At 42.2% G+C, this 129193-nt stretch overlaps 5 protein-coding genes across 13 annotated transcripts in view; 1 reads left to right on the top strand and 4 right to left on the bottom strand.

Moving 5' to 3' along the window:
- Positions 1 to 59432, bottom strand: part of LOC139418201 (adaptor related protein complex 2 subunit beta 1) — an 84995-nt gene extending 25563 nt beyond the window's left edge. Inside the window, exons 1-18 of one of the 4 annotated variants that reach the window (XM_071167471.1) lie at positions 59020 to 59432; positions 57184 to 57238; positions 56770 to 56875; positions 56322 to 56457; positions 55952 to 56197; positions 55502 to 55692; positions 54933 to 55154; positions 46315 to 46435; positions 43041 to 43136; positions 42719 to 42834; positions 42360 to 42525; positions 41471 to 41569; positions 41094 to 41353; positions 40698 to 40893; positions 18545 to 18586; positions 17852 to 17998; positions 12769 to 12914; positions 285 to 414 (exon numbers count right to left, since the gene is read on the bottom strand). In XM_071167471.1, the coding sequence (XP_071023572.1) occupies positions 285 to 414; positions 12769 to 12914; positions 17852 to 17998; positions 18545 to 18586; positions 40698 to 40893; positions 41094 to 41353; positions 41471 to 41569; positions 42360 to 42525; positions 42719 to 42834; positions 43041 to 43136; positions 46315 to 46435; positions 54933 to 55154; positions 55502 to 55692; positions 55952 to 56197; positions 56322 to 56457; positions 56770 to 56875; positions 57184 to 57220 (2457 nt within the window). In that variant the 5' untranslated portion in view covers positions 57221 to 57238; positions 59020 to 59432. Of the gene's footprint in view, positions 1 to 284; positions 415 to 12768; positions 12915 to 17851; positions 17999 to 18544; positions 18587 to 40697; positions 40894 to 41093; positions 41354 to 41470; positions 41570 to 42359; positions 42526 to 42718; positions 42835 to 43040; positions 43137 to 46314; positions 46436 to 54932; positions 55155 to 55501; positions 55693 to 55951; positions 56198 to 56321; positions 56458 to 56769; positions 56876 to 57183; positions 57239 to 57365; positions 57534 to 57887; positions 58036 to 59019 lie in introns of those variants that run through there. The other 3 variants (XM_071167470.1, XM_071167472.1, XM_071167473.1) reach the window with 3 other exon arrangements.
- On the top strand, positions 58079 to 63907 carry LOC139418204 (peroxisomal biogenesis factor 12). 2 transcript variants are annotated; one of them, XM_071167476.1, is made up of 4 exons: positions 58088 to 58180; positions 58320 to 58504; positions 59025 to 59563; positions 61113 to 63884. In XM_071167476.1, the coding sequence occupies exons 2-4, from the start codon at positions 58382 to 58384 to the stop codon at positions 61501 to 61503; spliced, it is 1053 nt and encodes a 350-aa protein (XP_071023577.1). In that variant the 5' UTR covers positions 58088 to 58180; positions 58320 to 58381; the 3' UTR covers positions 61504 to 63884. The 2 variants fall into 2 exon arrangements, with proteins under 2 accessions (XP_071023576.1, XP_071023577.1); XM_071167475.1 differs by having other exon boundaries at positions 58079 to 58504; positions 61113 to 63907.
- Positions 63908 to 74228: 10321 nt separating this feature from the next.
- LOC139418198 (protein orai-2-like) lies at positions 74229 to 78080 on the bottom strand. 2 transcript variants are annotated; one of them, XM_071167465.1, is made up of 4 exons: positions 77975 to 78080; positions 75835 to 75878; positions 75434 to 75669; positions 74229 to 75189 (listed from the first exon to the last, which is right to left on the bottom strand). In XM_071167465.1, exons 2-4 carry the CDS (start codon positions 75869 to 75871, stop codon positions 74584 to 74586), a joined length of 879 nt encoding a protein of 292 aa, XP_071023566.1. In that variant the 5' UTR covers positions 75872 to 75878; positions 77975 to 78080; the 3' UTR covers positions 74229 to 74583. The 2 variants fall into 2 exon arrangements, with proteins under 2 accessions (XP_071023566.1, XP_071023565.1); XM_071167464.1 differs by lacking the exon at positions 77975 to 78080 and adding an exon at positions 76775 to 76982.
- A 1328-nt stretch (positions 78081 to 79408) lies between these two features.
- On the bottom strand, positions 79409 to 113423 carry LOC139418197 (branched chain ketoacid dehydrogenase kinase). 2 transcript variants are annotated; one of them, XM_071167463.1, is made up of 12 exons: positions 112990 to 113346; positions 109689 to 109758; positions 108965 to 109033; positions 104137 to 104247; positions 100389 to 100436; positions 97228 to 97347; positions 97010 to 97108; positions 96041 to 96114; positions 86057 to 86185; positions 84195 to 84284; positions 81005 to 81160; positions 79409 to 80460 (listed from the first exon to the last, which is right to left on the bottom strand). In XM_071167463.1, exons 1-12 carry the CDS (start codon positions 113004 to 113006, stop codon positions 80316 to 80318), a joined length of 1128 nt encoding a protein of 375 aa, XP_071023564.1. In that variant the 5' UTR covers positions 113007 to 113346; the 3' UTR covers positions 79409 to 80315. The 2 variants fall into 2 exon arrangements, with proteins under 2 accessions (XP_071023564.1, XP_071023563.1); XM_071167462.1 differs by lacking the exon at positions 109689 to 109758 and having other exon boundaries at positions 112990 to 113423.
- A 964-nt stretch (positions 113424 to 114387) lies between these two features.
- LOC139418195 (leucine-rich repeats and WD repeat domain containing 1) lies at positions 114388 to 126152 on the bottom strand. 3 transcript variants are annotated; one of them, XM_071167460.1, is made up of 16 exons: positions 124998 to 126152; positions 124446 to 124532; positions 123945 to 124179; positions 123583 to 123702; positions 123261 to 123407; positions 123018 to 123113; positions 122399 to 122779; positions 122067 to 122199; positions 121069 to 121175; positions 120682 to 120892; positions 119169 to 119241; positions 118837 to 118977; positions 118630 to 118730; positions 118182 to 118340; positions 117804 to 117910; positions 114388 to 115259 (listed from the first exon to the last, which is right to left on the bottom strand). In XM_071167460.1, exons 2-16 carry the CDS (start codon positions 124523 to 124525, stop codon positions 115107 to 115109), a joined length of 2244 nt encoding a protein of 747 aa, XP_071023561.1. In that variant the 5' UTR covers positions 124526 to 124532; positions 124998 to 126152; the 3' UTR covers positions 114388 to 115106. The 3 variants fall into 3 exon arrangements, with proteins under 3 accessions (XP_071023561.1, XP_071023562.1, XP_071023560.1); XM_071167461.1 differs by having other exon boundaries at positions 125868 to 126011; XM_071167459.1 differs by having other exon boundaries at positions 114388 to 115274; positions 124998 to 125167.
- Between the last annotated feature and the right edge of the window lie 3041 nt (positions 126153 to 129193).

Below are 129193 nucleotides of genomic sequence, written 5' to 3'. Positions count from 1 at the left end.
GCGTCGCTGCACAGCTAATTTCAGGTCTCTCCAGAGATGTTCGATCGGGTTCAAGTCCAGGCTCTGGCTGGGCCACTCAAGGACATTCAGAGACTTGTTGCGAAGCAACTCCTGCGTGTCTTGGCTGTGTGCTTAGGGTCATTATTTTCACTTTGTTGTTATGGGGTATTGTGTGTAGATTTATGAAATATTTTATCAATTTTAGAATAAGGCTGTAACGTAACAAAATATGGAAAAAGTGAAGGGATCTGAATACTTTCCGAATGCACTGTATATGAGTTTACCTGTAGGTTGTTCAGTGGGTCCATCTTCATGACTGGCCCAATGGTGTTGAGAGGCAGGGAAACTTCAATACTCTGGCTGGGCATCAGTGGAGTGTGGATGGGCAGAGGGGTGGTGGGGATCACTCCGAAACTAGACAGAAAGACAATACCATTAAAACATTTTTTTTTTTTATGTTAACATTTATTTAAACCTGCAATATGTAACTTTTTGGGCTACCTGACCTAATTCACATAGAAATGTGTGTTATAGATCTATCATTCTAATTGAAAGCAAGTCTAAGAAGTGGTAGGTTTGTTCTGTGTGCGCTATATTTCTATGCTTCTCATTCTTAAGTTTTGTTTTGGAGTCTTTTACTTTTGGTTTTGTACACCAGCTAAAAATACAATATTTTTAGGTTATGGAAAATATATTATACAGTGGTTTAGATGGTATAATGATTCTCTACACTCTCCTTGCTTGTTATGCCACAAACTGAAATTAGGCAAACTATTTCAATTTCAGCAACCAGGAAACGGCAGAGCGATTTCTGCATAGTGATTCTTTAACTAGGCAAGTCAATTAAGAACAAATTATTATTCACAATGACGGCCTACCAAGAGGGAAAAGGCCTCCTGTGGGGACGGGGGCTAGAACAACAAATTTAAAAGTAGGTGACAACATACCGGGTTCATACATATTTTGATAGATGGAATTTCATGACTTTTAACCAAATTTCCATGACCAGCAATTGGTGGCGTCTCTATGTACATATAAAATATACAGTGGGGCAAAAAAGTATTTAGTCAGCCACCAATTGTGCAAGTTCTCCCACTTAAAAAGATGAGAGAGGCCTGTAATTTTCATCATAGGTACACTTCAACTATGACAGACAAAATGAGAAGAAAAAAAATCCTGAAAATCACATTGTAGGATTTTTAATAAATTTATTTGCAAATTATGGTGGAAAATAAGTATTTGGTCACCTACAAACAAGCAAGATTTCTGGCTCTCACAGACCTGTAACTTCTTCTTTAAGAGGCTCCTCTGTCCTCCACTCGTTACCTGTATTAATGGCACCTGTTTGAACTTGTTATCAGTATAAAAGACACCTGTCCACAACCTCACAGTCACACTCCAAACTCCACTATGGCCAAGACCAAAGAGCTGTCAAAGGACACCAGAAACAAAATTGTAGACCTGCACCAGGATGGGAAGACAATCTGCAATAGATAAGCAGCTTGGTTTGAAGAAATCAACTGTGGGAGCAATTATTAGGAAATGGAAGACATACAAGACCACTGATAATCTCCCTCGATCTGGGGCTCCACGCAAGATCTCACCCCGTGGGGTCAAAATGATCACAAGGACGGTGAGCAAAAATCCCAGAACCACACGGGGGGACCTAGTGAATGACCTGCAGAGAGCTGGGACCAAAGTAACAAAGCCTACCATCAGTAACACACTTCGCCGCCAAGGACTCAAATCCTGCAGTGCCAGACGTGTCCCCATGCTTAAGCCAGTACATGTCCAGGCCCGTCTGAAGTTTGCTAGAGAGCATTTGGATGATCCAGAAGAAGATTGGGAGAATGTCATATGGTCATATGAAACCAAAATATAACTTTTTGGTAAAAACTCAATTCGTCGTGTTTGGAGGACAAAGAATGCTGAGTTGCATCCAAAGAACACCATACCTACTGTGAAGCATGGGGGTGGAAACATCATGCTTTGGGGCTGTTTTTCTGCAAAGGGACCAGGACGACTGATCCGTGTAAAGGAAAGAATGAATGGGGCCATGTATCGTGAGATTTTGAGTGAAAACCTCCTTCCATCAGCAAGGGCATTTGAAGATGAAACGTGGCTGGGTCTTTCAGCATGACAATGATCCCAAACACACCGCCCGGGCAACAAAGGAGTGGCTTCGTAAGAAGCATTTCAAGGTCCTGGAGTGGCCTAGCCAGTCTCCAGATCTCAACCCCATAGAAAATCTTTGGAGGGAGTTGAAAGTCCGTGTTTCCCAGCAACAGCCCCAAAACATCACTGCTCTAGAGAAGATCTGCATGGAGGAATGGGCCAAAATACCAGCAACAGTGTGTTTTATTCAGCTGACGCAAGCCCACAAATATTCAGGAAATGTAACTTTCTAGTTTAGTCATATTTATTGTAACTACCTTAGAAGTGTTACCTTTGCAGATTGACTATTATCTATTGTGTTACAATGTCCCATACATTGGATTCTCAAATCAACTGGAAGTATCTATAAAACAAGTTTTGAAGCCACATAATCCAAAAGAAAGGCTACATTTAAATTAATGTTCACGATTCACATGATTCACATGATTCAATTCACTGTGATTGAACCGAATTCCAACTAATACAATGGTGAAGTGAATTGTTCGTTTTGCCAAAAATAATAATTTCAACGAATCACATGAATTGATAAAAAAAAAAATATAGATATAATTGTATGACCTTATTCGTGAGTGTCGGTTGAAAGTTTTTTGGGACATGACGAAAACATTAATACATGTCAATAATAGCTAAACAGTTAACTAGAGGGTACAATATACATTGCCTTCGGAAAGTATTCAGACCCCTTCACCTTTTCCACATTTTGTTACGTTACAGCCTTATTCAGCCTTATTTTTTGTATCCTCAGCAATCTACACACAATACCCCATAAGGAAAGCAAAAACAGTTTTTAATTATTTTTTTACAAATGTATTAAAAATAAAGATCTGAAATACCTTATTTACATAAGTATTCAGACCCTTTGCTATGAGACTCGAAATTGAGCTCAGGTGCATCCTGTTTCCATTGATCATACTTGAGATGTTTCTTCAACTTAATTGTTCACCTGTGGAAAATTAAATTGATTGGACATGATTTGGAAAGGCTATATAAGGTCCCACAGTTGACAGTGCATATCAGAGCAAAAACCAAGCCATGAGGTTGATGCAATTGTCCGTAGAGCTCCGAGACAGGATTGTGTCGAGGCACAGATCTGGGGAAGACTACCAACATTTTTTGCAGCATTGAAGGTCCCCATGAACACAGTGGCCTCCATCATTCTTAAATGGAAGAAGTTTGGAACCGTTACCGGAGTTATCATAGGGGAGCTGTGCTCCTAGTGGTTTATCCCGCTGCCTAGGCAGCGAATACCCTGAGAAAAAATTATGCACACACCTGCAGCCAATGGGAGCACAGGTGTCCCTATATAATGGGACACTTCCCCTCACTCAGCCTCCCGAAAATTATCTTCAGCGAGACTGGGGGATCGGCGTGGCCTTAAGTCCTATGGGGCTCCGCTCCACTCATAGAACTGGAGTTACAACTCCGGTAACTATTGTTCTATATCGTGGAGCTCTGCTCCTAGTGGTTTAAGGCGGAGCGCAACGCTCCAAAATGTACACCATGCCGAGCCCAACTCTTCCCACATAGTGATAAGGTCGGGCCCAGCTATGGCCTTGACCAAGACCTTCAGTACTGTAACACAGTGTGTCACAATATACTGTGGCCTCGATAATATCTGTCACACCTAGTCCGAAGGCAAAGCCAGAGACTAGTAGGCAGATAACCAGAATATGATCCATACTAATCTGAACCAGCAGACAGATGGTCCTCACTATTCTGATATAATCACCAATCAACAATGGAATGACAAAGTGTAACTCTACATTGTGTATTCGGTAATCCATCACACTCAATCAATGGATTCCAAAGATTGATGGGTAGAACTCAAGATTGCTATTTTTTACCTATGTAATACTAGTTACACAAGCTATTTCCCCCATCCCTCCGCTTCAACACAGACATAGACTAGTGGGCAGGTCAAATACACGACTTCTACAATACTGAACCCTCAGCAAGGAGTCATGTCACAATCACTCTTACCTGATGGAAGCCAGTCCATTAGTCCTGCATTCCCCCTTGAGTATGTGCATCAACATGTTCTCTACTGTACTGATATTAGTCAGATAGGAATCATGTCCTATATGTCTCTCTCATAAGAAAAGTGACACGGACCTGAAAGGAACCATGCCCCTCAGTCCTGCATCAATTTTTCTTAACTCAAGTCCTTCTCTCAGTACAGACTGAGCCAGAACATTCAAAGACATATCAAGCAAATAGAAGCGGATTAAAGGAGACGTGTCGACCAAGACACAGCTGCACAAATATCCTCGACTCCTGTTCCTCTGAAGAGAGCAGTAGAGGCCGCTACTCCCTGAGTGGAGTCGGCTTTCACCTCGAGGCAATGGGTGCCCTACAGCCTCACATGCCATCTCAATGCCTACACACAGCCAATGAGACAGGCGCTGTTTGGATAGCGTTCCACCGAGTGTATTCGCACCGTGACACAAACAGCTGAGGTCCTGACCTAATCGATGCTGTACACTCCACGTAACACGCCAAAGCGCGTACTGGGCACAGGCAATGCAGCCTTTCCTCTCTCCTCTCCCCATGGGGAGGGGGAGAAAAAGCCCAGAGCTCTACAATCTGTATGAACTCTTAATAACCTTAGGCATAAAAGCCGGGTTAGGACGTAACACGCTCTGCTCAAGTCGCCATTAATGGCAAGGCAGTCGGGTCTTGTCGAAAGAGCACACAAGTCACTGACACGCTTAGCAGTAGTCTGAGCGAGCAAAAGCAGCATCTTTAAAGACAGCATTTTGAGGAGGATTTGAGCTACTGTACATTTGTGGTCCATCCCAGCTCCTACACCCGAGCCCTGCCTTACCAGTGGCTTCCAACTCAACATTTATGACCTTTTGGGTCTTGTGACCCAAATGGGTTCTCATGGGTTTCTCATCTCTTCAGTTTCTTGTTTTTCTTTGTGCCTTTTGTAAATGAGCAATGAGGTGTCACCATTAGACTGAGGTTCTTTTTCTCGTCATGTTTTTCACAACGCGTCGACTACCAACGCTAAATCCCACTCGGGCAGATTTGTTCTAGGCCTAGGCCTCCGCATTCCCAATAGAAAGCGTCTCACTAGGGGATGGTTAAAGACAGAGTCTCTGCAAAAACCCTCATGACAGGAAGAAATAGCCGCAGCAAACACTTTAATAGTGGCCGCCGCTGAGCGCTGCTTTTCAAACAAGTACTGCAGAAATGAGAGAACACTCAACCTGACAGCACACGGGGTCCACATTTTCTGCGACACACCATTGTGAAAACATGTTCCATTTACTGGCATACACCCTGGAAGTGGAACTGGCACGCGAGCCCTGTATGGTTGTGATCACTGCATCAGACAACCCACGGCGCTCTAACCTGTTCCTCTCAGGAGCCAAGCCATCATAGGTTTGCCGATTATGGGCACTGCCCTGTGACAACGCTACCCACTGATATGGAATGGGCCAAGGTGGTGACACCAACATTTGGGTCATCTCCGCAAACCATGGAGCCCCTGGGCAATCGAGAGCTATCAATATGATTGACAGCCGCCTGATCTCACCCGAGCTACTAGTGGGAGAATCTGTGAAGACTGGAATGTAAGCGGACACTATGCCCATTGGGTTTTTCCAATTGTCCAAATTCGTTTTGAGCGAAAGGGGAATCACCAACAATCGGGTCTAGTCATAGTTGGGGAAACCATTGCTGTATCCTGCGCATGTGCAGTAGTCCCAGCGGAACCACGGAGTGGGCAGACAAAATGAAACCCAAAAGTGTCTTGACCGAATGCGCCGTCACCGTGTAATTCGGACGAAACCTTCGAAGGGCTAGCAAAAGGGCGGCCCACCGAGGTTCTGAAATTCGAGCCTTTATAGTCACAGTGTCTAGCTGTATTCCCAGGACGCGTTCTTTTCCCAAATCACAGCAAACCCCAGACGTGTGAGATGTATCACTGTCTGTGTCATGTTTGCGATCGCCAGCTCTGCTGACTTGGCGAGAACCAATAGGTCGTCAAGGTAGGCAAAAATCGTTATTCCCTGACGACGCAGCAGTTCCATTGTCGCCTCCACGCCTTTGGAACACGTTCGAGGTGCCAGGGCGTACCCAAATGACATCCTCGTGAATTCGTACGCCACCCCGTGAAAAGCGAAACGCTGAAAATTCCTGTGAAGCGGATGCACCAGCACATGAAAGTAGGCATCCTTCAGGTATATGCTCACACAAAAGTCTACAAAAGTAGACGTTTTGTTGTTAGCATTCGGAAGGGCTGTTTGGCTACGCTCTCGTTGGCCATGGTTCTACCTGCACATATAGCCGAAGAGATGGAAATCCTCGGTGAGACGGGATAGAGAGGCTGCTAGAAGGGCAATGTTGTTAGCTGCTGCTACAGCTTGGGATCCCAAAACAAAGGACTTCTCAGCCAGCTTAGCTGTGAGTCAGTCCTTGCTGATGGCAGGGTAGCCTTTTTAGAGGAGGGCCAGGAACTTAAACCCGAAACGAGTTTTGGGATTCCCTTTGTTATTCCCTGCTGTCTACCGTCAATGGGAGATAAGCTTTGGCCGGCGTGCGCGCCGCCAAAGGTGACTCCCATGAGCCCTCCACATATTTATGGAGAGAGGGCAGGGCAGGAGCCAGGGGCTCCACCGCCCTCCTCCTTCGAGAATAAGGACCCCCCACCATCATATCCAACTCTGGAACAGGGGGGATGGGAGGTAGCTCTCCAATCTAGTGGCAGCTCTCTAAATTTTGTATTTATTTTTATTTCACCTTTATTTAACCAGGTAGGCAATTTGAGAACAAGTTCTCATTTACAATTGCGACCTGGCCAAGATAAAGCAAAGCAGTTCGACACATACAACAACACAGAGTTACACATGGAGTAAAACAAACATACAGTCAATAATACAGTAGAAAAATAAGTCTATATACGATGTGAGCAAATGAGGTGAGATAAGGGAGGTAAAGGGGAAAACAAGGCCATGGTGGCGAAGTAAATACAATATAGCAAGTAAAACACTGGAATGGTAGATTTGCAGTGGAAGAATGTGCAAGGTAGAGATATAATTAATGGGGTGCAAAGGAGCAAAATAAATAAATACAGTAGGGGAAGAGGTAGTTATTTGGGCTAAATTATAGATGGGCTATGTACAGGTGCATAATCTGTGAGCTGCACTGACAGCTGGTGCTTAAAGATAGTGAGGGAGATAAGTGTTTTCAGTTTCAGAGACTTTTGAAGTTTGTCCCAGTCATTGGCAGCAGATAACTGGATGGAGAGGCGGCCAAAGGAAGAATTGGTTTTGGGGGTGACCAGAGAGATATACCTGCTGGAGCGCGTGCTACAGGTGGGTGCTGCTATGGTGACCAGCGAGCTGAGATAAGGGGGGACTTTACCTAGCAGGGTCTTGTAGATAACCTGAAGCCAGTGGGTTTGGCGAAGAGTATGAAGCGAGGGCCAGCCAAAGAGAGCGTACAGGTCGCAGTGGTGGGTAGTATATGGGGCTTTGGTGACAAAACGGATGGCACTGTGATAGACTGCATCCAATGTATTGAGTAGGGTATTGGAGGCTATTTTGTAAATGACATCGCCGAAGTCGAGGATCGGTAGGATGGTCAGTTTTACGAGGGTATGTTTGGCAGCATGAGTGAAGGATGCTTTGTTGCGAAATAGGAAGCCAACTCTAGATTTAACTTTGGATTGGCAGTGAGTTTGATGTGAGTCTGGAAGGAGAGTTTACAGTCTAACCAGATACCTAGGTATTTGTAGTTGTTCACATATTCTAAGTCAGAACCGTCCAGAGTAGTGGTGCTGGGTGGGTGGGCAGGTGCAGGCAGTGATCGGTTGAAGTGCATGCATCTGGTTTTACTTGTATTTAAGAGCAGTTGGAGGCCACAGAAGGAGAGTTGTATGGCATTGAAGCTCATCTGGAGGGTTGTTAACACAGTGTCCAAAGAAGGGCCAGAAGTGTACAGATTGGTGTTGTCTGCATAGAGGTGGATCAGAGACTAACCAGCAGCAAGAGCGACATCATTGATGTATACAGAGAAGAGAGTCGGCCCAAGAATTTAACGCTGTGGCACCCCCATAGAGACTGCCAGAGGCCCGGACAACAGGCACTCTGATTTGACACATTGAACTCTATCAGAGAAGTAGTTGGTGAACCAGGCGAGGCAATCATTTGAGAAACCAAGGCTATCGAGTCTGCCGATGAGGATGTGGTGATTGACAGAGTCGAAAGCCTTGGCCAGGTCAATGAATACGGCTGCACAGTATTGTTTCTTATCGATGGCGGTTAAGATATCGTTTAGGACCTTGAGCATGGCTGAGGTACACCTATGACCAGCTCTGAAACCAGATTGCATAGCGGAGAAGGTGCTGTGGGATTCGAAATGGTCGGTAATCTGTTTGTTGACTTGGCTTTCGAAGACCTGAGATAGGCAGGGTTGGACATATATAGGTCTGTAGCAGTTTGGGTCAAGAGTGTCCCCCCCCTTTGAAGAGGGGGATGACCACAGCTGCTTTCCAATCTTAGGGAATCTCAGACGACACGAAAGAGAGGTTAAACAGGCTAGTAATAGGAGTTGCAACAATTTCGGCAGATCATTTTAGAAAGAAAGGGTCCAGATTGTCTAGCCCGGCTGATATGTAGGGGTCCAGATTTTGCAGCTCTTTCAGAACATGAGCTGACTGGATTTGGGAGAAGGATAAATGGGTAAGGCTTGGGCGAGTTGCTGTGGGGGGTACAATGCTGTTGACCGGGGTAGGGGTAGCCAGGTGGAAAGCATGGCCGTAGAAAAATAAGGGGGAAAAAATGAAATTCTCAATTATAGTGGATTTATCGGTGGAGTTTCCTATCCTCAGTACAGTGGGCAGCTGGGAGCAGGTGTTCTTATTTTCCATGGACTTTACAGTGTCCCAGAACTTTTTTGAGTTTATGTTGCAGGAAGCAAATTTCTGCTTGAAAAAGCTAGCCTTGGCTTTTCTAACTGCCTGTGTATATTGGTTTCTAACTTCCCTGAAAAGTTGCATATCACAGGGATGGTTTTGTGTTGGTTAAGGGCAGTCAGGTCTGGAGAGAACCAAGGGCTATATCTGTTCCTGGTTCTAAATGAGCCCTGGGAAGTCAGCTAGGGCATTGAGGGGGGATCTGAGAGGCCACTCCTAGCATGCTGTGGTCCTAGACACACAAAACATAGGTGGTGTGAGTCCTCAGCAGCCATAACGGAGTAGCGACACTGAGCTCTTAAAAGAGCATTTGGATTCGGTTGGAAAACCGGTGTGCTCATTTTATGAAAAATAAATGGACAACATCAAGGTTTGGAAAATGGGAGGCTGAGTGAGGGGAAGAGTCCTGTTATAGGGACAACTGTGCTCCCATTGGCTGCAGGTGTGTGCATACTTTTTTTCTCAGGTTACTCGCTGCCTAGGCAGCAGGGTAAACCACTAGGAGCAGAGCTCCCCTATGGGGCGGAGCTCCACGATATAGAACACCAAGACTCTTCTTAGAGCTTGCCGCCAGGCCAAACTGAGAAATCGGGGGGGAACCGCCTTGGTCAGGGAGGTGACCAAGACCCCGATGGTAAATCTGACAGAGCTCTAGAGTTCCTCTGTGGAGATGGGAGAACCTTCCAGAAGGACAACCATCTCTGCAGTGCTCCACCAATCAGGCCTTTATGATAGAGTGGCTAGATGGAAGCCACTCCTCAGTAAAAGGCACATGTAAGCAATGTACAGAGAGATCCTTGATGAAAACCTGCACCAGAGTGCTCAGGACCTCAGACTGGGGACAACAATACTCTCCTTCCAGACTCCTTCATCTCCAATCCAAAATCAAATCTAGAGTCGGCTTTCTATTTCGCAACAAAGCCTCCTTCACTCACGCCGCCAAACTTAACCCTTGCAAAACTGACTATCCTACCGATCCTCGACTTCGGCGATGTCATCTACAAAATAGCTTCCAATACTCTACTCAGCAAACTGGATGCAGTTTATCACAGTGCCATCCGTTTTGTTACTAAAGCACCTTATACCACCCACCACTGCGACCTGTATGCTCTAGTCGGCTGGCCCTCGCTACATATTCGTCGCCAGACCGACTGGCTCCAGGTAATCTACAAGTCTATGCTAGGTAAAGCTCCACCTTATCTCAGTTCACTGGTCACAATGGCAACACCCATCCGTAGCACACGCTCCAGCAGGTGTATCTCACTGATCATCCCTAAAGCCAAAACCTCATTTGGCTGCCTTTCCTTCCAGTTCTCTGCTGCCTGTGACTGGAACAAATTGCAAAAATCGCTGAAGTTGGAGACTTTTATTTCCCTCACCAACTTTAAACATCTGCTATCTATCTGAGCAGCTAACCGATCGCTGCAGCTGTACATAGTCCATCGGTATATAGCCCACCCAATTTACCTACTTCATCCCCATACTGTTTTTATTTTATTTACTTTTATGCTCTTTTGCACACCAGTATCTCTACCTGCACATGTTCATCTGATCATTTATCACTCCAGTGTTAATCTGCTAAATTGTAATTATTCACTCCTATGGCCTATTTATTGTCTACCCCCTCATGCCTTTTGCACACAATGTATATAGATTATTTTTTTTCTACTATGTTTATTGTTTATTGTTTACTCTATGTGTAATTCTGTGTTGTTGTCTGTTCACACTGCTATGCTTTATCTTGGCCAGGACGCAGTTGCAAATGAGAACTTGTTCTCAACTAGCCTACCTGGTTAAATAAAGGTGAGATAAAAAAAATTAAAAGGGTCGGTCTCTAGACTTTATGATGTGCTACAGGCCCACATAGAGGTATCTATAGACTGTTAAAAGGGCTTGGGAGCAGGAACTTGGTTCATAAATCTCAGATGAGGACTGGGTAGAAGCTCTCAGGAATATAAACCACAGTTCAGTGAATGCCAGATACAACCTTGATCAGTTTAATGTGATACACAGGTTACATTACTCAAAAGTGAACATGCATCAATATTCCCGGACACCTCACCACTGTGTGAGAGGTGCAAGCAGGATGAGGGGACGTTGACCCACTTATTTTGGACATGTCCTAAGTTACATGCTTACTGGGCTCTCATTTGTGATTACTTATCTAAAGCCTTTGATATTGTTCTAGCCCCAGACCCATTGACCGCTCTGTTTGGTACAGTTGATGGGAATAACCAGGAGGGGAAGGCTGTCTCTCTTTGCACTCTATTAGCCAAAAGGCTCATATTGCAATTGTGGAAATTGGAGACTGTACCTACCTTTGAAATGTGGTTACGGGATTTAGGGAATGTAATACATATGGAAAAGATTCGATACAATACCTCCAATAGAAGTCCAGTGTTTTACAAAATATGGCAGCGGATACTGGATAAATGGTCTAGTCCTGCTTCATAACTGGGTTGATGATCTGCTGCTACTCTGTGCTGTACTCCACTCAATATTTATTTTTGGCTTAACTACACTGCTTGTAATGACTATATGCTCTCTTCTTATATATGTACCACCTAATAGGATTTTGTTTTATTTTTTGTATGTGTGAGTTAAGTTTTGTCCTCTAAATTTGCCATCCCATTCAACAGTACAATGAATGTCAATGTTCGTATCAGTCTTTTTAAAATGTATTTTTATTGGAAAATAATAAACATTTTTAAAAAAAGAACAGTGCCCAGTTTGGAGAGGTGTTTGGCCACTTGAGACACCAGTTAGACCTCTCACACAAACCCTTGTAATAGTTTTTTCTTGCACCTATTCCAACATTTCTGTTAATATTCTTATGTTACTGAATGTATCCAGAGTATTTTCAGGTTTTGTTATTGAAAAATGCTGGAAAAGTCTTGTCAAGTGAATTGTTGTGTCCTCACCTTTGGTCTAATAATTTCACTATAATTGCCAGTGTTCTCTTTCAATTGCTACCATGGTCACGCGTATGATTTTTAGAATTCTTCTGTTGGAAACTTTTCAATTTGGCCAAATCCATATAGGCCAATTTCCACAAGTGTAAAGGGTTAATAAGTGCTTCAGGTGAATGGAGCTACATTTACAATCTGCTCTTGACAAGTCAATGCCTTTCAGAGTAGTGGTCGTGTTTAGTTATCATACAACATACTCCCATACTGTACCAACTTCAGGAGACGAGTGCACATAACATACCATTCCATGTATGCCCAGGGACTATGACTAACATTTAAACCCATTTAACTATTTTTGCGAAGTATATGACTATAAACGGCTATACCCCTTAACTAAGTGGATCGTTACTGAGAACTAGCCTATGATCTTTTAACAATGTGTTTAGTGAATGGCCATGGTTATAGTGAATGGCCATAGTTATAGTGAATGGAGAGTCACGGTAAGCTTAGAGCAACTAAATACAAAGTTGGTGTGAACAAAAAGCAGAGAACCATTTTTACAGTGAGGCCACAGAAGACCTTAACTGCTAGTACAGCTGAGATATTGTTTTGCTTCTTTATCCCAAGTCCCTGAGACACGTGTACCGTGTACACACACCCACGGAGAAGTTGGAACACAGAGTCCGCCACAGACAGTGCAGTTTAAGGGCACAATGGCAGGAGAAAGCATCTATGATTTGATATCAGTCGCCCCTCTCTCACCTGTTCTTGTTGAACTGGATAGCGAAGTCGGTCATGTGCTGCAAGGCCTTGTTGGTAAAGGTCATGTCCATGTACATTTGGCCCTGTCGGCGGGAGAATGTGCCTGAGATCTCCAGTCCTTTAGCTTTCACTGCAGGCAGCCATACCTGGGAGAAGAGATAGACCTTACATAAAGAAATATGAACGTGCAAAACAATTCACCCATACCTGGGAGCAGGGTAATTTGAAAATGGCAACATGACTCACTACTGTGTACGTGTCTGTGCTATGTTGCCCCTTCATTATATTGAGTCGGCCACAAAGGGAGATCGAGAATGGAGGGCATAAATTAAAATCAAATCACATGTTATTTGCCACATTTGCCGAATACAACAGGTAGACCTTACCGTGAAATGCTTACTTACAAGCCCTTAACCAACAATGCAGTTCTAGAAATAGAGTTAAGAAAATATTTACTAAAACTAAAGTACAAAACAAACTAAATTACAAAACAATAAATTAGGCTATACACAGGGGCTACCGGTACCAAGTCAATGTGCGGAGGTACAAGTTAGTCGAGGTCATTTGTACATATAGTTAGGGGTAAAGTGACTATACATAGATAATGAACAGCAAGTAGCAGCAGTGGCCTCCTGGGTGGGGCAGTGGTCTAGGACACTGCATTGCAGTGATAGCTGTGCCACCAGACACTCTGGGTTCGTGACCAGGCTCTGTCGCAGCCGGCCGCGACCGGGAGGTCCATGGGGCGACGCACAATTGTCCTAGCGTCGTCCAGGTTAGGGAGGGTTTGGCCGGTAGGGATGTCCTTGTCACATCGTGCACCAGCGACTCCTGTGGCGGGGCGGGCGCAGTGCGCGCTAACCAGGTCGCCAGGTGCACGGTGTTTCCTCCGACACATTGGTGCGGCTGGCTTCCGGGTTGGATGCGCGCTGTGTTAAAGAAGCAGTGCGGCTTGGTTGGGTTGTGTTTCGGAGGACGCATGGCTTTCGACCTTCGTCTCTCCCGAGCCCGTACGGGAGTTGTAGCGAAGAAACAAGAAAGTAACTACTAACAATTGGATACCACGAAATTGGGGAGAAGATAATTTATTAAAATACATTTAAAAACTTGTTTTTCAACCAGTCCACAAATGTCTTGTTAACAAACTGTAATTTTTGCAAGTCAGTTAGGACATCTACTTTGTGCATGACACAAGTCATTTTTCCAACAATTGTTTACAGACAGATTATTTCACTTATAATTCAATGTATCACAACTCCAGTGGGTCAGAAGTATATATACACTAAGTTGACTGTGCCTTTAAACAGCTTGGGAAAATCCAGAAAATGATGTCATGGCAGAAGCTTCTGATAGGCTAATTGACATCATTTGAGTCAATTGGAGGTGTACCTGTGGCTGTATTTCAAGGCCTACCTTCAAATTTGTTGCCTCTTTGCTTGACATCATGGGAAAATCAAAAGAAATCAGCCAATACCTCAAAAAAATTGTAGAGTCCTCCACAAGTCTGATTCATCCTTGGGAGCAATTTCCAAACGTCTGAAGGTACCACGTTCAAATGTACAAACAATAGTACGCAAGTATAAACACCATAGGACCATGCAGCCTTCATACCACTCAGGAAGGAGACGCGTTCGGTCTCCTAGAGATGCCAAAAGTGCAAATCAATCCCAGAACAACAGCAAAGGACCTTGTGAAGATTCTGGAGGAAACAGGTACAAAAGGTACAGTGGGGCAAAAAAGTATTTAGTCAGCCATCAATTGTGCAAGTTCTCACACTTAAAAAGATGAGAGAGGCCTGTAATTTTCATCATATGTACACTTCAACTATGACAGACAAAATGAGAAAAAAAATCCAGAAAATCACATTGTAGGATTTTTAATTTATTTATTTGCAAATTATGGTGGAAAATAAGTATTTGGTCAATAACAAAAGTTTATATCAATACTTTGTTATATACCCTTTGTTGGCAATGACAGAGGTCAAACGTTTTCTGTAAGTCTGTATTGGCTGGTATTTTGGCCCATTCCTCCATGCAGATCTCCTCTAGAGCAGTGATGTTTTGGGGCTGTTGCTGGGCAACACGGACTTTCAACTCCCTCCAAAGATTTTCTATGGGGTTGAGATCTGGAGACTGGCTAGGCCACTCCAGGATCTTAAAATGCTTCTAAAAGAAGCCACTCCTTCGTTGCCCGGGTGGTGTGTTTGGGATCATTGTCATGCTGAAAGACCCAGCCACGTTTCATCTTCAAATGCCCTTGCTGATGGAAGGAGGTTTTCACTCAAAATCTCACGAAACATGGCACCATTCATTCTTTCCTTTACACGGATCAGTCGTCCTGGTCCCTTTTCAGAAAAACAGCCCCACGCATGATGTTTCCACCCCCATGCTTCACAGTAGGTATGGTGTTCTTTGGATACAACTCAGCATTCTTTGTCCTCCAAACACGACGAGTTGAGTTTTTACCAAAAAGTTATATTTTGGTTTCATCTGACCATATGACATTCTCCCAATCTTCTTCTGGATCATCCAAATGCTCTCTAGCAAACTTCAGACGGGCCTGGACATGTTCTGGCTTAAGCAGGGGGACAGGTCTGGCACTGCAGGATTTGAGTCCCTGGCGGCGTAGTGTGTTACTGATGGTAGGCTTTGTTACTTTGGTCCCAGCACTCTGCAGGTCATTCACTAGGTCCCCCCGTGTGGTTCTGGGATTTTTGCTCACCGTCCTTGTGATTATTTTGACCCCACGGGGTGAGATCTTGCGTGGAGCCCCAGATCGAGGGAGATTATCAGCGGTCTTGTATGTCTTCCATTTCCTAATAATTGCTCCCACAGTTGATTTCTTCAAACCAAGCTGCTTACCTATTGCAGATTCAGTCTTCCCAGCCTGGTGCAGGTCTACAATTTTGTTTCTGGTGTCCATTTGACAGCTCTTTGGTCTTGGCCATAGTGGAGTTTGGAGTGTGACTGCTTGAGGTTGTGGATAGGTGTCTTTTATACTGATAACAAGTTCAAACAGGTGCCATTAATACAGGTAACGAGTGGAGGACAGAGGAGCCTCTTAAAGAAGAAGTTACAGGTCTGTGAGAGCCAGAAATCTTGCTTGTTTGTAGGTCACCAAATACTTATTTTCCACCATAATTTGCAAATAAATTCATAAAAAATCCTACAATGTGATTTTCAGGATTTTTTTGTCTGTCATAGTTGAAGTGTACCTTTGATGAAAATGACAGGCCTCTCTCATCTTTTTAAGTGGGAAAACCTGCACAATTGGTGGTTGACTAAATACTTTTTTGCCCCACTGTATCTATATCCACAGTAAAACAAGTCCTATATCGACACAACCTGAAAGGCTGCTCAGCAAGGAAGAAGCCACTGCTCCAAAATCGCCAAAAAGAAAGGCAGACTACGGTTTGCAACTGCACATGGAAACAAAGATCTGACTTTTTGGAGAAATGTCCTCTGTTCTGATGAAACAAAAATGGCCATAAAGACCATCGTTATGTTTGGAGGAAAAAGGGGGAGGCTTGCAAGCCGAAGAACACCATCCCAACCGTGAAGCACGGGGTGGCAGCATCATATTGTGAGGGTGCTTTGCTGCAGGAGGGACTGGTGCACTTCCCAAAACAGATGGCATCATGAGGTAGGAAAATTATGTGGATATATTGAAGCAACATCTCAAGACAAGTCAGGAAGTTAAAGCTTGGTCACAAATGGGTCTTCCAAATGAAGAATGACCCCAAGCATACTCCCAAAGTTGTGGCAAAATGGCTTAAGGACAACCAAGTCAAGGTATTGGAGTGGCCAACACAAAGCCCTGACCTCAATCCTATAGAAAATGTGTGGGCAGAACTGAAAAAGCGTGTGCGATCAAGGAGGCCTACAAACCTGACTCAGTTACACCAGCTTTGTCAGGAGGAATGGGCCAAAATTCACCCAACATATTGTGGGAAGCTTGTGGAAGGCTGCCCAAAACATTTGACCTAAGTTAAACAATTTAAAGGCAATGCTACCAAATACTAATTGAGCGTATATCAACTTCTGACCCACTGGGAATGTGATAAAAGCTGAAATAAATCATTCTCTCTACTATTATTCTGACATTTCACATTTTTAAAATGAAGTGGTGATCCTAACTGATCTAAGACTGGGAATTTGTACTAGGATTACATTTCAGGAATTGTGAAACTGAGTTTAAATGTATTTGGCTAAGGTGTATGTAAACTTCCGACTTCAACTGTAGGTCCTGGATGGCAGGAAGTTTGGCCCCAGTGATGTATTGGGCCGTACGCACTTCCCTTTGTAGCGCCTTACCAGGCGGTGAAGAAACTGATCAGGATGCTCTCGATAATGTAGCTGTAGAACTTTTTGAGTATCTGGGGACCCATGCCAAATCTCCTGAGGGGGAAAAAGTGTTGTTGTGCCCTCTTCACAACTCTCTTGGTGTGTTCGGAACATGATAGTTTGTTGGTGATGTGGACACCAAGGAACTTCAAAATCTCGACCCGCTCCACTACAGCATTGTCAATGTTAATGGGAGCCTGTTCGGCCCTGCTTTTCCTGTCGTCCACGATCATCTCCTTTGTCTTGCTCACAATACATAACAATTAACAGTGCACATACCACAGTGAGGACATTGTGAGCCTCTTCTACATTACTTAACTGTATGATATATATAAATGACCCATTTTGAACAGGAATCTTGGGTGGAGGCTGTTGATGCCAAGTTGGACTTAACTCACCCCCTCCTTTCGTCCCGGCCAAACAACGTCATAACTATATTTATGCACTGTCCTACATGAAGAGTGACTTTGCTGCATGGCTCAAGGTTCTGTATGCATTTCTCTGCTTGCTAGGTGCTAATGAGTGAGCATTAGCATTTCAATTAGCTTTATTTAAGCTTTATTCTCTGCCCATGCTGGTGTAATATATTAGCAATGAAAGTCTACTTTATACCAACATAGTACTAACATTAGCATACAACATTAACATTAATAGAATATAGCATTAATATTATTTAGCTCTTGCTAAAATTAATATTGAACATCAACATAAGTGTTTAGCTGTGGGTAGTGGGTACTCACAGATTTGGGGGTAACATAGCCTCCTGTGGAGATGGCCATGCCTGTGGAGAGCTCAAACAGGTCGTTGAGGCCGCTGCTGAGCGCTGCAGGAGTCGGCGATGGGGCGAACGTGTTGGGAACTGATGAGGGAATAAAATTCTGTCCCACCTAAGTCACATACACACACAGACACAAAAATCACATAGGACATCAGCACAACTATGAATCCAAAATGTAACTTATCTGCGAGACGATGGTCCTCTAGCGACCTAATTGAAGAATAAAAAGACGATAAATTCCAAACTCCTCGTTGTCAAATGAGTACGTTTCAAATACTTATGGTGATCGACACCTTTTTTCTTGATTCGTTTTTAAAGAATGATTCTGATCGTCAATTGATTTTGCACATTCACTACAGCTGAAATCCTGACTTGAGAAATACATTCTCCAATGCTCCGATTTGCTGAGGTGGAAAGTATCTTCTGTCAGAATTTCAGCCTATGATTTCCCAACCAACTTGAGTAATCCTCCACTGGAATACGTTTTCTCCCCCCCCCCCCCATCAGTGCCAAGCAAGGTCAAAGGTGAAGCGAGTGTGATTGGGAAAATAATAGTTTGTCTAGCTTTGAATTGTTTGGCAGTTAATTTTTGAATCCCATTATAACTTCGAAGAGCATGTAGTATGCGGACGGAAAAACGGAAGGGCTCACTTACTGCTGGACTTCCCCCAACACCTCCTCCCAGGTCTCCACCGAGCTACAGGAGAGGACCCATATCCAGCACCCGCATCCAAACACAAGAGAGAGAGAAAGAGAGGTACTTAGCAATAGCAACCCATCCCCAACCCCATTCCCCAAAAGCAGTTCAACCCATAGACTGCCTAGAATATGACAAAAGGTTATTATGAAGATTGTAATTCTGTTACAGTGAAATGGTTATCAGGGAAGCGCATCAGTCAGTCAGAAGACCAGAAAACGTTGCCGAAATTTTAACATTGAGATGGAAGAATAGTTCATTGTGAAATACATTAGCTATACATATTTGAGAATTCACAGTCAAAAAGCAAGCAGGTATAATAGCTTTAATGTATTGGGCTTATTTCACCTATCCAGTTTACTTTTAGCTTTGAATTCTCACAGGGATGTGGAAGATAAAGCAATTAAAGCAATGAAGTCTACACAAAAGATTATTTCAAGATGCAAAATATCCATTTAAATGGCTAGTTGAAAAAATTTAATGATGTACAGTAGGCTCCAGAATTATTGGATCCCTTGATAAAGATTAGCAACAAAGACTGTATGAAATAAATTATAGAAATACTGACCTATATTGTATGCTAAAAAACAATTATATTATTTTATACTAATAAAATTGCTCGGAGAAAGTAGTGTTTATTTTCTCCAAAAAGATAGGGGTCAAAATTATTGTATCACGCGTTTCAATATAATTTGTAAAACTTGTTTTGCATACAATATAGCTCAATACTTGTATTATTTATTTTATACAGTGTTTTTTGCTCATTTTATCCAGGGATCCAATAATTCCAGACCCCACTGTATGCAACGGTAGCCATTGCGATATTCAGGACAAAACTTCCTTTGAGACATGGCACTTTTAGTTAAATGCATTTTGACTGTGAGAAGTGTGAAGTCACCTTGACAGCCACATAGCGAGACTGGAATACCATTAAAAAAATTATAGCCGAAGACCCAGCAAGGCACAAATCACACTCTGGTATTGGACTGTTAAAAAGGCAGATAGAAAAGCATCGGTGCAAGCAATGTTAGAAGCAACGTTCAAGACAACTTGAGGATATTTGATGTTGGTGAATCTAAATGGATACAATCCTTTCTCACTTTCAAACACATCCATCATTACAATGAAGTGAAATAAATGAATTGTCTCCTAATGTTTGATGCCAACATTGTACCACAGGTGGACAATACTTTGGTTTGACAAACACTTTTTTCCACATTTCACACTCAATAATTGACAATCTAGACTGAGTAGATACCTAGTTTAGCGAGCTTGCACAAAAGTACATTGTGTGTTCAGGCCTTCCTTGAGGATGTGGTTCATTTTGAAGGTGAACCACTCAGAACAAAATGGCTGTCTGCTGTGGCCTTTTCAGTGTTATGTTAAGGGACCTCTGGGAGTCTTCGTCAACCAGGCTGAATTGAACATCACTTCTACACCTGCGAAGGAGAACTGGCAGAATAGTCATGATTGTCTCACTAGTCAATATTGTCTCACTTCACCCTCACACAGACATTTTTTTGTTGTTGATCATATGAATATTCCAGATATTCTCCCAGGGTTGAAATACCAGTTTTTGCAAAGTGGCGAGAGACAATGCTTGTCACAGAGTTGGAGAAGTCTATTGAAGTGGGAGACAAGTGTCAGGAACTACTGCCAAGGTTTTATACTGACGATACAAGGGCCTTTTAGGAATGCTAAAAATAAAACAGAACAAATAATTTAAATAATGCCGGGGTGAGAAGTTTCAGGCTCTGGAAAACATGTTTTAATATCTTGTGAAAAATGTCTTGGTTCGAATCGCAGTTTTAGCCTGTTCCCTCCCTTGTTGAGATCCAAAAGTGCTAAAATTCTAGCCCACGTCTTCAGACTAGAGATACTCTTTTAGACCAACTGAATTTCTACACCATCTGTAGTGCCACTCAATGCAGACTGGATTTATCTGCAACCCATTAGTTATTCACACACCTTGTTGTCACTCTGGATAAGAGCAGTTTGCTACTAAATCACAAAAATATGAATGAGTTTGATTATATTAAAACCTTAAATGCAGCAGTTAAAGGAAAGGTTCACCCATTTTGAATGTTATATTGTTATTGTGCATCTCTGAGTGATCTATCAATTCATTTTTTTATCGATTCCCAAGGTCATATTTTTCCAAGATGGCGTAGCAGTCGGACATCTGTTTTGTCCTGTCCCGTGTATATATATTTTTCTTCGTATATATTCTTTATAATTTTTAATCTCAATTTCCATCTACGGACTGAACATACTCTCCTGCAACCCGCCCCACCCAATGTGGTACGGATCTGCAATTTTTTTTATACTTTAGAACCGGAACCCTCATCAGAAGCTAGCCAGCTAACCAGTAACAAGCTAGTAGTCAGTTAGCCACTGCTAGCGGTCTTCAGCCAGCCTCAGCCCGGTCAATTCCTGCCAGTCTGCCCAGCGCGATATCAACCCAGAGCATATAGGACTGCTTTTTCTCTACCATATCTCCGAATTCTACTGCAAGCTCTGAACCTCTACACCGGATCATCGCAGCTAGCTAGCTGCTATCCGAGTGGCTACTCCTGGCTAACGTCTCTGTCCCGAAGCAAGCACCATTTAGCCTGGAGCTAGCCTGGAGCTTGACCCATCTCACGGCCAGCCAAAGAGGCCTATCAGCCAATTCTTGGGCTACAATACCTCTTTTGCCAATAGGCCTGACCCTTCACTGCCGACACAGAGCCCCGCCGATCCATCACGACTGGTCTGCCGACGTAACCGTCCAAGGGGGTTTCAACAGGCTCTTCCGTTGCGACGTCCCCCGGATGCCCATCTGCTAGCCCCGGCCCACTAGCTGTCTGATTCACCATGTCTCCAGCTCGCCTAGCTACTCACTAGACCCTATTATCACTCGGCTAAACATGCCTCTCCCTAATGTCAATATGCCTTGTCTATTGCTATTTTGGTTAGTGATTATAGTCTTATTTCACTGTAGAGCCTCCATCCCTGCTCAATATGCCTTAGCAAGCCATTTTGTTCCACCTCCCACACATGCAGTGACCGCACCTGGCTTAAATGGTGCCTAGAGACAAAACCTCTCTCATCGTCACTCAATGCCTGGGTTTACCTTCACTGTACTCACATCCTACCATACCCTTGTCTGTACATAATGCCTTGAATATATTCTTCCGCACCCAGAAATCTGCTCCTTTTACTTTCTGTTTCCGAACGCACTAGACGACCAGTTCTTATAGCCTTTAGCCGTACCCTTATCCTACTCCTCCTCTGTTCCTCTGGTGATGTAGAGGTTAACCCAGGCCCCGCAGCACCCAGCACTACTCCCGTTCCCCAGACGCTCTCATTTGTTGACTTCGGTAACCGTAAAAGCCTTGTTTTCATCCATGATAACATTAGAAGCCTCCTCCCTAAGTTTGTTTTATTCACTGCTTTAGCACACCCCGCAAACCCGAATGTCCTAGCCGTGTCTGAAACCTGGCTTAGGAAGGCCACAAAAAATCCAGAAATGTCCATCCCTAACTATAACGTTTTCCGACAAGACAGAACTGCCAAATGGGGCAGAGTTGCAATCTACTGCAGAGAGTGCCTGCAGAGTTCTGTCATACTATCCAAGTCTGTGCCCAAACAATTCGAGCTTCTACTTTTAAAAATACACCTTTACAGAAACAACTATCTCACAGTTGCCGCTTGTTATTCACCATATGTGAATTGATTGACCCCCCATCTGTCTTCAGAGTTTGTACGGTTAGGTGACCTAAATTGGGACTACCCGGCCTTCCTACAATCTAAGATAGATTACCTCAATCTTACACAAATTATTAAGGAACCTATCAAGTAGAACCTTAAATCCGTAACCATGGGCATCCTCTTAGATATCAACCTGACCAACCTGCCCTCTAAATACAACTCTGATGTCTTCAACCAGGATCTCAGCGATCACTGCCGCATTGCCTGCGTGCGTAATGGGTCCGCGGTCAAACAACCACCCCTTATCACTGTCAAATGCTCAGTAAAACACTTCAACGAGCAGGCCTTTCTAATCGACCTGGCCCGGGTATCCTGGAAGGATATTGAATTCATCCCGTCAGTAGAGGATGCCTGGTTGCTCTTTAATAGTGCTTTCCTCACCATCTTAAATAAGCATGCCCCATTCAAAAAATGTAGAACTAAAAACATATATAGCCCATGGTTCACCCCAGACTTGACTGTCCTTGACCAGAACAAAAACATCCGGTGGCGTACTGGATTAGCATCGAATAGCCCCCGCAATATGTAACTTTTCAGGGAAGTCAGGAACCAATATACTCAGTCAGTTAGGAAAGCTAAGGCTAGCTTTTTCAATCAGAAATGTGCATCCTGTAGTACTAATTCCAAAAGGTTTTGGGACACTGTAAAGTCCATGGAGAATAAGAGCACCTCCTCCCAGCTGCCCACTGCACTGAGGATAGGAAACACGGTCACCGCCGAAAAATCTACGATAATCGAGAATTTCAATAAGCATTTTTCTACGGCTGGCCATGCTTTCCACCTGGCTACCTCTACCAACATCTCAGCACCCCCTGCAGCAACTTGCCCAAGCACCTCCCCCCGCTTCTCCTTCACCCAAATCCAGACAGCTGATGTTTTAAAAGAGCTGCAAAATCTGGATCCCAACAAATCAGCTGGATTAGACAATCTGGACCCTCTCTTTCTAAAATTATCCGCCAAAATTGTTGCAATCCCTATTACCAGGCTACTCAACCTCTCCTTCGTGTCATCTGAGATCCCCAAAGATTGGAAAGCTGCCGCGGTCATCCTCCTCTTCAAAGGGGGAGACACTCTAGACCCAAACTGTTATAGACCTAAATCCATCCTGCCCTGCCTTTCTAAAATCTTTGAAAGCCAAATTAACAAACAGATCACCGACCATTTCGAATCCCACCTTACCTTCTCCGCTATGCAATCTGGTTTCCGAGCTGGTCATGGGTGCACCTCAGCCACGCTCAAGGTCCTAAACAATATCATAACCGCCATCGATAAAAGACAGTACTGTGCAGCCGTCTTCATCGACCTGGCCAAGGCTTTCGACTCTGTCAATCACCACATTCTTATCGGCAGACTCAATAGCCTTGGCTTCTCAAATGACTGCCTCGCCTGGTTCACCAACTACTTCTCAGATAGAGTTCAGTGTGTCAAATCGGAGGGCCTGTTGTCCGGACCTCTGGCAGTCTCTATGGGGGTGCCACAGGGTTCAATTCTCCGGGACAAATCTTTTCTCTGTATATATCAATGATGTCTCTCTTGCTGCTGGTGATTCTCTTATCCACCTCTACGCAGACGACACCATTCTGTATACACCTGGCCCTTCTTTGGACACTGTGTTAACAAACCTCCAAACAAGCTTAAATTCCATACAACACTCCTTCCGTGGCCTCCAACTGCTTTAAAATGCCAGTAAAACTAAGTGCATGCTCTTAAACCGATTAATGCCCGCACCCTCCTGCCCAACTAGCATCACTACTCTGGACGGTTCTGACTTAGAATATGTGGACAACTACATACAACTACATACCTAGGTGTCTGGTTAGACTGTAAACTCTCTTTCCAGACTCACATGAACTCCAATCCAAAATTAAATCTAGAATTGGCTTCCTATTTCACAACAAAGCCTCCTTCACTCATGCTGCCAAACATACCCTTGTAAAACGAACTATCTTACTGATCATTGACTTCGGCGATGTCATTTAAAAAATAGCCTCCAACACTCTACTCAGCAAACTGGATGTAGTCGATCACAGTGCCATCCGTTTTGTCACCAAAGCCCCATATACTACCCACCACTGTGACCTGTATGCTCTCGTTGGCTGGCCCTCACAACATATTCGTCACCAAACCCACTGGCTCTAGGTCATCTATAAGTCTTTTGCAAAAATCACTGAAGCTGGGGTCTATCTCCCTCACTAACTTTAAGCATCAGCTGTCAGAGCAGCTCACTGTACCTGTACACAGCCAATCTGTAAATAGCACACCCAACTACCTCATCCCCATATTGTTACTTATTCTCTTGCTCTTTTGCACCCCAGTATCTCTACTTGCACATCATCATCTGCACATCTATCACTCCAGTGTTAATACTAAATTGTAATTATTTTGCCTCTATGGCCTATTTATTGCCTTACCTCCCTACTCTTCTACATTTGCACACACTGTACATTGATTTTTTTTCTATTATGTAATTGACTGTATGGTTGTTAATGTGTAACTCTGTTATTGTTTTTGTCACACTGCTTTGTTTCATCTTGGCCAGGTCGGAGTTGTAAATGAGAACTTGTTCTCAACTGGCCTACCTGCTAAATAAAGGTGAGAAAAAAAAGTAAGAAAAAAAAAAGTTATGTTTTCATGTGTATCTGAGTTATTGGCGTTAAAACAGGCAGAAATCCGTCTGGTATGACGTAGCACCGTGATAAAGTCGCTCTCACTACACTGGAAGTTAATAGGAATATGACTTTTAGATGGCGAACACGTCTATCATACATGTCAGATTTCAATACTGGCTGATGTCATAACTCGGGAGGATGTCTTCTATCGAATGAGCCATCGATCATATTTTTGCGATAACTCCTACCCCGAGGAATGTGTAATTTAACAGAGGGTCTAGCAAACGTTTCCTATTTGTCTGCCTCTTTAGTCCAGGGTGCATTGTTAGGTGCCGTTGCCAGAGATATTATGGAAAGGAGATAGGAATCGAATGAATGAAGAAAAGTATAACACCCCACCCAGAAGCATTCACATTGCCATGCTGCGTCACACGATTGCTAGGCTAATTGTCACGCAATCCCTTCTCAAAGTCAGTGTTTATGAAGAGAAACGTGCCTATTTTCCTCAAAAGTAAGTAATGTCATGATTACAAAGCTATATGATAATACAGATAGCAAGTTAATTATCTCACATCTTGGAAAAATGTGTAATGTTGTACTTCTTGTTGACTAAATTCGTGCTAATGTTGGGTTTTTGAGCTATTGCCCAATAGACTCCCATTCACTCCTTGATGGAGAGCACTCCTTGTCCCAGAACCGCCCAGAATGCAGCGCACGGCCCATTGCCGTAGCATGGGCAATGTTTCACATCTCCTCAAAAGTATATATGCTGTTGTGAATGTTAGACTCCACCCTGAGGCACATCGATCTGCAGGTTGAACATGAGATTGTAGACTATTAATTGATAGCTGTAAAATCGCCTAAACAAACTGCACTAACTAGTTACGTTACATGCTGATATTGTCTTTGGTATTACTGTGTGTAGCTACCTACCTACCTAGCCAACCAGCCCGCCCATAGAGGGAGCATTGCACTGTGGATGTTGTAGTCAACTTGAGCTGCAACAGATTTCCACAATGATTTTCCATGTTGCTACAAACCTTATTACGCCAAAATGAAATATTTGTTCACAACAAATATTGTTCTCACATATTAGTGTTATTTAACACTGCCAAGTGAAGGAATTAGTAGTTTTGAGTGGATTTTTCCTTTAACTGTCACATTTAATTTGTATTGGGAGACAAACGTATAGGTTAGTCCTTCACAATTTCAGTGGGTGTCACCTCAAGAGAAATGGAGTTTTCATTGAAAAGCCTGATTCAATATGTAATTCAGTCTTGGAGGGGTCTAATAATGGCAGCTTTAAAGTTCCAATAAGTAACTTTTTGGGCAACCCGACCAAATTCACATAGAAATGTGTGTTATAGATGTGTCACTCTCATTGAAAGCAAGTCTAAGAAGTGGTAAATCTGTTCTAGTTGCGCTACTTCTGTGCTTCCCATTCTTAAGTTGAGTTTTTATGTCTTTTATTTTCATTTTTGTACACCAGCTTCAAACAGCTGAAAATACAATATTTTTCGTTATGGAAAAGATACTGTATTTCACAGTGGTGTAGATGGTACAATGATTCTCTACACTATACTTAAGCGAACTATTAGAATTTTTGTAACCAGAAATAGTGGAGCGATAGGGTATCTTAAAGAGAAGAACCCAGTCAATGTGCATTGAAAAACTGATAGCACACGGGACTTTGAATGCTTGTCAAGTTAATCTGGCTCATTCTCCTCATCCAGAAGGTCAGCTTTAATATTAAGACTCAGGGTGCTGACTCAGCCCTTTCTGTCGCCTTAATCCTTCCTCCATTTTGCCCTTCTAATGACAGCATGCCATTGTCTAGCTTGTCTGTCAATGCAGCCTCAAACCACTAGTAACACGGTCTGTCTGCAGTGGGTATGGAAGCATGTTCAAAGATATGGGCCACAGAACAAGAATGAGATTCTATTTATATGGCATGGGCAATGGGGAGGTAACACTTAAAAGGCAGGGTGCTGCATAATCCCAAACCTGACTTGGATGTATAAAATGGTCTGAATTGAGTGTATCAATACCACTGTCATACAACTGGACTACACTTCAATACCACTACACTTTAATACCACTGGACTAGGGTTGCACATTTGGGGGAATATTCAGAGGTGAAAACTTTCCATGGGAATTAACGGAAATATATGCAAATTCATATGAATACCATTTAAATGTAGATGTTTTCTGCATGGGATATATATACCATATATGGAAATATAAAAATAAACCTTTCACCTTATCATAAGTAGATATAATTTCAAATTATTAAATAAATCCAATAGAAATAAAAAACAATTTAGTTACGAATTGATCTTGAATTAAATGAGTGGACTCTTCACATGGGATGATTTCACTGAACAACAAAAGAAAGGGAATATTGAATGATCCCCAATGATCCATTGCATCTCCCAAAAACATTTTCAACATATGAAAATGATAGTCTGGAAACTAAAGCTTTGGTTGTCCTCCTCTCAGGCTTCAATGTCTTCTCCCTGGACCTCCTCAATGTCCACCTCTTTAACATCAGACTCTGAGGCCTCATCTTCACTGTCACTTTCCAACCTTGTTGAGGATGGCTTGTTATCAGGCTCAAAAAGCCTCATATTTGCCCGGATGGCCACCAATTTTTCAACCCTTGTATGTGGTCAGTCAGCCTGTTGCGTGCTTGGGTGTGTGTGTTCCCAAACAAGGACCAGTTGCGCTCTGAGGTGGCTGATGTTGGTGGGATTTGGAGGATGATGGAGGCAACAGGGGAAAGAGCCTCAGATCCACAAAGTCCCTTCCACCAGGTGGCTGATGAGATATGTTGGCACAACTGCCACATTGCATCTCCATCCCAAAGCCTTTGCTTGGAAGTGTATTTCGCCAGACTACCAAAAACCTTGCCCTCATCCAGGCCAAGGTGGCGAGACACAGTAGTGATAACACCATAGGCCTTGTTGATCTCTGCACCAGACAGGATGCTCTTGCCAGCATACTTGGGGTCCAACATGGGCTTTAGGCAGAAGGCTTCACGCTTTTTGATGCATTTCAGAACTGCAGTTTCCTCTGCTTGGAGCAACAGTGAAGTGGGCAGAGCAGTAAGGATTTCTTCTTTTACATCTGCAAGCAGAGTCTGAACATCAGACAGGATAGCATTGTCTCCCTCAATCCGTGCAATGGCTACTGCTATAGGTTTCAGGAGTTTCAGGCTGCTTACAACTTTCTCCCAAAATACATCATCCAGGAGGATCCTCTTGATGGGGCTGTCCATATCGGCAGACTGTGATATGGTCATTTCTTTTAGAGACTCCTTCCCCTCCAGGAGACTGTCAAACATGATGACAACACCACCCCAACAGGTGTTGCTGGGCAGCTTCAATGTGGTGCTCTTATTCGTCTCACTTTGCTTGGTGAGGTAGATTACTGCTATACCTTGATGACCCTTCACATACATAACCATTTCATTGGCTCTCTTGTAGAGAGCCAAGGAAATGGAGCAGATTCAATGCATGAGCAGCACAGCCAATGGGTGTGATGTGAGGGTAGGACTCCTCCACTTTAGACCAAGCAGCCTTCATATTCGCAGCATTGTCTGTCACCAGTGCAAATACCTTCTGTGGTCCAAGGTCATTGATGACTGCCTTCAGCTCATCTGCAATGTAGAGACCGGTGTGTCTGTTGTCCCTTGTGTCTGTGCTCTTGTAGAATACTGGTTGAGGGTGGAGATGATGTAGTAAATTATTCCTTGCCCATGAACATTCGACCACCCATCAAAGATGATTGCTATTCAGACTGCTTTCCCTATGATTTGCTTGACCTTCAATTGAAATCTGTTGAACTCTGCATCCAGCAAATGAGTAAATAAAGCATGTCTGGTTGGAGGGGTGTATGCTGGGCGAAGAACATTCAGAAATCTCTTCCAATACACATTGCCTGTGAGCATCAGAGGTGAACCAGTTGCTGAACACAGCTCGAGCAAGACTTTCATCAGCATTTCTCTGACTACGTCCTCCATTGAGTCAAAAACACTTCTGATTCCAGGAGGACCATGAGCTGTTGCTATCGATAAGGTGTCTGATTCATCATTTTCACCTTGAATAAAAGTAGAGGGACTTTTGTCAGAGGTAGCTTGTTGTGAGCGCTGAGGGAACTTTATGCACTTGGCCAGATGATTCTGCATCTTTGTTGCATTCACATATTTCTTGGCACAGTATTTGCAAATGTACACAGCTTTTCCTTCTACATTAGCTGCAGTGAAATGTCTCCACACATCAGATAGTGCCCCTGGCATTTTCCTGTAAAGATAAATAAAATAAAAATAGTAAAATAATAAAGACAATTCCATGTACATATAAATAGTTAAGCAGTTAGATGAAACAATGTCTTTGTAAGATATATGTTTTTAAATGAAACATATGGAAACAGGTGAATTAACACTCCTCAGTTAGCAGGCTCAGGCAAGCCAAAACCCACATGGTAGCAAAAACTAACTAGCAGAAAGTGTTAACAAGTTAGAAATGATTAAACACACTTTGCTGTAGGCTACTAGGATTTACTAGTTAACAAAAAATAATGTATGTCATATAAAATATATTCACTCCACCCAGTATTGTTATCAAAACTTACCAGAAAGCATGTAGTCCTTGGCTCAGACAGTGTAGTAGTGTGGGCTCAACAGCATCTCATTGGTGTGCAAGATCTTGAGAATCAGCTGTACATGTGATGGAAGAGTGCACTACATATGTGGTGGAAGAATGCACTGTACATGCAGAGGTTTGCAATTCCATTTAATTGGGGATAGTTTAACAAAAATATGCCACAAGACCTAGAATTGCCTTATGTGTATCCCACAAAAATGGTTCACTGTTATAAGCTAACTTTTTTGATGAATTTATGCAAAATTCCCCAAATTCCCAGCCTTAACTTCCCATGGAAAATTTCTTGAAAAATTCCAGAAATTTACAGGAAAGTTTCCGACGTTTTGCAACCCTACAGTGGACAGGAGTCATGTCCTGTGAAGTGGCACATTTGTTAAATCAACCGTCCTGTGAAGTAGCGTATATACAGTTGAAGTCGGAAGTTTACATACACCTTAGCCAAATACATTTAAACTCAGTTTTTCACAATTCCTGACATTTAATCCTAGTAAAGATTCCTTGTCTTAGGTCCGTTAGGATCACCACTTAATTTTAAGAATGTGAAATGTCACATTGTGGGCAGAACATTCCCAGTGGGTCAGAAGTTTACATACACTCAATTAGTATTCGGTAGCATTGCCTTTATATTGTTTAACTTTGGTCAAACGTTTTGGGTAGCCTTCTACAAGCTTCCCACAATAAGTTGGGTGAATTTTGGCCCATTCCTCCTGACAGAGCTGGTGTAACTTAGTCAGGTTTGTAGGCCTCCTTGATCGCACATGCTTTTTCAGTTCTGCCCACATATTTTCTATAGGATTGAGGTCAGGGCTTTGTTGGCCACTCCAATACCTTGACTTTGTTGTCCTTAAGCCATGTTTCCACAACTTTGGAAGAATACTTTGTCCATTTGGAAGACCCATTTGCGACCAAGCTTTAACTTCCTGACTGATGTCTTGAGATGTTGCTTCAATATATCCACATAATTTTCCTACCTCATGATGCCATCTGTTTTGTGAAGTGCACCAGTTGAACGTGATACCTTCAAGCATTTGGAAATTGCTCCCAAGGATGAACCAGACTTGTGGAGATCTTTTTTTCTGAGGTCTTGGCTGATTTCTTTTGATTTTCTCATGTTGTCAAGCAAAGAGAAACTCAGTGCGAGTTTGAAGGTAGGCCTTGAAATACATCCACAGGTACACCTCCAATTGACTTAAATGATGTCAATTAGCCTATCAGAAGCTTCTAAAGCCATGATATCATTTTCTGGAATTGTCCAAGCTGTTTAAAAGGCACTGTCAACTTAGTGTATGTAAACCTTTGACCCATTGGAATTGTGATACAGTGAATTATAATTGACATAATCTGTCTGTAAACAATTGTTGGAAAAATGAACAAACCGATTTGCCAAAACGATAGTTTATTAACAAGAAATTTGTGGAGTGGTTGAAAAACGAGTTTCAATGACTCCAACCTAAGTGTATGTAAACTTCAGACTTCAACTGTATGTTAAATCCACTGTCAGAGTTCCTTTTACAGTGGCCCAGAAAGCTGTAAAACAGAATGACATGAGCATGAACAGGCTAGTTATCTGGTGTAGAGGGTAGTGATCTAGGGCTGTTACTGGAGGTGTAGGGAAAGGATACAATCTCCACCTGATGACTACGATAAAGGCCAGGGTTTGTGGTTCTTCATGAGTTACCATGAAACCCAGCTCTCGTATAGGATATGCCTATCCTAATTTCTCTCCATTTGTTTACATCTGGCCCATGATGATTTCATTGGTTAGCTTCCTCAAGGGTCCAAGTAGAAATGTCTAAAGCCATGATGACTCAAGTCACTCCCAAAGGAGGTCCTCCTGAGTTTAGGACCTCTTAGAGGGAATATGTCATTCCGTGTAAGGGGAAATTGTAGTGAACAAGATTCTAGGCAGTTCCCTGATACCATTCTACTTCCCCAATGAGAGCAGCCTGCCATTCCCCAGGAGTGCCCAGCCGCTCCTAAATACAATTACTTCAGAATATTGGAATCTTACTCACTCTCCCAGTTTCGGAGGGAGAAAGTATTGCTTTTGCTGCGACAGAATGTGTAGATGACAACCGGGTAGTAAATACACAGAGAAAACGATGAGTGTCGAAATGAAAGACTCATTTGACATTGCACTGCATTTTGCTGGTGATTCAAAAACTGTGTATTTTGAGGAACAAGCCCATATGGGAATTCAGAGTAGACACTTGACAGACGTGAATAATATATTTTGATTGCAGGTGAAGTAGTGCAAGTTGTATTTGATACTCCCATTTTTCATGAGGCGAAATAAAAGATCCCAGAAATGTTTCATACGCACAAAAAGCTTATTTCTCTCAAACTTTTTGCACAAAATTGTTTGCATCCCTGTTAGTGAGCATTTCTCTTTTGCCAAGATAATCCATCCACCTGATAGGTATGGCATAAAGAAGCTGATTAAACAGCATGATCATTACACAGGTGCACTTTGCGCTGGGGACAATAAAAGGCTACAGTTTTGTCTTTCTGACTACAGGAATGTCCAACAGAGCTGTTGCCAGAGAATTACATTGCTTATTTCTCTACCATAAGCCGCCTCCAACTACCTTTTAGAGAATTTGACAGAACGTCCAACCAGCCTCACAACTGCAGACCACGTGTAACTACGCCAGCCCAGGACCTACATATCCGGCTTCTTCACCTGCAGAATCGCCTGGGGGGGTGGTTCTGAGGAGTAGTTATGTCTGTAATAAAGCCCTTTGTGGGGGGAAACCTATTCTGATTGGCTGGGCCTGGCTCGCAAGTGGGTGGGACTATGCCCTCCCAGGCCCACCCATGGCTGCGCCCCTGCCCAGTCATTAGAAATACATAGATTAGGGCCTAATACATTTTTCAATTGACTGATTTCCTTCTATGAAGTGTAACATGTTGCGTTTATATTTTTATTCAGTACAGGTACATGGGCTCCGATACGATACACGAAAAGTATATGTTTAGCTTGAAACAATTTGATGCGATTCGGTTTGATTAGAGGAAAGAATCGATGCAATGCGGTTCGGTTCGACTAACATTTGTTGCATTGACACATTCATTTTCCATTCTAAATTAAATGTTTGCCTTTTGTCCCCCCCACACACTTAATTTGAAATCACCATCCCCCACACACTAATTAATGTAATTTTTGTAGATAAAGTGTGTGAGAGCTAGTAATGTATCATTATCTTTTAAAAATATAAAAACTTTTGAATATGAGACGGGGTTGAAATCTAATGTTTTAGAGTTTTTACTGACTTGCAGTGAGCTCTTACTTTCACTTTGAACATACAGTACAGGTAGCAAAAAAACGTATTGTTGTCCTCGTTATGAAATGGTCAACTTTACCCTAAAGATGACTTCAGAAAGTATTCACACCTCTTGACCTTTCCCACATTTTTTGGTGTTACAGGCTGAATTTAAAATTGATTAAATTTAGATTTGGTCTAACTAATTTACACACAATACCCCATAATGTCAAAGCGGAATTCTATTTTTGGAAATGTTTACAAATTAATAAAACATTTAAAGCTAAAATGTCTTGAGTCAATAAGTATTTAAACCTTTTGTTATGGCAAGCCTAAATACGTTCAGAAGTAAAAATGTGCCTAACTCTTTGAGCATGATGTAGTTATTCATTTTACACTTTGGATGGTGTATCAATACATTCAGTCACTACAAAGATACAGGAGCCGTTCCTAAATCACTTGCTGGAGAGGAATTTTAAAACAGTTAGATTAATGATTGTGATAGGAGAACTTAGGGTGGAGCAACATCATTGTAGTTACTCTACAATACGAACATAAATGACAGAGTGAAAAGTAGTAAGCCTGTACACAATAAAAAATATTCAAAAACACGCATTATGTCTGCAATAAGGCACTAAAGTAATACTGCAAAAAATGTAACAAAGGAATTAACTTTTTGTCCTGAATACAAAGCGCTATGTTCTGGGAAAATCCAACACAACGCATCACTGAGTACTAAGAATGGTGGTGGCTGCATGTTATGGGTTTGCTTGTCATCGGCAAGGACTAGGGAGTGTTAGGATAAAAATAAATGGAATAAAGCTAAGCACAGGCAAAATCCTAGAGGAAAACCTGGTTCAGTCTGTTTTCCAACAGACACTGGGAGAGGAATTCACCTTTCAGCAGAACAATAACTTAAAAGACAAGGGCAAATATACACTGTAGTTGCTTACCAAGATGACATTGAATGTTACTGAGTAGTTCTGACTTAAATCAGCTTGAAAGTCTATGGCAAGGGTTGAAAATGGCTGTCTATTAATGATCAACAACTAACTTGACAGAGCCTGTAATCGAACCCACAAATGCTGATGCTCCAGATACTCAACTAGTCTAAAGAAGGCCAGTTTTATTGCTAAAATAATTGCAAAAGGGTTTTCTAATGATCAATTAGCCTTTTAAAATGAACTTGGATTGGCTAACACAACGTGCCATTGGAACACAAGAGCGATGGTTGCTGATAATGGGCCTCTGTACACCTACAGTGGGGCAAAAAAGTATTTAGTCAGCCACCAATTGTGCAAGTTCTCCCACTTAAAAAGATGAGAGAGGCCTGTAATTTTCATCATAGGTACACTTCAACTATGACAGACAAAATGAGGAACAGAAATCCAGAAAATCACATTGTAGGATTTTTAATGAATTTATTTGCAAATTATGGTGGAAAATAAGTATTTGGTCACCTACAAACAAGCAAGATTTCTGGCTCTCACAGACCTGTAACGTCTTCTTTAAGAGGCTCCTCTGTCCTCCACTCGTTACCTGTATTAATGGCACCTGTTTGAACTTGTTATCAGTATAAAAGACACCTGTCCTCAACCTCAAACAGTCACACTCCAAACTCCACTATGGCCAAGATCAAAGAGCTGTCAAGGGACACCAGAAACAAAATTGTAGACCTGCACCAGGCTGGGAAGACTGAATCTGCAATAGGTAAGCAGCTTGGTTTGAAGAAATCAACTGTGGGAGCAATTATTAGGAAATGGAAGACATACAAGACCACTGATAATCTCCCTCGATCTGGGGCTCCACGCAAGATCTCACCACGTGGGGTCAAAATGATCACAAGAACGGTGAGCAAAAATCCCAGAACCACACGGGGGGGACCTAGTGAATGACCTGCAAAGAGCTGGGACCAAAGTAACAAAGCCTACCATCAGTAACACACTACGCCGCCAGGGACTCAAATCCTGCAGTGCCAGACGCGTCCCCCTGCTTAAGCCAGTACATGTCCAGGCCCATCTGAAGTTTGCTAGAGAGCATTTGGATGATCCAGAAGAAGATTGGGAGAATGTCATATGGTCAGATGAAACCAAAATATAACTTTTTGGTGAAAACTCAACTCGTCGTGTTTGGAGGACAAAGAATGCTGAGTTGCATCCAAAGAACACCATACCTACTGTGAAGCATGGGGGTGGAAACATCATGCTTTGGGGCTGTTTTTCTGCAAAGGGACCAGGACGACTGATCCGTGTAAAGGAAAGAATGAATGGGGCCATGTATCGTGAGATTTTGAGTGAAAACCTCCTTCCATCAGCAAGGGCATTGAAGATGAAACGTGGCTGGGTCTTTCAGCATGACAATGATCCCAAACACACCGCCCGGGCAACGAAGGAGTGGCTTCGTAAGAAGCATTTCAAGGTCCTGGAGTGGCCTAACCAGTCTCCAGATCTCAAGCCCATAGAAAATCTTTGGAGGGAGTTGAAAGTCTGTGTTGCCCAGCAACAGCCCCAAAACATCACAGCTCTAGAGGAAATCTACATGGAGGAATGGGCCAAAATACAGCAACAGTGTGTGAAAACCTTGTGAAGACTTACAGAAAACGTTTGACTTCTGTCATTGCCAACAAAGGGTATATAACAAAGTATTGAGATAAACTTTTGTTATTGACCAAATACTTATTTTCCACCATAATTTGCAAATAAATTCATAAAAAATCATACAATGTGATTTTCTGGATTTGTTTTCTCTCATTTTGTCTGTCATAGGCCTCTCTCGTCTTTTTAAGTGGGAGAACTTGCACAATTGGAGGCTGACTAAATACTTTTTTGCCCCACTGTATGTATGCCTATGTAGATAAAAAAAGATACTGCCGTTTCCAGCTACAATAGTCATTTACAACATTAACAATGTCTACACTGTATTTATGATCAATTTGATGTTATTTTAATGGACAAAAAATGTGCTTTTCTTTAAAAATAAGGAAATTAATAAGTGACTCTAAACTTTTGAACGGTAGTGTATGGGTTTAATGTTTCATTAATACATTTATTTCTTCCACTTTGGCATTAGAGTATTTTATGTAGATTGTTGACAAAAAAAATGACAATTAAATATATTTTTTATCAACTTTGTAACTTTGGAAAATGTGGAAAAAGTCAAGGGGTGTAAATACTTTCTGAAGGCACTGTACTGCATGCAAAGCTTGACTAGGCTACTGATATTGCCTGGGGTTGTTTGGCATGCAAAATGACTTGTAGATCAATGACTGGCAACACAAATACATGCTTAGTTCGACACTGAAGGAGAGGACACAGTTGTCACAAAAGATAAGGTATTTTCAGAAGGTAGAGCAAGAGTCATTTGAGCAAGAAAAATGTGTGAACCGGCATTTGTTACGTTTGAAAAGATTTCGTGTCCGAAGCATGCTACATTTGGATCCGTTTGGGGTCCCGCGGACCGATGCACTCATATCTTAAACATTTGAACAGGGACCGATCATATCGGTGAATTGTTACATCCCCAATCGCCCCACATTAAGCTTAGGCCTGCTTTTTTATTTTCTATTTTACAAATATATAGCAAATAAAACTATTATTGCTCTGTGTTCAATCTGGAGCCACAATATCCTTCATAGAAGTATTTAAACCCAAGCTCTGACTGCGAGAAGAGAGCCCTTGGACGTTATCAGTGCTAAACTAACTACTGAGGGCTGTTTCAGTTCAGGGCTCTTTGCCTTTCATTAAAACCCATATTGATTCCATTAATTGGCCGAATTGGCTTACAGGTCTGCAGAATGGCTGATCAAAGAGGCAAGAGAGTAGCTTTCACTCCCCACTGTAATTACTCAGCAGAGTGGTTTAAACATTGTGTAGCAGCACAGCGGTAATATGTCCCAGATTGGACCCTCCAACTTGGATTGGAGTCACTGCAGTTTTAATGACTGTCCAATTAAGATTTAATTGGAAACCCTTTATAATCTGAGAGCGCCACCCAAGACGGATAAGGAACACAGCGAGACAGCCGGAATAATCACTTATCACGATGAGGCCCCGCTCTATGCGGCAGGCAAGACGCAACCCCTAATTCGCTACGCTGAACTCCCCGCCCAAATACAGTTACCCTGGCCTGGATAATGCCAATTGACAAATGTGCCAATCTTTGGAAAAAGTTTTGGAGTGAGGTGGTGTATCTAGGACAATATGATTCCTCATGGTTGAGCTTACACATTGTTTTTATCTCAATCGAAGGTGTAGTCTCTTGAAAATGTCAGCTAACAAATTAACATCCAGAGCAGGGACTTCCCACCTCAGTGCCAATTCACCAATCCCCTTCTGAACCTACTCTCTCCTGTGGGTGATCAATACATACAATTCCATGTGAATTCACAATGCATAAAATGGTCCTATTGCTTATGGTGATCCTATTGCTTATGGCGATCCTATTGCTTATGGTCATCCAATTGCTTATGGTGATCCTATTGCGTATGGTGATCCTATTGCATATGGTGATCCTATTGCGTATGGTGATCCTATTGCGTATGGTGATCCTATTGCGTATGGTGGTCCTATTGCGTATGGTGGTCCTATTGCGTATGGTGGTCCTATTGCGTATGGTGGTCCTATTGCGTATGGTGGTCCTATTGCGTATGGTGGTCCTATTGCGTATGGTGGTCCTATTGCGTATAACCGCAAGGGGGTTAATGAAGTTCTATATACAGCAGTCATAGGCTGAATCTCAACAGATTTACATAAATTTGACAGCTTGCTGTTGAAGTTGTAGACATGTTCCCAGCAGTCAGTTCGTACCAGCATATTTCCAAAGCACCAATCGCTACATTGTAATGTTGGGTCAGCTAGAAGCACAGCGCAGCAGCTTAGCAGACTCAATTTTACTGTACTGACTCGTGGAAGAGCAGGCTGTTCGCTGCTGTCGCTTGCCTTTCTGCCTGTCATTTTTCAAACTTAATCACGATGATGTGCAGAGCGCTTAATATTCGTGGCAAATAATTTGAAAGATGCATATCTACTAACGTTACAGCACTGTTGCATTAGGTATTTGTTTAATTTAGATTTGTCCATTTATGATAATGATCTGGATCTGTTAGTGGTAGTGCACTGTGATTTTAATGTTTGTTTAAAGTTGTTTGGTAAGGGATTTTTTATTAACGTTAAATATTCTAATTTAGTTTAATCATTCACACCCCTAATTGCTATGGCAATGAGCTACCCTTAAGCTGCTGCAGAGACGAATGCCAATACCTAATGTATTGTAATTTACTTTCTAATAAATGGTTAAATTAATACATGGTGTTTCCTTTCTGAACAACATTTTGGTGGCTACAACACTACAAGCTACAACACTATTTTGTATGTACAGTTGTGGCTAAAAGTTTTGAGAATGACACAAATATAAATTTTCACAAAGTCTGCTGCCTCAGTTTGTATGATGGCAATTTGCATATACTCCAGAATGTTATGAAGAGTGATCAGATGAAATGCAATTAATTGCAAAGTCCCTCTTTGCCATGCAAATTAACTGAATCCCAGAAAAACATTTCCACTGCATTTCAGCCCTGCCACAAACGACCAGCTGACATCATGTCAGTGATTCTCTCGTTAACACAGGTGTGAGTGTTGATGAGGACAAGGCGGGAGATCACTCTGTCATGCTGATTGAGTTCAAATAACAGACTGGAAGCTTCAAAAGGAGGGTGGTGCTTGGAATTATTGTTCTTCCTCTGTCAACCATGGTTACCTGCACGGAAACACATGCCGTCATCATTGCTTTGCACAAAAAGGGCTTCACAGGCAAGGATATTGCTGCCAGTAAGATTGCACCTAAATCAGCCATTTATCGGATCATCAAGAACTTCAAGGAGAGCGGTTCAATTGTTGTGAAGAAGGCTTCAGGGCGCCCAAGAAAATCCAGCAAGCGCCAAGACCGTCTTCTAATGATGATTCAGCTGCGGGACCGGGGCACCACCAGTACAGAGCTTGCTCAGGAATGGCAGCAGGCAGGTGTGAGTGCATCTGCATGCACAGTGAGGCGAAGACTTTTGGAGGATGGCCTGGTGTCAAGAAGGGCAGCAAAGAAGCCACTTCTCTCCAGGAAAAAACATCAGGGACAGACTGATATTCTGCAAAAGGTACAGGGATTGGACTGCTCAGGACTGGGGTAAAGTCATTTTCTCTGGTGAATCCCCTTTCCGATTGTTTGGGGCATCCGGAAAAAAGCTTGTCCAGACAAGACAAGGTGAGCGCTACCATCAGTCCTGTGTCATGCCAACAGTAAAGCATCCTGAGACCATTCATGTGTGGGGTTGCTTCTCAGCCAAGGGAGTGGGCTCACTCACAATTTTGCCTAAGAACACAGCCATGAATAAAGAATGGTACCAACACATCCTCTAAGAGCAACTTCTCCCAAACATCCAGGAACAGTTTGGTGACGAACAATGCCTTTTCCAGCATGATGCAGCACCTTGCCATTAGGCAAAAGTGATAACCAAGTGGCTCGGGGAACAAAACATTGATATTTTGGGTCCATGGCCAGGAATCTCCCCAGACCTTAATCCCATTGAGAACTTGTGGTCAATCCTCAAGAGGCAGGTGGACAAACAAAACCCCACAAATTCTGACAAATTCCAAGCATTGATTATTCAAGAATGGGCTGCCATCAGTCAGGATGTGGCCCAGAAGTTAATTGACAGTATGCCAGAGCGGATTGCAGAGGTCTTGAAAAAGAACGGTCAACACTGCAAATATTGACTCTTTGCATCAACTTCATGTAATTGTCAATTAAAGCCTTTGACACTTATGAAATGCTTGTAATTATACTTCAGTATTTCATAGTAACATCTGACAAAAATATCTAAAGACACTGAAGCAGCAAACTTTGTGAAAATTAATATGTGTCATTCTCAAAACTTTTGGCCACGACTGTAGACGGTCTGACACCATTTCTTTCCTATCCGTAGAGTAGAACAACTGCTGCGGCTGTCCCTTCAGGCTAGGGAACACAATCACCAGCTAATATCATTAAAAAGCTATAATGACTTTGTCAAGAGGAGGAAGTTTTCGTAAAACATAAGACATTAATAAAGCTTCCTAAAAAGCAGCTGCTCGTTCCAGAGTAGTCCCAAAACAAGACCTGCATGCCAAACCACACTCAAATCATTATCACATTGTTACACCATGGATGGAAATTAGCTTTTTATAGCTGGCTAACTAGGACATTTAGTAAAACTGATATGTTAAATAATAGGCACCATCTTGTCACCCAAAACAAGTAATCTGTATAAAGCCCAAAACAATCTTGACAGTGCAATAATATTAGCAACTGACAAGATGCTACTATCTTGTACCATTTGGACCAAACTTTGGTTTGCTGTGTGCGTGCCAGTACCACCATGGCGTGCCAAGCCTCCGCCTCGTGTCTCTGCTGTATTGAGATATCAGTGTGACGCTGCATCGTGACGCCCCTGCCCTGTCTCCCTCTCTGTACCAGTGTCTGGCAGATCAATCAGGGACAGGGAGACCAGCTTCTCACTGATATAGTGGATCTCTATGGCCAGAGCTCAGCATACACTACCCTCGCTGTGTCAGCCAGAAGCCCCTACATCACCTCAGCTCAACTCAGACCCGGGAACGCACACTGACAGCCACGCTAAAAGGAGACATACTCTCCACATTGTTCATGGCACAATAAAACATCAATCAGGAAGAATGCTGTCCTATTGATCCCTCATGGACTACATGTACAATCCAACCATACCAGCAGAGATAAATAAACCTTTACGTGAGTATGTTGTGTATCTCTCACTCACCAGGCTGTCGAGGCCTCCGCCCAGCAAGTCGACAGCGCCCATCTGCATGGAGGAGACCTGGGGCACATTGATGGGGGGACCCAGGTCCAGGTTGAGCAGGTCTCCCAGCAGGTCTCCCTGGGAAGGGATGACTGACTGGGCCTGTTCAATAGGGACCGCTGGCCCTGCGCTCACAGGGCTCTCGCCTGTGTCAATGCTGAGAGGCAGGCACAGATATACAGTATTTAATTCATATTTTGTTTAAGTTATATGGGGGAGCAGATCTTGGTATTTGTTTGTAAGCAATGATTGCCTATGTGTTGTGCTAGACGGAGAGGGACGTGTTGTTTGGGGGTTAGGTGAGTGTGTCTTCTGGGACTTTGGTAACTGAGTAACTTCCTGGTAACTGTGTCTCACCTGCCGTGCTGGATGGGCAGGTGCTTGCGATGGATGCCATGGCTGCCCTCCACGAAGGCGTTGGGGGGCTTGTGGTAGACGGAGGCTAGGGAGCCAATGTGGCAAATGAGCTCGTCCAGCAGGGTGGGCTCAATCAGGTCTGTCTCCTCCGAGATCAGGGGCTTTTCGGACAAGACCACCTCCTTGGCCGTTACCGGATCGGTGGACAGCAGGCGCCAGTAGATGTAACCCCTGTCACGCAGATCAGGGTTGTCGGAGTCCTAGGAGGACACAAGGGAGAAGAATCACAGTTGAGAATAGATATTGATGAGTTTAAGTTTGGGACAGTTTGAAAAAAAAGAGGGAGACGTGTTGGTGTGTGTATGTGTGTGTCTCACCTGTGTGGCCAGACTGAGGACCTGCTGCACCAGCTCCTGAGTCTCAGAGGGCTTCTTGAGGAAAAGCTTTACGATGGCTGTGAGAAGAGTGAGCTGGACCTGAAACAACACACCCCCAAGGCTGTGAATGATCTGACCCAACCTCATACCTGCTCAAATAGTGAAAGTGGCTGCCAAACCCAGATAATAAAGGTTATTACTGTAAGGGCTGGACCAAATCAACTCCTAGCACCTATCCCTAAGGCACATGTGTAGTAGATATGAAAGGCTGACTTTAATGAAAGCAATATAGCAGAAATTACAGACAAGGGCAAAGTGGAGCTATAACCATATCCAACCCAGTCTTTGCCCTAGTTTAATTTCTGTCAGGGTGTAAAAGTCCCAAACGCATCATCCAGGCAATCTGGCATTAAGATTGTCAAATGAAACCAGCAGATTTATATTAAGTGTCCTGGGGGTAGAGGTAGATTAGAAACTGGGCAGGGTTGCTGACCTCAACTAACCTGGGCGCTCCGCTCTGGGACAACTGACTCGAGTGCTCTGGGACAACTGACCTGGGCGCTCCGCTCCGGGACAACTGACCTGGGCGCTCCGCTCCGGGACAACTGACCTGGGCGCTCCGCTCCGGGACAACTGACCTGGGCGCTCCGCTCCGGGACAACTGACCTGGGCGCTCCGCTCCGGGACAACTGACCTGGGCGCTCCGCTCCGGGACAACTGACCTGGGCGCTCTGCTCTGGGACAACTGACCGCCGTGGTCTGCTCTGGGACAATTAACCTGAGTGGTTTGCTCTGGGACAATGACCTGAGCGCTCCGCTCTGGGACAACTGACCTGGGCGCTCCGCTCTGGGACAACTGACCTGGGCGCTCCGCTCTGCGACAACTGACCTGCGTGCTCTCGTCATGGAAGCCCTCCAGGAAGCTCTCCAGCAGCTCGTCGGCGTTGTCGATCCTCTCAGCGTACTCGCCCACGATCCAGATCATGGCGGCACGCGCATCCGGCTCGTCCAGAGAATCCAGGTTCTCACACAGCGTGGCGATGATGCTTTCATACCTGAGCAGAGAGAGAAAGTATAAAGTGTCAGGGTATAAACTAGTGTCTGTCTGGGGCTGGGGATATACAAAGGTCTTGTATAGACACAGACAGTGGCAGTATAGCCCCTACTGAAAAACAAAAGACAAGAATGAGGAAAAAATTCTCAAACTTCATTGATTATTATTGGGGATGGAGGGAAAAGGACACCTACTTGTTGGGGTATTTGCGGAAGATGTCCCTGATGACCACGATGGCCTCCTGCACCACATAGTTGACCTTGGTCTGGATGAGGTCTAGCAGGGTGCTAACACAGCGCTCAGCAGATTGCTAAAAAGGAGACAACAGGAAGAGAGTCAACACTGACCCAAAACTGTTTTTTTCACAGTGGCCAAAGTACCTCGTTTAAACTCCTTCAAACAACTTTATAGGACTGGATGGCACTTTTTTGGAACAACTATAAAATCTGAAGTTCAGATAGACATTGATCAGAGATCCTCTGTGTGTCCGTCTATGATGGTGTCTCAGATTCCAACCTCCACTTTGATGGCACAGCGCCCGATGGCCCTCACTGCCTTACGCACAAAGTCAACGTCTACCTCGGTGGCATATTCCTTCAGCTCAGCCAACACCTGGGAAGAGAGCAGGGCATATGAGTGAAAAACATCACACACACACGGTGGGAGGACATGCAAACATCTTGACACTGTAAGAAAATGGGTTGAGGAGATAAGGTTGAGGTTAGTAAAATTGTGTACACACACAAGTGTAAGCTACCCAAGGCCAGTCAGAGAAGCTACCAAAGCCTCCCTCTATATCATCGACCGTATCCTTATGTAATACATGTATCACTAGCCACTTTAAACTATGCCACTTTGTTTACATACTCATCTCATTTGTACATACTGTACTCGATACCATCTACTGTATCTTGCCTATGCTGCTCTGTACCATCACTCATTCATATATCCTTATGTACATATTCTTTATCCCCTTACACTGTGTACAAGACAGTAGTTTTGGAATTGTTAGTTAGATTACTTGTTATTACTGCATTGTCGGAACTAGAAGCACAAGCATTTCGCTACACTCGCATTAACATCTGCTAACCATGTGTATGTGACAAATAAAATTTGATTTGAGATGGTGTTTATCCAGGGAGTGTCTCTCTGCTGGACTGTAATGGCAAATTTACAGCAAGATTGTCCGAGCCTGCCTTAGCTGTCAATCACGCTGACAGCTATCTCTGCTCTTCACAGCGAAGGAAGCGAGCACATCCGCTATCTAAAACGTGTGTTCATTAAGGCATCGTCTGACAGGAGCCGCTAAGAGCACCAGATAAGACTGATTAGGAGTGAAGCATTGGGATATGAACGTTTCTGTTGAAATTAGTCTTCAATATAGAGGTGCGGCTGAACAGATGGATCCAAGTCGGGGTTAGAGTATGCTATGCTTTCTGAGGGCCGTGTTGTTATGTTAACAAAATGTTATATTTCTGGGGGGCAATACCATTATTATAAGTCAAACATATGTAACAGTATAACTTTAGACCGTTCCCTCGCCCATACCCGGGCGCGAACCAGGGACCCTCTGCACACATCAACAACAGTCACCCACAAAGCATCGTTACCCATCGCTCCACAAAAGCCACGGATCTTGCAGAGCAAGGGGAACTACTACTTCAAGGTCTCAGAGCAAGTGACGTCACCGATTGAAACACTATTTAGCGCGCACCACCGCTAACTAAGCTAGCCGTTTCACATTCGTTACACATACACAGTACTGAGCTAGCTTCACCAAAATGGTACAATGATAGTTTTCTGTGTAGAGTGACTAAGTATATAATGATGTACAGTAAATCATAAGAAATTAACACCCTAATACACTGAGTGAACAAAACATTAGGAACACCTGCTCTTTCCATGACTGACTGACCAGGTGAAAACAGGTGAAAGCTATGATCCCTTATTGATGTCACTTGTTAAATCCACTTCAATCAGTGTAGATGAAGGGAGAAAATAAGGATTTTTAAGCTTTGAGACAATTGAGACATGGATTGTGTATGTGTGCCATTCAGAGGGTGAATGGCCAATAAAATATTTAAGTGCCTTTGAATGGTAGTAGCATGCACATTTTGACAGATGGAATTGCATGACTTTCACCAAATTTCCATGACCAACAACTGGTGGCATCCCTATTTACGTATAGAAAAGTGTGGTATCGACACAGGGAGGCTGCTCTCTGATCCCATGTACCATCTCCTGTCATTGAGCAAGGCACTTAACCCCCCACAAAGTAGAACCCCTGCTAGGCAACTGTATGAAACACATGTGGTCAGCCCTCAGTGTGGAGAGCTACTGGGTGTTCAGGCTCTTGATCAAGCCCTTTAATTAGGTCTGGTTGAGCAGTTCATTTCTAAACTGTGATTTGTTAGAGGGGGACAGGAATAAAAACCTGCACAACCATTAGTTCTCCTGGAGGATGGTTGACCACCCTTGATGTAAAACATTGCAACATTACAAATAAGTTTTATGCCTTTTGAAATAATTTGCTCATTCAATATATCAAAGATCAAATTAATATTGTAGGCTACAAATCTTTTTATTCAGCTGAAGCAAGCACAAAAATTGCCAGAAAATGTACCTTTTCTAGTTTAGTCATAATTATCTTAGCTACATTAGAGTTGTTAACTTTGCAGGCTGACTATTATCTATTGGATGCTCAAATCAATTGGAAGTATCTATAAAACAAGCTTTGAAGCCACATAATCCAAAAGAAAGGTTGCATCTAATGTTTATTCCTAAAAATAATGTTCACGATTCACAAATTAATATTTTGATTGAACCGAATCCCAACTAATTTAACTAGGCAAGTCAGTTAGGAACAAATTCTTATTTTCAATGAGGGCCTAGGAACTGCCTGTTCAGGGGCAGAACGACAGATTTGTACCTTGTCAGCTCGGGGGTTTGAACTTGCAACCTTCCGTTTACTAGTCAAACTCTCTAACCACTAGGCTACCCTGCCACGATATAAATCGTTCAAAAAAGTAAATAAACTTTGTATGACCTTATTCGCGAGTGTCGGTGGAAAGTTTTTGGGGACATGACGAAAACATTAATACATGCTAAAAATAGCTTAACAGTTAACTAGAGGGTACAATATATATTTTGAATTGGCCACCTAGTTAATTTTATAGGCCTACCTGCTGATGTCTGACTGTCTCTCTGTCCTTGAGCAACGGCCCACTCGTCTTGCACTATGCAAGTGCACTAGTGACATTCCGATCCGGGCTATGTGCTATATGCTGATTCTATTTGATTGATAAAATATTTAACTGTGCCTAAATACATTACATTAACAGAAAATATTCAAAATTTCCATGACTGCCACAACATTTCAGATTTTATGACTTTCCAAAACTTTTCCAGGCCTGGAAAAACACCATTTAAAAATCCCATGACGTTTTCATGCTTTCATGAAAATACGAACCCTGGTAGGTGCCAGGTACACTGGTTTGAGTGTGTCAAGAACTGCAACGCTTTTGGGTTTTTCACGCTCAACAGTTTCCCCCGAGTATCAAGAATGATCCACCATCCAAAGGACATCCAGCCAACTGTGGGAAGCACTGGCGTCAACATTGGCCAGCATCCCTGTGGAACGCTTGACACTTTGTAGAGTCAATGCCCTGACAAACTGAGGCTGTTCTGAGGCATAAGGGGGTGCAACTCAATGTTAGGAAGGTGTTCCTAATGTTTTGTACACTCAGTGTAGAGTTCTATTGACTGAGGTATAGGGTTCCATGAATGGTACCTGAGCTATGTTGGCCTGGGAGGCCAGGCGAATCATGATGTCCAGTTTCTCCAGTTTGACGTAGATGGGGTCGTTGTACTTGACAAAGAACACCTTGATCTCCTGCTTAAGGATCTCAGGCCTAAAGAGTAGAGATGGCATGTATTATAGGAACAGAACATCTATCTATCCATCTGGTCCTGATCTGAACCCACAGAGCTGAGAGAGGGGAAGGGTACATAGGAAGAGAAATTCTGTCATCTAGTGGCTAGGAAGTGAGGATGGCACCAAACTAAAACATGGTGCCAAAACATCGTACCTAAACAGTCTAATCTAACATCAAACATTCCACATCACTGAGGGATTCATTTAGAAAGGGATAAAAACAAGGGATAATTAACTAGATTCAGCTGCGGGATGATATTTTCTTGAGTGGATGGTCAGGAGGCCAGAACATAATTACAAATCCTTTCTAGACTGCAAATTGACTGCAAGAAGCCCAAACAGATATAATATTTGACTAAAACATAATAATTTCTTACCTTGCTTACATTTGTATATGATCACATATAGTATATATATATATATATATTTGTTATGGGTGGGAATACTTAGGAACAAATTTCCAAAACTAAAATCACAGATCTGATTTGCTGTTGTTTTTAGTCTTTTATGTCCAACAATTTTTTTTAAATACACTGAACAAAAATAGAAAAACGCAATATGCAGCAATTTCTAAGATTTTACTGAGTTACAGTTCATCTAAGGAAATCAGTAGGCCCTAATCTATGGACTTCACGAGACTGGGAATACAGATATGCTTCTGTTGTTCACAGATACCTTTAAAAAAGTTGGGGGCGTGGATCAGAAAACCTGTCATGCAGCGTGACATCTCTGAATACATACGATTTGATCAGGCTGTTGATTGTGGCCTGTGTAATGTTGTCCCACTCCTCTTCAATGGCTGTGTGAAGTTGCTGGATATTGGTGGGAACCGATCCAGAGCATCCCAAACATGCTCAATGGGTGACATGTCTGGTGAATATTCAGGCCATGGAAGAACTGGGACATTTTCAGCTACCAGGAATTGTGTACAGATCCTTCCGACATGGGGCTGTGTATTATCATGCTGAAACATGAGGTGATGGCAACGGATGAATGGGCCTCAAGATCTCGTCACGGTATCTTGGTGCACAACTTCTGGCGCCGACAGAGATAGCCGCCTCGCTTCGCGTTCCTAGGAAACTATGCAGTTTTTTGTTTTTTTACGTGTTATTTCTTACATTAGTACCCCAGGTCATCTTAGGTTTCATTACATACAGTCGAGAAGAACTACTGAATATAAGATCAGCGTCAACTCACCATCAGTACGACCAAGAATATGTTTTTCGAGACGCGGATCCTGTGTTCTGCCTTACAAACAGGACAACGGAGCGGATCCCATGCAGCGACCCAAAAAAACGACTCCGAAAAAGAGGGAAACGAGGCGGTCTTCTGGTCAGACTCCGGAGACGGGCACACCGTGCACCACTCCCTAGCATTCTTCTTGCCAATGTCCAGTCTCTTGACAACAAGGTTGATGAAATCCGAGCAAGGGTAGCATTCCAGAGGGACATCAGAGACTGTAACGTTCTTTGCTTCACGGAAACGTGGCTCACTGGAGAGACGCTATCCGAGGCGGTGCAGCCAACGGGTTTCTCCACGCATCGCGCAGACAGAAAAAAACATCTTTCTGGTAAGAAGAGGGGCGGGGGCGTATGCCTTATGGCTAACGTGACATGGTGTGATGAAAGAAACATACAGGAACTCAAATCCTTCTGTTCACCTGATTTAGAATTCCTCACAATCAAATGTAGACCGCATTATCTACCAAGAGAATTCTCTTCGATTATAATCACAGCCGTATATATCCCCCCCCCAAGCAGACACATCGATGGCTCTGAATGAACTATTTGACTCTTTGCAAACTGGAAACCATTTATCCGGAGGCTGCATTCATTGTAGCTGGGGATTTTAACAAGGCTAATCTGAAAACAAGACTCCCTAAATTTTATCAGCATATCGATTGCGCAACCAGGGGTGGAAAGACCTTGGATCATTGTTACTCTAACTTCCGCAACGCATATAAGGCCCTGCCCCGCCCCCCTTTCGGAAAAGCTGACCACGACTCCATTTTGCTGATCCCTGCCTACAGACAGAAACTAAAACAAGAGGCTCCCACACTGAGGTGTGTCCAACGCTGGTCCGACCAATCTGACTCCACACTCCAAGACTGCTTCCATCACGTGGACTGGGACATGTTTCGTATTGCGTCAGACAACAACATTGACGAATACGCTGATTCGGTGTGCGAGTTCATTAGAACGTGCGTTGAAGATGTCGTTCCCATAGCAACGATTAAAACATTCCCTAACCAGAAACCGTGGATTGATGGCAGCATTCGCGTGAAACTGAAAGCGCGAACCACTGCTTTTAATCAGGGCAAGGTGTCTGGTAACATGACCGAATACAAACAGTGCAGCTATTCCCTCCGCAAGGCTATCAAACAAGCTAAGCGTCAGTACAGAGACAAAGTAGAATCTCAATTCAACGGCTCAGACACAAGAGGCATGTGGCAGGGTCTACAGTCAATCACGGACTACAGGAAGAAATCCAGCCCAGTCACGGACCAGGATGTCCTGCTCCCAGGCAGACTAAATAACTTTTTTGCCCGCTTTGAGGACAATACAGTGCCACTGACACGGCCTGCAACGAAAACATGCGGTCTCTCCTTCACTGCAGCCGAGGTGAGTAAGACATTTAAACGTGTTAACCCTCGCAAGGCTGCAGGCCCAGGCGGCATCCCCAGCCGCGCCCTCAGAGCATGCGCAGACCAGCTGGCCGGTGTGTTTACGGACATATTCAATCAATCCCTATACCAGTCTGCTGTTCCCACATGCTTCAAGAGGGCCACCATTGTTCCTGTTCCCAAGAAAGCTAAGGTAACTGAGCTAAACGAATACCGCCCCGTAGCACTCACTTTCGTCATCATGAAGTGCTTTGAGAGACTAGTCAAGGACCATATCACCTCCACCCTACCTGACACCCTAGACCCACTCCAATTTGCTTACCGCCCAAATAGGTCCACAGACGATGCAATCTCAACCACACTGCACACTGCCCTAACCCATCTGGACAAGAGGAATACCTATGTGAGAATGGTGTTCATTGACTACAGCTCGGCATTCAACACCATAGTACCCTCCAAGCTCGTCATCAAGCTCAAGACCCTGGGTCTCGACCCCGCCCTGTGCAACTGGGTACTGGACTTCCTGACGGGCCGCCCCCAGGTGGTGAGGGTAGGCAACAACATCTCCTCCCCGCTGATCCTCAACACTGGGGCCCCACAAGGGTGCGTTCTGAGCCCTCTCCTGTACTCCCTGTTCACCCACGACTGCGTGGCCACGCACGCCTCCAACTCAATCATCAAGTTTGCGGACGACACAACAGTGGTAGGCTTGATTACCAACAACGACGAGACGGCCTACAGGGAGGAGGTGAGGGCCCTCGGAGTGTGGTGTCAGGAAAATAACCTCACACTCAACGTCAACAAAACTAAGGAGATGATTGTGGACTTCAGGAAACAGCAGAGGGAACACCCCCCTATCCACATCGATGGAACAGTAGTGGAGAGGGTAGCAAGTTTTACGTTCCTCGGCATACACATCACAGACAAACTGAATTGGTCCACTCACACAGACAGCATTGTGAAGAAGGTGCAGCAGCGCCTCTTCAACCTCAGGAGGCTGAAGAAATTCGGCTTGTCACCAAAAGCACTCACAAACTTCTACAGATGCACAATCGAGAGCATCCTGGCGGGCTGTATCACCGCCTGGTACGGCAACTGCTCCGCCCTCAACCGTAAGGCTCTCCAGAGGGTAGTGAGGTCTGCACAACGCATCACCGGGGGCAAACTACCTGCCCTCCAGGACACCTACACCACCCGATGTCACAGGAAGGCCATAAAGATCATCAAGGACATCAACCACCCGAGCCACTGCCTGTTCACCCCGCTATCATCCAGAAGGCGAGGTCAGTACAGGTGCATCAAAGCTGGGACCGAGAGACTGAAAAACAGCTTCTATCTCAAGGCCATCAGACTGTTAAACAGCCACCACTAACATTGAGTGGCTGCTGCCAACACACTGACACTGACTCAACTCCAGCCACTTTAATAATGGGAATTGATGGGAAATGATGTAAATATATCACTAGCCACTTTAAACAATGCTACCTTATATAATGTTACTTACCCTACATTATTCATCTCATATGCATACGTATATACTGTACTCTATATCATCGACTGTATCCTTATGTAATACATGTATCACTAGCCACTTTAACTATGCCACTTTGTTTACATACTCATCTCATATGTATATACTGTACTCGATACCATCTACTGTATCTTGCCTATGCTGCTCTGTACCATCACTCATTCATATATCCTTATGTACTTATTCTTTATCCCCTTACACTGTGTACAAGACAGTAGTTTTGGAATTGTTAGTTAGATTACTTGTTATTACTGCATTGTCGGAACTAGAAGCACAAGCATTTCGCTACACTCGCATTAACATCTGCTAACCATGTGTATGTGACAAATAAAATTTGATTTGATTTGATTTGAAATTGCCATCGATAAAAGGCAATTGTGTTCCTTGTCCGTAGCTTATGCCTGCCCATACCATAACCCCACCGCCACCATGGGGCATCTGTTCACAATGTTGACATCAGCAAACAAAATCTGCTTGACTCTGTTCCAGCCCTGATCCCTTAGAGGCTAGTCTAGGCTACAGAATGATTTTCAAATTGGTAGGGCCATGTTTCTCTCTTGTCCATAGAAATACTCAGATATCAGTTATATTAGCCTAAATATTAAAAATGTATATTATAGCCATATCAAGTGTAGACTATTGTTATATAATCTTGACCTGACCGAAGACACTTGCAGAATACGCAAAAAGATTATCAGGGCAAAGGATGGATAAATGATAAACCTCTGTCAACATTTACAAGTCCATCCTACTCCTGAGTTTGCTACTCTGGGGCAGAAAAGGTGAACATGCTGATGTTCCTTGCCAGAAACCTTTAGGTAGGCCTAAGACATGGTTAAAAAAACAATTAGACTAAATGGTTGCTCATTTCCTCATTTTGCCCTCATTTAGGTTATTTTCATACTTTTTTTGTAACTTGTATGCCTATATTTAGGATTTGTACAGTTAGACAAAAGGCATATCCTAATAGGCCTATTATATTTTAGCCTATGCCAATGTTCATTTGTTTTTAAGTGTAATAAAGAATATTATAAATAATCATTTGTTTTGAATATTTAGAATTTTTACAGTTCGATAGGCAAAAGGCATAGCCTAAGGATAATAGGCCTATTAATTTTTAACCTAAGTCAATGTTCATTCAGGTATTAGAAAGAATGTTATAGGCTAAATAATAATTTGTTTTATTTTATTATTTTAGACTTTTATATAAATTCACAATTTGTAAGCTATTCAAACTAAATTGAGGCCCACACCGACTCATCATTCATTTATTTTTTGTTCCTGCTTATTGAAAGTGCTGCTGTGGGAGCTTATGCCCGATTGCCCGTAGCACAATTCAAGGACATTAATAAAGGCTGACAATATTAGTTTAACTTGTAAAAGCAACATTTAGCCTACTGTAACTTTTATTGAAGTAGGCTGTAGCCTATTGTTGGCTATTTGGTTTGCAAGTAGGAAGTTTCCGACAGCACAATTTATTTTGCCTACACTTTGGTCAACTTCCTATTCGGTTAGTTTATATTGCAATTGTTTGTTCTCTCTCTCATTATTACTATACTATGTTTTTATATAGGCTATTCGCAAACAACTTTCTGAGATGGAACTCCGTTACGCCTAAAGATTCATTTGATAGTTGATAATGAAATAGTATGCAATAAATAAGGCCAACAAGTCACATTCTATTTGAATGGGGATTGGGGAGAAAAAGTGAAATTACGATATTAAAACAATAAGCCAGACAACGGAGTGTTCGTTGCAAAATGCCTATGATCACCCGACATTAGAGAGGGGGAAAAAAACATGTTAGGCCCTATCTGACATTTTGCGCTGCTTTGGTGCTCGCTGCTCTTTCTACAATTTACATTGTTCTCTTGCAATATGTTAACAGTCTAACTACAACATATGTATTGAAAATGTAGGCTCTGGAGTACCTTAAATTACATTTTAGGCAGAAACGCTAACTCAGCTCCATCCTTCATCATAACCAAACCCTTTGATAATGCCAACAACTTTATAAACTTGTTTGTTTACAAGATGAGCACATTTAGGGAATCTTATGGGTCAGAAATTGATGTTCATATGATAAGGAAGATATACAAAACATTGCAGAGAGCATATCCAACTGACAATCTCTTAGAAAAAAATTTTAGCGATTAAAAAGAACTGATGTTGGCACAAGATTGAGGGAAAGTTGGAGCATAACTAATTAAATTACAGTTAACAAAAATTGACGCTAACGTGTAGAATTTATTATACAAGAGACAACATTTACTAATTCTACAGCACAAAGGCAGAGTCATGTCTTAAGTGTAAAACTAATAATGACTCAATAATCCATGCTTTCTGGAAATGCTAAAAAGTCCAGATGTTGTAGGCAGAGCTAGAAAGTCCAGATGTTGTAAGCAGAGCTAGAAAGTACAGATGTTGTAAGCAGAGCTAGAAAGTCCAGATGTTGTCGGGAGAGCTAGAAAGTCCAGATGTTGTAGGCAGAGCTAGAAATTCCAGATGTTGTAGGCAGAGCTAGAAATTCCAGATGTTGTAGGCAGCGCTAGAAAGTCCAGATGTTGTAGGCAGCGCTAGAAAGTCCAGATGTTGTAGGCAGCGCTAGAAAGTCCAGATGTTGTAAGCAGAGCTAGAAAGTCCAGATGTTGTAAGCAGAGCTAGAAAGTCCAGATGTTGTAGGCAGCGCTAGAAAGCCCAGATGTTGTAGGCAGAGCTAGAAAGTCCAGATGTTGTAAGCAGAGATAGAAAGTCCAGATGTTGTAAGCAGAGATAGAAAGTCCAGATGTTGTAGGCAGATCTAGAAAGTTGGCTGTCAGAAGTATTACTTTTAATCTGTCTGTCTGCATATTTAAAGTATAATGACCTTCCACTGACCTTGAATAAAGCATGTGTGTGTCTATGTATACTGATGACTCAGCAGAGTACAGGTCGGCTGAAACAGTAAAATAAATAACTGACTCTTAACATAGTGCTCCAGTCAGTTTTAGGACGGGTAACTAGAAATAGGCTGGTGCTAAATATAAAAGAAAACTCAAAGCATAATATTTAGGGAAAATCACTTGCTCAACCCTAAACCTCATCTGGATCCCTTATTGAATATGTGCCTATTGAGCAAGTTGAAGAGACTAAACTTCTGGGTGTCACCCTAGATAGCCTGCTATCATGGTCAAAAAATATAGACTCAATGGTTACTAAAATAGGAAGAGGTCTGTCCATGATAAGGCATTGCTCTACTTTCTTGATATCTCAGTCAACCAGACAGGTCCTATAGGCCTTGGTTTCGTCTCACCTGGACTACTGTCCAGTTGTGTGGTCAGGTGGGGCAAAGAAGGACATAGACAAATTGCAGTTGGTCCAAAACAGAGCAGCACCTATTGCACTTAAATGTACACTGAGGGCTAATGTCAATGACATGCATGTCATTCTCTTCTGGCTCAAAGTTGAGGAGAGATTGTCTGCATCACTACTGGTCTTTGTGCGAGGTGTTGAAGGTACCAAGCTGTCTGTTCAAGCAGTTGGCACATAGCTTGGACAACTCATCTGTATCACACAAGACATGCAACCAGAGGTCTCTTCACAGTCCTCAGGTCCAGAACAGAGGCTGGGAAACACACAGTATTAAATAGAGCCATGACTAAATGGAACTCTCTGCCACCCCAGGTAACTCAAGCTAGCAATAAAAACAGATTTTAAAAAATAGATAAAAGAACATGGCAAGACAGGGATTGTGAAGAGACAGACATTTCTATGCATTTTGTATTGTATTTGCATTGCATTATGTATGTTATACGTGGTTGGGATATGACTGTGACGTGGTTGTCTCGTCTGGCTATCTTAAGATGAATGCATTAGCTGTGGGTTGCTCTGGATGGGACAAATCAAATACATAATATACATACATAGCACTACATTTACATCACAATTTAGCCATTCAGCACCTGCTGAATGGCTAAATTGTGATGTAAATGTAGTGCTATGTATGTATATTATGTATTTGATTTGTTGTGTTGTTTCCTGTTTGGACCCCAGGAAGAGTAACCGTTGCCTCGGTAGCAGCTAATTGGGGATCCTAATAAATACTAAATATGGCAAATAGGGAATGGGCCATTGGGCATGTCGCCCTGCCATGTGCTCTCTGCACTGTTTTGTGCTGCCAGACTCCGGCGGTGCAGTGAAGTTCAAATATGCTACAACATCGTTTGGACATCACGATGTCGTCACCATAGACGATGGCTGTCAAACATTGTCGATAGACGATGCAATCGTAAAATCGCCCAGCCCTACAATAAAGTATTTATCAGCAAGTTGCCCCCTGACCTTTTCTGGACGATGAGGTTGATATTCCTGAGGGCCACATACTGGACCTCTGGCTCCCCAGAGAGAAGGGTGACCAGCGGTGGGGACAGCTTCTTCAGCAGGGTGGTGTAGTAGTCCAACTCCTTGGGTAGCAGTTCCAGGAACTTCATCAGCACCTTGACAGCCGACAGCACTACCGCCGAGTTGGCGTGGGAGAGACGGGGCGTGACCCGCTCGCAGATGCTGGGAGAGAAAGAGGAGGACAGACATGTTTATTACAAAGTCATTAAAAGTTGACAACATCAAAATAGGTGAATGTATGCACAAACGGAGCAGCTGGTAAAGTTTTAGTCCGCAGGAATTATTGTGGAGATTTATCACAACACCCAGCAACTAACATTCAAAAGTTCTCACATAAAAATAAATAAAACTTGGATGTGTATTTCAAATATGTTTCTCTGACAACTAAGTCAGCATTAGGTAAAAGTAATTGCTGAACAATGTTTGGAGAGCAGAAGTCAGCATTAAGTTTAGTTATAATGAAAAAAATAGAAAATCCTAAAAGTTTTCAGAATGATAACTGAACGTACCTCTGGGCCTCGCGCTCGTCTTTGGGGTTGTAGTTGGACAGGCAGTCCAGGATGAAGATCTGGCCCCACTCTGTGCATTCGTTGAGGGCTGTCAGCAGCTTGTTGATGTTCTGTGGGTTGAGGTCCAGCAGGTTGCTGTTAGGGTGGGACTCACTAATCTCAGACAGAGCTGCCACCGCGTTGGCCACCACCTGGAGGTTCAGACACAGTGGCCAGTGATTAGGAAAACATGATGTACTCTGTCTTGTCTAGCATGGTAGAGCAAAGCCTTTCATAGGGGAAAAAGTTTGAGTCATGACTAACTCTGTTGAAACAGGTCTTGGAAAAACACCCTTACAGGCTGTTTTTAAATTATCCCAGGCCCCAGAAGGACGTGTATAAGTTTTTAAAAAGTCTGAAAATGTACATAGTCTTGGCTGTGCCTAGGGTCCTAGTGCCAGCCAAACCTACCATGGGGTTGGAGTCGGCAATGAGATCCCTGAGGGAGTCCAGAAAACCCTGGTCCTCCACCATCTGGGCGTTGATGTCGTGGAGCTTTGCCACGCACACTGCTGCTGTCTTTCTCACGTATGGGTCCTCGTCCTTCAGACACTTTCTCAGTGGCTCACACAGGTACTCTGTAATCTTGTCCACGCGGATGCAGCCCATGGTGCGCACAGCCAGGGCACGGATCAGGGGGTTAGGGTCCTCACAGTCCTGAGGGAGAGAGAGGTAAGATATCTATGGGTAGGGAAGTGCAGTATTGTAAGGGCTAGGCTGTGCAATTTGTTAAAAGCCAATGTAAGTGGAAAACCATGTATAAAAAAATAAAAGGCCTTGCCTTGACAAAGCTGTTGACAGCCATGATGGCCATGTCGGGCTGGCTCTTGGCGTAGTTCATCAGGTACAGGTAGACCAGCTTTTTCAGCTCCAGGTTGTCAGTCTGCATGCAGTTCACCACATCTGGGAAGAGGGAGCTAAAGAACAGAGGGATAGGACGTCACCAATGTTTTCTCATCACTATAACTCACAATATTTTTGACAGGGAGGCAATTATAACTCTACATATCAAGTCAGAACATTTTTCTTTAAAATATTTTGATCTCTCTTTAATAATAGAGATTATCAGAGATAACTTGCTAACTATAGACAAGTAGGCAGTCTCTTTTACATTAAAGTAAAAGTAATTGCTGAACAATGTTTGGAGAGCAGAAGTCATTAGGCAATGTCAGTGGGATGTATAGGTCAACACACAGAACTGTCAAAGTATGAAATCAGGTGTACTGTACCTGACATCCTTGCCCACAGTCATAGCCGCAATGACCTTCTTCACTGCCTCCTTCCTCTTCTCTTTCTTCTCATTGTTCAGCTCTGCCTTCAGCTCAAAGATCTCCCCTGTAACAGGATACATGCAACGTTAGTGACAGTCCAGTGTGAAAACAGAATGATGCTCTCATCCAGCAACACTGGTTGAGCTGTCAGTTCAGTTGTCAATTTTATCATGAACAGTTCAGCCTTTAGTGGTAATTTCATACATTCTGTGTTTGTGAGGAAAGGAGAGTATGAGACAATCTATTTCCCTCAAGAGTTATGTTGTACTGTTTAATATTATCCACACCAACCTAATGATAGTTGTGCACTCTTGATGAAGGGGGTGATGTGTCATTGAAGAAGACAATACCAAGAATCGTTTTAAGACTCACCTTTTTTATTTGTTGTAAAATATTTTGAGTCAGTCATTGTAGATGTTCTTCAAATCTGTTACAGGGAAATATCCAGCATTAGAGGACACAGGACAGGACACATATAACAGGCCTAAGTAATGTAGTGGTAAAAAATAAATAAAAAAAATGCTCAAACGTTGTTTGTTTTTTACTCAAACCACCTGCGGACTGGACCCCTACGCGTGTTCGACGTGACACCCCTGGCCTAGAGGCTACAACGACACATTGCTAATAATTATAGTTATATATAATCTTGGCTTCTAAATATGTTTTATACAGTTGAATGAGACATTACAACCAAAGCACAAATATTACAGCATTCAATGACAGAAAACAGCTGGATGTCACGACAGCAGCAATCAGCATCACTTTCACCGGCTAACGTTAACTACCTATCTAGTTAGGAAGGCAGTTTACTGCCTTTTATAATACAGAGAAAAAACAGGTTGGTCAATAGACTAGCTATTATAAATTCAACAAGCTTAAACTAACAACAGAGCCAAGTTGACCCCATTATCTTAACACCAGTGGAGAAGGGGAAATATCTGTCATACTAAACTATATCATTAGCTGGCTATGGATGTGAGGCCTCGGTACTTTCAGATAGGTAGTTAGCATTAACGTAAAGCCCATTGAATTGAATTAACGTAAAAAATCTAAATTATAAATGGAAAGGTACAGACTTGTTTTTAGGTAATTTCAATAAGAAAATACGTCGCTAGGGTGAGTGACGTTATTCCACAATTTGAAAGATGTTTTTCCTCCTTGATTACAGCAAAGGGATAGCTAGCCGTGGAAAGACAGCACTCCCGAAAAAAACAAAATGAGTGAAAGGCGTCGGAGACAGAAAGGCGTAACACCGGAGTTCATTTCCACCGGAAATAGCCGGACTATCTTTACAGAGGGGAAAGGAGTAGTTCAAAGAAACACGAAAACCAGCTTGTAACGTTTGAATTAAATACATGAGGGTAGTTAGGTATGCGTCTTTGTGATTAGTCTGTCCCATTTTCATCCGTGGAAATTGATGTAGCTAGCTATTTATATTTGTTGAACTTGTGCAGTATTAAGTGGTACTACTAAGCAAGCTAACTAACTTCACTCGCCATCTCTTTTAGCCAACTTGGCTAGCTATTTAGGTAATTGAGCCTTTTGCCAAACGTGTTTGAAGTCACCAGCCATGGCAGAACGTGGTGCACATTTGACAGCTGCAGCTGCAGATGACAGACCGTCAATATTCGAGGTCTTGGCACAGGACTCCCTGATGGGTGCAGTCAGACCCGCCTTGCGACACGCAGTGAAGGTTCGGCGACATTTTCTCACCCATGTCATTTTTGCTACATCTACAGACACCTGGTGTGTATTTATTACGCCGAGTCTGTTGCATAACTTTTCGTTTTGCAACAGAATCAGTTTACTCCAAACGGTAAACATTTCGCAACAAACGTGTTTCTATTGGACACATTCAGGTAGGTCCTTCCCCGTTTCGTTCTTAAACGGTTAACTGTTTCCAAAGTAATACGTAATAAATACACTCCAGGGAGAAACTATATAAACCATGTTTATTCAACAACGGTTGATTATTTGAAACGGCTGGAACAAAATCCTGCACACATGCTCATATATTTGTGCAGGAGAACGTTGGCCCATCAAGGTATCCGTCTAGACTACATAAATAGCATTATGATGTTGGATCACTTGATGTGTTAAATAGTTTGTATTCAACCTTGTATGGCCTTCTTAAAATGTGGTGTCCATATACTGACATTGCTGTGTGATTCAAGTTTGATATAATGCAAGTTCCTTCTCTCAACTTACCTCAGGTTCTGGCTGAGTCTAACCCCTCTCGCTACGGATTCCTCTGGCGGAGATTTGACGAGATTCACAGTGTTCTCGATGTATTGCTTCAGCACCATTTTCTGTCACGGACTAGCGCCTCATTCTCTGAGAACTTTTACAGCCTAAAGCGCGTGGCTGCTTCTGGTCGCGAGCGGCCAGCTCACCTGGGTCTGCGTGGGAAACACCACTGGTGCTCGCTGATCCTGCTTGCCCTCGTTCCTTACTTGAGGGCCAAGCTGGAACAGGTACTGGCCAAGCAGAGGGATGAGGACGACTTTTCCATCCGCCTGCCACAGACGCCCTTGCAGAGGATGTACAGGGCCTTCCTGGCAGCCTACCCCTATGTCAGCGTGGGCTGGGACAGCTGGGTGTTCTGCCAGCAGCTGTTGTATGTGTTTGGCCGAGCCAAGACCCACTCACCATTTCTGTGGCTGGCAGGTGTCAGGCTGGCTCACCTCACAGGACATGACATCACAAATATGAACCTCAAACCAGCCTCGCCTTCCAGGGCCATCAGCTCAAGGTAAGAATGAAATTGGGATATCCTGTCTCAAGGGACCCTGAGTTCAAAGAGTTTAACTTCTTATGGCTAACGGGATCGATATGACAACAGCCAGTGAAAGTGCAGGGTGCCAGATTCAAAACAGAAATCTCGGAAATCATAATTAAAATTCCTCAAACATAGAAGTATTTTACACCATTTTAAATATAAACTTGTTGTTAATCTCACCACAGTGTCCGATTTTCAAAGGCTTTACGACGAAAGCACACCAAACAATTGTTATGTCTGCACCTAGTCACAGAAAAACAGCCAAAGAGTAGTCACAAAAAGCAGAAATAGAGAAAATGAATCACTTACCTTTGATGATCTTCATCAGATGACACTCATAGGACTTCATGTTACACAATACATGTATGTTTTGTTCGATAAAGTTCATATTTATATCCAAAAATCTCAGTTTACATTGGCGCGTTATGTTCAGTAATGTTTTGCTTCCAAAACATCCAGTGATTTTGCAGAGAGCCACATCAATTTACAGAAATACTCATCATAAATGTTGATAAATACAAGTGTTATGCATGGAACTTTAGATAAACTTCTCCTAAATGCAACCGCTGTGTCAGATATCAAAAAAGCTTTACCAAAAAAGCACACCATGCAATAATCTGAGTATAGCGCTCAGACAACAAAACAAGCCATACAGCTATCTGCCATGTTGTGGAGTCAACAGAAGTCAGAAATAGCATTATAAATATTCACTTGCCTTTGATGATCTTCATCGGAATGCACTCCCAGGAATCCCAGTTCCACAATAAATGTTGGATTTGTTCGATAAAGTCCATTTATGTCCAAATACCTCCTTTTTGTTTGCACGTTTAGTACACAATCCAAACTCACGAGGCGCAGGAAAGTCCAGGCGAAAGTTCAGACTAAAAGTTATATTACAGTTCGTAGAAACATGTCAAACGAAGTATAGAATCAATCTTTAGGATGTTTTTACCATAAATCTTCAATAATGTTTCAACCGGAGAATTCCTTTGTCTGTAGAAATGCGATGGAACACCGCTAACTCTCACGTGAGTGCGCGTGATCAGCTCATGGCACTCTGTCAGACACCTGACTCAATCAGCTCTCATTCCCCCCCCTCCTTCATAGTAGAAGCCTCAAACAAGGTTCTAAAGACTGTTGACATCTAGTGGAAGCCTTAGGGAGTGCAATATGACCCCATAGACACTGTATATTCGATAGGCAATGACTTGAAAAACTACAAACCTCAGATTTCCCACTTCTTGGTTGGATTTTTTTCTCAGGTTTTTGCCTGCCATATGAGTTCTGTTATACTCGCATACACCATTCAAACAGTTTTAGAAACTTCAGAGTGTTTTCTATCCAAATCTAATACTAATAATATGCATATATTAGCAACTGGGCCTGAGTAGCAGGCAGTTTACTCTGGGTACCTTATTCATCCAAGCTACTCAATACTGCCCCCAGCCATAAGAAATGTAATCACTTTTAAAAGCATTTAGCCTATAAGCATACTTCCGTCTAAGTTGTTATTTCTTCCCAGTGTTGGTGAGAGGCTGCGGAGGCTGACGTCGACAGTGGTGGGGGGTGTGGCTCTGTCCCTCTCCACTAGTCTTTCCTTGGGAGTGTTTTTCCTGCAGTTCCTCGAGTGGTGGTACTCCTCAGAGAACCAGAACACCATCAAGACCCTGACCTCCCTCCCCACACCACCCCCTCCCATCCACCTCCAGAACCAAGAACCACTGACCAGACACAGCAAAGCATGTCCACTCTGCTGCAAGATCCGCACCAATGATACCGTCCTCTCCACATCTGGGTTTGTCTTCTGTTACCGCTGTATTTATGTCTACATCAAAGCCAACCAGAGGTGTCCGATGACTGGGTACCCCACTGAACTTCAGCATCTCATCAAGATTTACTCACCAGAGAGCTAGAGAGAATCTTATTTCCATTCCAATGAAGGACTTTGACAATCATGTCACAATGACAATTTATACTGTAATTGATTTGTTAGTTGACTATATCCCTTATGACCACTTGTAAATAATTTAAAGCACTAACATATCCCTAGCCGTCATAATAGTTTAAATGCCCAGTGCAGATATTTTTCTCAATATCAACTCCCTTTTTTCTATATTTACAACTTAGGTCAGCTATGCTGGCCTATGGAGTCCCTTGGGAAACCCAACTACTGAAACATCCAATGGGAATTATCAATAAATTATGTGGGCTCCCGAAAGGACTGATCTCTCTAATATATAAACAACTTTTGGAAAGCTCATTCTGAGCTAGCCATTAAAGTATAGTCCACAGATCGAATGGAATCTGAACTATGCTTTAACTGGCACAGAATATGGAAAAATATTACATTGGCATTCTGTAATCTTAACCATCAATTTATACATTTTAATTTTGTTCACACACTATTTAACACCAACTGTTCATGTGTCCCCTAAATCAGGTAGATGCATTTCTTCATATGATGTGGGAGTTAAATGCTTTTGGGGGAAAGTTACAATTTATTTTTAAGTGCATGAATTTAAATATTCAATGCTTTCCAGCTATGTTAATGATTATAGCCCCTTGAATCTCTCAATCAGAGAAGATTACTGCGGGCAGGCAGAACCAAAAATATAAGCACAATGTGTAAAGTGTTGGTCCCATGGTTCATGAGCTGAAACAAATGATCCCAGAAATGTTTCATATGCACAAAAAGCTTATTTCTCTCAAATTTGGTGCACACATTTGTTTACATCCCTGTTAGTGAGCGTTTCTCCTTTGCCAAGATAATCCAACTACCTGATCGGTGTGGTATATCAAGTTGATAAAACAGCATAAAATTTACACAGGTGTATCTTGTGTAGGGGACATTAAAAGGCCGCTCTAAAATTTACAGTTTTGCAACCCAAAACAATGCCACAGATGTCTGAAGTTTTGAGGGAACGTGCAATTGGCGTGCTGACTGCAGAAATGTCCACCAGCGCTGTTGCCAGAGAATTGAAAGTTCATTTTTCTACCATAAACTGCCTCCAACATCATTTTGGAGAGTTTGGCAGTGCATCCAATAGGCTTGGGCTATACAGGGGTATTTGGAAATAGCCACGGGATGGTTTTTCAGTATTGCCAATAACGTTGACACTATTTTAAGTTGTTCAATAAATGTTAATATTTGTAACTACTTTAAGTAAATACGTGCAGTCAACTTGTAAAATAATGTGACAGGTGAAATTAACACGATCTGCTTTATTTCCTAATTGTTTTGCTTCGAGTGATCACGGACATGCAACAATAGTTTTCCAACACAGAAAATAAATTAGTGCAACACATTTGGCAGAAAATATATAAATTTTCATTAGATGACAACAGAAGTACAAAGCTATTTGGCTGGCAGCCACAAGTAAATTAGCTTACAATGAAAAAGCAAGGTCTTTTTTGAAAAGATGATGCATGGCCATCATATTTCAAATGTTTAATCATAGAAAGAATGTAGCCAGCTACATTTCCTAATGTTTTGCTTAAAGTTAATCTTGCATTTTACCTGAGAAAAGTAGGCTAGCTACACCGAGAAAAGTAGCTACATATTGTCAGAGTACCGTCTGTTGATTGAATGCCCGTTCCTGAATTCTCACCCGAGTGGAGAAGTGCAACTGAAGCACAAAATGAGTCTGATGCAGAAATTACAATAAGAAGCATTTTAGATCTGCGTTTACAAAACGAAGTAAGAGACTTCGTATGCATTTTATATTTTTTCTGCGTTAACGTGACCCCTAAGTTTAACTTGCTAGTTATCTAAGTAAATTACTCTAAGGTGACGGGGCATCATAGTGTGTAAACTTTGTTGTGCTTTAGAAGTCAAATTCCTTTGGATGAGTTATCGGTACATCTGCCACTGCTATCTTTTGATTTCCTTGGGTTTTCGTCCCTTCTGCGCCTCCCCAATCTTCTTCGAGCATAGCAGGCAGGCCCGTTGCCCTAGCGAATCCAGACTCGACACAGGTTGTAGGCATGCTGCTTCAGAGCCAGTACCTTTCTTCCTTCAGACAACTATGCCTCAAAACTGTTATTTTTCACAATGTCTCGTTCACATTCGCTTGTAAATGTCCAAACTCACCAAAAATTAAATTCTGTAGCTCCTAATGATATGTATAACTTTGAGCTGGATTGCCTGACTTTGCAATTAGTTAATTTTCATTTGCACTTTTTAGCATATTTAGCTAGCAGCATACACATTTTACAAGATAAACATCTAACCACTTGTCCATTGTTGAAGCAAGACCTACTGGCAGCTTTGTCAAAATAAAAACACCCAGTTAGTCACCTCCCCATTGCTACTACAAAGACTTTGTGATAAACTACAAGAAATAGTGGGTTGGAGCGTTGTCCTTCCTGTAGTAAGATTAAAGTAACTTGATTAGCTAGGTAATCTCCATGTGTGCTTGGGGTGTTCTATTGGCTATCATTTGAGACAATTCATCACTTGACAAATTAGTACAATGATTAAACAGCTGTAAATGTTGTTTAATTTAACAAGCCAGGAGTGGACAATCACAATCCCTATTGTAACATAATTTTAAGGAGAATGTAGCCCATCACACAGATTATCCATTATATTGACCAGATACTCAAGTGGCCTCTATGAAAATAAATGTCTTCAAAAATGGAAGGCAGTCGGGAGGAGTCAAGATCAGGTGGGACCATTCTAGCCAATGAGAGAGCAGATACGTGTGAACAACTGTATAAAGTGTCATGTCATGTGCCCTACTTATATCAGTACACTCGTAACAACTTAAACATTAAGAAATGTCTATTCCAGCAAATAAGCCATACATTTTTTTGTTAAGTAAATTCGACACTCATTGACCTCCATACAAAAACTCCTTGCATGGTGAGCGGGGAAAAACACTACCAGCTGGAGAAGGCAGATTTTGGGCCTAATTGTCCCTCTCGCTTCGCCACTTCCTCTGCCCATTGGCTGTTTTTATACACTACTGGTCAAACGTTTTATAACATCTACTCATTCAAGGGTTTTTCTTTATTTGTACTATTTTCTCCATTGTAGAATAATACTGAAGACATAACCTATGAAATAACACATATGTAATCATGTAGTAACCAAAAAAGTGGTTAAATCAAAATGTATTTTAAATTTCAGATTCTTCAAATAGCCACCCTTTGCCTTGATGACAGCTTTGCACTCTTGGCATTCTCTCAACCAGCTCCACTTGGAATGCATTTCCAACAGTCTTGAAGGAGTACCCACATATGCTGAGCATTTATTGGCTGCTTTTCCTTCACCCTGCGGTCCGACTCATCCCAAATCATCTCAATTTGGTTGAGGTCCATCACTGCAGCACTCTATCACTCACCTTCTTGGTCAAATAGCCCTTACACAGCCTTGAGGTGTGTTTTGGGTCATTGTCCTGTTGAAAAACAAATGATAGTCCCACTAATCCCAAACCAGATGGGATGGCGTATAGCTGCAGAATGCTGTTTAAGTGTGCCTTGAATTCTAAATGAATCACAGTGTCACCAGCAAAGCACCATCACACCTCCTCCTCCATGCTTCACGGTGGGAAATTAGAAAGTAGAACTATCTTCTGTATACCCCCCTACCTTGTCACAGCATAACTGATTGGCTCAAACGCATTAAGAAGGAAAGAAATCCCACAAATTAACAAGGCACACCTGTTAATTGAAATGCATTCCAGGTGACTACCTCATGAAGCTGGTTGAGAGAATGCCAAGAGTGTGCAAAGCTGTCAAAGCAAAGGGTGGCTATTTGCAGAATCTCAAATATAAAATATATTACATTTCTTTAACAGTTTTTGGGTTACTACATGATTCCATGTATTATTTCATAGTTTTGATGTCTTCACTATTATTCTACAATGTAGAAAATGGTAAAAATGAAGAAAGACGCTTGAATGAGTAGGTGTTCTAAAACTTTTCACCAGTAGTGTTTATCACAGATGTGTACCATCTGGCCCTCTTGAGACATGCAAGTGTAACCCTTAGTAAATGAGCAGCCCATGTATCAAATGGGCATGGCCTGTCTTAACTTGAAGGATCTGGGAATTGGCTCATCTGTATAACTTGTAAACTAGTGCTGTGTTTACACAGGCAGCCAATTCTGATATATTGCCAATTATTTGCAAATCTTATACCTCTGATCTTTTCTCCAATTTGTAAACAGCAAAAAAAGCACATGGCATCTGATTTAACTACCAATTTATCCCGCCTTGACTGTGAGATTTGGGCTCCTTATGTAAACAGGCCTCCTGATATGTGGATCTGAATCCTGATACAAACCTGATCCTCCGTGCGCTACTTCAAGGACTACAGCAGTGTGAATGCGCAAATCTGACATGGGTCACAGGTAAAACAGTGTGGACAGAAAATAAAATTAGATTTCGGTTATTATGGTGGCTGTGTAAACATAGCCTAGGTCTTCACAATATACACTGCTCAAAAAAATAAAGGGAACACTTAAACAACACAATGTAACTCCAAGTCAATCACACTTCTGTGAAATCAAACTGTCCACTTAGGAAGCAACACTGATTGACAATAAATTGCACATGCTGTTGTGCAAATGGAATAGACAACAGGTGGAAATTATAGGCATTTAGCAAGACACCCCCAATAAAGGAGTGGTTCTGCAGGTGGGGACCACAGACCACTTCTCAGTTCCTATGCTTCCTGGCTGATGTTTTGGTCACTTTTGAATGCTGGCGGTGCTTTCACCCTAGTGGTAGCATGAGACGGAGTCTACAACCCACACAAGTGGCTCAGGTTGAACAGCTCATCCAGGATGGCACATCGATGCGAGATGTGGCAAGAAGGTTTGCTGTGTCTGTCAGCGTAGTGTCCAGAGCATGGAGGCGCTACCAGGAGACAGGCCACAGTACATCAGGAGACGTGGAAGAGGCCGTAGGAGGGCAACAACCCAGCAGCAGGACCGCTACCTCTGCCTTTGTACAAGGAGGAGCACTGCCAGAGCCCTGCAAAATGACCTCCAGCAGGCCACAAATGTGCATGTGTCTGCTCAAACGGTCAGAAACAGACTCCATGAGGGTGATATGAGGGTTCGACGTCCACAGGTGGGGGTTGTGCTTACAGCCCAACACCGTGCAGGACGTTTGGCATTTGCCAGAGAACACCAAGATTGGCAAATTCGCCACTGGCGCCCTGTGCTCTTCACAGATGAAAGCAGGTTCACACTGAGCACATGTGACAGACGTGACAGTCTGGAGACGCCATGGAGAATGTTCTGCTGCCTGCAACATCCTCCAGCATGACCGGTTTGGCGATGGGTCAGTCATGGTGTGGGGTGGCATTTCTTTGGGGGGCCGTACAGCCCTCCATGTGCTCGCCAGAGGTAGCCTGACTGCCATTAGGTACCGAGATGAGATCCTCAGACCCCTGGTGTGGTTGGCCCTGGGTCAACCTCCTAATGCAAGACAATGCTAGACCTCATGTGGCTGGAGTGTGTCAGCAGTTCCTGCAAGAGGAAGGCATTGATGCTATGGACTGGCCCACCCAGACCTGAATCCAATTGAGCACATCTGGGACATCATGTCTCGCTCCATCCACCAACGCCACGTTGCACCACAGACTGTCCAGGAGTTGGCGGATGCTTTAGTCCAGGTCTGGGAGGAGATTCCTCAGGAGACCATCCACCACCTCATCAGGAGCATGCCCAGGCGTTGTAGGGAGGTCATACAAGCACGTGGAGGCCACACACACTACTGGGCCTCATTTGGACTTGTTTTAAGGACATTACATCAAAGTTGAATCAGCCTGTAGTGTGGTTTTCCACTTTGATTTTGAGTGTGACTCCAAATCCAGACCTCCATGGGTTGATACATTTGATTTCCATTGATAATTTTTGTGTGATTTTGTTGTCAGCACATTCAACTATGTAGAGAAAAAAGTATTTAATAAGAATATTTCATTCATTCTGATTTAGGATGTGTTATTTTAGTGTTCCCTTTACTTTTTTGAGCAGTGTATAATCAGCTCATAATACAGACAAGTAAGCAGATAGTAGGGCATGGAAACAACAACAAAATAAGATGTCTTTGTTTCACATGTAAATTGATAAGATTGAAGAATTGCAGACACCTGACACACAAGGCTAATTTTATAGTATCGACCCAGAGACATTCAAAACAAACTTCAGGGATACAAGTGCACCTTTGTCTTTTCCCACCACAGTTAAAAAGTATAAAGTATAAAAATGTCACTGTTTGGAATAGAACAGAAGCAAGCACTGTGCTATTCTTGGCACGTAATCCCATATTTTTTGAGCTTGCCAATGTCATAGTAAAGAAAATATAATGGATATAAAAGTGGATAGGCATTTCATGTAGCAATTCTATTTGTTAATGTTTATGCTGTCTCGTTATATAAGCCAATGTGAGTTCACTAAACTATACTTTGCTGAGCATATGAATTGTAACTACAATATTAATTTGCTGCGTGGGCAGGTAGTATTTTATTTTAACATTAATCTCTCTGTGGGTCTAACCCCAAGAAGTTCTGGAAAACAGTTAAAGACCTGGAGAATAAACCCTCCTCCTCACAGCTGCCCATGTCCCTTAATGTTGATGATGTTACTGTAAAGAAGCACATGGCTGAGGTCTAATCACCACTTCATTAAGCCAGGATTCCTATTTGTCTCACCATGCCTCTTTGCCGACATTTCCTCATCTCCCACCCCTTCTAATGTGACTATCCCCAATGTTTCTCCCTCTTTTTCCCCTGCCCCGCTACAAAGTTTCTCCTTGCAGGCAGTCACTGAGTCCGAGGTGCTAAAGGACCTTCTGAAACTTCACCCCAAAAAAACATCTGTGTCAGATGGTTTAAACCCTTTCTTCTTCAAGGTTGCTGCCCCTATCATCGCCAAGCCTCTCTCCTTTCTGGGAAGGTAGCCACGGTTTGTACTTTATTTAAAAGGGGGAGATCTTGGCCTATTTCTATTTTTCCCCGTTTATCAAAAGTGTTGGAAAAACTTGTCAACTGCCTGGCTTTCTTGATGTCTATAGTATTCTCTCTGGTATGCAATCTGGTTTCCGCTCAGGTTATGGATGTGTCACTGCAACCTTAAAGGTCCTCAATGTCGTCACCATTGCCCTTGATTCTAAGCCATGTTCTTCTGCTATTTTTATTGACTTGGCCAAAGCTTTTGGTATGGTAGACCATTCCATTCTTGTAGGCCGGCTAAGGAGTATTGGTGTCTTTGGCCTGGTTTGCTAACTACCACTCTCAAGAGTGCAGTGTATAAAGTCAGAACATCTGCTGTCTCAGCCACTGCCTGTCACCAAGGGAGTGCCCCAAGGCTCAATCCTAGGCCACACGCTCTTCTTGAGGTAGTCACCTCATACAAGTACTTGGGAGTATGGCTAGACGGTACACTGTCCTCTCAGCACATATCAAAGCTGCAAGCTAAAGTTAAATCTAGACTTGGTTTCCTGTATCGTAATCACTCCTTTCACCCCAGCTGCCAAACTAACCCTGATTCAGATAACCATCCAAGCCACACTAGATTACGGAGACATCATCTATAGATCGGCAGGTAAGGGTGCTCTCGAGCGGCTAGATGTTCTTTACAATTCGGCCATCAGATTTATATACCCGTCACAAGACCCACTGGTTGATCCTTATTTATGAAACCCTCTTAGGCCTCACTCCCCCCTATCAGCCCTCATCCTCCACATACAACACCTGTTCTGCCAGGCACATTCTGTTAAAGGTCCCCAAAGCAAACACATCCCTGGGTCCCTCTAGTTCGCTGCAGCTATTGAATGGAACAAGCTGCAACAAACACTCAAACTGGACAGTTTTATCTCAATCTCTTAATTCAAAGACTCAATCATGGACACTTACTGACAGTTGTGGCTGCTTTGCGTGGTGTATTGTTGTCTCTACATTCTTACCCTTTGTGCCGTTGTCTGTGCCCAATAATGTCTTTACCATGTTGTTGTCGTCATGTTGTGTTGTCATCTGTTGCTGCCTTGCTATGTTGTTGTCTTAGGTCTCTCTTTATGCTACCCTAGTGGTTAGAGTGTTGGACTAGTAACCGGAAGGTTGCAAGTTCAAATCCCCGAGCTGACATGGTACAAATCTGTCGTTCTGCCCCTGAACAGGCAGTTAACCCACTGTTCCTAGGCCGTCATTGAAAATAAGAATTTGTTCTTAACTGACTTGCCTAGTTAAAGGTAAAAAATAAAAATAAAATTGTCGTTTTGTCCTATATACTGTGGGGCAAAAAAGTATTTAGTCAGCCACCAATTGTGCAAGTTCTCCCACTTAAAAAGATGAGGCCTGTAATTTTCATCATAGGTACACTTCAACTATGACAGACAAAATGAGAAGGAAAATCACATTGTAGGATTTTTTATGAATTTATTTGCAAATGATGGTGGAAAATAAGTATTTGGTCAATAACAAAAGTTTCTCAATACTTTGTTATATACCCTTTGTTGGCAATGACAGAGGTCAAACATTTTCTGTAAGTCTTCACAAGGTTTTCACACACTGTTGCTGGTATTTTGGCCCATTCCTCCATGCAGATGATCTCTAGAGCAGTGGTGTTTTGGGGCTGTTGCTGGGCAACACGGACTTTCAACTCCCTCCAAAGATTTTCTATGGGGTTGAGATCTGGAGACTGGCTAGGCCACTCCAGGACCTTGAAATGCTTCTTACGAAGCCACTCCTTCGTTGCCCGGGCAGTGTGTTTGGGATCATTGTCATGCTGAAAGACCCAGCCACGTTTCATCTTCAATGCCCTTGCTGATGGAAGGAGGTTTTCACTCAAAATCTCACGATACATGGCCCCATTCATTCTTTCCTTTACACGGATCAGTCATCCTGGTCCCTTTGCAGAAAAACAGCCCCAGAGCATGATGTTTCCACCCCCATGCTTCACAGTAGGTATGGTGTTCTTTGGATGCAACTCAGCATTCTTTGTCCTCCAAACACGACGAGTTGAGTTTTTCCCAAAAAGTTATATTTTGGTTTCATCTGACCATATGACATTCTCCCAATCTTCTTCTGGATCAGCCAAATGCTCTCCAGCAAACTTCAGACGGGCCTGGACACGTCTGGCACTGCAGGATTTGAGTCCCTGGCGGCGTAGTGTGTTACTGATGGTAGGCTTTGTTACTTTGGTCCCAGCTCTCTGCAGGTCATTCACTAGGTCCCCCCGTGAGGTTCTGGGATTTTTGCTCACCGTTCTTGTGATCATTTTGACCCCACGGGGTGAGATCTTGCGTGGAGCCCCAGATCGAGGGAGATTATCAGTGGTCTTGTATGTCTTCCATTTCCTAATAATTGCTCCCACAGTTGATTTCTTCAAACCAAGCTGCTTACCTATTGCAGATGCAGTCTTCCCAGCCTGGTGCAGGTCTACAATTTTGTTTCTGGTGTCCTTTGACAGCTCTTTGGTCTTGGCCATAGTGGAGTTTGGAGTGTGACTGTTTGAGGTTGTGGACAGGTCTTTTATACTGATAACAAGTTCAAACAGGTGCCATTAATACAGGTAACGAGTGGAGGACAGAGGAGCCTCTTAAAGAAGAAGTTACAGGTCTGTGAAAGCCAGAAATCTTGCTTGTTTGTAGGTGACCAAATACTTATTTTCCACCATAATTTGCAAATAAATTCATTAAAAATCCTACAGTGTGATTTTCTGGAGAAAGAAAATCTAATTTTGTCTGTCATAGTTGTGTACCTATGATGAAAATTACAGGCCTCATCTTTTTAAGTGGGAGAACTTGCACAATTGGTGGCTGACTAAATACTTTTTTGCCCCACTGTGTGTGTGTATATATACATATATATATATTTTAAATCCCATCCCCCGCAGGAGGCCTTTTGGTAGGCCATCATTGTAAATAAGAATTTGTTCTTAACTGACTTGCCTAGTTAAATAAAAATAAAATAACAAAATAAAACTAACTTAACTCATGAGATTACAAGTCTTAACGCTGAGGCACTATCTTTGACACCATAGAGTAGCCTAAGAACTGACGTACAGTTTATAGGCCTGGGTGGGCTTTCTTTAAAATACGAATTATAATGCAGATTAAATTAACATTCTCCCCAAAGCATGTCTGCACACACAGCATGTGCTCCCATTACTGGCACCTACGGCGATACACTCCCCTCCGTATGTATTTGGACAGTTAAGTTAACATTTGGCTCTATACTCCAGCATTTTGGATTTGAGATCAAATGTTTAATGTGAGGCGACAGCACAGAATGACCCTTAAATAAAAGGCGAATCTTCATACATGTTTTACGGTTTAGAAATAAATGAAAGCACTTGATGTATCTAGTCTCCGCATTTTAAGAAGTCCTAAGTATATTGGACAAATTCACTTAGTGTATTAAAGTAGTCAAAAGTTTAGTATTTGGTCCTATAATCCTAGCACACAATGACTACATCAAGTTTGTGATTTGTTTTTTGTGGGTTGTGGGTTGTTTTGCCCAATAGAAAGAAATTCAGGTCATCATTCAGTTCCTAAGTGAGTAGATACAGTAAGATGTTTTTGAACAAATCTATATTAATCCTGATAATGCCCTGATTAAGAATCGTGAATAATGACAATTGAAATACCGTTCAGAGGCTACAACAAAATATGCTAACATGTATGGTCATCGTTATGATCCGTATCATAGTAGCATCCACGTTAATGTAAAAAGTGTTCAGAACCACCTATTGTTATTTACAATAAAAAAAGTCACTCCAGAATGAAAATACATTACTCAGTTCCTATTGGGCAAAACATAATCGAAAACACAACTAAATAAAAACTACAAATGTATCCAACAAGTTTGTAGTCACAAGTGTGATGGTATCATTGAGTAGGAATATGAGACAAAATACTAAACTTAGTGTATTAAGTGAATTTGTCCAAATACTTGACTTTTTCATAAATGGGGGGAATAGATACCGTGCTTTCATTTCTAAAACAGTAAAAACGATATGAAAATACCCTCCAATAAAAGGTGACAGACATTCTGTAGTCTCATGAAACATTTGATCTCAAATCCAAAATGCTGGAGTATAGAGCAGCCCCCCATCCCAAATAAGATTATTCACTTTCAAATAGACTGAACAAAAATATAAATGCAACATAAGTGTTGGTCCCATGTCTCATGAGCTGAAATTAAAGATCCCAGAACTGTTCCATACAACACAAAAAAACATCTCAAATTGTATGCACAAATGTGTTAACATCCCTGTTAGTGAGCATTTCTCCTTTGCCAAATTAATCCAGCCACCTGACAGGTGTGGCATGTCAAGAAGCATATTAAACAGCATGGTCATTACACAGGTGCACCTTGTGCCGGGGACAATAAAAGGCCATTCTAAAATGTGCCGTTTTTTCACACAACACAGATACATACACAGATGTCTCAAGTTGAGGGAGCATGCAATTGGCACGCTGACTGCAAGAATGTCCCTCAGAGCTGTTGCCAGAAAATGTTATGTTCATTTCCCTACAATAAGCCGCCTCCAACGTAGTTTTAGAGAATTTGGCAGTACATTCAACCAGCCTCACAACTGCAGACCACGTGTAACCACGCCAGCCCAGGACCTCCAAATCTGGCTTCTTCACCTGCGGGATCGTCTGAGACCAGCCACCCGGACAGCTGCACAAACTGTCAGAAACCGTCTTAGGGAAGCTCATCTGCGTGTTCGTTGTCCTCACCAGGGTCTTGACCTGACTGCAGTTCTGCGTCGCAACCTACTTCAGTGAGCAAATGCTCACTTCCGATGACCACTGGTACACTGGAGAAGTGTGCTCTTCACGGATGAATCCTAGTTTCAACTCTGACCTGGCAGATGACAGACTGCGTATGACGTCATGTGGGCCAGCGGTTTGCTTATGTCAACGTTGTGAACAGAGCCCCATGGTGGAGGTGGGGTTATGGTATGGGCAGGCATTAGCTACGGACGTCGAAAACAACTGCATTTTATCAATGGCAATTTCAATGCACAGAGATACCGTGACGAGATCCTGAGGCCCATTGTTTTGCCATTAATTTGCCGCCATCACCTCATGTTTCAGCATGATAATGCATGGCTCCATGCCACAAGGACCTGTGCACAATTCCTGGATGCTGAAAATGTCCCAGCTCTTCCTTGGCCTACATACTCAGACATGTCACCCATTGAGCATGTTCGGGATGTTATGGATCGACATATGTGTTATCCAGCAACTTCGCACAGCCATTTAAGAGTGAGACAACATTACACAGGCAACAATCAACAGCCCGATCAACTCTATGCGTATATGTGACCAACAGATGTATCTCCGTATTCCCAGTCATGTGAAATCCATAGATTTGGGCCTAATGAATTTATTTCAATTGACTGATTTCCTTCTATGAATTGTAACTTTGAAATTGTTGCATGTTGTGTTTATATTTTTTGTTCAGTGTACATTACACACTGTTTGGTGCAGCATTAACACCTTAAAAAATAAATGGACTTTTGTTTCCACCTGCTTCTGCATCTGCTTACAACTCTGGTCTCAGTGTTGATCATAGCCTGACAACAATAACAACCTTGTGAGAACAAGTTAAGCACATGTGAGGGTTGACACCACTTCCTTAATGAAATGTGGAGATGACACAAAACAACAAAATAGCCCTTTAAAATAATCTTTAAAAATATAATCAATACATCTCTCAAAAATACAAAATACTATTTTCCAAATCAAACAAACATACTATGAACTTTGACCTTCATAATTTAGTAGAGCTGAGAATTCCTTAAACTTCCCACATATTAAGTGGAGTTTTGGGGCTCTCTGCCAAAAAAACTTTAAGGAAGACATTAACAATGAACAGGCTAGAGGCTGAATAGGAAAGGGTGCTTGATAAATAGGGGATAAGGAAATCCTTAATCCTCCCACTTATTCAGTGGAATTTTGGTGCTTCTCAACAATGTGAGAAGGCATTGACAGTGGACAGGACGAGCATAGAGAGAAGAGCTAAAGAGATCACACTGCCTGTAGGCCTCTCTCGCACCCGTCCAGCAGCACCTTAATTTTGTGCAGTTCCTCAATCTCCTGGTGGTGGCGCTCTGTCTTGTGGCTCACCAGCGAGCGGTAGAAGTGGATGGTGAATACCACAAAGATAACCCCCACCGGCACCATGATGATGGTGGAGGCCAGGGCTGCCTGCCAGCCACTGTGCCCTGGCGGAGGGGTGGGCTTGGGTGGCAGGGCGGGGCCGCTACAGTTCAGCTTGGATAGTGCCAGCTCTGCGGCAGCCACCGCCACCTGGTTGGCGGAACTAGAGTCCACGGGCAGGAACTTGATCCAGCAGAGCAGCACTACCTCTGCCAGGAAAAGCAGGATGCCCAGGGCAGTGGAGAAGCCCCAGGCCAGCTCGATGTAGTGGTGCATGCGCTCATGGGGTGACTCGCTGACTGAGTTGAGGTTGTGGATATTGCTGACTGCCTCCACGTTGGGTAGGATGCAGGTGCTGATGAGCAGGGCGAGCAGGTGCACAGCCACCAGCACCGTAGTACAAACGCTAAAGGCAATGAGGAGCATTCGTGGGTAGTTATACTGGATCTCCAACTGGACCTCCACCATTGCCACCTAGCACAACACATAACACCATCACTATCACAGTCCACAGTGAGAAGGAAAGCAACTTGATTTTCAGACTGGTTAAAATGCTATTAATAGCAGCAGGGGAATGTTTTTTTCCCCCTCTAGGTTTATCAAAAAAATGTCTGTCTCCTGGAATACAGTGTACAGGCTGCCAGGGAAATTGAGTTTAAAAACAACTTTGAAGGGATTAGCCCTGCTATTATCCCTGAAAAACAGTGGAGTGACTCACCATAGCGAAACCAGAGAGCAAGGCAGAGGTGCGGCTGGAGGCTTTCAGTTTGGCCCGGCTCAAGTAGAGCTTCCTCCAAGACAGTGCCTGCACAGAGTGGTGGTTGGAGGTGACCAGCTCCAGGTAGCTGCGGCGCACCCAGTCCCTGTAGTCCATCCCTCCACCCTCCGGCATCTGCTCAAAGCCCCCCGGGGCTGGGGAGCCCATGGGCACGTTCAGCTCACTGCTCATGGCAACTAGCGGACAAGAAGGGATGAAAATGTTAAAAGAAATAACACAAAAAGAGAATGAGATTTTCCCAGATTTCATGTTTATCATCGGTGGGCCAATTTGACAGTGTGGTCCAACATTGTAACATTATAGCTGAATTCCTGAGACATATCTGAACCTAGGCTACTCACATGGCTGGTCTTCTCTTGTTTTATGAGTGGCTTTCATCACCTATCTACAGTTGAGAGCAAAAAAAATTAACACTTAGCAGTGAGTGCTTTAAAGTATTGATTGTGCCATAATACCAGCTGTAGCAACAAGTGCCCGAGTTACATCCTTGTTAGCTAAGAATGTAACTCCAGTGTTAGACATATATACTAGAATCGTGGTTCCCAGGACCCCTGGGGGTAGTTGGCCTATTCACAGGGGGGGGGGGGGGTACTGCGAGCAGAGCAAAATTCAGTAGATGGTACAGTATGCAAAAAAGGTTCGGAACCACTGTACTATAACATAGAGATAAAGAACTCCGATTGTAAAACATCTCCTTTTAGTCATACACTGAATCAAATAAAACGCAACATGCAACAATTTAAAAGATTTGACCGAGTTACAGTTCATATGAGGAAATCAGTCCATTTAAATCAATTTATTAGGCCCTAATCTATGGATTTCACATGACTGGGAATAGATACCTTTAAAAAAAAAAAGTAGGTTGGGGTGTGGATCAGAAAACCAGTATCTGGTGACCACGTGCAGCATGACACATTTCCTTTGTACAGAGATGATCTGGCTTGTGTAATGTTGTCCCACTCCTCTTTAATGGCTGTGTGACCTTGCTAGAAAATTGGTGGAAACTGGAATGCACTGTCGTAGACGTCGATCCAGTGCATCCCAAACGTGCTCAACGAGTGACATGTTTGGTGTGTATGCAGGCCATGTACGAACTGGGACATTTTCAGCTTCCAGGAATTGTGTACAGGGCCTTGACAATGCATGGCCCCATGTTGCATGCTGAAACAAGAGGTAATGGTGGTGGATGAATGGCATGACAATATGCCTTAGGCTCTCCTCATGGTAGCTCTGTGCATTCAAATTGCGTAAATTGTCTGTAGCTTATGCCTATACCCATACCATAACCCCACCATGGGGCCCTGTTCACAACGTTGACACCAGCAAACCGCTTGCCCACACGACACCATACAGGCTGTCTGCCATCTGCCTGGTAAAGTTGAAACCGGGATTCATTCTTGAAGAGCGCACATCTCCAGCTTGCCAGTGGCCATTGAAGGTGAGCATTTGTCCACTGAAGTAGTTTACAAAGCCGAACTGCAGTCAGGTCAAGACCCTGGTTAGCCCGACGAGCATGCAGATAAACTTCCCTGAGAGTTGAGCAGAAATTCTTCGGTTGTGCAAACCCAGTTTCATCAGCTTGTCTCAAACAATCCCACGGGTTAAGCAGCCCGATTTGTGGAACTCCTGGGCTGGCGTGGTTACTCGTGGTTGTAAATCCGGTTGAACGAACTGCCAAGTTCTCTAAAACGAGGCAGTTTATGGAAGACAAATTAACATTAAATTATCTGGTAGACATTCATGCAGTTAGCATGCCAATTGCACGCTACTGCAAAACTTCAGACACGTAGCCTTTAAGTTTGTGTAGATATTGCTACATCCTGGTCAGGGAAATTCAACCGGATACGACCTTGATGTCTACCTCGGTAAATTATTTACAACTTGGTCAAATTATGAATAGCTAATTAATTTTGTGCGTGATACTCAGGGATCCTGCATTACGATCTTGCCAAATTACGTCACTGACTAGCGTCCTACTGGTCACAATGTCACTGAGAATAGTTTAAGCGATATTATTACAGAAGCTTATTCGCATCCCTCAGTCAAGGAAGTTTTTTTGTTAAATTAAAATGTCAATGTTTCTAAAAAAAAAAATTTTTAAACGTATGAATGTATCGCAATCGACAGCGTTGTGCAACGTAGGAGATAACAATTTTTTTTAATCCAGCAGGCTAGGTAAATATCTTGCGCTTACTTTAGTTAGCTATCTTGTTAACGTTACCAGGTTAGTAAACAATAACCAAGCGTGGAATGTCAGCTAGCTAGAAAATAAGTGCAACCAAGTGTCATCATAAAATGTTTAATTCCTTAGTCATTTCAGCGTCCATCAATCCAAATTTTCGCTACGGCTACTTAGTGATGCGACTTCCTGGCACTCTGGCTAGCATCGCGTTGGCGATGTTATGGGCAAGCTCAATAGACAGCTACACGATTGACCTTTTTGCCAAGACGTCATTTGACCTTTTTAACGCAACCACAAACCTTGACGTACTTCGGTGAATATTAAAGGGCGATGAACCCCTTGCAATACGGTAACTTGCTGAGAGACTTCACTGCTATTTTTCCTTCACCGTACGGAGCATTCTGGTCACGTGACATCTGCATCCCATGAAGAGAATATGGCTACAATTAACAAAGTGGAGCCATATAAACAATAAGGAGTTTAAACTAGACCACCTCAATAACCCAAATTGTGATCCTCACATACAATTAATGAGACTACAGGTTACATGTGTTTTCTACTCAATTTATGAATTACAATAATTGTAATTGCTCTGGATTGCTCTGATAAATCAGTAGGTATTCAGCATGTGGGCTGGTGCTGGTTCTCAAGGTATTGCTGACCTTGTCCAGTTTGGACACAGTCACCAATTTGATTGAATTCAAAATGGTTCTCTCAAAAGGAGGAGGCTGGCTATGGAGGTGCTAGTAAAAACAGTTTGAATAACAAAATTATTACAACCGTAAAACATACACCTCGACCGGTCAGTCACTCTTACAATTCAGTCATCTCTTTCCCTTTCACACCGACAGACAAACTTCCAATTCCACCTATGAATAGATTGTAATAATGCCCAAGAAAACTTAACAATGACAGCGTTAAAATAGACAGACAGACAACCAATCAGACAAAGTAATCTATGCCAGTGCAGACTGCTAGTAACCCACTCCATAATTTGGCAATGTATTAAAGGAGAAGGAAATAATATGGGTGTGTAAGCCTTCATTTCATGACCATAAAACAGTGTTAACAAAAAAAAGACCACAAAACCTATGACAAGTATGTTTCCAGAAAAGTCCCCCCCTGCCCAAAAAGTTGACAGTAATGATGTAAAACAAGCATTAAATTATAGAGTTATGACTTGTATTAGCAGTAAAAAGCTATATATTATGCAGATTGTTTTTGTCAGGCTTCATCTCTTTTGCAAGCAGGGGGCAGATTTGAACAGGGCACATCATTCATGAGGTGACTGAATTCTAGCCAATAGGATTTGTCATGCTAGAAAGAGCCTAATATTCTCTACCTAGTCCCATCCCAAAAATGTAAAATCACAGGGAACGTCTGTTAATCACCAGAGGTATATTTAGCGAGGTGAAACATTCCAAATGTTCCTCACTGATGTATATACTTTTAAAGGATTTACGTGCCAATTCCCAGCATTCTTATGCCAGCAGGCCAGACCACATACCTAAAGTGAAATATCTGGATAATTCATGCACATTAAAATGTCCACCATACTCAAAGTAAGGTTTCAAAAGTTTGATCAAACTTATTGACCCTTCTCGGAATGTGTTCAGTAACAAATGCCTTCAAACAAAGAAAATTTAAAAAATATTATTAACTTATTGACTGATTTAACACTTTCTCTGCAGATAAATAAGCAAAAACATTAATAAAAACATTACTTCTTTCAGTGTATTGGAAGCATTTTTTTTTTATAAACTTTAGTTTAGGTATTAATGACACAGCAAGAAATGAGCCCCCCCCCCCCCCAAAAAAAATGAAACGTTTTTCAACTTTCTATATTAGATATACTAACGAGTGTGAAATTGCATTACAGATAAAGATGATATTGAGCAGTGCTAATGGTTAAGTTAACATGTCGTCGTAGGGACCAGCATCACACACACAGTAAGGCAATTGAACATTTACTCATGACCTTGCCTAAGCGCTTGACAAAATGGCACTGAAGCAAGAGTTAACTCAACAGTTCTTTCTGCAAATCAATTCATGAGTGTAGTTCGATTGGTGTTTTGCCAGTTTCCTCCATGGTGTCCTCCACAGGCGATTCAAGAGGTCTTTGAGGGAAGCTTCATCTAAACTTCAATAATAGCCACTGGAGTGTGTTAAATGAGACTCCTCTCTTCCCTGCTTCTTTAGTCTATTTATATTTGCCGAGGTTATATGCAACACCAGTAACTTGCAGGCAGACCAAATTAACTTCTTTAAGGCTGAAGTTTTTTTTCCTTTTCCTTTCTACCACAGTAACATCAACACTAACCACCTTGCATGCTCTGTTAATGACCTGTATGCTCAAGAGTTAAAAAACCCTCACAATGCTGAAGAGATGGGCGATAAAGGGAAACACAAAACAAAAAAAGGTGAGAGCGCCAAACCGGCCACCATCTTAGCCCGTTTAAAGTCTTGAGGCGAAAAAAGGAAACTTGTAGAAGTGAGTTGTGGGGAGCCAACTGTCAATTTATCACTGTAGACTAGCCCGGGCTAACGCTGAAATGGCTGAGCCCCTTGGTGGAAATGTCTCTGTGCTCCCTGTATCGCCACCCCCTTTCCTTGGTCTCCAGGGCTAAGCAGCAAGTGATCTTAGACGCGGAAGCTCTCTCCCTTGCCGTCTATGTGGCGCAGGCGCAGGTATACATCGGTGCCGATGCCCTGCATGGACTGGATGGACAGGGAGCCACCCAGGTACTCGGCGTACGCCCGGGAGGTGGGCAGCCCGAAGCCAAACCTGACGGGTACACAGAGTTTCTCATACATTAATATTATAGAGTTTTGTAAACTGGCACAATTAACATGAATTGATTATATCTTTATTTTGCATTGCAATGAGCAAGGACCTCCTAGAGAAAGCAAAAGGCATATAAATTGTTTGGGGATGCTAAACGAAGATGCAAACATTACCCTCATACAGTCGCAAGACAAATAATTGCACTAAGGACGTATTTCGTAGGTGTCATCTCCATGACTACTTAAAAGCACAGAACAGTTCATACAAAAAAAATACACCCAAAAACTTTTTTTTACTTACATATCCATTCCCCAACAAGTCTCAATAATTCATAAGATGAAGTAAACCCATGTGAATCAAATTCAATTGTATTTGTCACTTGCTTTGGAAACATCAGAGGAATGGAATCAGTGGAATGGAATTGTGTGTCATTGACCGTTTTACTTTACATTGGCATTCCATGGCACACAGGAAGTCAATTCAACCCTGCATTATGAGAGTAAGAACCGATGCAAGAAACAGTGGGTATCCCAGTCTTACTCACCCGTGCATGGGGCCGGACTGAGGGCCGCTGTTGGTCATGGTGTTGAAGAGGTTGTTCATGCGAGGGTCTTGGTTGCTCTCTTCAGCTGTGCTGTAATGGTAGTCTGTCACCTTGTCCAGGATCCTGTGGGGGATTCCACCACCACGGTCTGAGATCCTGACAAAGATGGAGGATTGCCCAGGGTTACACAACCAGCTAACATTAACTGTGAAAATGAACACTAGTTGGCTATCCCTGACATAGTAGTATGATGCTGAACATTTCTTCAAAAGTAGGTCAACTGAAACCAAAGAAAGAAAGGGCAGACATTTACAGTATAAAGGATTACATGTCTGGCATTTTCTGGTGATTGCAATTATTTTTATCCCATTCAATGGTGGTCAATGGCAAACTGATCATAACCTAATGCTAGCGCAGAAAGCCAGTATCATCCTTTGGTCTTGCATTCTCCTATATGCCAACCTTATGTAAATACATTTGGGAATAGCTAGAGTACAAAAGCACTTAATACACTGACCTGTTCTGCAATCTGGTGGTCAAACATTTTAGGCTCAGTTTCAAGTTGTATTAGTCGTATGTATAGGATACGCATGTCATACATCGTCCAACTAAATGCTTACTTGTAGGTTCCGTCGACAATGCAACAATTAGAAATAATGAAATACGAACATGAATAGGGGGGGGATAGGGGTCAGGTGTAAACATTTAGCAGTATACTAAGATTCTGGTAGCAGCAGTTGTGCATGTGTCGCATGACTGTATATGTTTATACATTACCGTTCAAAAGATTGGGGTCACTTAGAAATGTCCTTGTTTTTGAAAGAAAAGCAAAAAAAAATGTGTCCATTAAAATAACATCAAATGGATCAGAAATACAGTGTAGACATTGTTAATGTTGTAAATGACTATTGTAGCTGATTTTCATTTGTTTTATGGAATATCTACATAGGCATAGGCCCATAGGCAATAGAAACTGGTCTTCTTTAGACTAGTTGAGTATCTGGAGCATCAGCATTTGTGGGTTTGATTAGAGGCTCAAAATGGCCAGAATTAAAGAACTCTGAAACGTCAACAGTGAAGAGGCGACTCCGGGATGCTGGCCTTCTAAGCAGAGTTGAAAAGAAAAAGCTCTCCCATACTGGCCAAAGAAAATAAAATATTAAGATGGGCAAAATAACAGACACTGGATAGAGAACAGAAGAACTGCCTAGAAGCCAGCATCCCGGAGTCACCTCTTCACTGTTGATGTTGAGACTGGTGTTTTGCGGGTACAATTTAATGAAGCTGCCAGTCGAGGACTTGTGAGGTGTCCGTTTCTCAAGCTAGACTCTGTAATGTTATTATCCTCTTGCTCAGTTGTGCACCGGGACCTCCCACTTCTCTTTCTATTCTGGTTAGGGCCAGTTTGTGCTGTTCTGTGAAGGGAGTAGCACATAGCGTTGTACGAGATCTTCAGTTTCTTGGCAACTTCTCGCATGGAATAGCCTTCATTTCACAGAACAATAATAGACTGATGAGTTTCAGAAGAAAGTGCTTTGTTTCTGGCCATTTTGAGCCTGTAATCGAACCCACAAATGCTGATGCTCCAGATACTCAACTAGTCTAAAGAAGGCCAGTTAAATTGCTTCTTTAATTAGAACAACAGTTTTCAGCTGTGCTAACAATATTTGCAAAAGGGTTTTCTAATGATCAATTAACCTTTTAAAATTATAAAAACTTGGATTAGCTAACCACGTGCCATTGGAACACAGGAGTGATGGTTGCTGATAATGGGCCTCTGTATGCCTATGTAGATAGCCATTAAAGAAAAATCTGCCGTTTCCAGTTACAATAGCAATTTACAACATTCAAAATGTCAACACTATTTCTGATCAGTTTGATGTTATTTTAAAATGGGGAAAAAAGCTTTTCTTTCAAAAAAAAACAAGGACATTTCTAAGTGACCCCAAACTTTTGAATGGTAGTGTATGTGTGTGTGCGTGCTAAGGTGCGGAGAATCAGAGCAGGTGGTCAGTCCAGTTTGTGTTCAGCAGTCTGATGGCTTGTAGATAGAAACGGTCTCTGAGCCTGTTGGTATCAGAACTCATGCGCCGATACCTAGTGGTTAGAGCATTGGGCCAGTAACCAAAAGGTTGGTGGATCGAATCCCAGAGCGGACAAGGTAAAGATCTGTTGTTCAGCCCCTGAACAAGGCAGTTAACCCACCGGTAGGCCGTCATTGTAAATAAGAATTTGTATTCACTCTTTAGTTTTCCCTCAAGTCAGCCTCGGAGAGTGAAAGCATCTAGTCATCCGGAGCAGCGAGAGTCTTCCTGAATGGCTTGGAAGTGAGCATAGAATGTATTAAACTCATCTGGGAGGGAGGCGTCGGTGGGCACCACATAGCTGGATTTTCATTTGTAGTCTGTAATAGTCTGAATCCTTGCCACATGTGAGTCGGAGTTGTTGATCAATTTAAGTCTGTTTATTTGTGTCCCCAATGGATTTGCAGAGCCCGTACCTGCTTGCCTTCTACGAATCGTGCGCCACAGAGTCATCTGGGTTCATTCTGCTAACATTGAATGCTGCAGTACAGGTTCAACATTGTACAGATAGCCATTCATCCAGGGTTTTTTTTAGCATCAGAAACTCCAGATCGGGTGAACAGGAGCTCAATGTTTACAACTTCGGGTCACCAGGAAATGTTTGAGGAAACAAAGCCCCACCTTACCAGAAGGCGCCATTCAAGCCATTCGGAATATGGAGAAGTTGTCTGGTTGAATAGCAGAGTCGAGTGTATTGTCCGTGAGCCACGTCTCAGTAAAAACTAAGACACAGAGGGACATCAGGGAATGCTGTGATTAGAGCTTTGCTCAGAGTTCAAAGTTCATTTTCCATCGATTGGACATTAGCCAACAGGATACTAGAATCAGTGTCAACATCCATTTAAAAAGGTTCTTAAACACAGCACTAGAGTAGAAGAAGTCTGACGGTGCTTCCAACGTGGTCCGGAACCCATTCCCATGGTGTCCACACTGGGCCCGATAAGAGTGCAGCTTAGAAACACTCCCCCTGATAAGTTGTCAGGTTTCCCATTTAAACGGTTAAGCCCAGAGTACGGGACTCCTAATTATTTAATGTTGTTAAAAGGAGTCTTGAGTAGATAGAGGTAAAAGGTCCCCACTTAGTGTGCCAAAGGTAACCCACTCACCTGATGACAAAGTCCACGTCATTGTTGGCGATGGTGACTCCGACATCAGGTACATTGTAAGGCGTGTCGAGGTGGCTTTCCATGGTGGCCCTGTGGGGACACAGGTAGAGGGGAGGTCAAGAGCAGGCAGAGTGAAGATATTAGCCTCTGTGGTCCTTCAACGTAACCTGACACAATCTATTAACAGGATTGTTGAGGGATTCACTGATAGATGACACTTGTGTAATGATCATGCACCCTGAAACAGTCTTATGGGAACGAGGAACATAAGTCAGAGTGAATGGTTTGTCTGCTAACCGCAACATCTGAGAAAGAGCTCCAAGAATAGAAAACGTTCCTAATTGGATTTAATGGCTGATTAGAATCTTATTTGAAAACACATCCACCTGCTAACACACACAATCTAGCATCCCTCTCACAAGTTCGAGTGCCAGGGCAACATTTGACCGCCAAGATCAGTAGGCTGTGGCAGAGTGGAATGTTAGCTAAAACAACCTAACTACAAGAGCACACTGCTTAATAATACTTCATTAGAGGAGAGGTCAAACTAGGGATTTAGTTATGTATAGTCATAAAATGGCTACCATGGAGTCTGATGTCCTGTCAGATAACTTGTCATAAGGGATGAGGGAAATAAGCTATTTAAAACTACCAGGGAACAACCACAGACTAACTTTTAAATTCTCAAGGGTGTTCGCTCTGGCTGTGCAACAACACCAACAGTGTCCCTTTCGCATTCACAATTCAGATTCACCCCTATTAGTCCAGAAGGAATGTAGTGGGGTTTGGGCCAAGCCCTTCTGCCAAGGACACAGTGTTCCAGAAGAAAGACGGGGTCTGGGGCCTGTACAGTCAGGTCACTGTCATGGTGAGAAAGGACAGTGGGGTGGATGGGCAGGGAGTTCTAGGGGGCTAGAGTTACCCGTGGGGTTAACTCACCCCCCCAAAAAAAACAATACTGCCATTTAAGACAATAGACAACGATTTGTGCTTCAGGAATGCACATGTAACAAAATGTAGGCTACCCGGCTGGACAAGACTTGTAATGTGCCACGTAAGCGCAACTAGGCCTATACATTGAATAGATCCTCATGTTTCCATTCACAGATCATAAATTAGCTGGAACCACAGATACAGTCACAGCCAACTGTCAGGGAAAGTCAAATAGCATGAAAGGTATACAAGGGACCCCCCCCCCCAACCCAGATGAAAATCGTGGATACCATTTTTATGTCTCTGCGTTAGCGCATTGACTGGAAGTCTATTGGTATCTGCTAGTTAGCACTGGCTCCCGAAACTACCTCCAACTTCCTTCATACTGGACACAGACATAAAAATGGTATCCACAAGTTAATCTGACTCAGGTGAAGTAGATAAAACATTTAAATAAAAGTATCCCGTAACATACATTTCAGCTGAGCCAAGAACTTCCAAGATAAAAGGTGGTGGACAGGGGGAAAAGCATGGAAATAGGTCACATACACACACAAATATATATAGTATACGTTGCAGCACTATGGGATTCACAACAAAAAAGAATGCTATGAACACATAACCAGTCAGAGGCTATACAATGTTCCCAAACAAGAAAAACACTGCTGGCCTACTTATTATAGACCATTGTCATAGATCATTCTAAAAGTCCGTTACGATGACAGGTGACGGAAGGCACACTTGTCACAGGCCCTGTTTTTATTGACTGAGGTGTCACAATGTTGGCTACACCATGTTTGAAACTCAATGTTGGTTTAATTACACATTTCTGTGAGATCTCTGTTTGGTGATGAACAAGAACAACTCACAAAGGTGTATTTCATGTGACTGTCAGTTTATTGGTTAGGAGAAGGAAAGTGTTTTGGTACCTCATGGCGTTCTTCAGCAGCTCTGGCAGGATGTAGTCTAGGGGCAGAGGGATGAAGGGGAAGCGGGCCGCCACATGGCCATTGATACGCACCCGCGGGGAGTTACCATACTGGTGCTCACACAGACGCCTGCAGAAGACATGAGGGAGCCATAAGGAAACACACAAGATTACGATTGTGTATGGAAACGCATTCTAACCTAATATATATATATATATATATATATATATATATATATATATATATATATATATATATATATATATATATATATATATATATATATATATGATATTTGAGATTCTTCAAATAGCCACCCATTGCCTTGACAGCTTTGCACACTCTTGGCATTCTCTCAACCAGCTTCATGAGGTAGTCACCTGGAATGCATTTCAATTAACAGGTGTGCCTTGTTAATTTGTGGGATTTCTTTCCTTCTTAATGCGTTTGAGCCAATCAGTTATGCTGTGACAAGGTATGGGGGTATACAGAAGATATGGACTTGGTCTTTTACCAAGTAGGACTATGGAAAGAATAGCTCAAATAAGCAAAGAGAAATGAGTCCATCATTACTTTAGAACATGAAGGTCAGTCAAATCTGGAACATTTCAAGAACTTCAAAGTTTCTTTAAGTGCAGTCGCAAAAAACATCAAGCACTATGATGAAACTGGCTCTCATGAGGACCGCCACAGGAATGGAATACCCAGAGTTACCTCTGCTACAGAGGATAAGTTCATTAGAGTTACCAGCCTCAAATTGCGGCCCAAATAAATGCTTCACAGAGTTCAAGTAACAGATACATCTCAACATCAACTGTTCAGAAGAGACTGCGTGAAATCAGCCCTTCATGGTCGGATTGCTACAAAGAAACCACGACTAAAGGCCAACAATAAGAAGAGACTTGCTTGGGTCAAGAAACACGAGCAATGGACATTAGACCGGTGGAAATCTGTCCCTTGGTCTGATGAGTCCAACTGGGAGATTTTTGGTTCCAACCGCTGTGTCTTTGTGAGACGTGGAGTAGGTGAATGGATGATCTCCGCATGTGTATTTCCCACCATTAAGCATGGAGGAGGTGGTGTTATGGTGTGGGGATGCGTTGCTGGTGACAGTCTGATTTATTTAGAATTCAAGGCACACTTAAACCAGGTTTTTCCTCTAGGATTTTACCTGTGCCTAGCTCCATTCAGTTTATTTTTTATCCTGCAGTCTTTACCAATTACAAGCATACCCAAAACATGATGCAGCCACCCCTATGCTTGAAAACAGAGAGCAGTACTCAGTAATGTGTTGTATCTGCCCCAAACATAACACTTTGTATTCAGGACAAAAAGTTATTTGCTTTGACACATTTTTTGCAGTTTTTCCTTTAGTGCCTTTGCAAACAGGATGCGTGTTTTGGAATATTTTTTATTCTGTACAGGCTTCCTTTTCACACTGTCAATTAGGTTAGTATTGTGGAGTAAATACAATGTTGCTCCATCCTCAGTTCTTCTCCATCACAGCCATTAAACTCCAACTGTTTTGAAGTTAAAATTGGCATCATGATGAAATTCCTGGGCAGTTTCCTTCAAGAGGAAGGCAAAACGGTTAGGAAGGACTCGTCTATCTTTGTAGTGATACACCATCCAAAGTGTAATTAACAACTTTACCATGATCAAAAGGGGTATTCAATGTATGCTTTTTGTCTTCTGACCCATCTGCCAATATATCCCCTTCTTTGCGAGGCATTGGAAAACCTCCCTGGTCTTTGTTTGAAATTCACTGCTCAACTGGAGGACCTTGTACAGATCATTGTATGTGTGGGGTACAGCGATGAGGTAGTCATTCAAAAATCATGTTAAACACTTATTGCACACAGAGTGAGTCCATGCAACTTGTGACTTGTTAAGCACATTTTTACTCTTCTTTAGGCTTGCCATAACAAAGGGGTTGAATACTTGACTCAAGACAAAAAACAATTCCAATTTGACACTATGGGGTACTCTGTGTAGGCCAGTGACAAAAAATATATACATTTGATCCATTTTAAATGACTTCTGAAAGCACTGTAGTTTATCAAAAAAAAACAAGTGGTCTGCTTCATAGTTATTGACCACATATGGGGCGGTAGGGTAGCCTAGTAGTTAGAGCGTTGGACTAGTAACCGGAAGGTTGCAAGTTCAAACCCCCGAGCTGACAAGGTACAAATCCGTCGTTCTGCCCCTGAACAGGCAGTTAACCCACTAGGCCGTCATTGAAAATAAGAATTTGTTCTTAACTGACTTGCCTGGTTAAATAAAGTAAAAATAAATTCAAATATTTTGAGGAAAGACATCCAGTCTGCTCTAATGTGCTGATCAGTGCTAAAATGAGACTCATAACTGGTCTGCTCTTTAAAATCAGGGGGTCTGTGAACACAGGGCTGCATGTAGAGGAAAAGGACAGCTTGTTGATTCAGGGTCTGTCACCTTTGACTCAGAAAATCTGCATTAGTACCTTTGTTCTGATGCAGCCAGAACCCAGCGACTGGAAAGAGTTTGAGAGAGTGTTTGAGAGAGAAAGAGAGCAGCTGCACATTCCTAGAGAGGCTGAACTGGGACAAGTGCACAGAGGCTTGTGAAGAGTGTGCTTGACTGTATGTGAGTGAGTAGGAGTGGACATTATTTGGATACGTTCATTGTGCCACACAGAGCTGTGATAAAGACGTTGACCTTGAGAAGACCCTGACACAGAGCCAGTGTAAAATATCAATATCATATTTAGTTCGATTTCAAACATGCCATATTCCCAGCTAGGGGGAAAGCCAGCTCCAATGCATTACAGCACAAAACACAACTCCTCCAGCTCTCAATATTGACCACCATTTAATTGGATATTTGAGTTATATAAAATAAATACAAAAGTGTACTATACCTGACAGGCATCAGTGGTTTAAGTTCATTTTCCATCCAGGCTTTGCCTGTCAAGCAGCAGAAGGGCACATTTGCCCATGTATCGCAGCTAGAAATAATGTTTGCAAGCTTGAAACTTTATAAAAGTTGCCTAAATATGTTAAGTTATGTACTTTTTTTCTCCCCACTCAACATACCTAAGCTACCCTTTTCGGCCTCCCGGGTGGCGCAGTGGTTAAGGGCACTGTACTGTTAAGAAGCAGTGCGGCTTGGTTGGGTTGTGTATCGGAGGACGCATGACTTTCAACCTTGGTCTCTCCCGAGCCCGTACGGGAGTTGAGACAAGATAGTAACTGCTAAACAATTGTATACCACGAAATTGGGGAGAAAAAGGGGTAAAATTCACACAATATATACAGTGCCTTGCGAAAGTATTCGGCCCCCTTGAACTTTGCGTCCTTTTGCCACATTTCAGTCTTCAAACATAAAGATATAAAACTGGATTTTTTTGTGAAGAATCAACAACAAGTGGACACAATCATGAAGTGGAACGACATTTATTGGATATTTCAAACTTTTTTAACAAATCAAAAACTGAAAAATTGGGCGTGCAAAATTATTCAGCCCCCTTAAGTTAATACTTTGTCGCGCCACCTTTTGCTGCGATTACAGCTGTAAGTCGCTTGGGGTATGTCTCTATCAGTTTTGCACATCGAGAGACTGAAATTTTTCCCATTCCTCCTTGCAAAACAGCTCGAGCTCAGTGAGGTTGGATGGAGAGCATTTGTGAACAGCAGTTTTCAGTTCTTTCCACAGATTCTCGATTGGATTCAGGTCTGGACTTTGACTTGGCCATTCTAACACCTGGATATGTTTATTTTTGAACCATTCCATTGTAGATTTTGCTTTATGTTTTGGATCATTGTCTTGTTGAAGACAAATCTCCGTCCCAGTCTCAGGTCTTTTGCAGACTCCATCAGGTTCTTCCAGAATGGTCCTGTATTTGGCTCCATCCATCTTCGAATCAATTTTAACCATCTTCCCTGTCCCTGCTGAAGAAAAGCAGGCCCAAACCATGATGCTGCCACCACCATGTTTGACAGTGGGGATGGTGTGTTCAGGGTGTTGCTTTTACGCCAAACATAACGTGTTGCATTGTTGCCAAAAAGTTCAATTTTGGTTTAATCTGACCAGAGCACCTTCTTCCACATGTTTGGTGTGTCTCCCAGGTGGCTTGTGGCAAACTTTAAACGACACTTTTTATGGATATCTTTAAGAAATGGCTTTCTTCTTGCCACTCTTCCATAAAGGCCAGATTTGTGCAATATACGACTGATTGTTGTCCTATGGACAGAGTCGCCCACCTCAGCTGTAGATCTCTGCAGTTCATCCAGAGTGATCATGGGCCTCTTGGCTGCATCTCTGACCAGTCTTCTCCTTGTATGAGCTGAAAGTTTAGAGGGACGGCCAGGTCTTGGTAGATTTGCAGTGGTCTGATACTCCTTACATTTCAATATTATCGCTTGCACAGTGCTTCTTGGGATGTTTAAAGCTTGGGAAATCTTTTTGTATCCAAATCCGGCTTTAAACTTCTTCACAACAGTATCTCGGACCTGCCTGGTGTGTTCCTTGTTCTTCATGATGCTCTCTGCGCTTTTAACGGACCTCTGAGACTATCACTGTGATAGCAGGTGCATTTATACGGAGACTTGATTACACACAGGTGGATTGTATTTATCATCATTAGTCATTTAGGTCAACATTGGATCATTCAGAGATCCTCACTGAACTTCTGGAGAGAGTTTGCTGCACTGAAAGTAAAGGGGCTGAATAATTTTGCATGCCCAATTTTTCAGTTTTTGATTTGTTAAAAAAGTTTGAAATATCCAATAAATGTCGTTCCACTTCATGATTGTGTCCCACTTGTTGTTGATTCTTCACAAAAAAATACAGTTTTATATCTTTATGTTTGAAGCCTGAAATGTGGCAAAAGGTCGCAAAGTTCAAGGGGGCCGAATACTTTCGCAAGGCACTGTATATTATACCCTTTTCAACATTGATTTTTAAGACGGTTTAATCATGATTACTTCTGAAAATCACCTATACACACACAGACATTGACGGATCATGTCAATTTGGCTACCTAACAGGTAGACCAACGTGTCAAACTTGGCCTTTGTCAGCCAATACAGAAAGATTGGGAGAAACTCCAGGCGCATAGGCATTGGCTTAAAATAGGTTTAATCTACCAACCAATTCTCTCTCTCTCCCCCCCCCCCCTCATGCACAACAGCATGTGAAATGTATTGTCCATCAGTGTTGCTTCCTAAGTGGACAGTTTGATTTCACAGAAGTGTGATTGACTTGGAGTTGCATTGTGTTGTTTAAGTGTTCCTTTTTTTTTTTGAGCAGTGTATACATGAACTAGATTTATGTTTTGCATGGGCTGCGTCTCAATCCACCGCAGCCGCCGAGTTACAGCGGTGTTTGTCAGACCATGAAACATCCCAAAAATCAGTCTGCTCACGAAAACGACTGTAGCGTCCAAACAGTTTGGGCTACGTTTTGCTCTACGACCCCCATGGGACTTGTCTTAAGTCAGTAGTGTCGATATGACAACTTTTCCCCTTTCCATCTGTAGCGTCTGAACCGTTTAGGCTACAAAGGGGAGTCTCACATTTTACTCTACGACACCCACACATGTAACAAGACTTGTCTGAAGGTAACCAGTACAAAATAATATATATGGAAGTATGGAGAGTTGTGCCTAACCCCCAAAGAGTTAAAAATAATATACACACACTCACACACACTTCCTGAGCTTTCTTATATTTCCTAAATATAGGACTGACACCTTTTTAAACCGTCTTGGACATTTTTTTTTCTTTACCCTTTTCTACCCAATTGGTAGTTACAGTCTTGTCTCATTGCTGCAACACCCGTATGGACTCGGGGGAGGTGAAGGTCGAGAGCCGTGCATCCTCCCGAAACACAACCCAACCAAGCCGCACTGCTTCTTGGCACAATTCCCACAAACCAGAAGCCAGCCACACCAGTGTCGGAGGAAACACCGTACACCTGGCAAACGTTTCAGCGTGCACTGCAACCGGCACGCCACAGGAGTCGCTAGTGCGTGATGGGACAAGGACATCGCTGCAGGCCAAACCCTCCCCTAACTCGGACGACGCTGGGCCAATTGTGCGCCACCCCATGGGTCTCCCGGTCACGGCCAGCTGCGACTGAGTCTGGACTCGAACCTAGAATCTCTAGTGACACAGCGGTGCAGTGCCTTAGACGACTGCACCCTTTTGCAATTATGTTAGCACAGCTGAAAACTGTTGTTCTGATTAAAGAAGCAATAAAACCGGCCTTCTTTAGACTAGTTGAGTATCTGGAGAATCAGCATTTGTGGGGTTCGATTACACGCTCAAAATGGCCAGAAACAAAGACCTTTCTTCTGAATTTCGTCAGTCTATTCTTGTTCTGAGAAATTGAGGGTATTCCATGCGAGAAATTGCCAAGAAACTGAAGATCTCGTACCACACTATGTGCTACTCCCTTCACAGAACAGCACACACTGGCTCTAACCAGAATAGAAAGAGAAGTGGGAGGCCCCGGTGCACAACTGAGCAAGAGGATAATAACATTACAGAGTCTAGCTTGAGAAACGGACGCCTCACAAGTCCTCAACTGGCAGCTTCATTAATTAGTACCCATAAAACCCCAGTCTCAACGTCAACGGTGAAGAGGCGACTCCGGGATGTTGGCCTTTAAAAATAATGAACTTGGATTAGCCAACACAACATGACATTGGAACACAGGAGTGATGGTTGCTGATAAATGGGTCTCTGTACGCCTATGTAGATATTCCATTAAAAATCTGCTGTTTCCAGCTACAATAGTCATTTACAACATTAACAATGTCGACACTGTATTTCTGATAAATTTGCTGACATTTTAAAAGGACCAAGAACCCACCTAAAGGGGTCCTAAAATTCTAGATCAAATAGCTAAATGATCCATGGTATGACCATCTTAAAACCATTCTATACATCAGCATATAACCAACATCTTAGAAAAATAACTATGATATAGAGCTTAAACTTCCAATTGTTTTGCAAGGAATCACATTTTATTTGTCACATGCACCGAATACAACAGACCTTACAGTAAAATGCTTACTTACAAGCCCTTAAACACCAATGCAGTTAAGAAAATACCTTTAAAAAAATATAAGAAAATGAAATTATTAAAAAGCAGCAGTAAATAACAACTGCGTGGCTATATACAGGGTACCAGTACAGAGTCAATGTGTGGGGGCACCGGTGTCAAGGTAATATGTACAGACGTGGCCAAAGGTTTTGAGAATGACACAAATATTAATTTCCACAAAGTTTGCTGATTCAATGTCTTTAGATATTTTTGTCAGATTTTACTATGGAATACTGAAGTATAATTACTAGCATTTCATGAGTGTGAAAGGTTTGTATTGACAATTACAATGAAGTTGATGCAAAGAGTCAATATTTGCAGTGTTGACCCTTCTTTTTCAAGACCTCTGCAATCCGCCCTGGCATGCTGTCAATTAACTTCTGGTTGGCAGCCCATTCTTGCATAATCTATGTTTGGAGTTTGTCAAAATTTGTGGGGTTTTGTTTGTCCACCCGCCTCTTGAGGGTTGACAACAAGTTCAATGGGATTAAGGTCTGGGGAGTTTCCTGGCCATGGACCCAAAATGTCGATGTTTTGTTCCCCGAGCCACCTAGTTATCACTTTTGCCTTATGGCAAGGTGCTCCATCATGCTGGAAAAGGCATTGTTTGTCACCAAACTGTTCCTGGATGTTTGGGAGAAGTTGCTCTCGGAGGATGTTTTGGTACCATTCTTTATTCATGGCAAAATTGTGAGTGAGCCCACTCCCTTGGCTGAGAAGCAACCCCACACATGAATGGTCTCAGGATGCTTTACTGTTGGCATGACACAGGACTGATGGTAGCGCTCACCTTGTCTTCTCCGGGCAAGCTTTTTTTCCGGATGCACCAAAAAAACAATCGGAAAGGGGATTCACCAGATAAAATTACTTTACCCCAGTTCTCAGCAGTCCAATCCCTGTACCTTTTGCAGAATATCAGTCTGTCCCTGATGTTTTTCCTGGAGAGAAGTGGCTTCTTTGCTGCCCTTCTTGACACCAGGCCATCCTCCAAAAGTCTTTGCCTCACTGTGCGTGCAGATGCACTCACACCTGCCTGCTGCCATTCCTGAGCAAGCTCTGTACTGGTGGTGCCCAGATCCCGCAGTTGAATCAACTTTAGGAGACGGTCTTGGCGCTTGCTTTTCTTGGGCGCCCTGAAACCTTCTTCACAACAATTGAACCGCTCTCCTTGAAGTTCTTGATGATCCGATAAATGGTTGATTTAGGTGCAATCTTACTGGCAGCAATATCCTTGACTGTGAAGCCCTTTTATTTTATTTTAAGAATTTGAAATGTCAGAATAATAGTAGAGTGATTTATTTCAGCTTTACATACACTCAATTAGTATTTGGTAGCATTGCCTTTATATTGTTAACTTGGGTCCAACGTTTTGGGTAGCCTTCCACAAGCTTCCCACAATAAGTTGGGTGAATTTTGGCCCATTCCTCCTGACAGAGCTGGTGTAACAGAGTCAGGTTTGTAGGCCCCCTTGCTCGCACACGCTTTTTCAGTTCTGGCCACAAATGTTCTATAGGATTGAGGTCAGGGCTTTGTGATGGCCACTCCAATATCTTGACTTTGTTGTCCTTAACTTCTTGACGCTACCCATCCCGTTAGCGGGATAATTTTCGTCAGCAACCGCTGAATAGCATAGCGCCACAGTCAACTAATATTACTAAAAAATATTCATATTCATGAAATCACAAGTGCAATATTGCAAAACACAGCTTAGCCTTTTGTTAATCCACTTGTCTCAGATTTTGAAATGATGCTTTACAGTGAAAGCAATCCAAGCGTTTGTGTAAGTTTATCGATAGCATAGCATAACATTATGTACACTAAGCATTCAGTAGCTAGGTCACGAAAATCAGAAAAGCAATCAAATTAATCGTTTCCCTTTGATGATCTTCGGATGTTTTCACTCACGAGACTCCCAGTTACACAAATGTTCCTTTTGTTCCATAAAGATTATTTTTATACCCAAAATACCGCCGTTTGTTTGTCGCGTTATGTTCAGAAATCCACAGGAAAGAGCAGTCACGACATCGCAGACGTATATTCCAAATAATATCCATAATGTCCACAGAAACATGTCGAACGTTTTTTATAATCAATCCTCAGGTTGTTTTTAAAATATATATTCGATAATATATCAAACGGGTGTGTAGGTTTTTCAAAAACACCGGGAGAAACAATGGCCGCTTTACTCTGTAGCGCAAAACTCACTCAGAGCCCCCACCTATCCACTTACGCAATGTGATCTTTCACGCTTGTTTTTCAAAATAAAAGCCTGAAACTATGTCTAAAGACTGTTGACACCTTAGGGAAGCCATAGAAAAATGAATCTGGTTGATATCCCTTTAAAAATGGAGGATAGGCATGCATAGGAACAGAGGAGGTTACAAAATAAGAGGCACTTCCTGATTGGATTTTCCTCAGGTTTTCACCTGCAATATCAGTTCTGTTATACTCACAGACAATATTTGTACCTTTTTGGAAACTTGTGTTTTCTATCCTAATATAACAATTATATGCATATTCTAGTTTCTGGGGCTGAGAAATAGGCCGTTTCAAGTGGGTACGTTTTTTTTTTTTTTTTTTTGCCAAAAACGAAAATACTGCCCCCTTACACGCAAAAGGTTAAGCCATTTTTCCACAACTTTGGAAGTATGCGTGGAGTCATTGTCCATTTGGAAGACCCATTGCCACCAAGCTTTAGCTTCCTGACTGTCTTGATATGTGGCTTCAATATATCCACATAATTGTCCTTTCTCATGATTCTATCTATTTTGTGAAGAGGTTGAAAAACGAGTTAATGACTCCAACCTAAGTGTATGTCAACTGCATGTTCTAATCCAGACGTAGTGGGAGATTATTCTAAACCAACAATATAATAAGGTAACGAAACACACCACTCACCTTGCAAAATCAACCCATTTCTCAATTATCTTTTTGGGGGAAAGTCGCCTACAGATGATGCCCACAAAATCAGGCTGCAAAGAAAGATGAAAGGTATATAAGAGGAGATGCACAAGCTTTATTACTGACATGCTAAACAGAGGATGGTTTGCCAAATTTCAGGTCAATGCGCAATGTAGTTCAATGGCCAGAATGTATTAGCATAATACAGTAATCTCACAAAACAGTAACCAGTCATTTGACCAATGTTTCAGAAAGAAACCAGGTCTGAGCTGTGAAAGTAGTGGATTACAATAAATAGCAGGAGAGATTTAGGCCTAAGTGTTGTTGGGTAACAAAATCATAAATCTTGGCAGGAGTATCAGGTAACTATAACACAATGCTACCCTGAGTCAGGGAGTCTCCAGAACTGGCAAACATGCTTCATCATCCTGAACACCGCCACAGCCTGCTTTACCTGGTTAAAATAAGGATACAAAACTGGGCTCTCGTAAAAGTCATGGGGCCAGCAGACTGCACTGATAATAACGGCTTTCTCCATCTCATGTTTAGTTTTTCCTGTTAGCTCGCATGAGAGGTGCAGGATCTGGAATCAGGAGTGACACTGCATTTTAATGCACCGGGGGTGTGTGTGTGTGGATATTTGGAGAGAACCCAGGAAACTATACAACTGCACAAACTATTCAGATGTTTTTTTTAATAATACTTATAATCCAAACTAAAAGTATGTTTTGCGGACAGGTTGGATTTATGCAAGCACGCCCTTGTCAAAGGCTCCAGAGTGAAACATTGGGTTCATGTGCTGGTTGGCACATGTTTATAGTGTGAAAATAACCACGTTCTGAGAATGCTTTGCCTCTTCAAATTATAATACATACAAATTTAATAATACCATACATGTTCCTTTCCTCAATAATAAGTTTTTCATCTGTTAGCAATTAATGACTAAAAGGTGGATGCGAGACATACGTTTTCTTCGTGCAGGGCAAGGTGGTGTGTGGCCAACATCCGGATCCCCAGGCGGGAGGTGAGGGTGGTGTCCAGGAAGTTACGGACCAGGGTCTCATCCTGGAACATAATACACACACTCTTAAGGCCAGGAATACACCATTCTTTAAAACCTACGGTCACATTACAAAACACACAGTTCCAATAACCAAATTAGAACTTCTACATATGGCCATTACCTGAATGTGCCTCCGACACTCCCTGAAGCCTTCGGCCAGCAGAGTTACTACGTCCTTGTGGTCGTCCAGGAGCTGCTGCACCAGCTTACTGTAGCGAGCCTCCATCTCCTGGTCCTTGATCTGACAGACGATGCAGAGTGAAATCAGAACAAATCTGACCATTATCAAAATCAGAGTTGGGATGAATTCCATTCCTATCAGATGAATAGGACAATTTCTCCACTAGAGTAAAATTCACTTACAGAGCGGGTTGGAATCAACTGTTAATATACATACATACCCATTAAAAATAACTAAATATACAGTGCATTCGTAAAGTATTCAGACCCCTTCACTTTCTTTTACGTTACAGCCTTATTCTAAAATTGTTTGGGGGGGAACACACAATGAGTATTCATATAACATAATATAACATATTCATTCAACATAAGTATTCAGACCCTTCACGCAGTACTTTGTTGAAGCATCTTTGGCAACGATTACAGCCTCAAGTCTTCCTGAGTATGACGCTACAAGCTTGGTACACCTGTATTTAGGGAGCTTCTCCCATTCTCTGCAGATCCTCTCAAGCTCTGTCAGGTTGGATGGGGAGCATTGCTGCACAGCTATTTTCAGGTCTCTCGAAAGATGTTCAATTGGGTTCAAGTCTGGGCTCTGGCTGGACCACTCAAGGACATTCAGAGGCTTGTCCCAAAGCAACTCCTGCGTTGTCTCGGCTGTGTACTTAGGGTCATTGTCCTGTTGGAAAGCGAACCTGAGCACTCTGGAGCAGGCTCTGTTTATTTTTGTCTCGATCCTGACTAGTCTGAAAATCATCCACAGAGCATGATGCTGCCACCACCATGCGTCACTGTAAGGATGGTGCCAGGTTTCCTCCAGACATGATCCTTGGCATTCAGGCCAAAGAGTTCAATTTTGGTTTCGTCAGACCAGAGAATCTTGTTTCTCAAGGTCTGAGAGTCTTTAGGTGCCTTTATGCAAACTTTTACTGAGGAGTGGCTTATATCTGGCCACTCTACCACAAAGGCCTGATTGGTAGAATGCTGCAGAGATGGCTGTCCTTCTGGAAGGTTCTCCCATCTCCACAGAGGAACTCTGGAGCTCTGTCAGAGTGACCATCGGCTCCAAACTTCTTCCATTTAAGAATGATGGACGCCACTGTGTTCTTGGGGACCTTCAATCCTGCAGACATTTTCCTTCGACCTCATGGCTTGGTTTTTTTCTCTGACATGCACTGTCAACTGTGGGACAGGTGTGTGCCTTTCCAAATCATGTCCAATCAATTTAATTTACCACAGGTGGACTCCAAGTTGTAGAAACATCAAGGACGATCAATGGAAACAGGATGCACCTGAGCTCAATTTCAAGTCTCATAGCAAAGGGTCTGAATACTTATGTAAATAAAAACTGCTTTAAAAAATATAATATATACAGTGCCTTGCGAAAGTATTCGGCCCCCTTGAACTTTGCGACCTTTTGCCACATTTCAGGCTTCAAACATAAAGATATAAAACTGTATTTTTTTGTGAAGAATCAACAAGTGGGACACAATCATGAAGTGGAACGACATTTATTGGATATTTCAAACTTTTTTAACAAATCAAAAACTGAAAAATTGGGCGTGCAAAATTATTCAGCCCCTTTACTTTCAGTGCAGCAAACTCTCTCCAGAAGTTCAGTGAGGATCTCTGAATGATCCAATGTTGACCTAAATGACTAATGATGATAAATACAATCCACCTGTGTGTAATCAAGTCTCCGTATAAATGCACCTGCTATCACAGTGATAGTCTCAGAGGTCCGTTAAAAGCGCAGAGAGCATCATGAAGAACAAGGAACACACCAGGCAGGTCCGCAATACTGTTGTGAAGAAGTTTAAAGCCGGATTTGGATACAAAAATATTTCCCAAGCTTTAAACTCATCATCACCTGATGGAGTCTGCAAAAGACCTGAGACTGGGATGGAGATTTGTCTTCCAACAAGACAATGATCCAAAACATAAAGCAAAATCTACAATGGAATGGTTCAAAAATAAACATATCCAGGTGTTAGAATGGCCAAGTCAAAGTCCAGACCTAAATCCAATCGAGAATCTGTGGAAAGAACTGAAAACTGCTGTTCACAAATGCTCTCCATCCAACCTCACTGAGCTCGAGCTGTTTTGCAAGGAGGAATGGGAAAAAATTTCAGTCTCTCGATGTGCAAAACTGATAGAGACATACCCCAAGCGACTTACAGCTGTAATTGCAGCAAAAGGTGGCACTACAAAGTATTAACTTAAGGGGGCTGAATCATTTTTGCACGCCCAATTTTTCAGTTTTTGATTTGTTAAAAAAGTTTGAAATATCCAATAAATGTCGTTCCACTTCATGATTGTGTCCCACTTGTTGTTGATTCTTCACAAAAAAATACAGTTTTATATCTTTATGTTTGAAGCCTGAAATGTGGCAAAAGGTTGCAAAGTTCAAGGGGGCCGAATACTTTCGCAAGGCACTGTGTGTGTGTGTGTGTATATATATATATATATATATATATATACACACATATATATACACATATATATATATATATAATATACACATATATATATATATATATATATATATACACACACACACACACACCACACATACCTGCAAAAAAAAAAAAGACACCTGTTTTCGCTTTCTCATTATGGGGTAGTGTGTGTAGATTGCGGAGGATTTTTTATTTATTTAAACCATTTTAGAATAAGGCTGTAACACAACAAAATTGAGAAAAGGTCTAGGGGTCTGTATACTTTCCGAAGACACTGTAGTCAAGAAGTTGCTATCCTCTGTATACCACGTATTACTTTTCTTGGAAAGGGGAAAATCTTGGAAATGACAGTGACTCATGTTTTGTTCAACTTAGTGGTCATTTTATCTCAGCTGTATTTGTTACAAATCTTGCCGTTATAGAATCAAAATATCCATTCAAAATACTATACTTTTCAGCCAAGCAATGACACTTTCAGACAAACAAATACATTAGTCAGCCTGGAGGAGTTGCATGCATGCCAGTCTGACAGCCTCTCCAGCTCCACAGAAACTGGGACAGAGAAATATGGAAGCCCTGGTGGTCAAGCACTTGAACTTGGCCAACCCAACCCCTCGCTGTGTGGCTGTTTGTGACTACTCACTGCTGGGAAGTCACTCAACACGTGGTAGGCTCGAATGTAGAGCTCATGCTGCAGGAGAGGGAAATAGACAAGGGGTGTTGGTTAGAATTTCCCCTCCTCCCAAGCCCCCATAAGTGGGCCTCAACACATCCTATGGTGTCCTGGCCTACAGTCCAAGAACAGAAAGGATGTTTTAGAGGATATAGCCTAGTCTTCCAATATGTCTCAAATGCACAACTGCTTAAATCCTGACTAGTTCAAATTTAAAAAATGTAGTCACATGCGCCGAAAACAACAGGTGTAGACCTAACAATATAATGCTTACTTACGAGCCCCTAACCAACGATACAGTTAAGAATAAGTGATAAAAGTAACGCACAGTGAAATAATAGCGAGACTGTATACAGGGGGTAACGATACAGAGTCAATGTGCGGAGGCATCGGTTATTTGAGGTAGTATGTACATGTAGGTAGAGTTATTAAAGGGACTATGCATAGATGACAACAGAAAGTAGCAGTGGTGAAAAGAGTGGGTGAAGGGGGGCCCTGCAAATATTCTGGGTAGCTATTTGACTAGATGTTCAGGAGTCTTAAGGCTTGGGGGTAGAACCTGTTTAGATGCCTCGGTACCACTTGCCATGCAGTAAGAGAGAACAGTCTATGACTAGGGTGGCTGGAGTCTGACAAGTTGTTTGAGTGAATGGATAATGTTACCACATATTTAAAAATATATATGTATTAAAAAAAACAATGTACAGTCATTTGTGAATCACTGGTTATGAGTTGTTGGTAAGGGTGTCGAAACTACTAATATGAAATTCCCCACACAATTGTTTGCTATTCTTATTTATTAGTTGGAAGGAGAATATTCTGAGACAATACATGCTTCTTTACGACACATTCCAGGCACCATTTCATTACACAAAAGCACCTTGGTGCTGTGGGAGAAAAATCTAGGTAAAAGTTCATCCATTTTAAAGACGCTTAGATGAGGTAAATAGGCCATGGGAAGGGAGGAGAGGACAGAGGGAGGAGTAGAAAAAGCTTAACACTGCACATGGCAGCTAGAGAACAAAGGAAAACCTCCAATGTCACAGATGGCCCATCAACTCTAGCTCTATAGAATAACTTTTAGTTCTCAAGCAGAAACTTTGTATGCTGATAGACTAATGACTTAATTGAATTGATTACAGTTCCATAGGCATAGAGTGAGGGGCCATTGTTTGTTACATAATAAAGAGTTGGTGATTTACCCAATAATTTACTGGGAATATATATAAAACTGCACATTAGTGTTACAACTGTAAATAAACTCAGAAAAAAAAAAGAAACAGCCCTTTTTCAGGACCCTGTCTTCCAAAGATAATTCGTAAAAATCAAAATAACTTCACAGATCTTCATTGTAAAGGGTTTAAACACTGTTTTCCATGCTTGTTCAATGAACCATAAACAATTAATGAACATGCACCTGTGGAATGGTCGTTAAGACACTAACAGCTTACAGACAGTAGGCAATTAAGGTTACAGTTATGAAAACTTAGGACACTAAAGAAGCCTTTCTACTGACTTTGAAAAACACCAAAAGAAAGATGCCCAGGATCCCTGCTCATCTGCGTGAACGTGCCTTAGGCATGCTGCAAGGAGGCATGAGGACTGCAGATGTGGCCAGGGAAATAAATTGCAATGTCAGTACTGTGAGACACCTAAGACAGCGCTACAGGGAGACAGGACAGACAGCTTATCATTCTCACAGTGGCAGACCACGTTTAACACCTGCACAGGATCGGTACAGCCGAACATCACACCTACGGGACAGGTACAGGATGGCAACAACAACTGCCCGAGTTACACCAGGAACGCACAATCCCTCCATCTGTGCTCAGACTGTCCGCAATAGGCTGGACTGAGGGCCAGTAGGAGTGTTGTAAGGCAGGTCCTCACCAGACATCACCAGCAACAGCGTTGCCTATGGGCACAAACCCACCGTCGCTGGACCAGACAAGAGTGGCAAAAAGTGCTCTTCACTGACGAGTCGCGGTTTTGTCTCACCAGGGGTGATGGTCGGATTCGCGTTTATCTTTGAAGGAATGAGCGTTACACCGAGGCCTGTACTCTGGAGCAGGATCGATTTGGAGGTGGAGGGTCGGTCATGGTCTGGGGCGGTGTGTCACAGCATCATCGGACTGAGCTTGTTGTCATTGCAGGCAATCTCGTCGCTGTGCGTTACAGGGAAGATGACAATGCCACCAGCCATACTGCTCGTTCTGTGCGTGATTTCCTGCAAGACAGGAATGTCAGTGTTCTGCCATGGCCAGTGAAGAGCCCGGATCTCAATCCCATCAAGCACGTCTGGGAACTGTGGGATCGTAGGGTGAGGGCTAGGGCCATTCCCCCCAAGAAATGTCTGGGAATTTGCAGGTACCAATGTGGAAGAGTGGGGTAACATCTCACAGCAAGAACTGGCAAATCTGGTGCAGTCCATGAGGAGGAGATGCACTGCAGTACTTAATGCAGCTGGTGGACACACCAGATACTGACTGTTACTTTTGATTCAGGGACACATTATTACATTTCTGTTAGTCACATGTCTGTGAAACTTGTTCAGTTTATGTCTCAGTTGTTGAATCTTATGTTCATACAAATATTTACACATGTTAAGTTTGCTGAAAATAAACAGTTGACAGTGAGAGAATGTTTCTTTATTTGCTGAGTTAGAAAATTAAGTTTATCGCATCAATTCTATCAATTTATTGAGATATGGATTTTTGTACACGTCTCCCAGCTCTAGTGTTTTGTAACAAGTGCATTCTCAATGAATGACTGTCAAAAGTCAGTCTACACCGAGTATACCAAACATTAGGGACACCTTCCTAATATTGAGTTGCACCCCCCTTGCCCTCAGAACAGCCTCAATGTGTCAGGCATGGCCTCGACAAGGTGTCGAATGCATTCCAAAGGAGTGGTGGCCCATGTTGACGCCAATGCTTCCCACAGTTGTGTCAAGTTGGCTGGATGTCCTTTGGGTGTTGGACCATTCTTGATACACATGGTAAACTTGAGCGTGAAAAAAATCACAGCAGTGTTGCAGTTCTTGACACTCAAACCGGTGTTTTCAAAGGCACTTCAATCTTTTGTCTTGCCCATTCACACTGAATGGCACACACATAAAATCCATGTCTCAACTGTCTCAATTTGCTCAAGGCTTAAAAATAATTTTTAAACCTTTCTCCTCCCCTTCATCTACACTGATTGAAGTGGATTTAACAAGTGACATCAATGAGGGATCACCTGGGTTTTTAAAATGTTACCTTTATTTAACTAGGCAAGTCAGTTAAGAACAAATTCTTATTTTCAATGACGGCCTAGGAACTGCCTTGTTCAGGGGCAGAATGACAGATTTGTACCTTGTCAGCTCGGGGATTTGAACTTGCAACCTTTGGTTACTAGTCTAACACTCTAACCACTAGGCTACGCTGCCAGGTTCACCTGGTCAGTCTCATAGAAAGTGAAGTTCTATTTTTAATGTGTGGTATACTCAGTGTATTTTGATCGGCACATTGGCACTGACTCAATGCTGTTTCTGGCGCCCTCCTGTCCCATACATGTCCAATGATTGGAATGAGGCTTGTCCTGAAAGTTTGGCAAATCGCAAAGGAGCGTTACTACACCAGAAAGGTAAACCAGACATGTTGACAAAGAGAGAAGCACCTCAACATCAAGAGGGAGAAAGGGAGAGAAAAAATAAATAAAACAGAAGGAAGGAACTCACAACTTGCAGGATGGTGGGGTTGCAGCCAATGATGAAGGGCAGGCTGCGGAAGCCCTTGATACGGTGAGCGATCCGTACAGGCAACTCCTTGTGCAAGTACTTGGCACTGCTCTACAGACACAGGATGATAGGGTGAGACGCATACACAACGTGGACAATACAGTGCAAGGCAAAGTGATCTCAATGACTAGGCTAATAAAGGAATCCCCTTGAATTTTGAACTTCACTACCAGTCAAACCGGTTTAACACCAGAGAAAAATCAGACATCTTCAGATATGACTCAGGTTATTTAGAGTAGTATAGTCTTATCTAGAGGTTGACCGAATAATCGGAATCGGCGTTTAATTAGGACCAATTTCAAGTTTTTCATACCTATGGTAATCGGCATTTTTGGATGCCGATTATGACCAATTATATTGCACTCCAAGAGGAAACTGCGTTGCAGGCTGACCATCTGTTACTCGAGTGCAAGCAGCAAGAAGTCATGGTAAATTACTAGCTAGCACTAAACGTATTTTTAAAAAAAAATAATCTTAACAAATCACTAGTTAACTATACATGGTTGATGATATTACTAGCTTAACTAGCTTGTTGTGCGTTGCATATAATCAATGCGGTGCAATATTTAGACTTCCATATTTCACTGAAAGAATAAACGTTTTGTTTTCGAAATTATAGTTTCCGGATTTGACCATATAAATGACCCAAGGCTGGTATTTCTGTGTGTTATTATGTTATAATTAAGTCTATGATTAGATATAGCAGTCTGAGCGGCGGTATGCAGCAGCAGTAAGCATTCATTCAAACTACACTTTCCTCCATTTGCCAGCAGCTTTTCGCAATGCTTGAAGCACAGCGCTGTTTATGACTTCAAGCCTATCAACTCCCGAGATTAGGCTGGCAAAACTAAAGTGCCGATAAGAACAGTGCCGATAAGAACATCCAATAGTCAAAGGTATATGAAATACAAATGGTTGAGAGAGAAATAGTTTTATAATTCCTATGACCTAAAACTTCTTACCTGGGAATATTGAAGTCTCATGTTAAAAGGAACCACCAGCTTTCATATGGTTCTCATGTTCTTAGAAAGGAACTTAAACGTTAGCTTTTTTTACATGGCACATATTACACTTTTCCTTTCTTCTCCAACACTGTTTTGCATTATTTAAACTAAATTAAACATATTTCATAATTTATTTGGGACTAAATTGATTTTATTTATGTATTATATTAATTTAAAATAAGTGTTCATTGAGTATTGTTGTAATTGTCATTACACACACACACACACACACAGTGGGGCAAAAAAGTATTTAGTCAGCCACCAATTGTGCAAGTTCTCCCACTTAAAAAGATGAGAGGCCTGTAATTTGCATCATAGGTACACTTCAACTATGACAGACAAAATGAGGGAAAAAAATCCAGAAAATCACATTGTAGGATTTTTAATGAATTGATTTGCAAATTATGGTGGAAAATAAGTATTTGGTCACCTACAAACAAGCAAGATTTCTGGCTCTCACAGACCTGTAACTTCTTTAAGAGGCTCCTCTGTCCGCCACTCGTTACCTGTATTAATGGCACCTGTTTGAACTTGTTATCAGTATAAAAGACACCTATCCACAACCTCAAACAGTCACACTCCAAACTCCACTATGGCCAAGACCAAAGAGCTGTCAAAGGACACCAGAAACAAAATTGTAGACCTGCACCAGGCTGGGAAGACTGAATCTGCAATAGGTAAGCAGCTTGGTTTGAAGAAATCAACTGTGGGAGCAATTATTAGGAAATGGAAGACATACAAGACCACTGATAATCTCCCTCGATCTGGGGCTCCACGGAAGATCTCACCCCGTGGGTTCAAAATGATCACAAGAACGGTGAGCAAAAATCCCAGAACCACACAGGGGGACCTAGTGAATGACCTGCAGAGAGCTGGGACCAAAGTAACAAAGCCTACCATCAGTAACACACTACGCCGCTAGGGACTCAAATCCTGCAGTGCCAGACGTGTCCCCCTGCTTAAGCCAGTACATGTCCAGGCCCGTCTGAAGCTTGCTAGAGAGCATTTGGATGATCCAGAAGAAGATTCTCCAAATGTCATATGGTCAAATGAAAACAAAATATAACTTTTTGGTAAAAACGCAACTCGTCGTGTTTGGAGGACAAAGAATGCTGAGTTGCATCCAAAGAACACCATACCTACTGTGAAGCATGGGGGTGGAAACATCATGCTTTGGGGCTGTTTTTCTGCAAAGGGACCAGGACGACTGATCCGTGTAAAGAAAAGAATGAATGGGGCCATGTATCGTGAGATTTTGAGTGAAAACCTCCTTCCATCAGCAAGGGCATTGAAGATGAAACGTGGCTGGGTCTTTCAGCATGACAATGATCCCAAACACACTGCCCGGGCAACGAAGGAGTGGCTTGGTAAGAAGCATTTCAAGGTCCTGGAGTGGCCTAGCCAGTCTCCAGATCTCAACCCCATAGAAAATCTTTGGAGGGAGTTGAAAGTCCGTGTTGCCCAGCAACAGCCCCAAAACACCACTGCTCTAGAGGAGATTTGCATGGAGGAATGGGCCAAAATACCAGCAACAGTGTGTGAAAGTATTCACCTCTGTCATTGCCAACAAAGGGTATATAACAAAGTATTGAGAGAAACTTTTGTTATTGACCAAATACTTATTTTCCACCATAATTTGCAAATAAATTCATTTAAAATCCTATAATGTGATTTTCTGGGTTTTTTTCTCTCATTTAGTCTGTCATAGTTGAAGTGTACCTATGATAAAAAATTACAGGCCTCTCTTTTTAAGTGGGATAACTTGCACAATTGGTGGCTGACGTTTTTGCCCCACTGTACATACATACATACATACAGTGGAGAGAACAAGTATTTGATAACCTGCAAAATCGGCAGTGTTTCCTACTTACAAACCATGTAGCGGTCTGTAATTTTTATCATAGGTACACTTCAACTGTGAGAGACAATCTAAATTTTAAAAAATCCAGAAAATCACATGGTATGATTTTTACGTAATTAATTAGCATTTTATTGCATGACAATTATTTGACACATCAGAAAAGCAGAACTTAATATTTGGTACAGAAACCTTTGTTTGCAATTACAGAGATCATACGTTTCCTGTAGTTCTTGACCAGGTTTGCACACACTGCAGCAGGGATTTTGGCCCACTCCTCCATATAGACCCTCTCCAGATCCTTCAGGTTTTGGGGCTGTCGCTGGGCAATAAGGACTTTCAGCTCCCTACAAAGATTTTCTATTGGGTTCAGGTCTGGAGACTGGCTAGGCCACTCCAGGACCTTGAGATGCTTCTTACGGAGCCACTCCTTAGTTGCCCTGGCTGTGTGTTTCGGGTCGTTGTCATGCTGGAAGACCCAGCCACAACCCATCTTCAATGCTCTTACTGAGGGAAGAAGGTTGTTGGCCAAGATCTTGCGATACATGGCCCCATCCATCTTCCCCTCAATACGGTGCAGTCGTCCTGTCCCCTTTGCAGAAAAGCATCCCCAAAGAATGATGTTTCCACCTCCAGGCTTGAAGGTTGGCATGGTGTTGTACTCATCCTTCTTCCTCCAAACACAGCGAGTGGAGTTTAGACCAAAAAGCTCTATTTTTGTCTCATCAGACCACATGACCTTCTCCCATTCCTCCTCTGGATCATCCAGATGGTCATTGGCAAACTTCAGACGGGCCTGGACATGTGCTGGCTTCAGCAGGGGGACCTTGCGTGCGCTGCAGGATTTTCATCCATGATGGCGTAGTGTGTTACTAATGGTTTTCTTTCAGACTGTGGTCCCAGCTCTCTTCAGGTGTAGTTCTGGGCTGATCCCCCACCTTCCTCATGATAATTGGTGCCCCACGAGGTGAGATCTTGCATGGAGCCCCAGACCGAGGGTGATTGACCGTCATCTTGAACTTCTTCCATTTTCTAATAATTGTACCAACAGTTGCCTTCTCACCAAGCTGCTTGCCTATTGTCCTGTAGCCCATCCCAGCCTTGTGCAGGTCTACAATTTTATCCCTGATGTCCTTACACAGCTCTCTGGTCTTGGCCGTTGTGGAAAGGTTGGAGTCTGTTTGAATGTGTGGACAGGTGTCTTTTATACAGGTAACGAGTTCAAACAGGTGCAGTTAATACATGTAATGAGTGGAGAACAGGATGGCTTCTTAAAGAAAACTAACAGGTCTGTGAGAGCCAGAATTCTTACTGGTTGGTAGGTGATCAAATACTTATGTCATGCAATAAAATGCAAATTAATTACTTAAAAATCATACAACGTGATTTTCTGGATTTTTGTTTTAGATTCCGTCTTTCACAGTTGAAGTGTACCTATGATAGAAATGACAGACCTCTACATGCTTTGTAAGTAGGAAAACCTGCAAAATCGGCAGTGTATCAAATACTTGTTCTCCCCACTGTATATAAATAAAATGCATTTTAAACAATTTAAAAACGTCCGATTAATCGGCATCAGCTTTTTTGGTCCTCCAATAATTGGTATCGACGTTAAAAAAATCATAATAGCTCGACCTTTAGTCTTATCATATGATATTTCCAGTGATAGAGAGCTACACGGAAACCTTCTCGCAAGATGACATTCGTAAAGCAGCATACGGTAAAAAGACAGATGTCGGACAAATTGTTTACTCTATAGACCACTTTAAAGTGTGTATAAAGATATCACTTATCAAGTAACCTTCAAGGCAGTCATCAATCACGAAGACAAAGCATGTATTAGGCTTAATATGATGAGAAATAACCATAAAATATGCTACAATGACTGGACAGAGTGGTCAGTTACCAGGATGTGGTGTCCATCTGGAGACTTCCCAGCGTAGAGCAAGGTGGCTGGTGTAAGTCGGACTGAGGCCTGCGGAGAGAGGAGAAAAACAGTTTAAGAAATCCACTTAACCAGGCCTACAATATTAGTGGACACAAGCAGACAACTCTGTTGTGATTTCATTAGATACGGATACCGGACACAATAACCCAATCTCCCAAGAACAATGAGTTTACCCAACAACATATTTCCTACCTTTGGCATATAAAGTGCATGTGACTGTCAGCAATATATATATATATATATTTTATTTTTTTTGTCATTCAGCAGACGCTCTTATCCATAGGGACTTACAGTTAGTGCATTCATCTTAAGATAGCTAGGAGGGAACAACCACATATCACAGGCATAGAAAGTACATTTTTCCCTCAATAACATAGCTGTCAGTAGAGTCAGCGCTAGAATGGGTGGGTGGGGATGAGATGGGCTATTGTTTAAAATACTGTTTGAAGAGGCAGAGTTTCAGATGTTTTCAGAAGATGGGCAGGGACTCTGCTGTCCTAGCTTCAGGGGCAAGTTGGTTCCACCATTGGGGTGCCAGGACAGAGAATAGCTTGGACTGGGCTGAGCGGGAGATGCCCTCCCATAGGGGTGGGAGGGCCAAGAAACATGAGGTATGGCAGAACAGAGTGCTCGGGTTGGGTTTGAGCATTGCCTGATGGTAGGGACGGGCAGTTCCTCTTACTGTTCCATAGGTGAGCACCATGGTCTTGTAGTGGATGTGAGCTTCAACTGTAACTGATTGCAGCGTGTTACTGAGAGAGAGAGAGAAACCCTTACCAAGTCACCTTCAGTATGATGGTAATCACAACTAATTACATCTAGGTTTTATTTTTTTCAATTCTGAACAACATTTTTAATCACACATTAGGAATGTGACCAAAATAGCTTTTTACCACCTGAGAAGCATTGCCAAGGTGCGGCCGTTTCTCTCAGGCTGATACAGAGAGACTCATCCATGCTTTTATTACTACTGTAATGCTCTCCTGTCTGGTATACCCAAGAAAGCCATTGTTCAACTCCAAAACATACAGAATCCTGCAGCACGGGTACTGACCAAGACAAGGCAGAGATCACACATTATGCCGTTTTTAAAGGTCTCTGCACTGGCTGCCTGTGAGTTTCAGAATAAATTGTAATATTCTTCTATTGGTCTTAAATCAATTCACAATTGTGCACTGCAATACATGTACCCAGTAGGTCACTCAGGTCCTTTTAACTATCAGCCTCTGGAATAGCCAGCCAAAGAACCTGAGGGGGGGCAGAAACGATAGATATATATACAGTGCCTTGCGAAAGTATTCGGCCCCCTTGAACTTTGCGACCTTTTGCCACATTTCAGGCTTCAAACATAAAGATATAAAACTGTATTTTTTTGTGAAGAATCAACAACAAGTGGGACACAATCATGAAGTGGAACGACATTTGTTGGATATTTCAAACTTTTTTAACAAATCAAAAACTGAAAAATTGGGCGTGCAAAATTATTCAGCCCCTTTACTTTCAGTGCAGCAAACTCTCTCCAGAAGTTCAGTGAGGATCTCTGAATGATCCAATGTTGACCTAAATGACTAATGATGATAAATACAATCCACCTGTGTGTAATCAAGTCTCCGTATAAATGCACCTGCACTGTGATGGTCTCAGAGGTCCGTTAAAAGCGCAGAGAGCATCATGAAGAACAAGGAACACACCAGGCAGGTCCGAGATACTGTTGTGAAGAAGTGTAAAGCCGGATTTGGATACAAAAAGATTTCCCAAGCTTTAAACATCCCAAGGAGCACTGTGCAAGCGATAATATTGAAATGGAAGGAGTATCAGACCACTGCAAATCTACCAAGACCTGGCCGTCGCTCTAAACTTTCAGCTCATACAAGGAGAAGACTGATCAGAGATGCAGCCAAGAGGCCCATGATCACTCTGGATGAACTGCAGAGATCTACAGCTGAGGTGGGAGACAGTCCATAGGACAACAATCAGTCGTATATTGCACAAATCTTTATGGAAGAGTGGCAAGAAGAATGCCATTTCTTAAAGATATCCATAAAAAGTGTTGTTTAAAGTTTGCCACAAGCCACCTGGGAGACACACCAAACATGTGGAAGAAGGTGCTCTGGTCAGATGAAACCAAAATTTAACTTTTTGGCAACAATGCAAAACGTTATGTTTGGCGTAAAAGCAACACAGCTCATCACCCTGAACACACCATCCCCACTGTCAAACATGGTGGTGGCAGCATCATGGTTTGGGCCTGCTTTTCTTCAGCAGGGACAGGGAAGATGGTTAAAATTGATGGGAAGATGGATGGAGCCAAATACAGGACCATTCTGGAAGAAAACCTGATGGAGTCTGCAAAAGACCTGAGACTGGGACGGAGATTTGTCTTCCAACAAGACAATGATCCAAAACATAAAGCAAAATCTACAATGGAATGGTTCAAAAATAAACATATCCAGGTGTTAGAATGGCCAAGTCAAAGTCCAGACCTGAATCCAATCGAGAATCTGTGGAAAGAACTGAAAACTGCTGTTCACAAATGCTCTCCATCCAACCTCACTGAGCTCGAGCTGTTTTGCAAGGAGGAATGGGAAAAAATGTCAGTCTCTCGATGTGCAAAACTGATAGAGACATACCCCAAGCGACTTACAGCTGTAATTGCAGCAAAAGGTGGCGCTACAAAGTATTAACTTAAGGGGGCTGAATAATTTTGCACGCCCAATTTTTCAGTTTTTGATTTGTTAAAAAAGTTTGAAATATCCAATAAATGTCGTTCCACTTCATGATTGTGTCCCACTTGTTGTTGATTCTTCACAAAAAAATACAGTTTTATATCTTTATGTTTGAAGCCTGAAATGTGGCAAAAGGTCGCAAAGTTCAAGGGGGCCAAATACTTTCGCAAGGCACTGTATATATATATATATATATATATATATACAAAAAAAGAGACCTTAAAACGCAATCTTTTTATCTTTGCTCAAATTCAGTTTGTCCCATTCTTTTGTTTTTTATCTTATGTTTGTTGTGTAATATGAGGTTCTCTTCTCATAGTTAAAAAAAAATTCTGTAAAGCACATACCAATGTACGTCTGAAATGTGCTGCATATATATATATATATATCTGTAGCATGACATTGGCTTATGCTACTTCTATCCTTTGAGGAGGTAGTGTCACTGGTTTAAAAAATGTGGGCCCTGGGCAGCTGGTGCCAAATAATGTCTGGGACATGAATTACATAAGGATTTGTAATTGTTAGCACAATGGTTTCACTATTTGAGTTAATGAAGGCCCTGCACATGTCCCACTACCTAGTCAAATAGGAATGAAAACTATATAGGTTGCTAGCTGCAGTCACACACAAATACAGCAGCCACATGACCATGTTATTGATTTTCTCAGTCGTTTCATGATCTGGTGAATGATACGCTGAAATATAAAATGATCTGGTAAACTCTTGAAAAAGTAGGGTACTACCAGTTCCCCTCTCGTTTACTAGTCCTATCATATAATTTAGTGTCCGCATTACTGACTAATTTCTGTCTAGGTTAATTTACTGACCTTGGATTGACCCTTGTGTCTATACCCGTGTTGTTCACTCCCACTAATCACAAACGATACTAGCTGGGTAGTTAAATTAACAAATCTATATTTTAATAATACCTAAATTAGGCTATAAAGCGAGCAAGTTTGGCACTTTTGCTGTTATTTCACATGGTGGTAGTTACAGTTGCTTGCTACTATAGCTAGCAGAATATCTACCCCAAGGCAATGCACGAGTGTATACATACGTTACAAACATTCTTAACAACGATTCTAGCTAACCATACGTGTTCTCAACAGCTACTGTAGCTAGCTGGTTACAGCGGTTCCCTTTACTACGCTGGTTAACCGCGCTAGCTAACGTCATCTAGCTAGCTCCTAAAGCCAGTGCTGCGGCTTAGTACTGCATGGGCAACAATGGCAAGTTTGGTTTACAGAATTTCCTTACCTTTTCTGCCGAGACATCGATTGCAGACTGGTTGTAAAACGACGTAACGGTTTTGGACCTCTCTCGTGCCAGTTCTGTATATCCCTGTATTGAAGATGTAGAACGAAATCTTTCGTTGTCTGTCGAGGTGGGGGTGATTGTTTTCGTGATGGGGGCAAGCAAAAGCCTTCTCACCCTCGGGGTCGTGATAGTACCACCACAGCCCAGCATCTCAAACGCAGTACCTGTCACTCTGCGACGCATTTTGAAAATCAATTAACAAGGACAGAGTCCCGTTCTGAGATTGTTTAAAATATTTACTGTCTCAACAGGCCATTATATTAGGCCACCATTGCACAAAGACACGCTTACAGCCTCATGAAGAGTACAGAATGGTCTTTATATGAAGAGATTGACCAGCCTGCAACAGTGTTTGTCAGAAGACGTATTGGTTTAACCAATCGCAGAGACGAGAGGCGGGAATAGGGTATTTCCACTCCCACAATTTACTGGTAACGTTACTGAGGGAGCAGGAAGAGCACACAATGTTCTTTTCCATGTCAATGGATGTTTATAAAACAGGTTTATATATATATATATATATATATAATTTATTTGGCATAGTCCAATACAATGCAAAGGATTATGCTAAATAAGTTAGTCACCAGTTGAGCAAAATAAAATAAGAGCCGCTACTTTGTTTCTCTCCATGTAATTAGTGTACCATGATATACATTGAATGAGGTCAAAATGTTAAGCACATTTCACCACAAGGGGAAATGTGCTTAAAAGGAATTGCTCAAGCACCAGTGAACACATTTAGGTTTCCCCCTCGAATAGATACACTGAAATTACAAAAGTGTTGGCCTATGTATGCATACCAAGAATGGAGTTACAAGTGGGAAGATGGTTTTTACCACATACAAATAGGAACATTTGAATTGACGGCCCTCCAACTGGTAATTACTTGTGGGAAACTCATCTATCATCTCTGAGCTCCGACATGCTGAACTCTGATGTCACATATGAAGGAAAATACCTCATAACAGCATTTCCGGCAGTTAAATGTAATAAAACATGAATAGATTGCTTTTTATACATGTTTTTTTGAAAACTATAATTTATTTGCGAGCACAATAGCTGTACTTTTAGTTCATGGTTGCCTCAGCTTGTTTTTTTTTGTAACCATTTCTCAACGAGTTCCAAGCATGTGAATGCATCCAATTTCCCAAATGGCAATTACCACCTTCCCACTTGGTTATCAACGCAGCATTATGCTGGTTTTCACAGTCAGCTCAATTCTGATCTTGTGCCAAATTATTAGAAAAATATCTGATCTTATTGGTAAAAACTCCAATTAGTGGCAAAAGATCAGAATTGGGCTGCCTGTATAGCCGCATACAAAAACACACTACACAATTGAAATTTAGGACATCAATCCCATTTAATGTGGCAGATGTTCTTAATGTAAATCATATCCACCAACACTCGAAAAGGCCATAATAATCTGCATGTACAATCATGCATTGTGGTTGAAACAGTTCAAACATAATTTTGATCATATGTTTCCATGTCAGTGGATAAACTGATATTGTATGTATAATTTGGGGAAAGAAAATGTTTACAAAAAACAAACAAAAAAATCACATTAGACATAATCTAACTGAATAGTAAAAGTACAATTAGTACAGTTGTAAAAATAAAAAGGTAAAAATGCAAATGCATCCAATCTGTACAGGCATCACACATGAATTTCAGTATATGTATATTCTTATTCATCTTCAATAAAATTAATATATTGTTCTTATCTTGCCATGAGGCAATCTCTGCATCAAAATAGACTACATCTAATAGATGCTGGCGAGGAGGGGAGTTAAAATTAGGGCTGGTACGTTTAAGCCGAGTGGTAAGGTGAGAAGTCAATAGTAGAGAGTGAGGTCAAACAAAAAACAGAAAGGGGCCAAGTCCAAGCCAAAGCAAATTCCCAATAGCATTGAATAAATTCCTTTCCTTACTGAACATCACCGCCTTTAAAGGGCAGTCTTGATAGGTTGAAGTGATACCAGTAAAACCTACCCAGTATTTACACCCATCAGTGAACGTGGGAAAATTAACCCGGGAGAAGTTATGTTTGGTCCTCAGGAAGACTCCGTTCTTATCCACACCACTGCCATGTTCTTGTCGCTGAGGGCCACCAGGTATCTGAGCTCAGGGTCCATGGCCACACTGTTGATAGGGGGACCTTCCACTGGGCCCTGTCCATTCCTCACAGGTAACGGCCATGCCAGGATCTGCAAAGCCCCAAACTGCTTTAGTAGGTAATCTAATTACATGGAAAACATTCAATGACGCCCAGAATATGATTTCAGTGAGATGAAGGGTGCCATAGCAGAGCCTGTCAATTGCCCACCATGAGTGGATCAGAGTTTCCGAAAATATGGCACCAGACATTTGCCCGGCAGCATTTTAAATTTACCACACATTTGTGAAATTTACCAGATCCATATGCATTGGGTGTGTAACCTGATTAGGGCATCCACCCAGCACGGTTAAAAATATATGGCAAATACAAATCAAACTGGTTGGACATCAGAAATATATGAGGTTGAGGGTAGACGAAGGACAGGACTAAAAACAAACAAAATATAACTATTGTAAAATAGATTTGTGTCCGTAAAATGTATACAGTATGTATAAGCTGGAAGTAGAAGCCGAAGTGTTGTTGTTCATTAGTTTATTTCAATTATGGGAGGGGTGGTAGGGTTAGTAGAACAATAATAAAAGGAAGATATATATTTTTAAAGATATGTATATATACAGTACCAATCAAAAGTTTGGACACACCCACTCATTCAAGGGTTTTTCTTTATTTTTTACTATTTTCTACATTGTAGAATAACAGTGAATACATCAAAACTATGAAATAACACAGGGAATCATGTAGTAACCAAAAAAAGTGTTAAACAAATTAACATATATTTGAGATTCTTCAAAGTAGCCACCCTTTCCTTGACGATAGCTTTGCACACTCTTGGCATTCTCTCAACTAGTTTAATGAGGTAGTCACCTGGAATGCATTTCAATTAACACACCTGCCTTGTTAAAAGTTGTTTGTGGAATTTCTTTCCTTCTTAATGCGTTTGAGCCAATCAGTTTAGTTGTGACAAGGTAGAGGGATATATAGAAGATAGCCCTATTTGGTAAAATACCAAGTCCATATTATGGCAAGAATAGCTCAAATAAGCAAAGTTTGCACTTAGTGGGACTATCAATTGTTTTTCAGGACAGGACACCTCCAGGCTGTGTAAGGGCTATTTGACCAAGGAGAGTAATGGAGTGCTGCATCAGATAACCTGGCCTCCACAATCACCCAACCTCAACCCAATTGAGATGGTTTGGGATGAGTTGAACCACAGAGTGAAGGAAAAGCAGCCAACAAGTGCTCAGCATTTGTTGGAACTCCTTCAAGACTGTTGGAAAAGCATTCCTAACGAAGCTGGTTGAGAGAATGCCAAGAGTGCGCAAAGCTGTCACGGCAAAGGGTGGCTACTTTGAAGAATCTCAAACATATATATTTTGATTTGTTTAACACTTTTTGGGTACTACATGATTCCATATGTTACTTCATAGTTTTGATGTTTTCACTATTATTCTACAATGTAGAAAGTAGAAAAAATAAAGAAACCCTTGAATGAGTAGGTGAGTCCAAACTTTTGACTGGTACTGTATATACAACACATATATGGGGGATAGAAAATGATGCAGACAATTACATTGATGGAAGCTACAATCAATCTGCAATATTAAAGCTGATCTACCACCCCAAAAAATCAAAGACATAAAAATAAAAAGGTTTGTGCCTTTGTCTACTAGACAATGAAAGAAAGTTGATAAAACAATTGCCTCCACAGATATGGTCTGATTTTGGCTAGGCTATTTTGAAGCAAGGAAAGACATGCCTCATAATATCTATTGAAACCTTCAGGTTTTAAACAATTAAGTATGTTTTCAAAATGCATATTGCCTCCATCTTATTGCAAGGTGGTGTGTGACACACTGGTGAAGCCTGCTTTCCGTTGCCTATGCATTTGGTATTTGAGATGCTGTAGCATCAGCTCTCGCACCGACTAAGACATTTTCTGCTCAAAGGCTCTCTGTATGATGTATACGAGATAAATAATATACATAATGAATATACTGTACACACGTGACAATTTAATTTCACGAAATTGTGCAAATTAACATACAGACCGATAAGCATGACCAGTCAAAAAAAATTCCATCGACTGGTATTTCCACAAATTAATAGGCTAAAAAGCCTTATTATTTCGCAAAGGGATTTTTTCTTCTTTTCCCGGACAATTGACTGGTTAACAGAAACCCTGGAGTGCCTCAATATTTGGTTCAATATGCCACAAGTTAGATGGTGACAATATTTCCCATTCATTTAAGATTGAGACATGTAGCTGGATCTACACAACAGATGGCTAGGACATGGATAATTACCTTGAGTAACCTGTACCCCCGCACAATGATTCAGTACTGGTACCCCTTGTATATAGCCTCGGTATTGTTATTTTGTGTTACTAAATAAACTAAAGGAAAAGTAAATATTTTCTTAACTATATCATGAACTGCATTGTTGGTTAAAGGCTTTTAAGTAAGCATTACACGGTAAGGTTTACTACACCTGTTATATTCGTAGCTTGCGACCAATAAACATTGATTTGATTAATCTCAACAGGATTTGAACAACATTTAAGGTCTGAAAACTTCTGACAAATGTTATTTTGGAGTAAACTATCATTTTAATAAGTCGTTTCACTAATAAGTACCTCTGTGGCAGGAATTGCTTTGCCACTCCTAAAGTTGGCCTCGAGGTCTGTTACATGGTACGTCCACAGTCTCCCTCTTTCGTCACCACACACCACATAGCCTTTACCTAGGGAAGAAGAACATACGCTCTCATTCACATTAAACTGTTTTATACAATAATGGTTTTGATGAAAACAATTTTACTATCTTCTTTCTTAGTCAACGGTTGTGGGGGTAATCCCTTCAATCGTGCCTTCATGTCTGTATTAGAATTTTAAGGCTATGGGTTCGATCAATGCCATTTACACATTATGGTCTTGACTGAAAAAGTTGCATGCTGGAACATGCTATGTATGACATGCTGTGTTGTGACATGTTGCCGTGTTGTTGTGACTCACTGGGGCAGGTGTTGAGGGACAGGTAGGGGATGTCCGTGCTGGACCACTGCAGCTCCATCAGGATCACAGCACATACCTCCTTCTTCTTCTTGGGCCGCTGGGCTCGCGTGTCATTCCAGCTCCACAGGTAGATCGAGCCCTGCATGTGGCTCTTAGAGGCTGAGAGGGATAGAAAACATGTGGACAAAGTGAGGAGGAGGGAAGGGAAAAAGGGAAAGGAGAGACGTGGAGGGAAACGAGAAGGGGGGGGGATGATTTCCAGGGTTAGCGCTTGTAAATGAACAGGCTCATGCTAGATTTATTTGAATTACATCAAACCCAATATCCCCTTCTAGGGATCTATAAAGTTGATTGAATTCCAGTCAAGTCAAATAAAATCTGCCTAAGTCATAAAAGACAATCTAATAACAGGGTCAGTGTCAGATCAAAACAGGAGCAGTTGACTCACCGACGACATCGTTTGTGAGGAATCCCAAGCCATCAATGGTGTGGTAGTCATGGTCCTTGTCCTTCTCATACACAGGGAATGTGATCTCCATCTCCTCAGACCTGTAGAGGGAAAAGAAGACCGTGAGTTGAAGCTTAGGCAGCAGTCCAACTTTCAATGACTCTCCACGCAGGCACACACAGACAAAGACAAACTACGGATCCTCACCTTTTCTTGGGGTCTTTGTTGAGCTGGATGTTGTAGCTGTGCAGGCCCTTCTCACAGGCAGCGATGAGGTGTGTGTCTGGGGTGGCAGGGGGTAGGCAGAAGTGCAGGGGTGTGGCGGTGGTCTCCAACACCAACAGCCGACTGTTGGGCCATAAAATGTGTTAACACCAGGGCAGAGACATCAGACATCAAAAACTCTGAGCATAATGACACGGACAAGTGTCCACTTCGTTACCATTGTTATACATTTCGGCTCAATACTTGCAAACCAAATTAATTTGCCCACAATATCAACAAAAAACGAATATAAAGCACCGTCAGAGTGGACTCACGTGACTTTGAAATTGTAGTCGCTGTCCACTCCGCCAATGTCCCACAATAATATATTTTTATCGTATGACCCAGCTGGGGAAAAAAAGAGAAAGTTTGAACGAGGGAGCATACATACAACATATCACATTACATCACACTCATTTAGCATATGGATCTCATTTGGACTTCAGGTCCAGAGTAAAGTGCCACCTCAGCACGTGCAGTTTGGCACCTTGTGACCCTTCTATTGGAGTATGGAACCCACAACCATGATGTTATGCTCCAACCAACTAAGCTTATGAGACAACAAAATAAAATACACTGAACAAAAATATAAACAACATGTAAAGTGTTGGTCCCATGTTTCATGAGCTGAAATAAAAGATCCCAGAAATGTTCGATACGCACAAAAAGCGTATTTCTCTCAGATTTGTTTACATCCTTGTTGCGAAGCATTTATCCTTTGCCAAATTAATCCAACCACCTGATAGGTGTGGCATGTCAAGAAGCATATTAAACAGCATGGTCATTACACAGGTGCACCTTGTGCGGGGGACAATAAAAGGTCATTCTAAAATGTGCAGTTGTGTCACACAACGCAATGCTACAGATGTCTCAAGTTTGAGGGAGCGTGCAATTGGCATGCTGACTGCTGGAATATCCACCACAGCTGTTAACAAAGAATTTAATGTTCATTACATTACCATAAGCTGCCTCCAACTATGTTTCATAGTCCAACCGGCCTCACAACCGCAGACCACGTGTAACAACGCCAGCCCAGGACCTCCACATCCTGTTACTTCAACTGTGGGATTGTCTGAGACCACCCAGAAACCGTCTCAGGGAAGCTCATCTACATGCTAGTCATCCTCACCAGGATCTTGACCTGACTGCAGTTTCACTTCAAAACAGACTTCAGTGGGCAAAACGCTGACTTTCAATTGCCACTGGCACGCTGGAGAAGTGCTCTTCACGGATGAATCCTGGTTTCAACTGTACCGGGCAGACGGCAGACAGTGTATGGCACTGTGCTGTTTGCTGATGTCAACGTTGTAAACAGAGTGAGGTTATGATCCAGGCAGGCATAAGATACGGACAACGAACACAATTTAATTTTATCGATCCTGAGGCCCATTAACGTGCCATTAATCCGCTGCTATCAGCTAGTGTTTCAGCATGATAATGCACGCCCCATGTCACAAGGATCTGTACACAATTCCTGGAAGCTAAACATTTCCAGGTCCAGGTTGTGAAGGAGATGTGTCGCACTGCATGAGGAAAATGGTGGTCACACCAGATACTGACTGGTTTTCTGATCCACGCCCTTACCCTTTTTTTTTAATGGTATCTATGATCAACAGATGCACATCTGTATTCCCAGTCATGTGACATCAAAGATTAGGGCCTAATGAATTTATTTAAATTGACTGATTTCCTTATATGAATTGTAACTCAATCAAATCTTTGAAATTGTTGCATGTTGAGTTTATATTTTTGATCAGTGTAGAAGATAAACAGGAAGTGGCCACTCACTGAAGAGCAAGTTGCCCTGGCGGGGACTGAAGCAGAGGATGGAGAGGGCTTTGCGGCTGGCTCTGAACTCTCCGTACGCCATGTTGGCTCTGGGGTGAAGCAGTTTCACCAAGCCTCGCTTCCCCCCTGCCGCCAAGATACTGCAGGGCCGCATGCAAACGTTGCCCTTCCGTGACATCAGCACAGTTGACCATGCCAGAGAGAAGAACTCCTGATGGGTGGAATCATAAATTAACATTTTAATCCCCATTAATTCACCATTTATTTTGTTTTCTAACATGGAATGTGCACGATAAACAAGAACATGGTGGGATAAAGTATGATGTTTTCTACCAAGCTAAATTGCCCTATCAGGAAAAACGGTACATGCGCAGAAGCAGGACTGACCTCACCAGGGACCTTATACTTCTTCATAACCAGTCCTGTCTCACAGTCAATCAGGCACACAGACTCTCCTCCACACGTCGCCACAATACGAGTCGCACCATTCACATCTACAACATGACCGGGAGAAGAACACAGGGTTTGCTAGAGCAGATTATTTTTAACACCGTTTCTGTGGAGCTTATCATGATTGCATGTTACTCCAATTTATACTCTCAATTTGCTTATAACCACCCCCCTCCAAAACACATTCAGACAGTCGTGAAGAGGGCATGACAAAGCCTATTCCCCCTCAGGAGACTGAAAAGATTTGGCATGGGTCCTGAGATCCTCAAAAGGTTATACAACTGCACCATCGAGAGCATCTTGACTTGTTGCATCACTGCCTGGTATGGCAACTGCTCGGCCTCCAACCTCAAGGCACTACAGAGGGTAGTGCGTACGCCCAGTACATCACTGGGGCCAAGCTTCCTGCCTTCCAGGACCTCTATACCAGGCGGTGTCAGAGGAAGGCCCTAAAAATTGTCAAAGACTCCAGTCACCCTAGTCATAGACTGTTCTTTCTGCTGCCACACAGGAAGCGGTACCGAAGCGCCAAGTCTAGGTCCAAAATGTTTCTTAACAGCTTCTACCCCCAAGCCATAAGACTCCTGAACAGCTAATCAAATGGCTACCCAGACGATTTGGCTAGTCACTTTAATAACTCCACCTATATGTACATATTATTACCTAAATTACCTCAACTAACCGGTGCCCCCACACATTGACTCTGTACAGGTACCCCCTGTATATAGCCTCGCTTGTTATTTTACTGCGGATGTTTAATTATTTGTTACTTTTATTTTCTATCTTATCCATTTTCCCTTGCTTCTTAAAGCATTGTTGGTTAAGGGCTTGTAAGTAAGCATTTCACTGTAAGGTCTACTACACCTGTTGTATTCGGCACACGGGAAAAATAAAATGTGATTTGAGACCCCATTGAAGGACAGGACAGTACTCACCTCCATTGTAGTCTAGCGGGGGCTGGAAGGAACAGGCCCACAGCTGGGTGCTAAAGTCATCAGGGCTGTCCTGTTTACTGTGACACTGCAGGACGTGAAGAGGCTGCAGACTCACTGGCTCCTGTGATGAATGCTAGAGGAGATGGAGGAGAGGATAAGGCGGGTAGGGTGGGGGATGTATTAATGTGTGAGTTCCTGTGTTAATCAATGAAAAGCTAATGGCCACATGATGAGCAACCATCAAGTCTCCAGCTAAAGTCACACCGTATTTTTATTGAGCGTAGTACTAGTATGTGCTATACCAAAAACAAACCAAGACTAGAAAATCATACCTGAGACTTGGTGCAGATTACTTTCCCAGGCGTCTCGTTGACCTCTGTGGACCGCTGTTGCTTGGCAGACTTGCGAGACCGTTTGGCCAGTGGCATGTCTTCTTTGGACTGATGTTGCTTCTCTCGCAGGCCGTTCCTGGGGGTCACCGGGAGTTTGGACTGGCCCCTACTGGGGGTGGCTGGGATCTGATCTGCCTTATGGGTCCTTGGTGTGGTGCTGATGGGCCGCTCTGCCTTATGAGGGATGCTTTGCAGACGGCTTGACCTGTGTGGGCTGTCCTCGGCTTGAACACTCACTCTGGCTATTTTCTGAGGGTTTAGGGTTACGTCGCATTTGACAGCCGAGGCGGAACGCTTCCTCTTGGCTGGGAAAGGAAAATTCTGAAAACACGGGGAAAATCTATCTTATCATAAAGGAAAGGTACACAATTAATCTAAAAGTTTTGTAAAAGATTTGTCCATAAACTTGATCTATTTACCATCTATTACAAATATTTATGATCCAAACACAGCATTTGGAACATTACCTGCTTAAATAATAACAACCCTTTGAACATAAACTCTATGAAAATAATTCAGAGCAGGATGCTCTGTATAGTAATGAGTATTGAATCCTTACACAGTTCTCCTTTGTATCAGCAGGCTCCTCTGTATCTCTGTACTCTTCATTTGGCTCGGTCAAAGAGCGAAGGTGCTCTTTAGCTATCATCTCCACCTAGAAGCCAGTGATACAATGTCAGAAACCTAAACAGCAATGTCAGAAACCAGTGAGAGAATATACATGGTTCCAGTTGTACTCCGATAAAATAAAATCATTGTCCTTATAAGGAAAAGAGAAATGTAATAAGCAGTTAAAACCTACCCTCCATTTTGTGTAGTCGGTCAGAGAGCTGGGGCCATATTTCACCTTATGACGCACCGCACTGACAAAATCCCTTTCCACAATGGCTAGATTCTCTGCTGTTCGGTGGTCAGGGAGTGAAAAGCTGGTCTCCCACAGCGCTAACACCTAGAAACCAAAGAATTCAACAGAATTGGTCACTACTTTGTAGCAAATTATGCATAACAGTGCTTGTTTGATGAAAGACACAAACGGTTATTAGGTAATGACTATTTTTATCAGTTCATTTTTAAGCAGGTAAATGGCAAACTATAGGAATTAATTTGAACACAGTGGCTCATACCCTCTTCCTGAGGTTCTCACTGTTGGCATAGCGTACGTGGTTGGCTGTATCGCTTATATCCTTCCCATTGTAAAACCTCAACTTGGGCAGGAGGATTATCAGCTTGTAGTTGTCATTGATCTGCGAGACACAAGCATTAGCAATGCGTTCCAATGGGCCGTCATTGTTAGTAAAATGGAAATATATGAGAATGACTGACAAATAGCATACTGAAAGGGTGACAGAAATGACAGAATTGGTAAACCAGAAGGTAAACAAAGAAAGAGCTTGAGAGTTACAACTCTATGAGAGAAAAACATCATACAATAACAATGAATGAAGGCAGAATTAAAGGAGAAACAAACAGAGCAGTGGATCCTCACAGTGATGTAGAGGTTGTCCTCCATCCTCAGATCCTCCAGGGTGGTCAGTGTGTCCAGAGTGGTGACATCTTCCATCTCATTGTTGGTCAGGTCCAGAGAGCGTAGGGAGGGCAGGACTAGCCCGGAAGGCATCTCCTGAAGTCTGTTCCCAGACAGGTCCAACTGTTCCAGACAGCAAAGGCGAGAAAGCAGGGGGACAGGCAGGTCACTGCTCTTCAGACCGAGCTTGGAGAGACTTTATGGGGAAGCACTGGGTCAGTACTAGCAACACCAGATAAAATGGTAAAATAGACATGCTTGGCCTACATAATTTCTCTAACAAGGTATTCAAGTAGTTCTGCTCTTCCTCAAAAACTGTTCCCATAGGATTGAGACAAAATACATATCCATTAAAACAGACTTAACATGGTCTTCAGACATACATTATGCTGTGACAAAGCCATTCTCCACTCCTAGTTTGATAACATTCCCAAGTCTACAGAGGAACCAGCCTTTACTTACTTTAGTGTCTTTACTTGTTCCAGTTTGGTGTTTTTTGGAGTGCATTTCTCCAGCAGTAGTTTCTCTGTTATTTTCTCCATGTCTAGTCTGTACAAGCAAAGAGTAAAAGTAAGCAGTGTTCAGCTAGTTTGGTCATATATACAGTATGTATGGTCGCAAACAGCTAGGGGCGAGACTATCATCTGCAGTAGGCGATCGAAACTTGAATGTGAGAAAACCTACAATGAATAGAACGATCACGTGGAAGTTCGAGCAACATAGATTTGCATCACTGTTTGACGTCTGTACTTTGCAAAGACAATTAGGCGTGACAAAATTGACAAAGGTCGCGCATTCATTAACTGTTGATTAAGTGTTTCTTTTGTTACAACTAACTCGTGTGAAACTTGTTACAATACTATCGAAAACGATAGCTGCCAGTATTTACGCTCGTGCTACTCAAGCTCATTGATATTCAAATAATGTCAGGAATTGCGGTTGTAACTATAATTATGACTAAAGCAGTTAATTAAACTAGATTACTTATATTTAGTAGTATTAAACTATACGTACCAGAGCACAGTAGAACCTCTGTAACTTTCCCTCGAAATAATTGACAAGCCAGTCATATGGGCTTTCATCAACTTTCCATCCGGTAAGAGCCAGAGAGCCGCCATATTGAGTGTGGCAAAGTATATTTTAAAAAACTATTAAGAACCTTTTTAAACATGACCCTTGCCTTTTGGCATTTGTGGTTTCAGGATGGGTGAAAACGGTGAGAGTAACCAGAATTGGTCTTGTGATACTTGTTTGTGTTTCTGCTGGCCAGATGGAGAAGGCGCTCCGCGTTAAACAAATGGGGGCAATAAATGTGAATTGTTTTGCTCTCAAGAAAAGGGCCCCATTGAAAGGAGTGATTACTGGGGTAGCGGTAAATGTAAAAGATGACCAACTAAAGGGGAAGATTCCCGGTGTTTGTGATGCTCGTTGTTTGGTGCAACGCAGACAGGGTGGCATGGGTGGTGAAACAGAGTCATTGTCTGTTCTTTTGAGTTTTGATGTTGAGTCTTTGAACCGACAAAGTGATTCAAAGTGAGTCTTTGCAAGACAAAGTTAGAATATATAAGTTATCATGTACCAGCTTTTGTGCCAAATACATTACGTTGTTAAAGGTGTCAAGCTTATGGGCATGTGATGTGCAGAAGCGCATAAGACAAAGGAATGTGTAGCATTGGGGAAAGTAGTGGTATGTGTTAATTTTAGGGGTGCCCATGGGGCTGGGGATCAGAAATGTCCCGTGCGAGAGAGGCAGGTTGAGGTTTCCAGGGTTAGAGTAGTGCAGAAGTCTAGTTAGCCTGCTAGTTACCTAGAGCTACTTGGAGCCCTACTAATTCCACGACTGGTCTATCAACGTCACCGCACGAAGAGGCAAAACAGACTCACCCCCATCGCGACGTCCCCCAAAGGCTAACTGTCTAGCTCCTGCTATCTGCTTGCTTGCTAACCCGGTCTGCTAACTTGCCTGCCCGGTCTGCTAACTGCTAGCCCTTGCTATTTCCTTCCTTGCTAACCCGGTCTGCTAACTTGCCTGCCCGGTCTGCTAACTGCTAGCCCTTGCTATCTGCTTGCCTGCTAACCCGGTCTGCTAACTTGCCTGCCCGGTCTGCTAACTGCTAGCCCTTGCTATTTCCTTCCTTGCTAACCCGGTCTGCTAGCTTGACCCGGTCTACTAACTGCTAGCTGCCGGCCTGCTAACTGCTAGCTTACCTGCCCGGCCTACTAACTGTTATCTTGTTAGCCTGCATGCCTCTCTATAATATCAATATGCCTTGTCCATTACTGTCCTGGTTAGTGATTACTGTCTTATTTCACTGTAGAGCCTCTAGCCCTGCTCAATATGCCTTAACCAACCATGTTTTTTGTTGTTGTTTTTTTTATTCATAATACAAATATCAACTTACATTGCTACATCAAATGTCTAGCAAACCAAACACAGGTATTAACAATGCTCAAACATACAAAAAATATACATAAAATACAAGAAACAATTTAAGTGCAATTATATTCACTCTGAAAATATCTTATTATAATGATTCATGAAGATGTTATTATTTTGTATATTTTGTTATTCACCGGGGTTAGTGTTTTAATAAGGTCATTTTGGTATAGAATTTTGGAATTTTTGTTTGTGTATAAAGTATTTGGCAACAAGAATAAAACAAATAATCATTTCAGTGGTTTTGTTATCATTGCAATAGTAACATATTATATATTTTATGTTAAAATTATAGGCAGTGTTCATAATGGTAAATAAGTACTTGCAAGGTTTTCCCAAAATTCGGACACAAATTTACATTCAAAGAACAAGTGAGACAGATTCTCACCTTCTTTTTCACAGAAAACGCAGATATCATCAATAGCCACAAATTTGGACATGGAATTACATGGATATATCTTGTGCAAAATGTTGAAGTGCACTTCCTTAACTTTGTTTGGTATACAGTATTTGTAAGGTCTTAACCATGCATTTTTCCAGACAATGTCAGGAATAAGCATGTTCCAGAAAAATGTTCCTCTCAGTGTAAGTTGGTTTTGTGAATGAAGAATTTGTCTTATATATTTATTACAACAAGATTTCTCAAGTAAGCCCACGCCTTCCAATCTGAGTTCTGGATAAACTTTGTGATCATTCCCAAAATTAAGATGACGTTTCACAAGTGTAGTTAGAGCACTGGGAATGGCTTTGATCACAGAAATAAACTCTCTGAAAGGTATTGGAAACTCTTTCAATGTTATAAATTGTTCATATGTGAGAATATTACCCCTGTTGTCGAAAACATCAAGAACAAAGTCAATATTCCTCTCATGCCAGCTGGGGTAGAACAATGACTTATTCCTTACAGTTATGTCTGAATTATTCCACAAAAGAGCTTTATGAGGGGAAAAATTGTGCAGGAAACATATTTTCCAGGCCAGTAAAGCTTGTTGGTGAAACCTAGCCAATTTAGCAGGTAATCTTTCAGGAATATAATTACATTTCAGTAAAAATTGAAGACCTCCCAATTTATTAAACACATTATTTGGAATGAAATACCATATTGAATCAGTATCGAGCAAACATTTTTTCAACCAGTTTATCTTGAAAGTGTTATTTATGTCAACAAAGTCCAACACTTCTAGACTGCCTTCAGCTCTTTGGTTAGAAAGGACATATTTTTTTAGTTTGAGACTTATTTTTCCAGATGAAGTCAAGAAAGGTCTTATTGATATCTTTACAAGTAGCTGGATTTACACATAACGATAATGAGGGGTACACAAAACGAGACAGTCCCTCTGCCTTGGACAGAAGTACTCTCCCAAGTATAGAAAGATCTCTTTGTAGCCAATTATTAAATATATTTTTAGTTCTCTTAATTTTAGGAGAGAAATTCAAATGTTGTCTGACTAAGTGGTTTTTTGACAGATGTATTCCTAAATATTTAACACAGTCCTTTACAGGAATATTTTCAATTTCTTTATCATCAGAGTCAAATAAACATAACATTTCACATTTAGAAACATTCCGTTTTAATCCTGATGCAATAGAAAATGCAGTTATAGCATTAAGGGCATGTGCGACCTGGTCTTTGTCTCTTAAGAAAAGAGTAGTATCATCAGCCAGTTGGGAAATTTTGATTTCTTTGTTAAAAATGGTTAAGCCATACATAAATGTTCACCAAATCCAAAAAGTTTAAGAGACCTAAAGAGAAATTCATGTTCAATTGTGTCAAAGGCTTTACAGAAGTCCAAAAATAGGACAACCGCATCTGAGTCAATTGCATCTGAATAATCTATAAGGTCCAAGACTAAACAAATGTTAGAGCTTGTGACGGCCCTTCATAAATCCTGTTTGAGTCTCATTTATAATGAATGGTATCTATTCCTTTCTTTAATCTTTTGGCATAAAGCAGAGCAATCCATTTGTAATTAGTATTTAATAAAGTAATTGGTCTCCAATTGTCAATGAGAGAAGGGTCTTTATCAGGCTTCGGAATCAGTGAAATAAGGCCCTGTTTCATAGTGGAGACCATTTCCCCCTTTTTAATGCAATCTTGAAACATATTGAAAATCGGGTCTTCTAGTAACTCCCAAAACTGTCTATAGAATTCAACTGACAGGCCATCAGGGCCAGGTGATTTCCCTTTTTTCATTGAATTCAGAGCCTCTCTAATTTCTCCAATTGACACAGGTGAATCGCAAACTGAGTGGAAATCATCCTCAATTACAGGGACACAATTCTGAATGTGGCAAATGTAACTTTCACAACCATCTTCCTGAAATTGAGAGTTGTAAAGGTTTTCATAAAAGGAATTGACAAATGGTGATATTGTAATGGGATCTTTGCATAAAACATTGTTAATTTTGAGTGCAGTTATAGATTTTATTTTGTAGTTTCTCTTTTCAAGTGCAAAAAAGTAACTAGTGTTTTTTTCCCCTCTTCAATCCATTTGGCTCTTGACCTTACAAAGGCGCCCTTTGCCAGATCCGTGTAAGTCTGTTCTAATTCTAGTTGTAAAGACCTGAACACAGACTCCTCTTCTTCAGATAGATTATCTTTCTTTAGAAAACTGTCAAGCTTGCTCATCATCTCCTTTTCTCTATTGTTCTTTAATTGCATCAGCTCTTTGGCGAGTTTAATGGCTACCACTCTGACTTTATGTTTGAAAAATTCCCCATCGACTTCCATGACCCAAGTCTTTTCTAGCAAAAATATCTTTAGCTAATGATTT

This window comes from Oncorhynchus clarkii, chromosome 10 (assembly GCF_045791955.1).
Source record: "Oncorhynchus clarkii lewisi isolate Uvic-CL-2024 chromosome 10, UVic_Ocla_1.0, whole genome shotgun sequence".
Taxonomy (NCBI): Eukaryota; Metazoa; Chordata; class Actinopteri; order Salmoniformes; family Salmonidae; genus Oncorhynchus; species Oncorhynchus clarkii.
Note: the sequence above shows the minus strand (reverse complement) of the source record. Positions and strands in the feature narration are given on the sequence as shown.

Bases quoted from the DNA above. Each gene is read 5' to 3' on its own strand.
- LOC139418198 (XM_071167465.1), bottom strand. From the start codon at position 75,871: ATGAAAGCCACTCATAAAACAAGAGAAGACCAGCCAT. The intron at 75,670-75,834 runs GTGAGTAGCCTA...CTTGTCCGCTAG, and splicing joins AACAAGAGAAGACCAGCCAT to TTGCCATGAGCAGTGAGCTG. The intron at 75,190-75,433 runs GTGAGTCACTCC...GTGTTGTGCTAG, and splicing joins TGCTCTCTGGTTTCGCTATG to GTGGCAATGGTGGAGGTCCA.
- LOC139418197 (XM_071167462.1), bottom strand. From the start codon at position 113,232: ATGCGTCGCAGAGTGACAGGTACTGCGTTTGAGATGCTGGGCTGTGGT. The intron at 100,437-104,136 runs GTGAGTTCCTTC...CCTCTCCTGCAG, and splicing joins ACCCCACCATCCTGCAAGTT to CATGAGCTCTACATTCGAGC. The intron at 97,348-100,388 runs GTGAGTAGTCAC...ATCGTCTGTCAG, and splicing joins TGTTGAGTGACTTCCCAGCA to ATCAAGGACCAGGAGATGGA.
- LOC139418204 (XM_071167475.1), top strand. From the start codon at position 58,382: ATGGCAGAACGTGGTGCACATTTGACAGCTGCAGCTGCAGATGACAGA. The intron at 58,505-59,024 runs GTTCGGCGACAT...AACTTACCTCAG, and splicing joins CCTTGCGACACGCAGTGAAG to GTTCTGGCTGAGTCTAACCC. The intron at 59,564-61,112 runs GTAAGAATGAAA...ATTTCTTCCCAG, and splicing joins TCCAGGGCCATCAGCTCAAG to TGTTGGTGAGAGGCTGCGGA.
- LOC139418195 (XM_071167459.1), bottom strand. From the start codon at position 124,525: ATGGAGAAAATAACAGAGAAACTACTGCTGGAGAAATGCACTCCAAAA. The intron at 124,180-124,445 runs GTAAGTAAAGGC...TTCCCCATAAAG, and splicing joins GAACAAGTAAAGACACTAAA to TCTCTCCAAGCTCGGTCTGA. The intron at 115,275-117,803 runs GTACTTATTAGT...CTACTAAAGCAG, and splicing joins AAGCAATTCCTGCCACAGAG to TTTGGGGCTTTGCAGATCCT.